The 144,179-nt window shown below is 35.7% G+C and overlaps 1 protein-coding gene across 1 annotated transcript; it reads left to right on the forward strand.

Moving 5' to 3' along the window:
- The first annotated feature begins 20,356 nt into the window (after positions 1 to 20,356).
- TECRL (trans-2,3-enoyl-CoA reductase like) lies at positions 20,357 to 105,563 on the forward strand. Its single transcript, XM_062199267.1, has 12 exons — positions 20,357 to 20,623; positions 33,322 to 33,373; positions 52,894 to 52,938; positions 58,996 to 59,099; positions 69,374 to 69,489; positions 72,335 to 72,440; positions 74,355 to 74,427; positions 78,599 to 78,642; positions 86,022 to 86,079; positions 103,798 to 103,883; positions 104,341 to 104,386; positions 105,189 to 105,563. The coding sequence occupies exons 1-12, from the start codon at positions 20,390 to 20,392 to the stop codon at positions 105,314 to 105,316; spliced, it is 1,092 nt and encodes a 363-aa protein (XP_062055251.1). The 5' UTR covers positions 20,357 to 20,389; the 3' UTR covers positions 105,317 to 105,563.
- Positions 105,564 to 144,179: the final 38,616 nt, after the last annotated feature.

Here is a 144,179-nt window from a genome sequence, read left to right on the forward strand (position 1 = left end):
TCTTCAAGGACCCAATGAACCTTATGCGGACTTTGTAAATAGGCTTTATGAGGCTGCTGGGAACTTGTTCGCAAATGCCGAGGAAGCAGCTCCTCTGTTACGCAGATTGGCCTATGAAAATGCGAACAAGCATTGCTGTGAGGCGCTGCGACCCTGGCAGCACAAAGATGTAACAACTTTCATGAAAATTTGCAGAGATGTGCAGGAGGATGTCGCAGCTGGAGTATACTCGACGTGGCTCGAGACTCAATATGAGCGTGCAGGGCGTGCCAGTAATCGGGCTGGTACCTGTTTCAACTGTGGCAAAGTTGGGCATTTCAAGAGAGAATGCAAGGCTCCCAGAGGCCGAGCTTCTGGCAATCAGCCAGGGTTGTGTCCCCGATGTGGCAAAGGTAATCATTGGGCCAGTGATTGTTACTCAAAAAAGGATATACAAGGAAAGCCCCTATCTAAAAAAAGGACTCAAAAAAACTTCCAAAGGGCCCTTGCTGCCAGGGCCCGACCCAAGGCGTCACTGGAACGCAGGCAGCCACAATTTCAGACACTCAGCGATTCCGAGTAATGGTGGGGGAGGTGACGGCCGCTTCCCCAGTAATTTTGACACCCGCCATGGGTCCGCAGGCGATTCCACTCAACAAAGACAACTTCCCATCTCAAATTGGAGCGGGCATCCTTTTAGGAAAAGCAACACAGTCACAAAAGGGGATCCAAATTGTTCCTGGCCTAATCACTACTCCTGCTAGTAAGTTTTTCCTTCTTGCCAGCGCCCAGCGCGGGCCCATTGTAATCAATGATGGAGATACCATTGCACAATTTCTCTGGTGGCCGAGCCCTAAGGATAACAGAGGGCAACAAGGGCATCTAGCCGCTCTTTCTATGACCTTAGATCACAGGCCATTTTATGTTTTAACTATTAAAGGCAAACAAATTAGAGGGTTGTTGGACACGGGAGCTGATGTGTCTGTCATAGCTAATACAGACTGGCCACGAAAATGGCCTCAACAAGAATCAGAGGGTAATTTAGTAGGACTAGGTATTGCTGTGACACCGGCTCGCAGTTCCGCTGTCCTTACTTGGACAGATGAGGAGGGGCATACTGGGCAATTTCAGCCGTATGTATGTGATGTGCCTGTGACCCTCTGGGGGAGGGATGTATTAGCATTACTACAGGTTAAGTTAACCAATGAGTCTAATGTAGCATGGAACATCATGGAAAAGGCAGGTTACAAACCAGGAAAGGGGCTAAAAAAATATGAACAAGAAATCACCCAACCCATCCCGGCGACTGGGCAAATGGATCGTTGTGGTCTGGGTTTTCCCCGGGGGCCATTGTGAGACCGCAAGCTTTGACAATAACCTGGATAGGTAAAGACCCTATATGGGTTCCTCAATGGCCCCTTTCGAAAGAGAAGTTGCTTGCGGTCCATGCTCTGGTTACAGAACAGTTGGAGAGAGGACACATTCAACCATCCACATCTCCTTGGAATACACCTATATTTGTTATAAAGAAAAAGTCCGGGAAATTTCGCTTACTACACGACCTCAGAGCTATTAATAAACAAATGCAGCCTATGGGAGCTCTACAACCAGGGCTTCCGCTGGTTACTGCTTTGCCTAAGGATTGGGTCCTTATAGTTCTGGATATCAAGGATTGTTTTTTCTCTATACCGCTTGCCAAGGTAGACCGACAACGGTTCGCCTTTTCCGTCCCTTCCACAAACAATGCAGCCCCTTTTGACCGGTATGAATGGAAGGTACTCCCCCGAGGTATGGCAAATAGCCCCACTCTTTGTCAGCTGTATGTTCATGCTGCTATAGCACCTACACGCAGGGCTTTCCCTGCGTTCCAAATTCTTCACTATATGGATGATATCTTATTGGCGGCTCCCACAGATAAAGATGCTAAACTCATGTTTATTCATTTAAGCAAAAATTTAGCCAAATGGGATCTCCACATAGCTCCAAAAAAAATACAAGAAGGTGACACTCTCCAATATTTAGGACTCAAGATTGAGGGTAACAGAGTGAGCCCTTTGGATTGCCATATTACTTACTCAGAGTTTATGACACTTAACAAATTACAAAAGTTATGTGGTTCCATCAACTGGATTCGGCCCTATGTGCGGTTACCCACCTCCACACTGAGTCCCTTGTTTAACTTACTTAAGGGTGACCCTGACCTAACCTCCCTGCGTAAGCTAACTCCAGAGAGCTTGCAGACAATAAAGATGGTAGAGAAGGCCTTAAAACAAACTGAGACTCAAAGAAAAAATCTAACAAAACAACTTCTAATTCTTATCTACATAGTAAAAGACCGTCCTTATACAGTCCTGTGGCAGGGAGCCATCTTAAGCTTTGTTTACCCTTCCCATAGTCAGCCTCGCAATATATTACAGCTCTCTCAATCCTTGGGCTCCTTGGCCCTGACCGCCGTAGAACGCTCTGTGCAGTGTTTAGGTATGTATCCCATTGGCATTATTCTCCCGTTGGCTAAAGAGGTCATAGAGCTTTGGTGTCAAGAGAATTGGGAGTGGACATACCTGGCCGCCACGCTAAATCTCAATATCGATAATCACTATCCCTCTAATCCAATTCTTACATTTTGTGAGGAGACCCCACTTCAATTTCATAGAAAGGTAACTAACAGCCCCCTCGCTGGCGCATTAACAGTTTATACTGACGGCGCTGCGGGTGGTTCAGGTGCGGCGATCAGTAACAAAGGAGTGTTAAAAACAGTAACGAACTCCAACTCTCCTCAACATGCAAAATTAGCAATCGTGACAAAAGTCTTGTGTACTTATGATGAACCTCTTAATATTGTCAGTGATAGTTACTATGTGGTGCAAGCCGTTCGTCGCCTCTATCATCCTGCTGTCATAGCCCCTCAATCTACAGTATTCCAGTATTTAACTGCCATTCAGGCTGCCTTACGACAAAGGCAACAACTAGTGCACATTGCCCACATCCGGGGCCATACCAACCTCCCGGGGCCCATGGCTGAGGGTAACCGACAAGCTGATGCTTTATCCAGGTTTTCATTGATATGCTCCGCCTTTTTAGAAGCGCAAAATTTTCACCAGCAGTGGCATGTTAATGCACGCACTCTGTACAAGCGTTATGGCCTTTCCAGGCGTAAAGCTCTTCAAATTACCCGAGCCTGCCCGTTGTACATTACCTCTACCCCTAGACCATCAGAAGGCGTCAACCCCAGAGGTCTTTATGCTAATGATGTCTGGCAAATGGACGTGACTCATTTCCCACCCTTTGGCCGACAATCCTGTCTTCACGTGACAGTAGATACTTTTTCTCGTGTCCTCATGGCAACGGCGGCAGCCAAGAAAAATGCGGTTGCCATTCCAGACCATTTACTTCACTGTTTTGCTAATTGGGGCATTCCCCGCACCCTAAAAACAGACAATGGCCCAGCGTACACCTCACAAGCTTTTGCTGACTTCTTGGCCCTTTTTTCTATCCGTCACGTCACGGGGATCCCTTACAACCCCCAAGGGCAGGGCATTATAAAACGGGCCAATGGTATTTTAAAAGCTACTCTTATAAAGCAAAAAGGGGGAATAGGGAAGCAGTTCCGCTCCCCTAAAACTCATCTTGCCATAGCTCTCTTCACTCTCAATTTTTTAACGCTCAAGACCTCAGGCTTAACCGCCGCAGAATTGCATGCTTCCGGAACAACCTCAGGAAACACAGGTTTTGGTAATATAAGCGGTCAAAAATCTCCTGTGCCAGCTGCAAGTTCTGGGAGTACTACGCCCACCGCTCCGGAATTAGTTATGTGGAAGGACGTAGTGACGGGCCAATGGTATGGCCCAGATCCTGTCCTCCGGAAGGAGCGCGGTGCGGTCCTAGTCGCGCCCTCTGACGTGGAAAACATCTAAATCCCGACACGGTTGACACGCCAATTTGTGCCTTTACCCGGTACTGACGCAGGTCATGTGCCTGAAATTAACCAACCGCCCGTGACTACAGACACATAGGTCACGAGGCATCGCTTGTTTGTTTCTGTTTTTTCATAGGCTGCAACGCAGCCGCCTGGACTCCGAAAGAAGACATACACTCACCAGTCATTGGAGATGGAGTGGATGCAGGGGAGACAGTTAATTCTATGCCTTATGGTCTGTGGCGATCTGACTGCTATTCGTGGAGCCTCCTTTGTGTCTGATAACATTTGGATGCGCCTCGCCCAAATTGCAGGTTCTGACAACATCTGCCTTCAACAAGATCTACATGTGGGAACCATTTTAAGTTCATGCCTTCTGCCCATCTGTCATCCAGCAGAGGAACTCAAAAAGCTTACATTCTTCGCTCGATTCCCTAACAAAATCGTGACTTATCAGGACTCATATAACTGGGGTACTCTGTCATATACAATACCTGCAAAAGAGATACGGCTTTGGACTCCTCGAATAGCTGTCACCGAAAATGACACTTGTGCGGAGATAAAAAACTGTACCTCAAAATGTACGAACTTGGGAAATGGTTTGCATTGTAACAAAACTCTTTCAATTTCCTATGGGACAGGGCACATCCCTCTTCCCGAAGGATGGTTTTTCTCTTGTGGCAGTTTCACTTTCAACTACATCCCTGCTAACATGTCTGATGGCACCCATTGTTGCCTTAGTCGATTAACTGTTTTCCTTCCTTCTCCTGATTTGCTCACTGCTAATCAGACTGTACGCAGTAAGAGACATGCATTGACGTCCTTGGACGAGTCATGCGATGCAAGTGTCAATTTGTTTTCCAAGGCGGAGGTTGACGCACTGACTTTCTCTCTTGTAGGAGTCCCTGGCTTAGCTGTAGGAGCTTATAAGACTGTAGTAAAATTGGCCTGTGCTATGGTAAAAAACATCAACAGCACCTCTAAAGCGCTATCTCTGCTTAATGATAAACAGCAAGTCCTGAGACAGGGTATTCTAGATAATAGGGCAGCCATAGATTATCTTCTATTACTTCATCATAAAAAATGCAATCAAGTAAAAAACATATGTTGTTTCAACCTTACCGACAATTCATATAGTATTACGCTAGAAATACAAAACCTACGTAAATTGGCAGCACACTTCACCTGGGATAAAGGCTCCGGCCTCTTTGACTGGCTTACATCTTGGTTGCCTGATTTTTCTTGGCTTAAAGAATTGTTCCTAGAAATGGTATTGTTACTATTTGTTGTGATTTTAGCTTGCATTGTTGAAAAATGTTTTGTGCACTGCCTTTCCAGGCCATGGTAGCCTTGCGCTCTCTCTCCCTAACTGCCTCGTTGACCGCTTGTTCCTACACTGTTCTTAGGGTGGACCGGTAGTCAACGACAGGTAAGCACTTGCAGGCTTCTCTAGCAACCTAAGACAGAGGGCAGGACATGCTTCCTGTATCCTTAATGACGGGTAAGCAGAGTAAGCACTGCGGGGCACCTAAGACAGGCACGAGTCCACACCATTCAGCGTTTAATGCGAGGGACCTGTGGGGGATGGGCCCTCCCCCGCGGCCCTCTGGACAGTGTAGACACCGGTTACCATAAACACCAGGCCATTCTTGTACAAACAAGAAGGGGGAGATGTCGGGGCCAGTGGCCCTGGCCCGACATGAGATGCAGCAGGCTGAGGCTGTCCCTTATCTAATCCTGTTTCCTGCACTTATTGTCCTGATGGCCGAAGGCACAAGATTTTTCATCCCACATTCCTGCAGGCAGGATGTGACTTCTGATGAAGGTCTATGATGTTCTTTGCTCTATCTGCAGAGCTTGTACCCTGACCATTGCTACTTTGTAAACTTGCTCTGTTCCTGTGCTATGCATGATTGCACACAATGAATGTTATCTGTATGGGGTCTGGGGTATATAACCTTGTCTTTCTGTGTGCTCGGGGCTGGAGGCTGAAGAGTTTCTTCAGGGAGACTGCCTTCAGTCCCTCTCGCCGGGCCCCCTACTTTGGCCTGGAACGCGATGAGGCAATAAACGTGGTGATGAATTGACTGAGTGCTGTGTGTTTCCATGTGGTTTGTCGGGTGGCCTCCGACAATAACCCACTAGGTCACAACACTGACCCTGAAAACTCATTTTTATAACAAAGTTGCTCTTGTAATAATTTTTAATCTGTGAGCAAAACCTTCATGACCAATGACCTCCCAAAGGTCCCTTTTGTCAACATTGCTTTGATGGGGGATAAACTCCCAGCACATGACATTTACAGGAAACGTTCAAACCAAGAGGGTAATGCAACTGTTAAATGTGTCACAACTACGCGCGGACAGAAGACAAAAGGCAGAGAGAGCATGTGTTTCTCGAGAGAAGTCTGAGGAGTTCAGGAAAGGGAAGGAGCAAGAGTTGTTTTGCTCAAGGCCCAGAATGTGGTTATTTATACTGGAAAGAAATGGAAAATAGGAATAAAGATTGTAAGTGTGGTCAAAGAACCATATACTGGCGTGGAGATTATGCCGCACAAACGTTGACTTTCACAAGGGTTTCCGTAAAATTCATGGAAAATACATCCCAGAAAAAAACTGCATGGAATTCAAAACAATTGCACCAAAATAAACTTATCTTTCCATTCAATTTTGTCACTAGTTTTTGAAGGATCCTCCCCTGTCCTGTGTCAAATCCTGATGTGTGCTAAGAGATACAGGGAGATAAGGAAACAGAATTGTAGTAAAATGGCCACAGAGATGGGGTGGTTAAGCATGTGTTTGATGTGATTTTTTACACAAGGACAGAGAAAGAGATAAAAACGCTGTCTCTGAAAGATGTGAGTAACTGTGCTGCAGGAGGGTGAAGAAAAGCCCGGACCCGAGAGGAGAGATGCTCAAAGTGTTGTTGAAGCAGTAAAGACTGCATGGTGGAGCAGAATGAGGCAGAATAATGGGGGAAACAGGAGAAGTTCAGCGCTCCTGCATGAACAGACTCTTGTAGCACATGACACTATCTTTGTGTTTACACCCCACGTAGATGATAAGAGCAATTTGTTTTCTGGGGAAACAGCCTTTTCAATGGCAAGAATAGAAGAAAAGGGAGCAGTCTGGAGCTTTTTGCCATGATCAGATGAAAGACAGAAGTTCCTTGAGTTACAGCGATTGGATTTTGCACCAGTTATGAAAATATTCAGAACCCAGATATTCTTGGCCTGTAGAGGTGACAGCATTTACATATGGCTGGGCTATGGGATTCAAGAAAGAAGAGAGTTTAGGGTGCAGATATGAATCTTAGGAAGAAAAATTAGAAAAACATCATTTACCAAAGTCACATTTAACAATTGGATTGTAAATGAATAGAGGAGAATATGTATTGAAAGTCCCTTCTTTCATTTTTCAGATTTTATTTTGACTTGCTCCTTACATTAGTTATCCACGTGAGGTGTAAATATATAGGAATGATGTGGGCACTTTTACAGCCAGAGTGTGGATGGCATTTCTTCTCCTGTGCAGAAGCCATGTTTAAGTTCATGTTATCTCCTGAGAAATCATTGTTCATTACTATACTTTCTTCATGTTTTTACACAAATACATTCACCCCCAAATGTCTTCATGTCAACTCTATTTTATACTGCAATATCTTTTCTAGGACTCAATTACTTTTCTCCCTAAAATCTTTGCTAGGGCCAGCATTATGGCGCAGTGAGCTAAGCTGGCCACCAGCAATGTTGGCATCCCATATTGAAGCCTCGGTTCCACTTCCAGATACCCTGATTCTGATCCAGCTCCCTGCTAATGTGCCTAGAAAGGCAAGGAAGGATGGTCTAATTGGCTCCGTGCCACTCACATGGAGATCTAATGGAGACCAGATAGAACTTGAGTCTCCTGACTTTGGTTGGGACTAGCCCCAGCTGTTACAACTATTTGAGGAGTGAAGCAGTGGATGGAAAAATCTTTCTTTCTCTTTCTCTCCATTTCAAGTAATTAAATAAATGATCGTTTAAAAATGTTCACCTGCTAATACATTATATGGTTTTCAATGCATTGTATATTCTCTATTCAATAGAGGGCATATGACAGAGGACAAACTACTTGTTACTTTGTTCCTCATCTTCCACTCAGAGAAGACCATACATTTTATAGGCACTAAATTAATACTTATTCAGTAAAAGAAAATAGTAACCCAGGATAACATTATTTAAACAGTGATTGTAGTTAGAGAAAATAAGAAATTTTTTGTTTGTTTGTTTGTTTAACTCATCCCAGGGAAAGGTAGTGGAATTTAGCAGTATTTGGGGTTCAGGTAAAATCTGGAAAATCATGCCAAGGGCAAGAAAGAATGAGGGGAAATGGAAACCCAGAGGCCAGAAGAAGAATCTGTTCATTAGAATGTGAGTAAAAAAATTATACCCTGTGGGCTGGTAAAAAAAATGAAGAGGGGAATTGGATATTTGATCCAATGAACATCACTGATGCTTTTGCTAAAACAATTGGGTATGAACAAAAGACACACTGAAATGAGAGCAGAAAGTAGTAGGAATAGAGGAAATGCGATAAGGATACTGGAAGTCGTTTGCAGGCGTTTCTTTATAGGTTTCAGATAGGTTTCCCTAAGTACAACAGAGCAGATGCACATGGTACAGGAAGGTACAGCCCTTTCTGAAAACCTTCTGGTTTCTTTCTGTGTGTATTTTGCAGAAGATATATTATCTATAATGTGTAAGAAGTGCTCTTTAATTTTTACTAGTATAAATTTATTTTTATCAATAGATAGGGTGATACATATGACTATCTTCAAATATCAGACACACACACAATTTTCTTTTCAGCAACATTTAGTCTTTAATAGCTTCAATTAATTCAATCAACTCAATTCTTATATTGCCTTAAGAGCATTTAAGGTTAAAAAGTTATAACAGTAAATTTTTTTAAAGATTTTTTCTTTAATTTGAAAAACAGAGTTGGAGAGGGAGAATAAAAGAGAAAGAAATCTTCCATCTGCTTCCATTTTAGTTCACTCCCCAAATGGCTGCAAAGGCTGGGGCTGGGCCAGGCGGAGGCAGGGGGCCACGAACTACCTCTGGGTCTCCCACCTGGTTGCAGGGATTTGGGCCATCTTTTGCTGCTTTCCCAATTACATTAGAAGGGAGTTAGAGTGAAAGTTGAGCAGCCAAGACTCGAACCAGTGCCCATATAGATGTTGGCACTACAGGCAGTGGTTTTACTCACTACACCACAGCACAGTCCCTTATAACAGTAATTTTAATCAGAGAGATAGTGAACAAATATAAGCATGATTTGATATATAAACTTGAGTAGAACTTAATACTGATAGCAATATACAAATTTATAAGCATATTAAATTTTATTTTATTAATCAGGAGTTTAATAATAAGCACTTAATATTTATCACTTTATAAATGACCAAGATGCTATCTGTAATCCCCTTTTAAGGGGTTCATGAAGCCATCCTGCAGATTCACTGATATTTACAGAACAAAAAGCGGTATGAGAAATAACACAAACATAAGGGAAAATTACAGTGATTTTCATGGCATTTTCTTACAGTTTCTGAATTGAGATAGCTGGCACAAAGTGAATTTTCTGGTAACATTGCCATGATTTCCATTTTGTGCTTTGCTGAGTGTGCTTTCTGTGTTGACGTCACAGGTGGCGTTCCATCAGACATCGTATCATTCAATGTCGTGACAGTGAAACTCATTGCTCTGGGACTGAACAGGAAGCAAAGCCACTACTATGGTTAACAGTTGCTCATACGTGACAAATTGTCATGGACTTGTGGAGATGATGTCTGGATTCTCATTTTTTTGTGTACGATTTCACTTCAAAATATTGGAATACATTTTATGTTAAAGGTAATACCACTATTTCATAAACATAAAATAATTATTGCATTATTGCAAATTCATCTTTTCATTACAAAACTTTTTACCTAATCGTGGATCCAATTATGAAGTAAATGCTAACTATTATCCATTATTTTTAGTCTCAAAATCTTGATAGTCATTTACTTTCCATTTACTTCATAACCTTTTTTAAAGAATTATTTATTTATTTATTTTAAAGACAGAAATTCATAGAGAAGGAGAGAGACAGAGAGAGGTCTTCCATCAGCTAATTCAGTCCCCAAATGGACACAATAGTGGGGCTGGGCCAGACTGATGCTAAGAGCCAGAAGTTTCTTCCAGGTCTCCCAATTAGCTGAAGGGGCTCAAGCACTTGGGCCATCTTCTGCTGCTCTCCCAGGCCACAGCAGAGAGCTGGAATGGAAGTAGAGCAGCCGGAAATCATACTGGTACCCATATGAGATGCCAGCACTGAAGGCATAAGCTTAACCTTCCACACCACAGTGCCAGCCCATACATTTCAGCTTTTGAAAAGTTTAGAACAAGTGTCTTTTTAAATTTTTATTTGATACTCTCTATTGATTAGTATGAACTTAATTATTTTGTAGGAATTCAATAGATTCAATATAATATAGAGTCAATCATATTGAGGGGATATAGAATATCAGATTATCATATGTCGGTTGATATTAACACCAATTGTGTAATTATAATGGTGGCTCCCATGTTTCTTCTGTGAAATATTACCATTTTTCCTCTGTGCTTAGTAATTACTTTATGATAAGACACTTGCGAACAATGTAATATCCTGTCCTGCCATTCATTGAAGAATCTTGTCTGGAAAATGTACAAGGACGACAAACAAATGTTGTCTTTGTGATGGTAATATTCTCTATTAGTTTTCATTCTACTGTAAAGAATATATTGTCATTCTTCGCCATTTATGAGATTGCATTAAGACAAGAGAGATGAAAGAATACCTGAATTTTACATCTTTCTGATGTAAGATCCTTCTTCTATCTTCTACTGTCAGTCCATTCTGCCAGGAGACAGGGCAGAGTTTGAGGATTCTAGATGGAGCTTTATTTCCTAACAAACCAAAGGAATATTCAGATTCCTCATTCACTCTGACCAAATAGGTTGTTTTCTGCATTAATTAGCATAATACTACAATTTATCCACATCTTCTTATTTTACTTTTTTTTTATACAGAAGATCAATTTAGTATAAAGATTTCAACAGTTTGCACCCACACAGAAACACAAAGTGAAACATACTGTTTGAGTACTAGTTATAGCATTAAATCAAAATGTACAGCACATTAAGGACAGAGATCCCACATGAGGAGCAAGTGCACAGTGGCTCCTGTTGTTGACCCAACAAATTGACACTCTAGTTTATGGCGCCAGTAACCACCCTAGGCTGTCCTCATGAGTTGCCAAGGCTATGGAAGCCTTCCAAGTTTGCCGACTCTGATCATATTTAGACAAGGTCATAAAAGACAGAGTGAGGATAGTAACCATTGATCCTAAGAGTGGCATTTACCAGGTTTGAACAATTATACAGCATTAAGTGGGGAAGAGGACCATCAGTACACACAGGTTGGGAGTAGAGCCATTGGTGGTAGAGTAGCGGTTATGATTACAAAGGGATGAGGCCCAAGTGCGCTAGACAGGGTCTAGAACAAAGGACAGAGTCATTATTAGAGGAGCTAAGAAAGGTGCTGTCTAAGCTACAATGAAGTTTTCTGATTGAGAGGCAAATAGAACCTAAACATAATACATACATTAGCAACTTAAAATTTGCTCGTTAAACTTTATTGAATGTTTGCCATACTTTGTACTAGGTGTTGTGCTGTGCTAAAATAGATTAGTTATAATAAGTCTTAAGGTTTCAAACAGTACAGTTCCAGACATAAAAGCTTCATAATAATGGCAACTACCAAAAGACAAAATACTACAGCAAATGGCTGTCCAGCAGAGTGCAGTTTAATTTTCTCTTTCAGAAAACACGATGGCCTCATATATGTCCAAGTCAGTCTTTTAGAAAATGATGTAATTCTGGGTTTGAGTTCAAGCTATGGCTCATAAAAATCCCCAAATTCTTGGGGTATAGAAATGGCAGGGGAAGTTACTCATGATGTAAATTTACAGTAAATGAAAGCTGGATATGCAAGAATCTATGTGCCTGTTAGGAAACATCATGCTTTACTAGTTCATTAACAGTGAATACTCCCAAGACAATACTAATTGCTCTAAAATTCTGATGCACCACACACACACACACACACACACTCATGCACTCATACATGGCTGATACTGTGTGTGAAGTACTCCTGGTTTCTGCAAGTTTTCATTTGCAAATGTGTGCATGTGTGTGTCTTTATGATTCTACTGCATTGATGGCATCTGGATTGCATAGACATGGTTCTGTGTTGAACGATTTTTAACTATAATAATAAGCAATAGACACCTGTGTATATGAAGAGATTTCAAGGAGTTCACGGAAAATGTAATTAAAAGAAAATACAAATTTTCTGTAAACTTTTGAAAGACCCCTTATATATGTGTATGCGTGTGGCCTTGAAAGGTAGTGCTGTGAAGTGATGAACTACCGAGACCTGAACATGACCATTGATGTCACTTTTGGACGGTGCTGCTTTGGTTCAGTTGCTTAAACTCCCTGTGACTCAGTTTCTGTATCTGGAATTGTAATTATCTTAAAGAGTTGTTAAGTGCATAAGAGCCAGGTGAATTGCCTGGGCCACAGTAAGCCTCACATGAACACTGACTTCTAGTATGTGGGTACACATTGTTTCAGTATAGACACAGCATTTAAAAATTTTGGTTAAACCATGAAAATCTTAACCATATAATATATTTCAATATGAAAGTAGCATGACAATCCCAGAGAACCATAACACAAGATGAGAGCAAGTGTTTGGTCTAGTGTGTAAGACACCTGTTTCCTGTTTGAGAGTGCCTGGGTGTGGGGCATGAGCGCAGCCAGGCCAGGTCAGGCCAGGCCAGGGGGCTCCGCATGCGCAGCTGCTCCAGGGTGCCCCCGCCCGAGCTGTGCGGAACGAAGCCACGCGGAGCCAAGTAAGATGGCGCCCAGAGGAAGTAAGATGGGCGGAATCCAAAGTTGTTTACCACTAAAACTAACTGGCTGCGCAACATCAGGGGAGGTAACAAAACTAGTAACAAGTGTATAGACATAGGGCTAGTCCTATAGAAATCCCCCCATAAGGTGATTTTTTAAGTGATTGGTTGGCCCTTAGCCCTGCCCCAATGACTCTGCAGTTTTGTGTTATAAAAGGTACTATTATGCAGAAGGTGACTGAGTCCTTGCTAGACTTGGCTCCCCGCTGCGTCTGATTGTCTCTGGGACCAGGAGGCTGGGGAACGGGCGAGCGGCGCGCTTACCTTTCCTCGGACCCAGTCCATCCTTGTACGGGTGGACTAATACCCAACACCTGGGTTTGGTTTCTGGCTCCAGCTCCCAATTCTAAGTTCTTACCCATACAAACCCTAGGAGGAAGAAGGTGAAGTTTCATATACTTGGGTCCTGCCACTCATAGGGAAGATCCAGATTAAGATCCTGGCTCCTGCTTTGGTCTAGCTCCTTCTCATTCTCGTTCTCTCTCTCTCTCTCTCTCTTCCTATCTCTCTCTTTGCTTGGATAAAACCAAAATAAACAGATGCTAGATGCTAGATGATAGATATATAGATAATCAAACTCTCTCCTTCTAGGCAACTATATCTCAATCACCTCAGTTCATACTTAAATTCTTTGAAATATGCATGATGGACCTAAATGAAAATAATATTATTGATTTTTTTAGCTATTAAGTTGAAGAATTATTTTCCTCTCCCTGTTTGTTTGTCTTAATCTTAACTCTCTGGTGTGTTTTAAGTTTTTATGAAGATCTATGAAGCAGAGAATTGCCTTGACCTCAGTCCTCTCATCTGAAAGAAACATAGCAACTATGTATAATAAGAACATAAACTAAGATCTTAATCCATGAATTAAAACTTAAATTTTGATTGATAGTGAATCTGTCTGAATTTACTAAACTGTTCGGAGGTAAAACTACAGAAGAAATGCTTAATTTTTATACCTAAATAGTTAGAGCTTGGGTGCTGGGATATTTTAAAAATCTGTTCATTGTTGATAGAGGCAATCTGTAATCCACATTATTCAAGGAAGAAAAAAATCTCTGAAATGAAAAGAAAAGGTGTGACGTCAGCTCCCAAAATAAAAGGCAACTCAAAGAGGAGAGCAACTGCAGCGGCAGAACACAGACCTGAATCATCTGGAAACTCTCCAGGAATGATTCAACAGCACAAGAGACAGCACCGCCAACCGCCCTAGTAAAAGAAGTCACGCAGTTAACAGAATCCAGCAGATAAGCCTGGGATAAAGACTGAATACTTTGTAGTGAGTGTGGATAATTGTCCAAGGAAACATCTTAGAAAATATTCATAACATATGTGCCATATGATTAAAATAATCAGATATATGAGGGGGCTTTATGTAATTCAATTCACGAAAAATGTGTACCTGGGAAAATTATGCACACATCTCAAAAAAATTTGCACTAAAATGTACTAGTTTTAATTCAATTTTCCACAGTTTTAAATTAATTTTTTTCCATTTTTTAAAAAAATGTATTTATTTTTTAAAAGCAGACAGAGAATGAAAGTGAGTGGTAAGAAACACAGACACACACACACACACAGAGCCAGAGACAGAGATTTCTCTGTTTGTTGTTTCACTCCCCCAATGCCTAAAACAGCCAAGGCTGCATCTGGCTAAAGTGAGGAATGGGAACTCCATCCAAGTTTCCTACAGGAGTGGCAGAGACCCAACTCCTTGAGCCATTTCTTGTTGCCTTTCAGGGTTGCATTAACAGGAAGTTGGTAGCGGAGCAGGGACCTGAACCCAGGCACTCTTTTGTGGGATGTGGCCCTCCCAATTGCCATCTAAAGCATTGTGCCATATGTCCACCACTCCACAAACTTCCTGAATTACTCTTGGATGTGGCCTGCTCTAAACTGTGAAGTAAGTTCTTCTGTCTCCTCTCTTTCTCTACACCTTCTAATGTTTGCAGGAAACTCAAAATTGATGCACACAACACAAGGCTGTTCTTCAATTTTCTTTAAAAAGAGGGGAGGACTTTTTACTCAGAATTAAGAGGCCACTTGGAAAAAACGCATCCCACATTAAAATGCCTATGTTTCATCCACTTCTGATTTAGGTTCCTGCTAATGTGCTCCATTGGAAGGTGATGGCTCAAGTTTTTGAGTTTCTGTCACCAATGTTGGAGACCCAAATTATGTTCCAAGTTCCAGTTTCAGCCTGGCTCAGTTTCAATGGTTAAGAGAAATGTAGCAGTGGAAGGAAGATCTTTCTCTGCCTGTCTCTTCCTTTATATCTGTGTCTCCAAAATAAATTAGGAAATAAATAAAGATTTTTTTTTAAAAAAAGATTAAATCTCAGCTGAGCTTTAGGAATCCATGTAATTTTTTTTTTTTTTTTTTTTTGACAGGCAGAGTGGACAGTGAGAGAGACAGAGAGAAAGGTCATCTTTTTCAGTTGGTTCACCCCCTAATGGCCGCTGCGGACACTGCACTGTGGCCGGCAAACCGCACTGATCCGAATCCAGGAGCCAGGTGCTTCTCCTGGTCTCCCATGCGGATACAGGGCCCAAGGACCTGGGCCATCCTCCACTGCACTCCTGGGCCACAGCAGAGAGCTTTACTGGAAGAAGAGCAACCGGGACAGAATCCGGTGCCCTGACCACGACTAGAACCCATGGTGCCGGCACTGCAGGCAGAGGATTAGCCTATTGAGCCACAGCACCAGCCCAGGTATCCATTTAATTTTAACACAGTCTTGGTGAAGTAGAGATTTTCCTATCCTAGTCTGATTTGTTAATTATTGATTAGGTCACAGGATTTCATAGTAGATTTTCATACATATATTTTAACTATACTATATTCTCTTCAGGGAAAGATTAATGCACAGTTTTAATTTTTACCTTTTTAGTATCACTGATGTGAAGCAGGAAGTAAACTGTTAAACACTGGTTGAAAATCATGGTTAAATGGCTCATTAGAATTCATGTTGAAAATTTACTCATGTCATAAGCAATTCAACAAATATTCAGAGAGGTAAGTCTACTTATCCAATATCATATGGCACACGTTGGCAGAATTAGAACAAGGATCTCTGACTCAGAATTTCCAGTTTGGAGCTCCTTCTTCTACATAGCAGCTGCCCTGTCTCTTCTAGTAGCATAAATACTATTTATTTATGTTACAAATTGATTAATTCATCATTATTTCTTACTGATAATTATTTTAGATCTATAATCCTAATTTGTTGGTGCAGTGTTAAATTTTATCATAGCAGCATCATATGTTTTCCTTTCTTTTTTTTTTGCTTTTACAATGACCCAGAGCCCATATCATAACTCATTGGTAACACTAAAAGTAGGACGACTGAAGAAAACTAAGACTATATAAATTCAAGGGTGAAGAGGATAAAAAGAGGATAATGAACTTGAAGATAATTCAAGGAGTCAATTTATCTAGGTTAAACATTTTGTGTCTGGTTGTATGGGTAATTTCTGGTGGACTAGTAGCCTAGACATTTAAGTTATTTGAACACATTTTATGGTGAGGAGTTGAAGAGATACATGGTATGAAGAGAACCAAATATGAAGAGAGACATACTTTCAGACAAATAATGAGAAGTTAAATTGAAGGCATCTATTGAATAGCTTCTATTTTTCAGAATTTTTTACATTTGTTTTATATGAATTGTTCATTATTCAATAAAATATTATGAAATTCATAATGTTATAAAATATGAGAGAGAAGGAAAATTTTGAGATCACATAACTAGATAGAACAAAGAACTTCTTTCTCAATAAATGATTCTGTTTTCTAAATATAAGAATAGTATAGTTATGAATATTTTGACAGTCTACTCATTCCTTAACTTCCTAAACTCCACCATTTCTACTTAGTAGGAAATTCTCTTATAATCATTGACAAGACTACTTGGCTTCAGAGTCTTCTTTTTGTCCTTCACCCACATATCCTGAGGCTCAGTGTCTTCCAAAATTGACTTGGTTGGCATTTTGCACGGAGTAAAAGCATGTTTTTTTATCACAAGGCCCTCATCATTATCAAATGTGCTCTTAAACAAATGTGCTGTCCTTTGGTGATGTCAATAATAAGTGTCTTAGCTTGACAGGAAAATACAATCATGTGATGATTTATTCATTCAACAAATCCCATTGAGGCATGCCAGGAATTGTACTGTACCTTAAATATAGAGTGATAGTCAAGATTAGATCTGACCTTTGCTTCATGGAACTTATGATCTAGTGGGTGAGACAGTCATTGATTAAATGTTACAAACATTTATAGATGATCCCTACTTCCATTTATTGACTAAACAGCTGAGGAAACATTTAAGTCTTCAGAATTGAACTTCCCTCCTGTGGGAGGTCCAAGGAGCACTCATATAATGACAGGAATACAGATAGTCAGATATGTGAAACCATAATTTAGTAAATCCACAATGCAATTTGAGAAACAAATGCAGTATCCAAGACAGAAACTGAACTAGCAGGCAAGAATCTCAGAATAGTTGACACAATGTTGAAAAAGGAGAACAAAGTTGGATGGCTGCCCTGTCTCTACACATAGACTGTCTACAAAGCCACATTAGTAAAGAAAATGTGGTGTCAGAAGAATAGCAAATAGATCAGTGACAAACACACAAGTTAAAATATATTCAACATCATATATCTTTAAGCAATTGCATGTCAAAAAATGAAAAAGCAAAGCACACCTATTAGAATGGTTAAAATCTAAAACATGGACAACACCGAATGGTGGCGAGGATGTGGAACAATAGGAATGCTCATTCTTTGCTGGTCGGATTGGAAAAGGGCACAGTCAGGTTGGAGGACTGTCTGATAGTTTCTTAACAATCTAAACTACCAACTACCATTCAATCTGGGAATAACAAACATAGATATTTACCCAAATAAACCCAAAATTATAGTTAAACAAAATCAGCTATGAATGCTTATATAGTAGCTAATATATCCTTCAGTAAGTCCATGGATAAAAATAATATGGCCCATCCTCTCAATGGAGTTTCATTCATCAAACTCTGAGAAATCATGGAGATTAACATTAATATTGCTAAGTGAAACAAGGTAGTCTAAAAATACTACGTACTTTCTGAAATCAACTAATGTCATCCTGGAAGACAAAACTATGAAAATGGTAGAAGGATGGGAGGGTTCCAGAGTCTCAGGAAGATGAAGACAGATGAGTAGGTGAGCAATGGCATTCTTACGTGACTGAAACCATCTGTATAACATTGTCAAGCTGGACACCTTGCAATATGCGGTTATCAAAACTCAGAACTGTACAGCTCAAAGGTTGACCCCTCAATTATGTATGGATGTAAGTTAATACTAAATGGTTAATACTGTTTTTTAATTGCAAAGAAGATGCACCATGCTTTGCAAGATGTCAACAGCAGGGAAAATCATGGATTGCTAGTGGGACAAGGTAGTATATGGGAATGCTGCACTTTATGCTGACTTTTTTAATAAAGTAAAATTTCTGTAATAAAAGTCAATTTTATTTGAATAAAGCAAAAGTAGCATATCAAATAAAGAATAAATTGAAATGAAATACATTTTGCCAAAGATATGAAAGATATTTGGGCACGAGCAATTTTATCCTAACCTTTTATTCCCTGTTCATAACTTACAATAGTTAAATGCAATTGGAATAAAGATCACTCCTGCTGCTATTAAAAGAGTGTAGATTGGTTAACAATGAATCAGGCGATCAATGTATGGAAAGGTAGCACAAGTCAGCCCAATACTTGGGTCGTAGCTATTAACAGATTGAGTTCTGGATTTCTGATGGATTGGGAGAGAGGTGTGGAAGAAAGGGGGGAATTAAAGACTATTCCGTCTCGAGAATCCTGAGCCACTGGCTGCTAAAGTTTGACAATAGGCGTGCACATATATGCGAGTAAATTCATACTTATCCAGACACAAACAGAGCACATAGAAACACACACACACCTATAATCTCTCATTTTAGAAATACTAACTATGGAGTATAGTAAAAGTTTGGAATATGAAAATGACAATTGAACAAAGTATAAATGAACCTCAAGTATATAATATAGAAGAAAATAACAAACACAATATTTTATTTCTTTGTAAAGGTAAAGTTTAGCCCCATATGAATAACAGAGAGATTCCTCTTTATAATTTTAGTCATTATGTTTGTCATGTTTTTACTGAAAACAACATAATGGGATATTTTCCTTCAATATCATTTTAAATCACTTACAATATATTTTAGTTTATTTTTTCAGTTGTTTCTTCATCAGATTTACATATCTCGAAGGTCTTGGGATCCCTTTCTAAAACTTCACTTTTCAGATTATTGATCACATTACTATTCCTTCAAAGCTTATTTGCATATCCATATCAAGTCAATGTTTCTTCAGTGATTATAGAATACATGGAAATCTTAATATTATTTGCTTCCGTTTACCTACATTACCAAATTCTTCTCCACATATTCCAGCCTCAGTTTACCCCATTTTCATTCTCTATATGAAGTGAATAATTCACCATTCTGTAGTGTGCAAATGCTAAGCTATTTTAAAGGTAGAATTAGTATTGGTAAAAACATATTTCTATTTTAGAATGCTGAAAATGATTATATACACATATATGTAAACATACATATACCACTGATATTTATCTTATGGAACATTTTAACATTTAAAAAAGGATTTATCTATTTGAAAGAGAGATCTTCATTCCTTAGAGGGCTGCTGCAATGGCCAAGGGTAGGCCAGGCCTAAGCGGGGAGCCAGGAGCTTTTTCCAGGTCTCCCATGAGGATAGCAAGAGCTGAGCACTTTGTTGTCTTCTGTTACCTTTTCCCAGGCAATTAGCAGTAGTTGGGTTGAAAGTGGAGCAACTGGGATAGCAGCCAGTGTCCATATGGGATGCTGGCATCACAGGTGACAACTTAACCTCACTACATAACAACGTTGGCCCCTAATGAACATTTTAAATGTATCATATAATAATACACTAGGATGATTTTCTGATTTAACTATATGGTAATATTATGCTAATATTAAATACGTGTAAATGCAAATGTGTGTGTTGTAGAACCTGTGTGCATAAAGAACAGTGTATTAGAATTCAGAGATAATAAAATAGTTTTTTTTTTTCCTGCTTTGGAATTTCAGATAAAAATGTTAATATTAAGAAGCAGAAGCAGAGATAAAAGGATAAAGCAAGAAATAATTCAAATGCTGGTAAAGTAACATGCTACATTGCAGAAATTCGTGATAGAGTGTTATATATAGAAAAAGATCCATCATTGTTTTCAAGTCTGCTAAATAAAACTGAACTCTTGGAATGGCATGCCACTTGACCTCTGAGGCCCTCGCCAGCAGTATTTAACTGGTGAGGAGGGGACATACTGCGAACGGCTCCTGTTGACATGACAGCTTCTCCTGTTAGTTTGCACAATGTTCAAAAGGCACAGGTCCCTTGCTTCAGAACGCAAGAGACAATTATTTCTCCAAGGAGTTACCCGGTCCATACTGAAGAATGACATGAGAAATTTTCACTCTTTGTCTCAATTCATACTGTCAGCAGGCCCTCTGAGACCAACTCCAGCAGTCAAACATGCAAAGACTGCTCACTTTGAGATTGAAATACTTGATGCTCAAACAAGAACACAGATATGTATTGTGGATAAGGTGAGTTTTATCTATTTCCTTAAATTTCTCTTGTCTGTCCTGAGGATTATTTATGATTTGAGTAAGTGTTGAGAGACTGTACTAAATATATTCTTATTACATTTAATTTTAAGATCAACAGTGCAGGAAATAACTGTTTCAGGAAATGTTCACTATAACTTATGTTATTACAAAATAATTCATAAAATGGTACGGATGCGGGCTATTTTCTTCCATTGTCTTTAAGTGAAATTTCCAGTGTTCAACTTCTCACCCTACATGATAAATAAATTAGTCTTTTCTTTTCAAATTCTTCTCTGTGTAAGGAAGTTATAGAGTTTTAGTAGGTTTGCAGAAAAGAGAAAGTAAAAGTCACAGATGTTGGTCATGATAGTACTTGCTTCATATGATAAATCTGGTAGTAATGTAAAAATGTTGTTTGACCTGGTTTAATTATTTTAAAATATAACTAACACACTACAGTCTTCAAGTTACTAAAAAGAATGTCATGTTAATAAGCTATCCACATATATTCATCTTTAGAGATATGTCACTAAGGAAAGGAAAGATACATAATTCTTTGGTTAGAAACTTAAATCATGAGCATATATGTACATTTTAGACATACAAATGCACGTATAATACTCCAAATATTTTGAATTTTTCATCAGCTTGCAAATACACTTATGGAAAAACTGCTATTTTTAACAAAAGGGTATGTTTCTTAATTTATTTTGCTTTCCAGTAATGCTTAATAAGTTATGTGTTATTCTTGCAAAAGTTATGTTAAATAACTTATTCCATGCAGCCATGTATATTAGGTTTCTAGGTAAGAGGAAAGTAGATGAAATTGCTGCTGCTTTTCATTGCAAAAACATTATACATACATATGTTCATATTTAGTGACTATTACACTCTAAGTGGTCTATTATTTGGCAAGTTAAGTTTCATTTACATGTGGAAAGGAAACATTAGAACTTTTACAAGTTTATTCTGCTCACTAATAGCCATTAAGGGTCCAAAACCGAATCTATGCTACTTAAACCATATGGCTTTCTGTATTTCACTGGGGTTTTATATAAATGATGAATATGAACAATGTAAAGCAGACATTGACATAGCAATTTTGTGAATGGTATAATTTGCTTAGTATCTCAGTAAAGTTTTGGGATTTTTAAAAAAATATCAAACATGAATAAGACAAATAAAAAATAAAATTATCATTCAAAAGTTACTGACATAACTCACTATCAAAAATTCGAGATTTACAAAGGCATAATTAAATCAGGGCAAACAAGGCAACGGATGAAAGGGAAATTAAATACGCCAGGGATTTGCACCTTAAAGTGATGAGAAACTAATCTGTTGTTAATTACTTCCTTCATACATTTAAAGTGTTTGTTTTTGAGATTTTATTTGATGTAAAGACAGGGATTTTTTACATTTCCAGGTGTTAATTAAATTGCAAAAAATTGAACTTTCAGAAAATCATAAATTTTTAGAGATGAGGATTTAGTGTAGGAAACTCACATGTAGCTAAGAGAGTCATGGTATTTGCATGTCAAGTGGCAAAGTTCCCTAGAAATTCACAGGCTAAATAGGGGATTAACTTTGGATTCTTTTTATCCCTCAGTGCGCAGTCAACACTCTAGGACATACAACATACTGTGTCCCAACCTCTGATTTCTCAGTAGAACTGGATTTTTTGTTTTCTTTCTGTTTTGTAATTTGATAAATTATTTCATAATAATGACATGAAACATAGAGGAAAAAATAATATTTGTTCATTTATGGTTGTTTGCTTCAGGATTCTTAGCAGTTCAAATTTACAAATATGAAAAAGAATGAATTTGTGCTTTTGCTCATGAGATTGTTTTTCTAAGACAAATTAACAGCGACAGACTAAGGTCATGCTTGGTGCCTTCCATTGTACTTGGTTCTACTTAGTCTGCAAAAGAATACTTTTAGAATTTACTGAGCTATAAAGAAGTACAAGCTAAATAGCATGCACTCTGAAGCTACATATATTTTGCTTGGCTCTCTGCTAGTTAATTCATGTCCATCAAAGCTTAGAAAGGTTAAGGAAATGCTGATTCTCAGGACCCATTTCCATTCTTTGATTTTGAGGTTTAACTCTTCTGCCTTGCTTAACTCTTCTTCTATCATGATCTGCCCAATTCATGTGGTTCAAGTTTGATGACAAGTCCTTTGCATGACAGTTTTAATCTCCTACAAGCCAAGATATTAATCATCCACTAACAGTTGGTTCAAATATCCATTGTATTCTTTATGTAAGGATGAGCATTTTTAAACTATCACAGCCACTTGAAAGAGTAGTAACTCTGCTTTTCTGATAAATAAATCAATCTTTCTAAAAATAGAAATTGAGAAAATTGTACTTCATCCAAATTGGCTTGAGAAGCACTGAATTAGATGACATAACATCAACTTTCCAATGTTGTCATGATTCAAATACATCAAGTACCTTAGGTGTTATTGTGCAATAAATACTTGCATATCTATATACATTAATTTTTATTTTTATTTGAAAGGATGAGAAATGAAGAGGAGAGGAGAGGGGAGGGAAAGGGAAGGGAGGGAGAGGAGAGGAGGGGAGAAGGAGTGGAGGAAGAGGAGAGAGGGAGAGGAGAGAGGGAGGACAGGTGGGGAGGGGGAGAGGGAGAGGAAGAGGAGGGGAGAGGGAGAGGAGAGGAGGGAAGGGAAGAGGATTGGAGAGGGAGAGGGAGAGAAGGGGAGAGGGAGAGGAGAGTAGGTGGGGAGAGGGGGAAAGAGAGGAGAGGAGAAAATATTTTCATCCTCTGGTTCACTACAGAAGAAGTATTCTGGATTTCATAACTTAGATATTACAAACTGTGCTGCAACGAACATGGAGGTACTCTTTCATATGCTGATTGCTTTTGGCTTGGGTAAATTTCCAGGAGTGGGATGGCTGGATCATATGGTATGTCTGTTTAGATTTGTGAGGTACCGCCACACTGTCTTCCACAGTTTCTGAAGCAGTTTGCATTCTCACCAACAGTGGACCAGCGTATGTTTTCCTCACAATCTTGCCAGCATTTGTCATTTGTTGATTTCTGTATGTAATCCATTCTAACTGGAATGAAGTGAAACCCCATTGTGGTTTTGATCTGCTTTTCTCTGATTGCTAGTAATCCTGAGCATTTTCTGGTGTCTGTTGGCCATTTGAATTTCCTCTCTTGAACAATGCCTGTTCAAGTCCTTTGCACATTTCTTAACTGGATTGTTTGTTTTATTGATGTTGAATTTCTTGAGTTCTTTATAGATTCTGGATGTTAACCTTTTATCAGTTGTGTAGTCTGCAAATATTGTTTCCCATTCTGTTGGTTGCCTCTTCACTTTGCTGAATGTTCCTTTTGAAGTACAGAGGCTTCTCAGCTTGATGTAATCCCATTTGTAAATTTTGGCTTTGATCACCTGTCCTTCTGGGGTCTTTTCCAATAAGTCTTTGCCTATACCAATATTTTACAGAGTTTCCCCAAAGTTATCTAATAATTTTATGTTTTTTTGTTCCATTTTGAATAAATTTTTCTGTAAGGAGTAGCTAAGATACGGAATCAACCCAGATGTCCATCAACTGTTAAATGAATAAGGAAATTATATATATATATATATATATATATATACACACACATACACATATATATAGTATATAACGTATTTAATATATAATATAGTATATAATATAATATATAATATATGTATGTATGTATATATATATATATTTACACTATGGAGTACTACTCAGCTATTAAAAATATTATATCCTGTCTTTTGCAACAAGATGGATGGAACTGGAAACCATTATACTTAGTGAAATAAGCCAGTCCCAAAAAAACAGATATCATATCTTTTCCCTGATTCGTAGTAACTAATAGAATACCTGAAAGATAATGTATTAGATTATAATAGGCATTTTAAGATTTGATGATTGTTTATAGACCTTGTCTCTACCATTGAGTAAGTATGTTTTTTATTTGTTTATTTGTTTTTCTTTTCATACAATTTATTAAACTCTTTTTCTTAGAGTAGGTTTAACTGTATAATTACTAAGAATATTGAAAATAGATATTTGTAAAAATTACAAGTGGGAATGCAAAATGGAGCAGGAGGATTAATTTGAACATGGGCAGGAAAGAGGGGAGGGAAGAGTGACACTATGTTCCTAAATCTGTTTATATGAAATATATTAAATATGTACAACTTAAATAAAATTTTAAAAAATGCCCTTAATACCAGGGCTGAAAAAAATCACTTCACTGCTGGTTCCCTAGACCAGAAATTTTATCTAAGGCTTATTTATATTTTAAGCATGTATTCCCAGCTTTTCAACTGTCTTCACTGGATCTTGATCTAATAATAATAATAATAACAACAATAACAACAACAACTTTCCTTTAATGGCATATTATGGTATTTTTTTTCTTCCATAATTGTTAGCATTTCTCTTTTTCACAACATATGTCCTAATTTGTTCTAATTAAGAAGAAAATTTACAAAGAAAACAGGATTTATTCATTTTTATTAGTCTGAAAATTTATCATTTTAGCTCTAAGCTGTATTAGTCTATTTTTACAACAGAAACCATTGAGAGTTATATTTTGCCTTGTCTAACAAAAGAACAATAATGAGAACGAGATCCAGGAAGAACCTGGATATGATGTGCTCTGGTTTTACGTTCATGACATATTCACCCACAGGCACTTGGATCAACAGTTAGGACACCACCATATCCCATAGAGGAACAACTGGGTTCAAGTGCAGACTGCATTCCATTTCAGCTTTCTGCTAATGGCTTCAGTGTGTGAGTTCATACAAGCAACAAGGGGGACCTTAATGGAATTCCAAGCATCCTACAATCTTCTGTGAAAACTGATATTTGCATAGCTATTAATTAAGAACACAAGGCTTCATTGAAAACTATTTATCTATTTATCAATAACATTAACTCTAAAATACATCCAGGTGATTATCAAGTACCTATAAGAGAATTTTGCAGGGGAGTAATCCTGGAATATTGATTCTTTCTCTTGCAGTCTTCATCTCACCATGCCTCCCTCTCTCTTTTCTTTCTGCCTTTGTTATTTCAACATACTTTTAGCATCTCCCAGGTACTGGGTACTGTAATAGACACTGAGGTCTCCAACATGAAAATCAAATTAAACCAAACCAAAGATTTCATTTTCCAATTAGAGATTTGTAACATTATAATGAAAAAGATCCCATGTAAATTATCCAATTCAAGATAATGTTACACAAGTTGAAATAGAAGTATAAATAAGGTGCCGAGGGAATGAAAGTTTTCTTTTCTGTTGAAAAGACAGAATAGCTTTGGAAATCTTTTCCTGTTATACAGTCCTAGCACAATGAAAGATCCTCATGGGGATATCGCTAACAGTGAAGGGCAGTCTCTTAAAGTAGAAATTATCTCCCATAAATGCCCTACATCCTTGACCTTCCAGGCTTTAACTGAAGGTCCATTGCTTTTTGACTGCTCTGGAGAGTTAGAAATGATGGTCAAGATAAATGTGTTATATACTGAAGAGCTGCAAAAATGCAAACACTTCAGGCTCCACATCATTAGTGTAAAATGAGTAACCTGAGCTCACAAGTCTGTGGCCACAAAAGGCCAATGAATGTCACACGCACTTGTTTTCATATCAGAACTTAATTTCATTTATGCAGTTATTTTGAGCCACCTACTTAATCTAGATCACGGATATTATATGTGAGAACTGACCATAGACCTAAATCGAGAAATATTTTACTTCCACCTTCTTATAAACTCATTATTCTCAAATCATTTTTTGAAAAGAGTGAGTTAATTATTACCTGTTGCTTTTGTAAACTGACTTTTCAATGTTCCCAATTATTTTTAATGCCATTCCATATTTTTAATGTCCCTTTAATGAACATTTTATATTACTTTATGTTTAGGGGTTTCTGACTGTAATTATTGGCTTTTTGGCTTTTCAAAAATAAAACACTAATGTAATTAGTAAATTTTTGTAGCTGAATGTTTGATGAATTACTGGTTGTCGAAATGAGTCTTTTATTTGTCAATACTAATCTTTGTGCCACTGAATATTTATTTTCTGCTTCTCATGAAGTTCATTTAATAAAAACCTGTTAAAATCTGAGCTTAATTCAATCAGGACTTAACACAAACCCTGAGGCAGTGATTTTCATGATATGCTATGTCTTTTTTGCAGATACCAACATTCAAACATCTCTCACTCTAGAATTCTTGATAAACCCCTTTTATCTTAAGAGCTATTTTTATGTGGATTTTTAAAATTCTTGAGATGATAAGAACACAAACCATAAGACAGTCACAATATTGAGCTGTAGGTTGCTAAAATAATATGTTTCATGTAGAAATGTGGAGAAAAGTCAAATAGGATATCCTATTATTATTGCAGTAATAAAAAATATAGTCATAATTTACTTATTTGCTTTTATTTTTCAATCAGTATTTCTGGCATTCTAAAAACATAATATTTTCTTAGGCTGTTGTTGGAAAATAATTCCGATAACATAAGTAATAGTCTATGTATGTCAAACCTTATGAATATAATGAAATATGTCTAAAATACTAAGTTAAGGTGTTTTAAATTTAGCTAGTTAATTTATTCACTGTGCACCTTTTTGGACAATATTCATATTTTGTGATTTCATTTTTTCATATTTTAAAGCAAATGCATACAATGTTCTTTACAAAATTCTTTATGTTGAGCACGAGTCTATTTGTACAAAGCCTGAATTAGTGCCTGGTACACAGTAAATACTCAATAAATTTTCCTGCACCACATCTACCACTCCCATTTTATCCTTCCCTCCACCTGGTGTAGTTAAGGACAAGATGAGGTTTGGACTATGATGTTTGTATTGCACGTCTATCTTTATTAAGTGACCTTGGCAAACAACTTAATCATGTCATTGTCCTTTTACCTGCATAAAGGAATAATCATATATTATAAACTGTGGAGACAGTGTGTAAATTTAATTATTTAAGTGTAAAGACCCTGTAGTAGTACTGGACTCTTTAATGCTCAATAATGTTAGTTATTACTGCTAGCATTATATGAATATTCTCCAGTGCTATTCCTTTGTCACACATTCATTTAAAACAAAATGAAATAACTATCTTAATTATGACTCAAATCCAGTTAACAAGCTCATTTCTTTGATTAAACACTCTAATATTTAATGAAGTAATAGAAATAGCACATAGGTGGTATCCAACAAAGAAACTGATGTTAGAAAATTTAACAACATTCAGGTTTAAAAATGTATAATTGTTATATTGGAACATAGTTCTTCTCCGGAAGAACAGAGATAAAACTCCTTATTGGTATGAATTTCTTTATTCTGATTTCCTGGTGTATTTATTGATATCACATTTTTCGCATTCAATATTGTTTTGATTTGAAATATAAACTCTATGACTATTTATTCTACATTTAATCTCATGCCCTAACTACTGAACATTAACGTTTCTACTTGCATAAGTGTCAGACAAAAATGATTTTCTTAAAAACATTAGTTACAAAACAATGAAGAGAATGGTGCTGTTATCATATGTGATTGTCACCAATTCTGTGTCATCAGGAGCAGAGGCTAAGCTGCCTAGGCAAGGGGTTTTAATATTAATGAATGATGATTATAAATTCAGTATGCATACAGGTCATGTTGGTGGTGAGAGAAACATTATAATTGATTTAATATTTTGTTACCAGATAATATGACCATTTTGTTGATTCCCCCAAGTGCCAAGTATACCACTTTGTTCTAATGTAGCCCCATAAACACTAGGATTTATGGGATGTGATATTAAATATTAAAGGAGCAGAGTGGGCTGATAGTAAACATACTTTTGTGAAGTTGAATCAATGGAACTATTAGATTTCTTAAATACTATTGGGTCATATTATAGTTGATATTAAGAATCTGACTTAAAAAACTGTTTTAAGTATTGATGTCATTAATGGAGTCAAAACAGTTTTTGGTTTGTCACATATAGCTTTCTTTTTTAAATAATTAAATGTGAGATTTTTGGGACATATACATGTAGACCTGTTAAATGTCCAATGGTAGCTGTAAATTTACAGATATGAAAATAGGTTTGTGCTGGAAACATATGAAAGTACTTAAAAATTTCTTGGAAAATGGAATCCATTCAATCAACTACATTTTGGAGTATAAATATGTATTACGCTCAAAGTTACAAGAATGAATGAGATCTGTTTTCTGGATAAATAATTCTTTATTTTTATACATTATCACCAAAATGAGATAATGAATGTAGAATGTACTTAAGATCAGTAATTTATGTAATCATCAATCTTTTTACAGAATTGGACACCTTTAAAAACATTTTCATTGTTCTTTCTTCATCTTTAAGATGAAAAGCATTTTAAACTTCTTTAATTTCTGAGGACACATTTTTCTGCAAACATGCAACATACAGAAGTGAATTTGAAAAGTAAAGCAATCGCTCTCAGTGACTGGCACTATGAGGTAGCATTTCTGAGGTCAGTGAACCAATGATGCAGAAATAATTGTAGGCTCTATCTCTGTGGTTTGATGTCAAATGATTCATTAATAACATGGACTCTCCACAGCTCATTTTCCTCTCTAATTATTTGTGCTTGAAACTCATTCTACATTCTCCCTATCTTAAAAAGTGTCACACAAATCTTTAAATAGGTTATATATAAATATATATATATACACATACACACATGCACACAAACACATGAGTGCACACACACACACACACACATATATATATATATATATATATATAACAGTCACTTTAATTTTGAGGTGATTGCTGAAGTTTTAAAATATATTTAAACCTGTTTCTATCAAGACTATAAGGTATGAGATCAATCAAATCAATAGATTTGACCTAGTCATCCAAAAACGCTACTATTTTATAATATATATAATATAAAATATTAGATGAATAACAGTACATTTCATCCTAAGTTTGGTAATGATTTCAAATTATCAATAATATAAATACAAAAATGCAATGCTTTTTCTGATATGGAAGAATTGTCACTTGATGTTGACCTCTGATCTAGAAACAAATCATTGAGCAGCCCTTGTCATTATTGCCAAAAATTTCCAAATATAGTGAACAGATAGAAGATGATCAAAATTCTGATTCTTAAAGCTTCTACTTGGATGCTAAAAGCATAAGCAATCATATCACATGTTTCAGATTCGTAGCCACAATGTACAGAAGGCACAATGACTTCACATATGCCTTTTTCCTAACACATGTACAGCCTAACTCAATTATCAATATTTCCCTCCACAAGAGTACATTTATTACACTTGCTGATGTATTGCCTCATTATAATTATCAATGCTCACAATTTATATGAAAATTCCTTCTTGGTGTTACACATTCTGAGTTTCAACACAATTTTATTAACATGTATCCATCAATATAGTATCACAAATATTATTTTTACTGCCTGAAAAATTCCCTTCGCTCTTACGTGTCCATCATCTTTATCCTCTCTTCCACTAATCTTTATATCTTCTTTGAAAAAAAAGATTTATTTATTCATTTATTTATTTATTTGAAAGTCAGAGTTACACAGAAGAAGAAGATGAAGAAGAGGAAGGAAAGAAGAAGAAGAAAAGAATAAGGGAGATTTTCATCTACTGTTTCAGTCATGGCCTCAATGACCGGGGTTGGACCAGGCTGAAGCTAGGATTTGGGAGCTTCTTCCAGATCTCCCACATGTGTGCAGTTGCCCAAGCACTTGGGCCATCCTCCACTATTTTCCAGGCACTTTAGCAGGAAGCTGGATCAGAAGTGGAGCAGCTGGGCCTTGAACCAGAGCCCATATGGGATGCTAGTGCTGCAGGTGACAGCTTTATCCACTACGCCACAACGCTGGCCCCTATTCTGTCTTCTTAATGCAGTCTTTTCCAAAATGTCATACTCTTAGTCATATCGCATATAGGCTTTTTCAGATTGTCTTCTTTCTTTTGACTATGGCTATGAACCAGAAACCCCTCTAAAATAAAATCTATCGAAAAACTAATAGCATTCCATAATTTGTGCCCATATAACAGGACCTTCCTGTATTTTGACTTGGTATTAATATTGTCACCTAAATATTAATCTTGAAAACCAACATAAACACTGACACCTGGCACCAATCTGCATGTTTTCAACAGATGATAAAGGAGAAACCACTTGAAAGACAAAGATAAAAAACTATAGATGATAAAATTATATATTTAAAACTGATCATTTTACATAATTCAGTTTATATGTTAATTGCTTTGCATAAATAAATTTATATATATATAATTTGTATATATAGTTTATATATAATTTGCATTACATAAATTACTTTATATATACTTTACTATCTTGTATGTGAACATGCACACATACATGATTTTCAAAAAAGCTTGTGGAAAATGAAAATTATGAAAAAGCAATGCATGATTTTCAATAATTTCTGCATCAAATAAATTTGCTCATCTCCAGTTTTGAAAAATACTTGTTTGTGTTCATTTGTGTGTCTATCATCTAAATATATATATATATATACACACAGGAGTAAACAAAATCAACAATGTCAGGGATGCACTCATAAATAAAATTAATCAAAAATTTACTGGCAGTAATGATAATTGTATTTTCTACTTATTTACACAGATGCATTTTTAAAACTTCCATTATGTAACAATGGAAAGTTAACTTATATTCTACTGTTAATTTTAAAGATTAATACATAATTGGTACTAAACAAATGTGTTAATGCAAAAGATTAGGAAACATCTTATATGGTTCAACAGCCAGATATTTTTCATGTTCATATATAAAAATAGAAACATGTATTTTTGACTTAATAGAAATGAAGATCACTGTATGAAGTGAAACATGCCAATAACAGAAAACATACTGCATGATCTTATGCATGTTAAGTCCGACAGATTTATTATAACCAATTAATTTTAATTTCTATTGAATGCAATTGATATCACCAATTTTCTGATTTACTATGTAATAGGCAGAAACTTGTCAAGTTTAAATTTAGATTATTATATTGATATGTTGCATGTCCATATGGTTGAATCTTGAGTAATCTTAAAGATTTTGAACGATGTTTGGGTTTTTCATAAGGCAACGAGGGGACTAAGTGGTTTGGCAAAATTCAAAAGCAATGTTGATAGAAACAAAGTCAGAAAATAAAAAAAAAATACTGTGATAGGGCCTGGAATTTCTGACTCAGCAGGTCAAGTCATTACAACCAACTGGAGTCACAGCTGTCCCACTTCCAATCTAGTTCTGATTTCAAGTGTCTGGCAAAGTAGCAGAAGATGGCCTGGGTAGATGGGCCCCTGCCACCAGTGTGGGAGACCCTTATGGAGTCTTAAGCTCCTGGCTCGGGCTGGCCCAGCCTCAGCCATTGTGGACATTTGTGGAGTGAAACAGGGGATGTAAGATCTCTGTCTCTTCCTCTCTCTAATTCTGCCTTTAAAGAAAGAAAGAAATAATAAAAAAGAGGTGGGGAGGGGCTTCAGATGCTTTGATGGAGCTATTATACTAAATAAATAGCTAGTTTAGGTGCATAAAAGTCATTTTATTTTTCTCTGATTTGGAAAAAAAAATAATAGATTAGGAACAAATATTTGGTCAAACCATTATATTTATAAGAATCTAAAAAAAAAAAAACCCTCAAATATATGTTATTGAAACTTTAATGCTTTTAGTTGAGAGTTTTAGTAACATTAACTAAAGTGCTTACATATCATTTTGTTTAATATTTTGTGCTGCAAATATTTCTTACTATTGTCTATATTGCTATAGTAATATATTTATTATAATTTATAGTATTTGTATACTATAAATCAGTTTTACAGTATCAACACCTTTGTTAGAAATTTTCTACTTTCTTGTGTGTTAAGTCATATTAATTGAAAGTCTTAAGAAGTTTGAAAACAGAATAAAATACATTGGGTAGAAAAATTAAAAAAATATATATTACAGACAAAATTTGGATGAACTCACCTAATAACACAATTACTGCTATATACATAAATCCATTTATAAAGTTATATTATTGGTGATTGTAATGTTCATGTTAGTGAAAATTGTAGTATGTAAAAAGGGAAGCAAAAAATTATTACTTTCTAATAAATTATTTTCTTAGTTTTGTATCTAAAAATCACACTGAGCCTACAAATGTAAAAAGTAGCATTTTAGGCCGGCGCCGCGGCTCACTAGGCTAATCCTCCGCCTTGCGGCGCTGGCACACTGGGTTCTAGTCCCGGTCGGGGCACCGGTCCTGTCCTGGATGCCCCTCTTCCAGGCCAGCTCTCTGCTGTGGCCAGGGAGTGCAGTGGAGGACGGCCCAAGTGCTTGGGCCCTGCACCCCATGGGAGATCAGGATAAGCACCTGGCTCCTGCCATCGGAACAGCGCGGTGCGCTGGCCGAAGCGCGCCAACAGCGGTGGCCATTGGAGGGTGAACCAATGGCAAAAGGAAGACCTTTCTCTCTGTCTCTCTCTCTCACTGTCCACTCTGCCTGTCAAAAAAAAAAAAAAAAAAAAAGAAAAGAAAAAAAAAGTAGCATTTTAGAGCATTTTTTCTTCTTAAACAAATATGCAAAAACAAATAAACACTCTTCTTATTTCAGGTGACGCAGGCATCCACTATTCATGATGTTAAGCAAAAATTTCACAAAGCATGTAAGTTTTTGTATACTTTAGAATTTCATTTTGCTGTAAAAATAAACTTAAAATTATGAGATGGGCATATGAAATTAGTATTTTTATACTCATTAACCCAGATATATTAATGATCATATTTTCTTATTTCTAACTCTCTAGTTGAAAGTTAAATCTAAAATATTCTTTAAAAATTCTCATGCATGTATTTCTAATTTATATTTAAACTTTCTTTTATTCAAAGATGAGACTTCCTATGCATCAAAGACATTAATTGATACAAAGTATTTCTTCATATTTAAGGGAAATTTCAGACAAAATTTTTTACTACAAGAATTTGCAATAGTTGAATTTCTGCCACATAATTAATCTATACACCTTCTATTTAAATTATGTTGTTTAATTTTATTGAGCTAAATTCACTTTATGAGTAAATTTCTATTGTGATTTACTTGTAAGTGTTTATATTTGGTATATTTGAAGCAGGTATTTATTTTTTTATCTTTAAAAACTCTTTAAACAATTTTTATTTACATGCAATACTTGTGCATTCTTATGGGTACACTGCAATGTTGCAGCACATAAATATGGTATAAAATGGTGATTCCAGGCCGCGAGGATTTCCATTTGCTGAACTTTTCTTAGTGTTTGGAACATGCTAGCCCCTCTTTTCCAGTTCCTTATATAACATTATTATGAGCCATAGTCACTCCACTGTGTTGTGAGTCCCAGGACTTGTTAATTTTATCTAACTCTGTTTTGGCACCATTATTCAATGTTCCACTCCCTTTTATTCCCCGCCATTCCAAGCCTCTAGTAAGCACTATTCTACATTCAGATAAATATTTTAAACAGTTCTGTATAATGTCTGTGTGCTTTCTATGTGTCGTGCATTTAACTTAACAGAATGACTCCCGGTTCTGTCTTGCTGTACATGTCAGGAATTCATTTGCTTTTTATGACTGAATAGTGTGTGACTGTGTATACACATCACATTCTCTATCCATTCATCCACTGACAGACACTCAGATTGATTCCATATCTTGACTGCTGTGAATAATGCTGCAATGTACGTGGGAATGCAAGTATCTTTTTCATAGGTGCATTTCATTTGCCTTAGATATCTGCACAAAATTAAGATAGCTCTGTCATATGGTGGATCTATTTTTTGTTTCTTAATGAAACTCCATACTTTTCTCCATAATGGCAAAACTAGTTTTTATTCCCAACACCAGTATATTAATATTTTCTCTATAGCCTCATCAACATTGGAGAGAGGTGATTTCTCACTGTGATTTTGATTTGCATTTCCCTGAGGGCTAGTGATATTGATAGTTTTTTTCTTTCCTTCCTTCCTCCCTCCCTCCCTCCCTTCCTTCTTTGCTTCCTGTCTCCCTGCCTCCCTCCCTTTCTCTCTTTTCTGCTTTCTTTCTTTCTTTTTTTGATTCCTAGCATTTCTGAGCAGTTCCTCAGATGTTCAGATCTTTCCCATTTATGAATTGCTTTATTTGATTTTCTGTTATTGAATTGTTTGAGTTCCTTATAAATGCTCTATAGATTCTTTTTTTAAATACTTTGCAAATATTTTCTTCCATTTGTCTGTTGTCTCTTTACTCTGTTGTTTGCCCCCCGCCCCCGATGTACAGAAGCTTCTTAATTTAACATAGTCCCAGTAGTCTGTTTTTAGATTTGTTTCTAGATCTTTGGAAAGGTTATCCAAAACATTGTTTCGTAAGTTAATATCCAATGTATTTCCCCATGTTTTCTTCTAGTTTTTTTTTTTTTTTCTTCAAATTGTCAGGTTTGACATTTATACTTTTGATCCATTTTTGAGTTTTGGTGGAGGGGTGGGTTGGGAAGTGAGTCAAAGGTCAAGGCTTGTCATATGAAAAAAAAATTTCTCACAGTACCCTGTATTGGAGAGAATGTCCTTTTTCCCAGGTATACTTTTGTCATCCTTTGTTAAGGACCAGTTGATTGTGAATGTGTAAATTCATTTCTGGAATCTATTTTTTCCATTAGTCTAAGTATTTTTGTGCCAATATTATGTTGTTTTTGTTACAAGTATGTGTTGAAATATTATATCTTGATTCTCTGATTTTATTTTTTGTTTTACATTTCTTTGGCTACTCAAGCTCTTGGTAGACAATGTTGAGCAGAAAGTACAGAGGTTTCCTATATACTTACAGCCCCACCCAAGTCTAGCCTAACCCTTTATAAACCACTGGAGTAGTCCCTTTAAACAATTGCTGTACCTATATGGACACATCATAATAATGTGACTCCCACCATTTGCATTAAGATGCATATGATTTGTTTGTTTTTAATTGTTAAATTTTAATTTGCAATTAGTTTTCAATGTGATTTGTAGATACAATTCTAAGAACATAATGATATTCTCTCCCTCTCCCATCCTCTCTGCCTATCACACTCCTTCCTTCTCCCTTTCTTTCTGTCTTCTTTTCAGATTTGCAATACCATATTTTAAATTTGCATTACAATAAAAACATTTAAAAGTTTACCAAATAAGAAGTTTAACAAATGAAGAGCAAAAATACCCTAGTTTAGTGGAAATTTAGATAATGGCTATAAACATTATTTGAATGGAAAAATGGCCATTTCACCCATATATAGTAAATTGTAAAATAATCACAGATGTGGTGTTTATATTCTAAGGCTTTTGCTTGGCAACATTGTAAATGCATCTGGATGTGGCTAAGTAGTGTATCTTTTGTAAAAAAAAAAATAGTCTTGAAATTTGAGAGTGAAACAGAAATTTGAGAGTATTTTACTGTGCTCTGGAAATATAGAATATTTACTGAATTCTTTCTGTATATATGTCATTATGTCCAGCATAATGACTATTTCAGTGAAAATGGAAGATGTGTCATTTGCTATCAAAAAGTACCCTGATATGACAGACTCAATATTCACAAGGAATGAATACGGAACTAAATCCAAATAGTTAAGGAACTCAATATTTAAAAGCATTTAAGAGCAAATCTACATAGAATTTCTGATAGAAACTGAAAGCACATATGGAAGCAAAACTCCTTAAAATACGCTTCCCTAGTTTCAAATTCTTGAAGAAGCTGAGCTCTCATACCTCGTCATAGAGGCATGCAAGGTGTGTATATGCTGAAAAGATCCAGAATATAAAATAGTAGGGTATAAAGAGAAAAATTAGAAAAGTATGACTATCTGCCATAAAATAGTTTTCTAACTTTCAGCGTAGTATTAAATTATCCATATACTGTAGCAATATTTTATAAACCATTGAATTTTTAAAGCACTGAGTTTTTCAAACATAAAATTTATATCTAAGCAAATAATCTATGTGGATTATATTACCCTAGTATTTCTGTAAATATATCCCATTTATTTCTACTCTAAATATATTTCTTTTGAGAGTTTTCCCAGTTTTAGGTTAAAACAAGAATTTAATTAAACTGGTAATTGAGTTGCTGACTTTCAAATCTCTTAGATCAATTCTATCTAATAATTTGACTTAAAAAGTTTAGCTTGTAGTAATGTGAAAAGACATTTGAAAATATATTTTAATAGTAAATTGGTGTAAAACAATTATTACATTTAAAGAAATAAAGATAATATAGTACACATATAATTTGTATTTTGTGAACATGAGAATATGAAACAGGATAGTTTATGTATAAAACAAATTTCTATCACTTATTTTAAAATGATTTTTTTATAATTTGTATCAAGTAGTAGTCATACATCCCATTTGGTGGATTCTTTAAATTTTAGAGCCAGGAATTCTCTGCTTCCACGGTTGTGACCCTGTTCCTAGTAAAAAAGAAAGTTAGGTTAAGCAGCACGTAGAGAACTTTATGAAATGGGAAGTTATGGAATAGAATATTTAAAAAGATCGCACTGGTACCGTTAGTTTTACTGGCCCTATCAAGTCTTAATGATTTACTGACAGCTATTATTGTCTTTTATAAGGACACAGTTTTAATCTTAATTACCTAAATTAAATGGTGACTTCCTCACTTTTGAAAAATTATCTCTACGTTCAAATTATTTCAAACATTTGAAAGATAAATGTTACTTATACTATTTTTAAATATTATATGCTATATTTCAAAATCTTACTGAACTTCAGGTTTTACAAAGTAATGAATCACAAAACTCTAAAGTGTGTATTAGCTACCAGAATAACATAAAGAGCTGAAAACAAATTCAGATGATGATATTTTGAGAAAAAAAAAAAAACACATTTCACATTTATCCCATTGTGTCATGGAATATGTACTGTTAACTACAATGTGTAATATTGTTTAAAACAATGTTTATTATTTCTTGTTTAATATTTATTAATTTAAATGTCACAGTTATACACACATACACGCACACACACACTCAGAGAGAGAGAGAAAGCGAGAGAGACAGAGAGAGAAACTTCCATTTGCTGCTGCTTCTCTCCCAAAATCACTACCATTGTCAGGGCTGGTTTTGAATTTGAATATTCAAGGTTTTAAAGTAAAAGAAGTGGAAGAAATTTTAAAATCACCACAAAGAAAAAATAAGCAAGGTGGAGAGGATATTTCGGGCTAAAGTCATCAGTGGTTTAAGGTGGAAAGACAATCCATGACAGATAGCGACAAATAAGAAATAATAGGCAATATTCTCTGGTGAGGCTCATTCCACAAAGACAATGCGGAGCAAATATTTGTGAGCAATAGTTAAGAACAAAATGGCTATTAATATGATTTTGGCACACAGTAAAGTGAGTTTGTCATAAAGAAAAAAATAGTTGAAGATGAACAGCAATTTTATATTAAAGTAGGACAATGAAGGGATTTTTGAAGTGGAATTAGATGATTAGTGAGATTCTGCAGATGACAGAGAATGGGTGCCATAAAGTACATTGGAGAAGTCTGAGAAGGCATGGAGAGTTGACAAATCAGTCCTGATTAATGGCTGTACAAAGCAAAATTGGAAAAGGTATCACTGAACTAGTGCATAGTCTAGGCGACTTGGACAGCTCATGGTGTCTAGGAAGAATGAGAACATCCGCATGCTGATCCATCCTGGTTCCTTTGATTATAGTAATTTGTTAAGTAAGCAAACTATGGGTCATAAACTTTAACAAGTGAGGATACCATAGCCATTTTTTTTTTCTCTGAATATTCTTTGTCCTGCCCCCATAAGTCCTGTTTGCCCCCATAATTCCTGTTTCGTTCCTTGAGTCATATTGGGATATGGACTCATTGCTTTTTGCTCCTTCTTTTCTTCCTCTCTTTATATTACAATTATAAGTGTTTCTAGGGTTTAAACATTTTCCATTTTTGGAATCGCTTATTTATTTTCCTACAGAAACCCTCTCTGCAGTTGTTGATTATGCAGTGTTTTAGCACCCTGTTCCGATTTGAGCACTGTGTATTAGCAGACTCCCATACAGATACATTTTCTTTCCAAGATCAGCTAGATTCTGAATGCTGATAGAGCTTGTTTGAGTGTTAAACCTTTTAGCTTTTATTAAATATGAGAAAAGAAACAAATCTACTTTTAGATACATAAACACAATCACACATTTCATATTAAATCATTAAATATCTTACTAACATTGTTGATTTAATTTTGGCTTGACTGTTTATATAGGTGGTATTTGCAGATTTCAAAAAAAATGATCACATAAAAATAGTTAATTCAGTTATAATGAAGTACTGTAATGATTGAATAATTTATAATGATTCACAAATATGAAATTAACATGTAATATTTTTAGCGCATCATGGATTTTAGATAATATTTAATTTTCTTATGAAAATGGAAAGGAACTCATGGACCTGACCTTTTGTTCATGTCTTTTTTTAAGTTTTTATTTAATGAATCCAATTTTCATAGTTAAAATTTTAGGATTATAGTCATTTTCCTCTCCATACCCACCCTCCTACCCCTATTTCTGTTCCACCACCTACTCCCTCTCTCATCATTTTTTCATTATGATTAATTATTAATTAACTTTCATATACATAAGACCAACTCTATACTAAGCAATGCTTTCAACAATTTGCGCACACACAGACACACAATGTAAAAACTTGTTTGAGAACAAGTTTTGTAGTTAATTCTCATAGTACAACTCATTAAGAACAGAGGTCCTACATGGGGAGTAAGTGAGCAGTGATTTCTGTTGTTAATTTAATAATTAACATTCTTCTTTATGACATCAGTGATCACCTGAGGCTCTTGCCATGAGCTGCCAATGCTATGAAAACCTTTTGTGACCACAAACTCTGTCAGTATTTAGACAAGGCCATAAGCAATGTGGAATTTCTCTCCTCCTTTCATAGAAAAGTACATTCTTCTTTGACGCTTTTTCCTTCCACTGGGATCTCATTCACAAAGATCCTACGTGTAGGTTATTTTTTGCCACAGTGCCTTGGCTTTCCATGCCTGAATTGCTCTCATGGGCTTTTCAGCCACATATGAATGACTTAAGAGCTTATTCTGAGGTCAGAGTGTTATTTAAAGTGCTTTTCATCCTATGAGTCTGCTGTGTGGACTGCTTTCCATGTTGGACATTCCCTCCTTTTTAATTCTTTTTTTTTTTTTTTTTTGCAGGCAGATTGGATAGTGAGAGAGAGAGACAGAGAGAAAGGTCTTCCTTTTTGCCGTTGGTTCACCCTCCAATGGCCGCTGTGGCCAGCACATCTCGCTGATCCAAAGACAGGAGCCAGATGCTTCTCCTGGTCTCCCAAGCGGGTGCAGAGCCCAAGGACTTGGGCCATCCTCCAATGCCTTCCCGGGCCATAGCAGAGAGCTGGCCTGGAAGAGGGGCAACCGGGATAGAATCCGGCGCCCCGACCAGGACTAGAACCCAGTGTGCCTGCGCTGCAAGACGGAGGATTAGCCTGTTAAGCCACGGCACTGGCCTTCTTTTTAATTCTGTCTATTATTATTACAATTTCATGGTATTTATATGTTCACATTAACAGTTAATGTGATCACTTTAACAATTAAGGTAGCATTTTAGAGCTTTACAGTTACAAATTTTCTCCTCCCACCTTTTTCCTGCTCTTATTTTTACTGATATCTATTTTCAATTGACTTTATATACACACATACAAATGAATAACTCTGTTAAGTAAAGAGTTCAACGTAGAGTATGAAGAGAAGAAAAAATAAAAAATAAAAATAAAAACTGTTTCTTGACAGTCAAAATGAGGAATCTTCAAGTCATTGTTTCTCAAAGTGTCAATTTCAATTCTATAGCTTTCGTTTTAGGTTTGCTGTTACTTCTCACAGATCAGGGGGAGTGCATAGTATTTGTCCCCTTGAGACTGGCTTATTTCACTAAGTATGAAGTTTTCCAGATAGGTCCATTTTGTTGCAAATGACTGGATTTCATTTTTTACTGCTGTATATTATTCCACAGTGTACATATCCCATAATTTCTTTATCCAATATTCAGTTGATAGGCATTTAGGCCGATTACATATCTTAGCTATTGTGAATAGATCTGAAATAAACATGGAGGTGCATATTGCTCTTTTGTATACTGATCTCGTTTCCCTTGGGTAAATTCTAAGGAGTGGGATGACTGTGTCATATGGGAAGTCTATATTCAGATTTTTAAGGTATCTCCATACTGTCTTCTATAGTGGCTTTACCAGTTTACATTTCCATTTAAAGTGTATCAGGGTACCCTATTCCCCACATCTGCTAAGCATTTGTTGTTTGTTGATTTCTGTAGGAGAGCCATTCTAACTGGAGTGAAATGAACCTTTGTGGTTTTGATTTGCATTTCCCTGAGAGTTAGTAATCCTGAACATTTTTAATGTGCCTTTTGGCAATTTGGATTTCCTCTTTTTTTTTTAATTAAACTTTTATTTAATGAATATAAATTTCCAAAGTATAGCTTATGGGTTACAATGGCTTCCCCCCTCCCATAACTTCCCTCCCGCCCGCAACCCTCCCCTTTCCCGCTCCCTTTCCCCTTCCATTCATGTAAAGATTCATTTTCAATTCTGTTTGTATACAGAAGATCAGTTTAGTATATATTAGATAAAGATTTCAACATTTTGCCCATATAGCAACATAAAGTGAAAAAACTACCATTGGAGTACTAATTATAGCATTAAATAGCAATGTACAGCACATTAAAGACAGAGATCCTACATAATTTTTTTTTTCAAATTAATTCATTTTCAATGCCATTTCCATTTTAACACCAGGTTGTTTTTTTTTTTTTCATTTCCAATTCTCTTTATATACAGAAGATCACTTCAGTATATAATTAGTAAAGACCTCATCAGTTTGTGCCCACACAGAAACGCAAAGTATAAAAATATTGTTTCAGTACTAGTTATAGCATCACTTCGCTTTAGACGACACATTAGGGACAGATCCCACATGGGGTGTAAGTACACAGTGACTCCTGTTGCTGACTTAACAATTTGACACTCCTGTTCATGGCATCATTAATCTCCCTAGGCTCTAGTCATGAGTTGTCAGGGCTATGGAAGCCTTTAGAGTTCGCTGACTTTGATCTTATTCCGATAGGGTCATAGTCAAAGTGGAAGTTCTCTCCTCCCTTCGGAGAAGGGTACCTCCTTCTTTGATGGCCCCGTTCTTTCCACTGGGATCTCACTCACAGAGATCATTCATTTAGGTCTTTTTTTTTTTTCCATGATATCTTGGCTTTCCATGCCTGCTATACTCTCATGGGCTCTTCAGCCAGATCCGAATGCCTTGAGGGCTGATTCTGAGGCCAGAGTGTTGTTTAGGACATCTGCCATTCTATGAGTCTGCTGTGTATCCCGCTTCCCACGTTGGATCCTTCTCTCCCTTTTTGATTCTATCAGTTAGTATTAGCAGATACTTGTCTTGTTTGTGTGATCCCTTTGACTCTTAGACCTATCAGAGCTATCAATTGTGAGCTGAAATTGATCACTTGGACTAGTGTTATGGCATTGGTACATGCCATCTTGATGGGATTGTGTTGGAATCCCCTGGCACATTTCTAACTCCACCATTTGCGGCCAGTCCGATTGAGCATGTTCCAAATTGTTCATCTCCTCCCTCTCTTTTTCCACTCTTAGATTTAACAGGGATCACTTTTCAGTTAAAATTTAAACACATAAGAATAATTGTGTGTTAATTACTGAGTTCAACCAATAGTACTAGAACAACAACAACAACAAATACTAAAAAGGATAAAGTATTACATTGTACATCTAAAGTCAGGACAGGAGCTGATCAGTTCATTGTTGCTTATAGTGTCCATTTCACACAGGTTGGGGGTAGAGCCATTGGTGGTAGACTAGAGGTTATGATTACAAAGAAATGAGGCCCAAGTGTGCTAGACAGGGTCTAGAACAAAGGACAGAGTCATTATTAGAGGAGCTAAGAAAGGTGCTGTCTAAGCTACAATTACGTTTTCTGATTGAGAGGCAAATAGAACCTGACAGAAGGGGCTTGATAATAATCTGGTGGGCTTTAGGCCTTGTAAGTTCAGAGGCCCAGACCTATCTATCTCTTCACATGGGGTACATCCTAAGGGAGGTGTGAACCTCCTAGGGGAAGGCACTCTGTTGACTTTCATTACTTGGCTGGCCGGGGGGGAGAGCTGGCCAGGTAAAGGCAGGGGGCATCTCTAACAAGAAATTTACAGTTCTGCCTGCAATGTTGCTGACCCTACTTGGCCATCCCCTCAGCTGCAGTGGTCACTTTGGAAGTTGGGCTGAGTGAAGGGCTTTTCAGCTTAGAGCCAATAAGATCTGTGGCTCTGACCTGGGCATCCTTCAACTCCAGGGCCGGTCCATTTCCAGTGATCCAACTCTTGGCAGGGCTCTTCACAAGCTGACTTCTGCTGAAGCCCAGGCTTACCACATTGAAAGCCACTGCAGTGGACTGGCCTGTTGGGTCTCCTTGAGGGCAGATCACTGTACAGCTCAGCCATTAATAGGCCTGCCACCCATTGCTTCTGATGCCTAGCTTTCTTTTCCTCCTGGTTTGTGTTAAAGCAGACCAGAGGATGCAAGTCAAGGGAGTGCCCGTGTCCCATCTCTAATATTCGGTGGCCTGAACTACAAGTCTATATTCACAGGCATGTTCTGTAGTAGTTTTTCTAAGGTAGACAATGCCCATGAGGAAAATTGTATTCTCACTTAAAAACTTTCTTTCCCTTTGGTCTGAAAGGGAGGTTTTTTCTGCTTACTGTTTACTTCACTGATGGCGAAGTAAATCTAGCTATGAGATTATAATTTAAGCTTTTATTTTGTCTATGCTATTACAGAAAAATGTTAGCCATCTCTTTTATAAGATCTAAAGATTAAATTGTGTGTCCTACAGATTCCTTCATAATAGACTTAGTTTCCTACCTTGAAGAGAATAGAGAAATGAAAGAACAAGTTGGGCTTAGAATAGAGAAATTAGGGAGCAAGTCCTAGATCGCTTGCTGACAATAGCAATATCACATGAAAACTTAGCAAACCGTTTCAACCATTAGATAACAACTTAAGAAAACATTTACCAGAAGGTCCAATGCCTTCTATAAATTTTAAGAATCATGTATTTGAAAACACCTCTTAAATATCTAACATGGTGTACTTTGTTTAACCAGTAAACTTTAGCACAACCATATAAAATGTTTTTAGTTTCTTTCTACCAACAAGTTTAAAACATATGATACACAGATTCAGGTCACACGAATTTAAATGTATCTTTGATTGATTTTAGCAGCTTAAATTTATGGACAATCTTATCTATAAGCCATTTAAAATAAAACTCTTAATAAAATTTCCCCATGTGGACATACAATATGTACACACATATAACATAGCATAGTAGACCAATATAGCAATTTTAATAATAGCTTTTAAAATCTTTAACTCTTTTTGTAGATTGCCAATTGATTTGAATTGCTTTTTGTTTTTAGTAACCTCAGTTAACCATACTTTCAGTTTGTACTGTTAATACATTATTGGTTTCATCTGTTTACAGAGCCATCCCAAAGTACTGAATACAGTAGAAGTGGCTGGAAAAAGTCCATAGGAACCTATAGGAGGACAGCTAAACACAGAACCAACAACGCTTTAGTTTTATGAGCAGCAAATCATATATAACTGTGGATGAGAAAAGACTTTAAGTCGCCATGTTTAAAATTATAAACTCATTAGCCAACAAGAGGCACTTACTTCACAGTATTTTTGAAAGCACCTGTAGGATTTTACAATTATTTAACCCTTTAGGCCTCTGGGGCTTTCTCATTAAGATAGCTATCATGTCTAGTAACACAAGATCATTAGACTTTTTAATTCTCAAACATTTGTATTAATAGCATTTTCCATTATAGAAACTTAAAACTTGGTACCACGTCACATCCTGACAGTACTTCTAATATAATCCAAATAGCCTGATTAGTCGGTGTTTCTATAAGATGAGAGACATAGGTCCTTCGATTTTTTCAGTTGGGCCCAAACTGGAAAAACCAAAGTCCAGGATTTACTGGAAATTTTAGAGACCAGATTGTTTGAAACTTTGATTTTTTGAATGCCTGTCAAGAATGCCAAGAAGGCTCAAAATCCAAAATATCTGGTTGAAATAAGATTCCTTAAAATCATGACATAATATAGACCAAATTTGATCATTGTTACAGGTGATTATTCAAATCTTTGAAAATAAGCACATATTTCAATAACCCATAGCTCTTAATAAAAATTCAGCTGTTTTTGAACAATTAGAATTTAACAGACATCAAGAGAACATAATAGATTACTTTAGCACATTGCTTTAACAGAGCATCAGAGTTTAATTCTATGTCAAAGTGAAATTGAGCTTCCTGTGATCTTTTGCTGTGAGGTTTCCTTCCTTTACCTTCTTTCATATTGATGACCATGTTTCTGTGTTTCTGTGTGTAACACATCTTTAAGCATCATTTGCAGGGCAAGATGAGTGGCAACAAATTCTTTCAGTTTCTGTTTGCTATGAAAAGTCTTAATTTCACCTTCATTCACAAATGAGAGCTTTGCAGGATATAATATTCTGGGCTGGCAGTTTTTCTCTCTTAGTATCTGGGCTATGTATCGCCATTCCCTTCTAGCTTGTAGGGTTTCTGATGAGAAGTCTGCTGTGAGTCTAATTGGACATCCTCTGAGAGTAATCTGACGTTTCTCTCTTGCACATTTTAGAATCTTTTCTGTTTCACTGTGGTGAGTTTGATTACAACATGTCGTGGTGAGGATCTCTTTTGGTCATGTTTATTAGGGGTTCTATAAGCTTCCTGTACTAAGATGCCTCTGTCCTTCTCCAAACCTGGGAAATTTTCTGCTAGTATCTCACTGAAAATGCCTTCTAATCCTTTCTCCCTCTCCATGCCTTCAGGAACTCCTTGAACCCGAATGTTGGGTTTTTTAATAGTATCCTGTAGATTCCCGACAATATTTTTTAGATTTCTAATTTCTTCTTCTTTTCTTAGGTTTGCCTGTTTCCTTTCATGTTCTCTGTCTTCTAAGTCTGATATTCTCTCTTCTGCTTTGCCCATTCTGTTTTTAAGGCTCTCTAATGTGTTTGTCATTTGATCTATTGAATTCTTAATTTCATTATGATTTCTCATCACTATCGCAGTTTCTTGTTCCACTAGTTGTTTCATTTCATTTTGATTCCTCCTTAACATTTCATTTTCACGAGAGAGATTTTCTATCTTGTCCATTAAGGATTTCGGTAGTTCAAGAATTTGTTTTTGAGAACTTCTTAATGTTCTTATCAATTTTTTGAGATCTGCTTCTTGCATTTCTTCTATCTCATCATCTTCAAAATCTTGAATTGGGGTGTCTTTTTCATTTGGGGGCGTCATAGTGTCTTCCTTGTTCTTGTTACCTCGGTTTTTGCGTTTGTTGTTTGGCATGTTGGAGATATTTGGTTTCTTCACTGTGGTGTTTTTTCTTGTTACACTATGGCTCTATATTAAGTGGACTGTCTGCTTTCGGTGGAGCCTTAGAGGCTTGAGATGAGTGTGGACTGAGAGCTGTGTTTGGTTCCTCAGGGTTGAGGGTGTGTCAAAGATGACACTCCCAGGTTAGGAGTGGTAAATCTCCCTTTCTTTTTTTGATTCAAAAGGGAAGTAATTCCGCACAGCTGAACGTAATTGGAGGTAGTTAGCAGGCAAATGATATACCCACAGGAGCCAGAGATCAGAAGCTCTTTCCCAAGGACCACACAGGGAATCTGTGCTGCCCTCAGTGTGGGCTCCAATTCTCCTGAAGTCTTCCACTGGGTTGCCAAGTTAGATGCTAATCTCCTGTTATTTCACCCCTCTCCCCAGAGTCAGGTTTTTCTGCTAGGCTCAGGGCCGGTACAGACCTGAGGTCGCCCTGCTTATGACGTATGTCCAAAATGGCGCCTGCTCTTTGTGTTGCTAGCCTTTGAGGGGTGAGCGGAGAGAGAGAAACTCGTGTCCGTATCGGTCACTTTTTTTTTTTTTCCTCTCTCTCTTCTAGTTAGCCTGGTGAACTTTTCCCCACGGAGTTTCAAGCCTCGTTCCCTCTAGTCTCCTCTTTCCGCTTCCCTGCCAGTGTCTCGGGCTATTGAGGTTCGGCTCACCTCGCGTTCCAGCGCTGGTGTGTTGAGTCTGCCGCTGGTGTCCCGAACTTGTGCTCCCACGCTCTCCACGCAGGTACACTGTGAATCACTAGTTCCGGAAGAATTTCCTCTGCTGTTTCTTCCCCTACTCTTCCTTGACCATGCAGTATCTCCACTTTTATTAACCTGTTTGTCCCCCAGACTAATCGTGTGCTCCGTTCCTATTCTGCCATCTTGCCGCTATTATTTTCTTTTAATATGCCATTTTTTCTTCTTTTCTGATTTTAAATTTGTTGGTAATTATGTCCTCATATCTGTTTTCCACTATATATCATTTAATTTTATTACTGATAGCATTTTTAATATGTATCTTGATATGTATTATGTATTTTGAAACACTCTCAGCCATCATATTTTTCAACACAGTTTTTGCACTATTCTTTACTTTTTTATTCCTCTAGGTCTTCAGTTTCAGTTATGTTAGCATTTTACATTGTGTACCATACATCCCTATCACTCTTTTCAGCATGTCTATCCCTATTTGCTTTAATCTGCTTATTTTCTTACAACTTTCAGCCCCCTAGTTTTTTTTTTTTTTTCCTCAACTTTAAAATGATCTCTTATCCTCATCCTCTGGATTTTCAATTCACTTAGTTTGGTTTATAGTTCTATGATTTCTATGATTTCCATATTTCCAGTCAAATAATTTGTCCTTTATTTCTATATCAGTCAGAAATAATTTTAAATGGATGTCTATGGCTACAACTATCTGGATTCTTGGTGGAGTTCTTAAAAACCTTTTAAATTTTCCTTTGGGTTTTGGTCATGCCTTTGCGTTTTGAATGTTTGGTTGGTTTTCATTGAGACTTGGATTTTTTATATGAAAAATCTTAGTGGTGATTATAAGTCTGGACAAAGTCTTCTCTTTCCACAAAGAAGTGACATCTATTTCTGCAAACAATAGGACTTGAATTTGAAGATTATTGGCTATTTTAATCCAAAACAGGGTTAAGATGTTTTAGTACTGGGCTTCATTTCCTGTGAGAATTCATCAGTATGTGATTTGCTTTTGTATTAGGCTATACACATAATAGGTAGACTTTTACCAGAACTTCTCTTTGGCATGAAGTTCAGTTTTTGTCTTCTTTGCTTTGTGAATCTATAAGCAGCCATTCTCAGATTCTTACTTCTCAGCTCCCTCTTCCAACATAGAAATCCCAGGAAAAAATGTAAAACTATATTTCTAGTTCCTGGACTAAGCTTTCTGGCTTTTATTTAGTTCACTATAGAAATCCACAGCACTAATTATCCATAAATTATATCCAAAATTATTATCTATCATATTTATTATTTTTGGAGAATTACCATATTTTCCAGAAAATTATGTTTACCTCAGTGTGTATATCTAAAATACATGGTCATACATATTTATTACAAATCAAGGGATTCAATAAATTCTTAAAATCACTATCATATATTTTTCATGTCATCTTCCTATTTCATGCAACTATATGTTACCTACTAACATAGGCTTTATCAAACATTCCTCTTATTCAGTAAGTTCTTTCCTCCATTTCCAATCGAATCATTTCTGCTTTCTTAAATTATAGTGTCTCTTAACATGACCTTGTGCAATTATTTTTATGCTATACTCAGTCCTAGATTATTTTGTAAAACTCTAGATAATGATGATCTTATCATGCAGATGATATAATAGTTCATCAGTTGTACGTAAGTTGACATTGAATATGCTGTATAACATTGTACTATATTTCTATTCATACATAATCAAGAAGACATGGGCAAATAATCATGCATTTGATAACCCATTAATGAGTCTCTTGGAGACCCCAGAGTGAGTCTCCACAGAATAGTTGTCAGTGAACAAATGATTTAAAAGTCTATACTTTTTGTCCATTTGCATTTGCTACCAAACTGTCTAAATTTAAATACCTTAATGTTTATATCAAGATAAAGTAAGATTTTTAAATTCAAGTCAGTTAAAATTGTGATAAATGAGAAATGTAATTGGCAACATGTATTGTCCTTCAATTATTATCATTTTTATTTTTTTATCTTTGCCTTTGCACTTACCCACTGAAAAAAATTATAAAACTATTTTAAAAATAGACTATTATAGACTATTATAAAAGCTAGTAACTTGTGGTTAAAGGGTCTTAGTAATTGCATCATTGGTTTAATTTAGAGAAATGATCATTTCATACTTGATCCTGCTTTTTCATTGATAAAATATATGAATACTAGCAGATACACTCTACTTATAGCATGAATATTCTATGATTTAAAAGTATCTTTGTGTATGCTTATCATGCCAATCATTTCTTATAATCTAATCTATCTCTACTAATGATTATACTACTAAATTTATGTTATTAAGATGACTAAAACTGGTGAAAAGCTTTGGGGTATTAATTACCAAATAAAATGGAATAATTTTTGAAAGGGACATACAGCCTGAGTTTTTTTCAGTTCACCTTCACATCAAATGTAGGAATTTATGCTACATTATCCTTTTAATGTACACATTACACATATTTGTGAGAGACAATCAATTACTAACTACTATTAATTTTAATTAAATTCTTACCATGTACAAAAATCTTTGTACTAATTAATCCTAAAACTGTCCTTTGGTATAATCCTGTGTAGATTCCATTATGTATAAAATGGCTTTCATAGTCTGCTAAATCTCTTTCTTTTGATACACACTGTTCCAGAATCATCACATGAAAAGTAACATTTCAAGACCAATCATGTTTAACATTTTCTGTGATTATCCTCTTACCTGCTATCTTTCTTTTAAAGTTTTGAGTATAAAAGTATATGCAAAACTTGGATCTTGTTTCATTAAATTTAAGTACAAGGAGACTTTTGCTACCCTTTTCCAGAAAATCAATTTCTTTGTTTCATCTCATGCATGTAGTTCCTTTAATTTGCTCACATTACAGTCTTGGTTCATTTGTTTAGCTTAGAACACGAATAGGGCATAGATGTCCTTGGAAATGTACCTGATAACTATCATGCTTATCATTGGCTTTCAATGAAAATTGTTGCTATTTTTGGGTCATTTTAGAAAGTTATTTTAGATGAAATCAACTTCCTTTCATAAGCTGATGAGTTTTTTTTAACTAAATGTTTCCTCTAAGGATTTTTTGTGATCTGCACTCTGTGATTATAGTATATAATCAATATAGTTAACGTCACAATCATTACTGATATTTTCTTTGATAAGACAAAACGGTACTGAAGTTTAGATGAACTATTTTTGCTCAGGCATTTGCCATGAATACTTGTTCATCAGCTATTTGGTATCTTCTCTACTGATTTTTATATAGCAAGTGCCATTTAAAGACTTTAAATTGCTCTACACTCTGCACATCCTTTATATTAGGCTTTATTTTACTATACTATACTTTTTTATTAAGGTCCAGCTATTCATTTATTTACATACATTATTTCTATAATCTTTATCTTTTAAAATGAAGCTACAGTGTTATAAATGCTTAGATGTCCTTATGTAGTATTTAGTCCTTCTCTACTAATAGTATGTTGTGGATGATTAGCTTATTTAAATAAGTATATTTGAATATAGCAAGTTATTATTTATTTAGAATGCTATTATGTGGTGATAGGAACGTTTCCAAGTACCAAGGAAAGAAGTCCAAGTCCAAGTCTCTGTTAGAATAAGATACCATGTAATAAGATCAAGGTCAACATCTTTGATGATATCAGTTATTTCTAGGATCCTTATATAGTCATTTATCAGCTGTGTTCTAGTATCCATCTTCCTTGGTATAAGCAAGATTTTCAAAAATCAGAACTGCTAAGATTCCTTATATAGTAGATGGCCTTTATGCTTTATAAACCATTTTTTCTACTGCACATTTCCCAGTCTAATCCCACCTCACACCAACAAACTACTCAATATGCTAGTATTCACTCATAGTTTACAGACAGCTTGCTTTGCTTCGAATGATAGAGTCAGTTTTGCTTTGGCATCTACCCCATTGAAAACATCACAAGTGTTATTGAAAATGATAGCTTAAATGATTATTATTAAAATAGAATCTGACAGCTCATATGCATAAACATCATATCTACCCAATCATTTTTGTCAAATATAAATGGCTTCTCATAAGGTTGTATTTTGCCCAATATCTGTAGTTTGTTCACAAATTCAATTAAAACTGTGGAGGGTTCTGTTGCATTCACTTTCTTCCTAGCTTCTTTGACAGCAGATTTTCACTGTGACTAGAAATGTTATTTTTAAATACTTTCAACAAATAATCTTTTTTAAATATTTATTTATTTATTTGAAAGAGTTACACAGAGAGATGAGAGGCAGAGAGAGAGAGAGCGAGAGAGCGAGAGAGTGAGAGAGCGAGAGAGAGAGAGAGAGTCTTCCATCCACTTGTTCACTCCCCAATTGGCCACCAACAATAGAAGCTGCACTGATTGGAAGCCAGGAGCCAGGAGCTTCTTCTGGGTCTCCCACGCAGGTGCAGAGACCCAAGTACTTCAACAAATAATCTTAACACACATTCAGAAGCAAAAAATGGCCTATAAATAATAGCAATTTTATAAGTTAATAAAAATATGTATCTATCTGGATATTTTCTTTAAAATAAAGTTACATGATTGTGTCCTGTTATTTGCTGTACTCTTCTTCAGCTTTGCTTAGAAATGATACTGAATAGCTTTAAACTTATTATAATTATTATCCTATGAGTTATTTTCCATGATAATTTCTAGGCATAAGCTGCCCTCTTGCAATAAATTTATGGAGTATTGTTTCAAGTTGTCAAGCTATATCACATTATCATCACTCTTGCTGACACTTGAGAGTAATGTTTTGAAAACAAAGATGGTAATTGTAGAACAGTCTTTTGAAGATGATTTTTATTATATATCATAAAAATTTGTTTAACATTGAATATCAGGTTAAGTTACTTTTATTAGAGACTTTAAAATAATGGCATATAATTTATTATAGAGGAAACAAATTATATTCTGATAACTAGGAATCGATTTTTAACTAGGTCAGTGTATAATAAAGGTGCTTTGATTTTTGATGCAGATAGAACTATATACTATTCTAATTAGTCTGAATAATATTGTAAAGGGAATATACTAAAGTAATCTTTCTGCTATGATCTATACACTCATATTAGAAGTGAATGATACATAATATTCTGGAAAAGCGCCTTATTCCTGATGGAGAATAAAACTTTTATTTTGTAATTAAAATATTTGATTATGAGAGCAAGCAAGGTCCCATTGAATGGTTCACTATCCAAATGTCTGATTATTTGGAGCTGAACTGAACCCAGAACTGGGGGTGATGCAGGGTGATATAGGTAGATGACAGGATATAACTGCTGGTTCACTCCTTAAATGCCAGCAACACCTGGGTCTAGGCCAAGCCAAAGGTAGGAGTATGGGAGTCTATCCTGTTCTCCCACATAGATGATCAGAACCCAACTATTTGTGCCACCATCTATTGGCTCCTGCATGTATTAGCAACAAGTTAGGTTGGAAACAGAGGTGGAACTTGATCCCAGAAATTCAGATATGTGATGTGGGCATCCCAAGTGGCAGCTTAACCCACTGTGACACAATGCTAAACCTAGATCTCCACTTTTAAATGAATATGTTACAGGATCTTACATAAAGTGCACAAATCTTAAGTTACACAGCTTAGTACATGTCCAAAACTGGAATGCACCTATGTTACCTGTCTCGACATCAAAAAGCAAAACAAAACAAAACAAAACAAAACAAACACCTCAAAGCATTCTTCAAATTAATATCAACAACTGCTGCCCAGCATCCTGCCAAAGTTAATTATTATGTCTGACACTGTATAACCATTTACTAACTTCTAATTCAAATCTGTCTTACAATGGGAACTATTAGATTTGTGAATGTTCTGCTTTTCCTGACAATTGATACTATTTTCTATTGGATAGGTCCAGAATGGTATCCTTCTCGAATTGGCCTGCAGCTAGAATGTGGTAAGAACTAATTTTCACTGTATCTTTTTAATGAAAAATCCCTCCTCTAACATAAAAAACTGTATACTTAGTATATATTCACACATAAGTGTGGAAATATCAATACATATCTCACTTGGTTGTCCCAACAATTTATTGCTTCACTTTTACAGAGGAGGAACTTAGAGGGATATTTTTCACATAATCACTATCTAAATATTGGAGGAAAGTACTGAATAATGCCTTTTTTTTCATTTTTATTGTGATAAAGCAGAATAAGTAAAGTAAGATGGAGCAAAAAGAAATGAATTTTAATAATAAATATTACATTCACCATTAAACTTCATTTTTTTTCAGAATTCTAAACTCTATTTTCTTTTTTTATAGTTTTTTGTTATTTAATAAATGTGAATTTACAAGGTGCAACTTTTGTATTGTTTTGGCTTTCCCCCCCAACCTCCCTCCCTCCCGTGGCCCTCCCCTCTCCCATTCCCTCTCCCATCCCGCCCTTCATCGAGTTTCATTTTCAATTACCTTCATATACTGAAGATCAACTTAGTATATACTAAGCAAGGATTTCAACAGGCTGCACTCACACAACCGCACAAGGTATAGGGTATTGTTCGACTAGTAGTGTTTTTAAGTTTCATAGTAAAACACATTAAGCACAGAGATCCTACATGGGGAGCATGTACCCAGTAGTCAGTTGATTTAACAATTGGCACTCTTAGTGGAGGTTCCTTCCTCCCTTCAGAGAAAGGCGCCTCTCTCCTTGATGGGCTGTTCCTTCTGCTGGGTTCTTGTTCACCAGGATTTTTCATTTAGATTGTTTTTTGTAGCCCTTGTCTAGACTGTTGAGGAACAACTTACTATTTTATTCCTTTTAGTATTTTTGTTCTTCTTGTTGTTGTTGCTCTGTTTGTTCTACATAAGACCACTGGTTGAACTCTGTAATCAATGCACAATCATTCTTAGGTGTTTAAAATTAACAGAAAAGTGATCTGTGTTAAACATAGGAGTGGGAATAAGAGAGGGAGGAGATATATAGGTTGGCACATGCTCACTCGAACTTACCTCCAATGGTGGAACTAGAAATGTGCCAGGGGATTTCAACTCACTCTTACCAAGGAGGCAGGTACCAATGCCAGCGCACTTGGTAAAGTGATAAGTATAAATACACAACCGATCAAAAAGATAGGGTATGTGTCGAAGAGATTTCACAAATAAGACCAGTGCAAGCAAATAATGAAGGATAGAATTAAAAGGGAGAGAATGATCCTGCGGGGGAAGCAGGACACACAGCAGACTCATAGAATGGCAAACGCCCAAAACAGCACTCCTGCCTCAGAATCAACCCTTGAGACATTCGGATCTGGCTAAAAGGTCCATGAGAGTCTAAACTCCATTTTCAAGGAAATTTTTCAATAAAACGTGTAAAAATCAAATTAATGTACATTGCGATTTAATGCTATAATTAGTAATCCAATGGTAGTTTTTTCACTTGATGTTGCTATGTGGGCAAAATGTTGAAATCTTTACCTAATGTATACTAAACTGATCTTCTGTATATAAAGAGAATTGAAAATGAATCCTTACACGAATAGAGGGAGAGGGGGAGCGGGAGGGGGGAGGGTTGCGGGCGGGAGGGAAGTTATGCGAGGGGGGAAGCCATTGTAACCCATAAACTATACTTTGGAAATTTATATTCATTAAATAAAAGTTTAATAAAAAAAAAAAAAAAAAAAAAAAAAAAAAAAAAAAAAAAAAAAAAAAAAAAAACGTGTAAAAATCAGATCAGGGAATTATCATTATTCTGATTTGATATATTTTATCAACATGATGTTGACTTTGAATGGGCACTGTGATAAAATATACATTTCTCCATGAGGTGTGAGATACAAACTCAAAGTCCTTAACAACAAATCTATAAAGGAGTTGTAGTCACTACGATTTTCCAAACAATAAAGAACTGAGTATTTTTCTAATGCTTGTGCTAATATCCTGGCTATGCTTTTTCAGGTATCACATGCCCTATAAGACGAGATGATTTCTGTAAAATTCTTGAAGATATTGTGCTCCTTTCACAGAATTCTCTGGCATTCTTAGAAGACACACTTTTCTAATGATCTCAAATTACTCAAATGTTCAAGAGAATTTCCCATCGGACTAGCGTTTCATTGCCTTGTTTACTTTTGCCTCCACAGGACTTAGTATATGTCAGGCTCAATAAATATCTTTCATATGGGTATTGACCTCCATGAAAAAAGTATAAAGAGGGGGCATTTTTTCTGAACTTGACTCATATACAAAAGATTCAGAATGCTACAGGCATCAAAGTCAAATGCAACTTCAAGTTGAAAGGCATTACATGAGACTCAGATTTCAGTCAGTTCAACTTTCAATGTGAAATAGCCCTTGTTCCTCACACTTATTTACTTGACTGAGTGTTGTAAGGTGTAGTATGAGTGAAGTAGAGGTTCGAGAAAACTTTGATATGTGTGAGAAAAATTCAGGGAGAAAAATTCAGATAGGTGCGAAAAAGTGGTTATTTAAATTTATTCAGATTCTAAACTTGATCTTCTATCTCCCATACAGATGATCTTCTTTCATATGGCAGAGCCAAATAGAAACAAATCATTTTTAGTGTTACATCACATTATATTTATAAAACATATAATGAGGGGGCCGGCACTGTGGTGTAGTAGGCTAAGCCTCTAATTGTGGTGCCAGCATCCCACACTGGCACAAGTTTGCATCCTAGCTTCTTCTCTTGCAATCCAGCTATCTGCTTATGGCCTGGGAGACCAGTAGAAGATGGTCCAAGTTCTTGGGCCTCTGCATCCACATGGGATACCCAGAAGAAGCTCCTGGCTCCTGGCTTCAGATGGGCTCAGTTCTTGTTATTGTGGCCATTTGAGGAGTGAACAAGCAGGTGGAAAACCTTTCTCTACCTCTCTCTCTGTAACGTTACCTCTAAAATAAACAAAGTATATATATATATATATATATGTGTGTGTATATATATACATATATATATATATATACAATCATTATATATATAATGATTGGCATCTGCTGTATGCCCATTAATCACAGTTGTGATTATTACTATCATAGAAAAATGATTTAATTACGAAAGAATGTATGGTTTTAATATTTATGTATGTTCCCTAAATGTGTTAATTAGAATGATTTCCCTATGAGCAGTGATCTTATGTGACATTAGATTCTTACATAGTTTCCTTATACAAAAGACACTTTCAAAGCAAATAAAATAGGAAGCATTGATTTTTATGAGTCAAATGGTCAACATTTATTTAGCTCAGTGCTTTGCTGAGCTGGTCTGTGTGTGGCTGACCTTGACAAAGCTCACTCAGACATCAGCAGTTAGCTACTAGAAGGTTAGCAACTAGCTGGCCTGGCATGGCTGCAACTGAATGGACACCTCTTTGCTGTAGAAGTCTTTCACCCTTTACCAGAGCCTGTGCTTGCTCACAGGGTGGAAGCAGGAGTTTAAACAAAAGAACATAAACACTCAAGAATGCTTAAGGCCAATGCTTGGAACTAGTCCCGAAGCCTTACCCCCTGTATGTTAGTTACAGCAAAAATCCAGGAAGCCCATATTGAAAAGGTGGAGAAATGTACACCATCTGCTTTAGAAACTATTAACTCACAGAGTAAGTGCTGTGAATATGGGATAGTGAAAACTGCAGCCATTATCACAAAAAAATCTGTCACATACAAACTGATAGTGGTGCTTACTTTGTTCAGAATCCCAGGAACTACACAGGAATCCCAGGAACTTTCTGTGAATTCCAACTACCATGTATTTCCTCTTATCTTAATCCACAATTGCAAGTCAGCACCAAATTATTCTTCTATTAAATTGCATATACATAAATATTTAATGAATATTAATTTACTTAAATGTAGTTTAAGTATATAACTATGAAACAGTTTACATTAAATACCTAGAAATTCACATATATTTATTTATTTTATTAATTTGAGCGAAAAAGATACATCGACAGGGGAGAGAGAGAGAAAGAGAGAAAATAAGTTTTTAGCTAATTCACTCCCCAAATGCCTTCAAAGGCTGGAACTAGGTCAGGCCAAAGCCAGGAGCTGGGAACGAAGCCTGGGTCACCCAAATTAGTGGCAGGGACCCAAGCTACCTGAGCCATCACCTGTTGCCTGTTTGTATATGTATCAGCTAGGAGCTGCCAAGGGAGAAGAGCCCAATTGGACCCAGGCACTCTGATATGCAATGTGTGTGTCCCTAACCATATACTAACTACTGGGCCACATTCCTGCTCATCCATTTTCTTTTAGAGATAGATTTATCAAATCATCACTTTCAAATATAGTATATGTCCACTGTGTTTTTTCATCTTATTTTGAAACAAGTTGAGATTTAGAAATATGCACCCAAAATGTTTTATAGATATATTATAGATTTGTTGCTTTCACCTTTAAATGTCTCTGGATGAAAAGGAAATATCATAGATGAATGATACACAGACATTTTACTTTTCTTTTTTGATAGCAGTAACAATAAGTATAATGAATTAATACCTAGCATTTAATAAGTACAGTATAGTCATAGGTGCTGTACTGAATACTAAATATAGGTTCTGATTGCATCCTCAGAGGGTCTGGAAATTGAGTCATAGAGGGGTTAGGTGACTCGGCTTTTTTTTTTTTTTTACCATCTGGTCCTTTGTTTCTTTTCATGTTAACTTGCTATTAATACAAAGAGACAAATTCAATGTAGTTCATAGATTTAATTCTAAGAATATAATGATATCCCACTCACTTCCTCCCACACCCTCTTTCTCTTTCTTTCTTCTCCTTTCTTCTTCCTTTCTGGATTCCCTTCCTTCCTTCCTTCCTTTCTCTCTCTCTCTCTCTCTCTCTCTCTCTCTCTTTCTCTTTTCTTTTCTTTTTTCCTTTCATTTTCCTCTCTGTTTTTGAGATAAAATAGTTTTATTTTATATCACCAGACAAATGGAAACCAAAAATGAGCTGGAGTAGCTATCCATATCAAAGAAGACTTTAAATAAAGTATAAAAAGTCACAAAAAAGGAAATTAGATTCTGATGAGAGGTTTGCTCAGAAAGAAGTTATAGGCCGGCGCAGCGGCTCACAAGGCTAATCCTCCGCCTTGCGGCGCCGGCACACCGGGTTCTAGTCCCGGTCGGGGCACCGATCCTGTCCCGGTTGCCCCCTTCCAGGCCAGCTCTCTGCTGTGGCCAGGGAGTGCAGTGGAGGATGGCCCAAGTTCTTGGGCCCTGCACCGCATGGGAGACCAGGATAAGCACCTGGCTCCTGCCATCGGATCAGCGTGGTGCGCTGGCCGCAGTGCGCTACCGCGGCGGCCATTGGAGGGTGAACCAACGGCTAAAGGAAGACCTTTCTCTCTGTCTCTCTCTCTCTCACTATCCACTCTGCCTGTCAAAAAAAAAAAAAAAAAAGAAAGAAGTTATAAGAATCATAGATATATATATATACACCCAACACAAGGCCACCCAGATACATACAGCAAATGCTGCTAGACCTAAAGGGAGACACAGACTACTTACAATAAATATTAGATCTAAAAAGTGAGATAGACTTCAATACAATAAAAGTACGTAACTTCAACAGCTCACTCTTACCAACAGACAGATCATTCAGGTGGAAAATCAGTAAAGATACATCAGTGTTGGGCTACACTAATAGATAATTACAGGACATTTCACACAACAGTTACAGAATACACATCCTTATCAAAATTATACTTTCTAAAAAACTCCATATCCTTTCGGTTAGATCCTAATATCACATTTAGATGTAGTGGTATCTGATGGTAGCCAGACCTTTGCTTAGTTAGCATTGAGGACCACTGTGTGTGAGTTGCTTGTTATATACTATTAAACAGATTTCTTAACTTTTTATTTTACTTTGAAGATCTATTGCATATAGTGATAGTTCTGCAAAATTAATTCTCAACTTCCACTGGTTTCATGTTAAGAAATTCTGTATCATTTTCCTTTGAAATGCTATCAAAATCATGTTCTCTGATTGTTCTTATGATAGGTGGACCGTTTTTGAAGGACTATATAACCATTGAAAGTGTTGCAGCTTCCTCCATTGTCACACTCTACTTCACAGACCTAGGTCAACAAGTCGGTTGGACAACCGTAAGTCTCACTGTGAAACTCAGTATGCCTGTCCAAATTTTTCCTTAAATAATTTGCCTACCTACAAACTATTTGCCTTCGAAAAATTAAAAGTGAAGCAAAATATTGTTCTGTGTTGTATTTTAGTATTTTTAAAAATTTTACTATGCTCAGTGGAAAAAGTTTTATTCAAGAATTGGAGCAATCAAAATCTACCACTGAAGAAATGGAAAATAAATTCCTTTTTTCTGTGAGTTCTTTCTGTGTGGGGGCTCCCTCTTGCTTCCATTATTCTTTGCAGTTCATTCTACTTTTTCAATTACACTAAACTTGTATGTTTACAGGTGTTGTTGAACTGAAAGTTTTCTGTTTCATTTCTTTATTACTTTATTTATCTTCCAATTTTTGATGTAATTAGTAGTTTCTATTCAGAACAACTTTTGTTTTTGAAAGCATCAACAATCAATATTATTTCTCAGTCTGAATATTTCCTTTACACTTAATGAATTACAAAATTATTACAAATAATTCAAATTTATACATTACTTTATTCTCTGAAAGAGACACTGAAGGTTAAATTTATTAATTATAGTATTGCCACACCTGGCATTTTTATAACAATATCTTCCCTTCTTCCTCCTTTTTTATTTTTATTTTTTTGGAGGGGGAGAGAGAGATAGAGAGAGAGAGAGAGCGTGTCATCAGTTGGTTCATTCCCCAGAACCACATAATGATCTGGTTTAAGCAAGCCAGTCACAAAAAGACAAATACCATATAGTCTCTTTGATCTGTGGTAATAGAGTACTTAAGTGTAATCTATAGAAGGGAAAACACACTTTGAGGGGAGATGGTTTCGAATAGCCCTTGCCTGGGCTGTCTGAGAACAATGTTTTTCTTGTTTATTTGTTTTTGTCTTTACTTCTTTTTTCCCTTCATGTTAATCTGTGAACTCTCTACTTAGTGTAGGTTTAATCTTGTGAGTACAAAATTAACTGAAAATTGATCTCTGTAAAAAATGAATTGGGAAAGAAAGAGGGAGGAGGAAGAAAGGGGGTGTGTGGATGGGATGGAGGTAGAGAGTGAAGAATCATCGTGTAACCACACCTGCATATATTAAATTCATGAATTTTTATTCCTTAATAAAATAAATAAATAAATACATAAACATATTCTCCAATGTCTACTTAATCAGAGGAAAATTCCAAGACCTAGTAAGTGACTCAAATATTTTTAAGAATGATCATTGTTAATATATCTTAATGATTTTTTGCTTAATGTACAACAGAAAAAAATAAAAAGAATTAGGAACTCAATATATATCTCCCATGGGGGTGACAAGGGCCCTACCACTAGAGCCATCACCTGCTGCCTCCCAGGGTAGACAATAACATGTAACTGAGATCTAGAGAAAATTGAGAGTTGTGCCCAGGTGCTCCAGTATAGGCTGTGACTCTCATACCAAGGTCTTTAGCACCAGGGAGACACCCACCGTCTCTGTTTTAGTTTATGATGATTGTCAAGCTTTTAGAACTAATTTGTTGCACTAAACATTGCCTCAACTTAGAATCTTCTGAAGTGAATTATGATGCTTTGAAAACAACATTTCTAGAAGAGATTTTAGACAAGAGGATTTGATCTTCAAAGGTTAAAATATTCATAGGGTCTTTGTCCACATTTATGATGAAAAGATGGTTCTGTTTATAGAAATTATTTCAGACTGAATTGCATTAACTGTTAGTTCATTAGAAATTCCAACTGTAGCATTTGGATAAGCACTAAGAGGAAAATGTGTTATTCTGGAATTCTATGACAATTGTACTAGAAAATTACAGCTTATTTGTGAAGAAAGTCATGTATTTGACAAGTAAACTCTGGAAATAGGCTAGATATTTTTAAATCAATCCTATGGTTCACACATCCTTTGCACCAAATGTTTAAGTCCTAGAAAATGCTAAATATATACACATTATATCAACTAAATTATACAACAAAAGAAGTATTTACCAAGAATAATATTCTTGCAATTTATAAAATTATTATTAAAATGTCCAGCTACTGTGAAATATTTTGAAGACATTTTGGAAATACTCATTTTAATTAGAAAGGTCAAAATTAAGATTTTACTAGTTTTTTTTAGCAAAAAATGCCGTGTCACAAAATATTGAAAACAGTTTTGCCTCATTTAGATGACTAAAAGGCTTTGGATAAGGGGTTAACATGATCTTCTAAGAATCTTCATTATAGAAAAGCTACTAACAAAATTCTTCTTTAGTTATCACCATTTTATTTTTATTCATATGTATGTATAGTTCTCTGTGTTTTTTATCCCTTGCATAAATGCATGTATCTCACATTAAAATTCAAAAACACAATTGCTTTATTCCCAGAAAGGAAATCTTACATATTATACTTATTCAATCACACACTTTATTCTCTCCTAGTCAACCACAAAGCTGGTTTGAATTCATGTCCATATTTCTGTCATGTGGAAATTGCTGCACACCTGGAATGAAATAGATTTTAGAGACTGACTTTTCATGTCTCTGTATGCATACTGCTTGAGAAATCTTTCTTGGCTGTTGCTTTGTAGCAATGTTTGATTCCTTTAAGAAAATGTGAACAAGTATTTAGATATATGGCTGTGATTTTATTTGTTTAAACATTTAGCTTTTCAAGAATATTTAGTATTTGCTGGTATTTTGCTATTGTAAATAAACTACTATAAATATCTGTGTAGAGATAGTAGTGTGAATGTGTTATTTTTATTTGGGACACTGTTAAATTTTGGGAGTTTAAATATATTCTAGACAGAAATACTTTTGTTGATACTTAGCTTGCAATATTTTCTCTATGCCTAACTTTTCCTTTCATCTTTTTTTTTAAACTTTTATTTAGTAAATATAAATTTCCAAAGTACAGCTTATGGATTACAATGGCTCCCCCCCCCCAATAACTTCCCTCCCACCCGCACCACTCCAATCTCCCACTCCCTTTCCCATTCCATTCACATCAAGATTCATTTCCAATTATCTTTATATACAGAAGGTCGATTTAGTATACATTAAGTAAAGATTTCAACAGTTTGCACCCACACAGAAACACAAAGTGCAAAATACTGTTTCAGTACTAGTTATAGCATTACTTCACATTGGACAACACATTAATGACAGAGATCCTACATGAGATGTAAGTACACAGTAATTCCTGTTGTTGACTTAACAATTTGACACTCTTGTTTATGGCGTCAGAAATCTCCCTAGGCTCTAGTCATGAATTGCCAAGGCTATGGAAGCCTCTAGAGTTCGCTGACTTCGATCTTATTTAGACAAGGTCATAGTCAAAGTAGATGTTCTCTCCTCCCTTCAGAGAAAGGTACCTGCTTCTTTGATGGCCCGTTCTTTCTACTGAGATCTCACTCGCAGAGATCTTCCATTTAGGTCTTCTGTGTGTGTTTGTTTGTTTTTTGCCATAGTATCTTGGCTTTCCATGCCTAAAATATTCTCATGGGCTCTTCGGCCATGTCCAAATGCCTTATGGGCTGGTTCTGACGCCAGAGTGCTGTTTAGGGCATCTGCATTTCTATGAGTCTGCTGTGTATCCTGCTTCCCATGTTGGATGGTTCTCTCCCTTTTTTATTCTATCAGTTAGTATTAGCAGACACTAGTCTTGTTTATGTGATCCCTTTGACTCTTTGACCTATCAGTGTGATTAATTGTGAACTGAAATTGATCACTTGGACTAGTGAGATGGCATTGGTACATGCAACCTTGATGGGATTGTATTGGAATCCCCTGGCACATTTCTAACTCCATCATTTGAGGCAAGTCCAATTGAGCATGTCCCAAACTGTACATCTCCTCCCTCTCTTATTTCCACTCTTATATTTATCAGGGATCACTTTTCAGTTAAATTTAAACACCTAAGAATAATTGTGTGTTAATTACAGAGTTCAACCAATAGTATTAACTAGAACAAAACAATACTAAAAAGGATAAAGAATTAAATTGTACATCAACAGTCAGGACAAGGGCCAATCAAGTCACTATTTCTCATAGTGTCCCTGTCACTTCAACAGATTTGCTTTTTTGTGCTTGGTTAATTGTCACCAATCAGGGAGAACATATGAAATTTGTCCCTTTGGGACTGGCTTAATTCACTCAGCATGATGTTTTCCAGATTCCTCCATCTTGTTGCAAATGACCGGGTTTCATTTTTTGACTGCTGTATAGTATTCCATAGAGTACATGTCCCATAATTTCTTTATCCAGCCTACTGTTGATGGGCATTTGGGTTGGTTCCAGGTCTTAGCTATTGTGAATTGAGATGCAATAACATTAAGGTGCAGAAAGCTCTTTTGTTTGCCAATTTAATTCCCTTTGGGTATATTCCAATGAGTGGGATGGCTGGGTTGTATGGCAGGGTTATATTCAGAATTCTGAGGAATCTCCAGACTGACTTCCATAGTGGCTTTACCAGTTTGCATTCCCACCAACAGTGGGTTAGTGTCCCTTTTTCCCCACATCCTCGCCAGCATCTATTTTTGGTAGATTTCTGAATGTGAGCCATTCTCACCAGGGTGAGGTGAAACCTCATTGTGGTTTTGATTTGCATTTCCCTGATTGCTAGAGATCTTGAACATTTTTTCATGTGCCTGTTGGCCATTTGCATTTCCTCTTTTGAAAAATGTCTGCTGAGGTCCTTGGCCCATCTCTCAAGTGGGTTGTTTGTTTTGATGTTGTGGAGTTTCTTGATCTCTTTGTAGATTCTGGTTATTAATCCTTTATCTGTAGCATAGTTTGTAAATATTTTTCCCATTCTGTAGGTTGCCTCTTCACTTTCCTGACTGTTTCTTTTGAAGTACAAAACTTCTCAATTTGATGCAATCCCAGATGTTAATTTTGGCTTTGACTGTCTGTGCTTCCAGGGTCTTTTCCAAGAAGTCCTACGCAGTACCTATATCTTGCAGGGTTTCTCCAATGTTCTCTAATAATTTGATGGTGTCAGGTGTTAGATTTAAGTCTTTAAAACATGTTGAGTGTATTTTTGTGTAAGGTGAAAGGTAGGGGTCTTGCTTCATGCTTCTGCATGTGGAAATCCAATTTTACAGCACCATTTAACGAACAGACTGTCCTTACTCCAGGGATTGATTTTGTATCCTTGATCAAATATAATTGACTGTAGATGTTTGAGTTCATTTCTGGTGTTTCTATTCTGTTCCATTGGTTTATCCATCTGTTTCTGTACCAGTATAATGCTGTTTTGATAACAACTGCCCTGTAGTATGTCCTGAAATCTGGTATTGTGATGCCTCTGGCTTTGTTTTTGTTGTACAAGGTTGCTTTGGCTATTCGAGGTCTCCTGTGTCTCCATATGAATTTCAGCATCATTTTTTCCAGATCTGAGAAGAATGTCTTTGGTATTTTGATTGGTATTGCATTGAATGTATAAATTGCTTTTGGGAGAATAGACATTTTGTTGATATTGATTCTTCCAATCCATGAGCATGGAAGATTTCTCCATCTTTTGGTATCCTCTTCTATTTCTTTCTGTAAGGTTTTGTAATTTTCATCATAGAGATCTTTAACGTTCTTGGTTAAGTTTATTCCAAGGTATTTGATTGTTTTTGTAGCTATTGTGAATGGGATTGATCTTAGAAGTTCTTCCTCAGCTGTGGCATTTCCTGTGCATACAAAGGCTGTTGATTTTTGCATTGATTTTATATCCTACTACTTTGCCAAAGTATTCTATGAGTCCCAATAGTCTCTCAGTAGAGTTCTTTGGATCCCCTAAATAAGAATCCTATCGTCTGCAAAGAAGGATAGTTTGAGTTCTTCCTTCCCAATTTGTATCCCTTTAATTTCTTTTTCTTGCCTAATAGCTCTGGCTAAAACTTCCAGAACTATATTGAATAGCAGTGTTGAGAGTGGGCATCATTGTCTGGTATCAGATCTCAGTGGAAATGCTTCCAACTTTTCCCCATTCAATAGGATGCTTGCCGTGGGTTTTTCATAAATTGTTTTGATTGTATTGAGGAATGTTTATAGAACACATAAATTGTATCTTTTATTTATGTAAGATGAACAAATTGCTTGTATTTCATATATACAGATTTAGAACAATAGTGATACTTACTACTCTATTTTAAATCCATGTATAAATATTCAATACATTGATTTTTGTTTGCATTCTTTTTTATTTTTGAGTGCCTTTATATTTTTATTTCTTTTCTTAGAAGCCATTTATTTAAGGCATACAAACTATACATTTCATATATACACCCTGTCCCACACCTACTCCCACCCTTCTTCCTCCTCACTCTCTATTCTTATTTTTTACTAAGATCTATTTTTGGTTAACTTTACACATATAAGATTAACATAACACAGTAAAGAGTTCAAAAATATGTATAAAAAAAAAACAAAACAAAAAACACTGTTCTGGGTCTGGCGCCATGGCTTACTTGGTTAATCCTCTGCCTTTGGCGCCGGCATCCCATAGGGGTGCCTGGTTCTAGTCCTGGTTGCTCCTCTTCCCGTCCAACTCTCTGCTGTAGCCCGGAAAGACAGAGGAGGATGGCCCAAGTGCTTGGGCTCCTGCAGTCACATGGGAGACCAGGAGGAAGCATCTGGTTCCTGGCTTCGGACTGGCATAGTTCTGGCCATAGTGGCCATTTGAGAGGTGAACCAACAGAAGGAAGACCTTTCTCTGTCTCTCTCTCTCTCTCTCTCACTGTCTAACTCTGCCCCCCCCCCCAAAAAAAAAGGTTCCTCAACTGTGGAGACAGGATTATTCATGTTCATTCCATTCAAAGTGTCAATTTCACTTCTATGGATTACTTTCTAGGTAGTAATAACCAATACATTTAATTTGAATATATTATGTTTCTTGGTTTTGATCATAATGTCGTCAATCATTATTTAGGAATATATGCATATTTTTAGTGTAGAAAATTACATGTAAAGATCTTATCTTATATCTAGGATAAGTAACTTCTTTGGAAGGTAATTTATCAACCTCCTGATGGACTAAGTCAGTATTAAATAGAGATCTTCTTGACTCAGTCAGTGTGTGAAATGATTTCATCCTCAGCTTGAACATCATGAAGATAGTGCTAAAAATTCATTTAATTTTTTGAAACATAGAGTTAGAGAGAGACAGAGGGAGAGCAAGCTCTTTCTACTGGTTCGATCTCCAAATGGCCTGACTGCTGCTGGGCCGGGAGAGCCTGGAACTCCATCGAAGTCTCCTACGTGGGCAGCAGGACTCCCAGTACTGGGGCCACCTTCCACTGTTTTTCCAGGTCATTAGCGTGTGCTGGATCAAAAATGAGCAGCTGGGGCATGATCTGGCATTCATAAGGGATGCTAGCACTACACACATCGGCTTTACCTACTATACCACAACGCTCGCCCCTCTTTTACAGTTATAAGAACTCTGAAATAAGCAGTTTGTTCCATTTTCAACTGTCACTCGCAATTTTAGAAAGCAAAAACATAAATGCAGTTGTACTGTAATAATGACAATGCTAAAAAATGGTTTTAAAATAGTATGAAATGCACTCAATACAGTCTAAGCACATATGAACTAACCAATTCACAATTGAAGCCTCATGTTCCTATTTATATATTTGAATGGCTATTGCCTTTTGTCCTTTTTCAACCTAGATATATAGCAAGTTGAATATTACATGGAAGTTCCAAAGACTTCAAAGTATCTTTTTGGCCTAATAGAAATTGTAATTTTCTGTTTAAAGCAAATCATTAGTTTAATGCAGAGAAATGTTTGAAAGGGAACCATGAATACACTTGATGATGGGGATACACTGGAATTTAAAAATAGTTTATATCTTCAAAATAAGAAAATGTATCTGATTATTTTGATTATAGAATCCGTATTCAATTTTTGGTTTATAATAGAATTCCTAATCTTTATAATTCTTATGATTTGCTCAGACTGTAGATGTGTGCATATTTGTTTTTGTTTTTTCATTATTTATAGAAGAGGAACAACTAAACTTTCAGAAGACTATCTTATTAATATTTTCATACAGCCCTGGTTTTCTTTTTTCTGAAAATATTTTCTGATTCTTTTCTAAGTTTAATAAAAATGCCTTTCCCTTTTTCTACAATTCACATGAAAATGGATTCCTTTTGGAAGATGCACTTTCCACAAAGTATTTATTAGCATTCTCTAGCACTTTAAAAACATATCCTTTATATCTTGATACTGTTTTAACCTCCATGTTTCTGCATGAACAATAGCTGTGATAAAATACAGGGTCTGCTAAAATCTATTTCTAAATGATAGTAGACCCTTCATAATTATTTGTGAGAGGTGATAAAGATAAGAGTGAAGTTTAATTTCCTCTGATCCAAAGTAACCTCATATCTATGATAGAATGTTATTAGATTAATAAATGGTAACATTGGATCCAGGGTAGCTGTTTTTCACATTTTTTATTCTTGATGTATTCCTAGAAAATTTGCCCAAATATGAATGTACTAAATCAAATGGTTTTGGAATAAATATTTTAAACATTTATTGTACTAAAATAATTGCTCATCTATTTATTCCAGAGTATTGAGTAGACTATAACATTCCATATTTAAATGTGATAAACATTCTCCTTATGTCTAAATAATCAAGCAAGTATTAAGTCATATACTAATACATTCAACCCAGAGGAATACTTCTGTTCTTAACTGATCCAATATTGTATCATTTTTCCTTTCACAGAATCTATCTCCTTGCTTATGAGAGAAAATGTACCAATCAAAGGCAGAATTTATAATTAGAAATTATTATTTCCAGTCTAACTATTGGAATCTTTATATGTAAGACACTTTTAATAAATAAATACATATACATATATTTACATGAACTGAGCATATAGATGATGTATTTTAGTCCTATAGCCATATAGCATTCTGACCAGAGATGTGGTCATGATCCCTAATCAACATGCACTGATAATGTTTAATGACATATTTAAGAACCTGCAGATTCAAGTTTCCTGCTTCAGAAAATGATGAAAGCCTGTGAAGGGAAATTTAAATAGTCAATGACAGCCAGACTAATCAGTCTTTGCTTTATCTTTTCTGTTTGAAAACTGACAAGTAATTTATTTCTTTTCTATCTGAATGTTCAGTATAACTTTAATCTGGTTTTAGCATGAAAACAAACCCAATAACGGAGTGTCACCAGATCAAAAATTACCAGGACTCCAGTCAGCTATTTAATTTTTCTGTATTCACATAGTCATGTTTCCAAATATCATTCCAATCTCGTTGGTATAGAAAAGCTATCTCTCACCATGCAGATGGCCGCTCCTGGCTCAGTATTTAAAAGTCGACTCAAGTATAAAGTTTCCAATAAGAAAATTGAATTATTTCAATTTGAATCAGTTTCAAATCAATTGAGTTTAAAATGAGATAGTTATGGAAAGAAAAAAAAAGAAGAAGCAAGAAAAAAAGTAGATACTCTAGCTCATTTGATTCAGCAATGGGGTCACTATATATAGAAGATGGAGTATGTATTGTTGTGGAGAAACATAAAGACACATTTATATGTTTTTAATCAAATAGAGTCTGCATCTCCCAGGTAATGTTTTCTTTTCTTTTCTTTTCTTTTCTTTTCTTTTCTTTTCTTTTCTTTTCTTTTCTTTTCTTTTCTTTTCTTTTCTTTTCTCGTCTCCTCTCTTCTCTTCTCTTCTTTTCTTTTCTTTTCTTAAAGAATTGTTTTATTTATTTGAAAGACAGAGTTACAGAGAGAGGTAGCGACAGATGGAGAGAGGTCTTCCATTCCACTGGTTCACTCCCAAATGACCATAACGGCCAGAGCTGAGCCCCTCCATAGTTAGGAGCCAGCAATTTCTTCCAGGTCTCCCATGTGGGTGCAGGAGCCCAAGGACTTGGAAAATCTTCTGATTTCTCAGACCATAGCAGAGAGCTGGATCAGAAGAGGACCAGCTGGAATTCGAATCGGTGAACATATGGGATGCTGGCACTGTAGGCTGGGGCTTTAACCCACTGAGCCACAGTGCCAGCCCCCAGGTACTGCTTCTAAGGGAATGAGTTCATTAGTTTCAACATATTTTATTATAAATTAGCTCCTCATATATTATCCTTTTTCCTCAAGTATTGTCTGGCTCTTATTTTCTGCATCAGCACCTACTTTGATTATTAAAAAGAAATAGATACTCAACTACTCATTTTAGTAATTCATGTAGTGTGCTCATAGTCATAGAGAAAATTTAAAAACATACCATTGCATTTGAATCATCTTCTTACTTTCAGGTATTTTTGGCCGAATACACAGGACCTCTGCTATTATACCTTCTTTTCTACCTAAGGATCTCATATATATACGACATGAAAGAGTGCTCGGGAAGATCTCGGCACCCAGTGGTACAGTAAGTGATACGTGTGATGCAGACAGATTCAGACCAACTGCATGAGTTACTCAATGTACAATTGTGCACATCCCAACAAGATCATCATAAATTGAAAATATTATAAGCTGAAGATGAATTTAATCACTTAACTTCCCAAATAACTTACTCAGACACACAGCACACTGTCGAGTGTTGTTTGTTTTGACTATGGGGCAGACTAGTAGATTGAGCTGTTTCTGCCTAGCATTGTGGGAACAGACTATGATGTATATTCTTAGCCCAGGAAAAGATTAAAAATTAAAATTAGGAGTGGCTCACACTGAATGCATATCACTTTTGCACTATTGTATGGTAAAAAAGAAAAAAAAAAAGAGAGAGAGAAAAAAAGCAAATTGAACCGTCATTAGTTGGAGACTACCTAAAGTAAGCAGGTACTTTGTACTATAGGCCAATAAAAGTAGATTGGGTTTTAAGGAAGTATTCTGGGTAACCATAAACATTGTACACATAACAGTTTGCCAGTTTATAAGAACATCAAGTGTGTCTTATAGTTTAGATAATTTAATAACCAAAACAGTTAACAACAGAAATCAATAATTTCAGAAATAGCCTCAAAGTAGCTTAAAATTATAAAGTTTAGAAGCCATGAATAAGGCTCAAAATATAAATACTTCCTTAGAAAACATTGGCAATGTTATGTAGGAAAGAAACAATGGCCTAATAGACAGGAGAAAAGCTCTGCAAGTTACCTTTAGGAACTCAAAATTCAAAATCAAACAGCATTTTAGAGTATGACAGGAAAAAAAAAAAAGAAGTGGGGATATTATTAAAGCAGACTAGTAACAATAATAGTTGCATACCATGAAGATTATCTCTCTCGCTTGCTCTTTCTCTCTCTCTCTCTTCTTCTCTTTCTCTCCCCACAGAGAAGTAGGGTTAACAATTTTGAAGGAAAAGTGATACTGAACAAATCACTTGCATAGGAAAAAATGTTCCAAATTAATTAAGAAGACAAACCCTAACACACAGGATATATGGTATAGATACCAGAAGTTAGAAAATTCATTTGAGCCTCACTTTCTTATCTTAAATTGGTCTTTTCCGTACTCTCATTATTGCAGCCATGTTGACCTCCTTCTTAGGTCTGAGTGCCTACCAGGTTCCCAATGAAGGTCGTTTTCACATGCAGTCCTTCATACCCTCCTCATGACTTCTTTTCTGTCATTTATTGATTTTTTTGAAAGATTTATTTATTTAATGGTGGGGGAGGAGTGATAGAGTGAGAAACACACACACACACACACACACACGAGAGAGAGAGAGAGAGCGCTCATGAAAGAGAAATCTTTCATCTGCTGGTTCACTTCCCAAATTGTGCAATAATCAGGGTGGACAAGGATGTAGCCAGGAACCAGGAGCTTCTATAAGGTGTCCCATATGGTTGGCAGGAGCCCAAGCAGTTGGGCCATCTTCAACTGCCTTTGCAGGAACATTTGCAGGAAACTGGATCAGAAACAGAAGAGCTGAGATTCAGGCTTAACCAACTGCTCCACAACACCTGCCCCTCTTTCCACTTCTAACTGCAAATAGAAACTAAATGTTTGTTACTCTAGGTAGTTATTCCTATTCCTACCACAAAAAGGATTCAGACAAAAACATTTATTATAATATATAATATCAGATAATAACTTGTTCTATAACTCCTTTAATAGAGTTTAAATTTCTAATGGATATATGTTGATGCCCAATCTATTTTTACTGCTTAATATGTTACCTAACTTGTAGGAAACACTCAAAACTGTTTAGAATGAGGGGATGACAGTAACTATCAGATAGGTATCATTTTATGTTAGGTGCTTTGAGGGTGAACAAGGAGAAGCTGACCTGAATGGCATTCTTCTGAGATGGGTGCTGAAATAATAAGGGTACTATTTGTTAAATTATGTGTTTCTCCTACACTCTCTAGTACTTGGACCAGAAATCTTTAGCTATTTTTTATTTTAATAGATGCCTGGCTTGATAAATAATTTCAGTGTCTGGTTTTCCATAAATGACATGATAAACTTTATGCTCAACCATTGTGGGTTTGAGTATTGTCTTTAATCCATACTAATTTTATTAGTAGCAACTAAAAGTTTGAGGTTTTATATTTTTATTTATTACAAAAGGATCTTCATGGAAAACATATGCCTTCTCAAGATAACTAGGGAAATACACTTCTGTAATCACATTTCACATTTAATGTCCTACACACATAAAATACTGCAATAGATGTTAACTCAGAATATACCAACAAAATGAAATCTGCACAGACAAAATATGTTGTCTGCAGAAACTAAGCAAATGAAACAACAGTGCACAAAAAGCAGTGTTATTACTGCATAGAAAATGGAATTCAAACTTTCTTAATCTTATTACTTGCTAAAGGACAACTAGACAATTAAAAAAGTTATTATGATTATTACAAAATGTCAAACACATTCAAGAAGATTTTGGGTATGTTTAAAACTAATAAATTGTCTGCTTCAATCTCAAGACATTTGGATATGAAGACATTTGTAATGGCTGTATTTATAGCTGCTCTTGGGGCAGGTGTGTTTCTAACAGTTTATGATTCATGTTATGCAACATTTCTAGTGTCATCAAAGGTAAATTTACATAATCTCTCATCACTTACTTTTATTATTAAATAAATGTAGAGAATATCTAGAAGAAACTAGTAATCACTTTTGTTTGATTACTGGAAACACTTCCTAATAAATATAATATTGTATGAAACTGGAGGAATATGGACTATTTTGTTCCTAAGTCAAACTGTGATTTTGGATAAGTGCGTCACATTTACATTTTCTTTTGTTTCCAGCTTGGCTTGCTTTTGCCATTGTATGCACTATATCCGATATCTTTTGGAAACTTTATTTGTTCACAAAGTTTCTGCAGGACATACACCTTTGAAAAATTTGATAAAGGTAGGTATTATTATGTTTTGTCTTTTTAATTGATATTGAGGCTTTTCTTATGTTGGATCAGTTTGAAATATTCAATAACATGTTTCCCCTAAAAACTAGTATTCTTTTTTCGATTGTGTTGCCAGCATCTTAAATCCCTTGCTTCTGAAATTCTTTATGCTTGGGGAACTATTTCATTGGAGCTGCTCTCAACCAATATAAACGTTTGTCACAATCTTCTATTTCAAGACAAGCTAGCTAATTCAAGGAACATTTAAATTTGTGGAAAAGGTAATACTAAATTCAGATTCTTTAAGTGCCACTTAAGAGGAGGAATTTTATATATGAGCATCCCAATAAACATCCATCTGAGTGTGATTAAAGTCTGCCATTTTAAAAATATTTTCAAAGTGATTCCGTTGTCTTAGCTCTCAATACAAAAACAGTGTCAAACATCACACAATAGTTAAGCACATGGGGATTATTTTTAAAATGGGGAAGTGGAAATGAAGATACAACAGTATTACACTTCAGTTCTTTTCCATTTATTTGAAGTTTAATTATTTTTAATTTAAAATTAATTTTTAAAACAAATTATGTTATTTTTTCTTTGTTTGTTTTTGACAGGCAGAGTGGATAGTGAGTGAGAGAGAGAGAGAGAGAGAGAGAGAGAGAGAAAGGTCTTCCTTTTTGCCGTTGGTTCACCCTCCAATGGCCGCTGCGGCCGGCACATCATGATGATCCGATGGCAGGAGCCAGGTGCTTCTCCTGGTCTCCCACGCGGGTGCAGGGCCCAAGGACTTGGGCCATCCTCCACTTCTTTCCCAGGTCATAGCAGAGAGCTAGCCTGGAAGAGGGGCAACCGGGATAGAATCCGGCGCCCCAACCGGGACTAGAACCCAGTGTACCAGCACCGCAAGGTGGAGGATTAGCCTGTTAAGCCACGGCACTGGCCAAAACAAATTATGTTTTTACACATATTGCCTGGTTTTTGGCAAGTACCTATTTCCCTACTTTAAAAAAAAAAAAGGCTTATTTTATTTCTTTTAAAGGCACAATTACAGAGACAGAGAGGGAGAGATAGAGAGTAAAACATCTTCCATCACTAGATCACTCCCTAAATGGTCGCAAAGGCCAGGGCAGGGCGAGACTGAAACCAGGAGTTTCTTGTGGGTTTCCTGTATGGGTTCAGGGACCCAACACTTGGGCCATCTTCTGCTGCTTTCCCAGGCACAACAGCAGGTAGCTGGATTGAAAGTGGAGCAGATAAGACTCTAAAGGGCACCCATATGGGATGAAGGTGTAGCAGGCAGTGTCTTGACTTATTATGCCATAGCGCCTGCCCCTTATAAAAAGGTCTACATGGCAGCCATTTTATTCTTGACATTGTGATAGAACAGCAAACTTTAGAATATTGTCACAAATCATTCAGACAACTTTTCTTTGGAGATAATAAAATTTATCATATCAATTCCATATCAGCAGGATAGTCCAGGACTCCTAACTCCAAACATTCCACATTCTAATCAAACAAGTTGTGATACTAGTAATGATTAAAAAAATTTTTCTTCCATCTGTTTATGGGTCGGAAAATTATTAGTAGTAACATTTCTTTACACAATAGATGATTTATTATTTTATTACTTGTAATATTTGTTATTTGATAGAATAAGTCATCCTTTTAAAAACTCTTCTAAAATATGTTACATTGAAGCTATATTCTATTTACCCAATAAGAAGGAGAATGGAACAAAGAAATGCATGTCATTACTGATTTAAAAGGAACCTTTAAATATGCTACTTTATTAGAAGACACACCTTCCCATTTATCTATCTTAAACAGCACAAATTTTCACTGGAAAATGCTACAATAAATAAAATTAAGTAATATGCTTTATATTTTCCCATAATTTTATTTTTTTGTTTTATTTATAGGGTTGTGCCTTTTATTGGGGATTCACTTCTTGGATTGCCTACTACATTAATCACCCACGGTATACACCACCATGTAGGTAGGATTTCTTCTTAATTAACCCCAAACCAACTTAAGAACATCAAAGCTCTGCTGTTAACCATATAGGAATGATGGACAATATGGCATATCAAAAGCAATAAATAAATATGAATACAGTCAGCTTTAGATTACTGTCATATTTTACTCCATTAAATTTTTATGTAGACTCAGAAGACTAAATTTGACTCATGCACTTTGATTTTAGGAACTCTAAAAAATATTAGTTAATTAAAAACATTAAAAAGGACAGATGGTAAAATGAAAAAGGAAACGTTATGAAGAAAAATTCTGTTTAGCTATATAATCATTACAAAGAGTTACCAGATAATTTAAAAATGAATAATAGACAATTATTTTTTAGAAAATATTCAATGAAAAATAGTTTAGTTTTTTCTGTGATGTGTCAGTGTCGATTTTAAATTCATTTACTAAATTTCATGGCTCCCCTTCACTCAGATAAACAATCAGGTGGAAACCACACTGGACCAACCCTAAATACTCAGGTTCTAACCTTAGAGGAAAGACTTGCCCTAATCCAGCAAGTCCAATTCTTTATTCCATGTTGATATTTCTCTTCTCAGTTTTTACTGCAGCCATTCATAGCACAGCCCAATCATTACATCATTTTCAATTTAATTAACAACTGTTTTTGTGGTCATTTCTTGCACTTTAAATTTAAGGTAAATGGAAATGAGTAGTGAATTCAGTAATTTCTTTAATGTTTAACAAAGATTTTATACTTGAAATAGTGACAGTTTTGTACCCTGATTACTATGAAGTTTTAATTTGTATTACCATTTACATCAATTTGTTCTAGTAATTACAAGACTGTTACATTTCCAAAGTTGTCTTTATTAGAAAATTAAATATATTCTTTAGTGTAGTGGGTCCCTAGTATGCCATTACAGGGAGAATGCTCATCATCTACCATGGTGTATGCCACTGACATTTCTTTCTGTAACCACAAAAAGGACATGACTCTTCCCGCCACAGTGAAGAGTCCAGAAACTCCTCTTGGAGCTGTCACCTAAGACAAGAAATGTAAACACAAACCTGTAGAATGTGACTATTGAAAGAGTGCATGGTGGGAGAAGATACTGTTTCTCCTCATACACATAAAATAGTAGGCATAAACCAACTTTTATTAGGACTTCTTCATTTTGAGGCACTGTACTAAATAAGTGGCATTTTTAATTGGAGTCTATAATTTATTCAGATTCTATTAGTTTTTTCCTATTCTTTCTTTGGTTAAAGGGTCCAATGTAGAATGCATTACATTTAATTGTCATGACTTCTTAGGCTCCTATTGGCTGTGATATTTTTCTCAGGTTTCTTTGTTTTTGATGAACACGACAGCTTTGAGGAATAATGGTACTTGTCAGGTATTTTGTAGAATGTTTCAGATTGACTTTTCTGATGTCTTCTATTTTTTAGTTTCAAGTTTTAAGGAATTTATTAATCCATTAGATTCGCAGGGTCAAAGCAAATGCATGATAATCATAATCACTACAATCCAATTCTCGAAAATTATCATGTAAATGTGTATTAATAGGAAGGGAATAGAGTCAATGCAGTTCGTGCTTACAGTTCTAGGAATATAACCCTACTTCCTTCCCCTTCCCTCCTTCTCTTCCCTTTCTCTCTCTCTCTCTCTCTTCCTTTCTTCCTCTTTTTCTCTCTTTCTTCCTAATTTTTGAGATAATGCATTTCTAATTTACATTATAGTCAAAGGATTAATGCTGCAGTTAATAAAGACTTCAACAAGTAAAATGTAAAATACCCTAGTTCAGCAAGAATGTAGGCTTGGATTATAAACAGTAATCAAATGAAAAGGTGTCCATTTGACTCATATGTAGTAAATTTTGAATTGATTACAGTTCATTAAAATTGTAGAAGCATATATATATATATATATATATATATATATATATATATATAAACTACCACAAATAAGAGGAAAACTGATGCTTTTCTTTTTAGGACAGGCTTATTTCACTTAGTGTAATTATTTCCAGTTGCATCTTTTTTTTTTTTTTTAGTATTTACAATAAATAATCAAGGAATAATGGTCCATTAGATTAGTTTTACCAATTACATTGGATACTTTGTTCATTTTATAAAATGTTATAGGAAGTATTAATATGATTCAACATTTACTAGACAGTTTTGTACAATTTGTCCTGTCTAGAACTTTGCTTGGAAAACAAACATTAAGAAATAATTCAAAATTACACCTTTTACCCATAACAGTTTTTATCTCATCTTTAGCTACTCTAATTAAAAAGTGAGGGTAAGGAGTATCTTCACTGATCCGCTGCTTAAAATGCTAACTTCTCATTTGCTTGTTCTGCAACCCATTCATTGTGTAAATACTCAATCATATACTCAAGAAGAGCCCTCTGTGATCTCCCTGCTTCTAACAAATCTTTATTTTTAATTCTATTAAATGCTGCAAGGATCATTTTAGTGGCACTTAGCAATGCTAAAAACTTCTAGTCATTATCATGTGGTTAGTATTTGTTTTCCTAAGTTCTCACAGGGTTAATGTGGCATACGACTTGGTCCACACAACTGGTGCAGTGCCTGTGTTACGAATTCCTAATAACTTGTTTTGTAAGTAAAGTTAAGTCAAGCAGTAAGGACAAACAAAATAACTGTAGTTGCTATGAGTGATTATCATACAATTATCACAAAATGTCTATTTAAGATCACATAAAGTGAAAAAGTGACTACAAAACTTTTTCAATAATATTTTAAAATAGAAAACAAATATGAATGTATCAAAAGGATCTATCAACATTTTAGCTAGTTTTCCACGTTGTTGGGATTTAAATATGTTTTATTTTTCTTTTATAGTTTTTTCTGTTTACAAACTATTTTCTATTAATAAATTTTATTTTGTAATGAGATATTTTTCAGTTTATAAAACAAAATTCCAAAGCATGTGCATGTTTTGTATATATATCATATTTGCATAAACAAACTTGTCCTTTGTAATATTTAACTGAAATATACTTTTTAAAATTGTAACCCAAGAAAAACAATTATTTATATATATTTTAAATATTTATTTATTTATTTGAATGTCGGAGTTACGGAGAGAGAGAGGCCTTCCATCCAATGGCTCACACCCCAAATGTCAGCAATGACTGGGGCTGGGCCAAGACAAAGCCAAGTGCTGTCTCCAGGCACTTGGATGTCAAGGGCTCAGGTCCTTGGGCCACCTTCTGCAGCTTTCCCAGGGTATTAGCAAGGAGCTGGATCAGAAAAGGAGCAGCTGGGACCTGAATTGGTGCCCCAATAGGAAGCTAGCACTGTAAGCCCCTGTACAACAGCACCATATCTGAAAATAGATTTTTCGTACAGCATTCATATCAACAGATGCTCTAGCATTATAATTATTGTATGTAAATATTGAAATAATGATAATTATAAAATAATGATAATTCTGTAGAAATTGGATATTTAGTGTTGCACTATGATACCTAACAATTATGACATAATTTTTAATAATATTGATTTAAAATCAAGTATGGTATTAATATCCATTTATATGAATAAATACAATTTTCATGTATATACATGCACATAAAAAGTCAAAATATTTTAACACACATGATAATCTTATCACTTATTTCTGGTTTTACTATTATTATATATTCCAACTTATCCACCAAACAAAGTTGCTTTGTCTATCATTCTTGAGATGATCTTGAGAATTTATTTGACCTGGGTTTTTCTTAATTTTAAGATCAGAATATTTGTGTCAAATATTTATTTCTATGGTAAAATATAAAAAATTAGAAATTATGCTTGTTATAAAGCATTAGGATAACAAGGGATATTATAGGACACCATTATATGCTAGGTTCTAATAAATGTGCTTTTAAAATGAAAAATGAAAAATATTAAATTTGCCTGGAGAAAATTTAATAAAATTAATAATAATTTCACTTGTCATATTAGTATCATAAATAATAATAAATAGCATCATAAATAATACAGATGTAAAGCAAAAATAATTTCAATATCTAACATTGTAAATGTATCAATTTCAAATGTCAACTGACTGCTGTTCAGTACTGTTGGCTACAGGAGAGTTGTCTATTGTGTGAAAATACTAAATATGAGTACTTGCATGACATCTTCTTTTTATGCCCCCTAGCATTTGGAAACAGACAAATCACAGTATCTGCTATAAATTTTCTGGTAAGTATCACGTATACCAAATGTTATTTGGGCTCCAATTTTGATTTTATTGACTACAAAAATTGATTGAATATGAAGAATTTCTATGTAGAAAATATCTGTATTTTATGTAATATACATTCATAATGCCATGGACAAATGAATAACTTCAAATGGAAACAAATCACTAGATATCTATATCTATTTAGCAAAACATTGTAGTAAAATATAATGATGATTAGAGTTATTTGAAATATAGTAAATATAGTAAATATAGTAAAAACTTGAAAAATATACTCAGTGATTCTTCCTATCCTCTACACATTTACTAACATAAAAACTTCTAAATAAACCTGCAATTCTAACAGATAAACATAAAAAACTCTTTGGCATAAATTTTAATTTTTTACATTACTTTATAAAATTTTTATTAATATAAAGAGAACAGATTTCACGTATTCCATAGGTACAGTTCTGACTAAATTCACCACTAATCATAACATGCAACAAATAATAATTAGAAAGACCACAATTCCACCAGAGTATAAACAAAAGCTAAAAACAACAATTAGGCGTACTGCAGCTCACTAGGCTAATCCACCGCCTGTGGTGCCAGCACTCTGGGTTCTAGTCCAGGTTGGGGTGCCAGTTCTGTGCAGGTTGCTCCTCTTCCAGTGCAGCTCTTTGCTGTGGCCCAGGAAGGCAGTGGAGGATGGCCCAAGTGCTTGGGCCCTGCACCTGCATGGGAGACCAGGAGGAAGCACCTGGCTCCTGGCTTCTGATAGGCATGGCATGCCAGCTGTAGCGGCCTTTTTTGGGGGTTAACCAATGGAAAAAGAAGACCTTTCTCTCTGTCTCTCTCTCCCCCTCACTGTCTAACTCTGCCTGTCAAATAAATAAATAAATAAATACAATTAATTCACAAGGATGGCTGTTTTATTCCTATACATTATTTTTGATTCTGTATTAAGTTCCACATATCAATGAAAACATAGTATTTATCTTTTTGAGGCAGACTTATTTCACTAAACATAATGGTTTCCAGTTTCAGCTATTTTGTTGCAAAACACAAGATTAAGTATTTACTTCTTAATAATGATCACTGTGAGCAAGACACATTAAACTTTCACAAGTAAATATTAAGATGCCAGATTTAGGAAATTGGTCCCAATACAGTATATCATAATGAAAGTGTTTATGTTATTTGCATAAAATCAATTATATGGAAGAGGTCAAGAATTCATTGTAAACTTAACATCCTGTAATTTAAAGTGCATCATTGTCATTCATGAATTGAATGCATAAGTACATATATATTTGAGTTTCAACAATAATAATGCATGTGGAAATTTTTGGAAAGAATAAACTACCTACTTAAATTCTAATGATTTTAAATTATTATGTATTAAACTAATAGTATATGGTACAACTGATTATTGTACAAAGAAACATAGGAGGAATTAATGACTTTATCTTGTATAAAATACAACTGAATCAGATATATCTCTTTTAAGTACAAGAACTAAATTTTTACTGGTGGAATATATAAAAATAACCTATTATTGATTTACACTTTCATATGAGGAGGAAAAGAATATTATTCATTTAAACCGGGTTTTGCTTGTTATGTTGAAACAGAATATCTTCTAGTGAGAAGACAATATATTAGCACTACATTGACTATGTCTATAGTTAATTCTTATTTGCTCACATGTGAATTATGCATTTTTTAATCATTAACTACTATAATCTTCTCCTTGGGTGTCTATGATTCCTTTGTAGTGCTAATCTGAGTTTCCTAATATAATAAACAAAACATGTATACTATAAGCAAAATAAAATGATATACAATGTGCATATAATATATTCCAAAATCAAGTTAAGTTTTACTATAGTATCTAATTTGGGTGAATTCTACCTTCTATACCATATTCTGAGAAGCATTTTCATTATATCTTTAATTTCTTTCTAACTTCAACTTTGATTCCTCAAACACGTTAAATTACCACAAGTCCACAGGAAAGATTAATTAGTATCAAGAATAGGCAAATTTAGAATGATGTCAGAATAATTTCAATCACAAATCACAAATGCATTTTGCTTGTTTGCTGTAAATGTTGTCACTTCACACTGGAAATTAGTTCCTACATATTTCCATGACCTTTGTCATTGGCTGAATATAAACTCACCTAGAAAGCAACAGCAAAACCCAGATAAGTTCAAAATAAAATGTTTTATACAAACAACACTTCCCTTTCCTCTTTTGATTTTTTTTTCTCCACTTTACATTTGATGTCTAGAAGCAACTATGGTTTCCCAAATCTTTGCACAATGAAAATTTTAGCATGGAATACTGTTTTTCTTGCATTCCTTACTATTTTCAATTTTGTTGGTAATGGGAGGAATATACGATAACCCATACAACAGAGTAGAGAGTACTCTGTTTTATTTGCAAAGTACTACAAATAAGTCTTCCTCAGTTTTGCCTCTCTGTTTCAGTGTCACCATAACTTGTTTACTTATTTAATTTTTTATATCTACTATTAAAATTCAAATATTCTCAGAAAAGGAAAAAACATATTCTTATCATTTAAGCACACCTTTTCATGTAACATTTAGCAGAAATGAATTTCAGGCATAGAACTGGTCATTTTTGATTAAGAGGAAAGATGCTGGAAACAATATATTATAGCTTTAAATAAAGGAAGTATCGAGTGGAGCCCTGCTGTGAAAATTACAGAAAATCCAGGAAACGGCATGTGAAAATTTAGTATGTGTTAGTGAGGTGAATGGATAAAAGTGGACCAAAATCAAGCGCTGTATTCTCAGCAGTCTGCTGCATTTTGGGCATGACAATTATTTTTATCCTTTTCTTTCTATAATAAACACCACTACAATGCTTTTTCACTGGAGACAGAATCTACAACACTGCATGTTACCATAATTTACCACTCTGGTTTCCCTTCCAATATTTTGAAGCTGCTAATATTGGTAGTAGCACACCTAGGGATCGACAATTCCACCTAAAATTGGTTGAAATCATAATTTCTTAAAAGTTTATATTTAAAATTACTTGGAAAAAATCAATGATGTAAAATGATAATGCAGTAATTCTGTTCACTCAAGTATAATTAATTATAATTATTATTGATTTTCAGCCAAAATAGACTCCTACTATAGTAATTATTTAAATTGAATAATCAACTTTATAATCATAAGAATATAATTGTTAAAACGTGCAACATCAAAGCCAAAGTAAAAAGAATTCTTGAGAAACATAATCACAAGTAATATTATAATACAAGTAAACATTTATTGCAGTTAGTACCTGGTACTTCTAAAAATTAATGCGTGGTCCCATTATTGTACTATATGACCAGATTTGTGTTTAATATCGTATGAAAGCTTTATGGATAGAAATAATTCAGGTATTTGCACAACTGTGTTAATGGAGTGAGACACAAACTTAAAAATGAAATATTTTCAACATCAAAATCAAATGTTATGAGTTTCAATTTATTGATTGAGAATATAATTTGCTATTGCAAATTCATGCAATTATGTAATTTTCACATAACAGCTAACTTCATAAAATAATTATAAAGTAGTTTTGTTCACATAATACAATGTAATTTGAACACAGTGTCTGAACTTTAATGTCTTAGTATTATTATTTTCCAAAAATTAAAATGTGTTGGTTAGTAAGTGTCCTTCACAATTTGTGGAAATGGAATTAAAAGATAAATTTCATTTGGTGCAATGTTTTTAAAAAAATCCATATATAGGTCCTTAATAATATTCATTTTCCATCAACTTTTTTATGACTTCCACATGCATGGATTTGAAAATGTTTCTTGCGACAAAATAAGTTGATTTTTCAATGTATTTTTCTATTACCTTTGAAATAACATCATATACAAGTGTGTGTGTATATTTAAATTAATAATTAACATATTTTAGGATTTTTGAACTTCAGTGCATGTTACCCTAATGTTTGTATTATTGGTGTAATAGTCATTCTGGTTATTATAAATAGAATAAAATAGATAAAACTCAAAACAAACCAAATCTGAGGGTAAGAACTATTTTATCAGATTTTATATTTCTATTAAATCAATACAGTGACTGTCATTTCTTGCTAATTTTGTAAGATACTGCATCTGCCAAAAATTAATAATGATATTAACAATACTGATGCACATGAAATTGTGAGAACAGTTATATGCAGAGATAAGATCATTTTCATTCCTATACAAATATAAGACCATAGCAAAAGAATTTTTTACTAGTGTGGAAATCTAAAGGGTTTTTCCAAAGATAAATTGACATAGTCTGCCTATTAGATGCCTAGGGATCTCATACTACCATGTTTTGTTAAACACATTGATTTCATTATTTGTAAAAGAGGATTTTTAACCTAATGGAGTTTGTAAGGAAGAACAATGTGTAAGTAATATGAAGGTGAATGGCTGCACCTGGTCCTTCTTCTACCTCTTGATTTATTCACTGGTAATTTTTATCTTTCCATGATGACAACAAACTACTGACTAAGGCAGCATCCTTCCATGTAAACAATGAGCATCTTTGCTACTGAAATCTACTCTGTTTTAATCCAGTCATGTCTTTCAGTGTGGGTGTCCTGGGAATTAATGGGGGATATTTTCTTAGAAATGTGTAGAACCTATTATCATTCATACTATGTCACTTGTAATAGATTACCCAAAGCTCTTGTGGACTATTATTATGACACACATCCCCACTGTGCATATTTTGTATTTAATAATGCTGATTAAAAATAAAAATTATAGCGTCAAAGACCTGAATGTAAAATGGGGGTTGAGAAGCAAAATTATAAAGATTATCCTTTCCAATCAAATAATTTAATAAACAGTACTTTTTTGTTTATAAACACTGTGATTATTTCAATCACATTAGCAATTAAATATTTCATATTCATCCATAAAACTGAAAAAAGAACGGACTACTGAATTATTAGTATGCTGTTATTGCTCAGATGGATGTCAGTGAGAAACAGTGAGGGTAAAAATCAATAAAGATGCTATGAAGTAAGCACAAATGAATATTTGTTTTAGTTTACTTGAAACTGGAGAAATGCAGTCAAATGTAAATTCTATTTGAATTTATTTATCATTCTAAATAATGAAAGCCCATTAGTTAACATTAATTATTATTAAAAGCATTATACTTAGTTATTCTCTTAATTGTAAGGGAAAAGAGCATGTAACACAATTTTTCATATTAAGTATTTAAAGTACAATTTTAGTATAGTAATATATGTATACTTTTGGGTAATTGCTATCTAGTGATTTTTATATCTAAATTGTCTTTTTTTTTTTCATTTTCAATTCTTTTTATATACAGATCAGCCCAGCATATATTAGGTAAAGATTTCAACAGTTTGTCTTATTTTTAACAAAAAAAAATTCAATTTGCCATTTGCACAATGTCCCTGGGCTGCTTATCCCCTGTGTGTTTGTGTTTAGAAAAATGGACAATTTTGGCCAGCACCGCAGCTCAATAGGCTAATCCTCCGCCTTTCGGCACTGGCACACTGGGTTCTAGTCCGGTTGGGGCGCCGGATTCTGTCCTGGTTGCCCCTCTTTCAGGCCAGCTCTCTGCTGTGGCCCGGGAGTGCAGTGGAGGATGGCCCAAGTGCTTGGTCCCTGCACCCCATGGGAGACCAGGAGAAGCACCTGGCTCATGCCTTCAGTTCAGTAAGGTGCGCCGGCCATGGTGGCCATTGGAGGGTGAACCAATGGCAAAGGAAGACCTTTCTCTCTGTCTCTCTCTCTCACTATCCACTCTGCCTGTCAAAAAAATAAATAATAATAAAAAATTAAAAAATAGAAAAATGGACAATTTTAAGTTAAACTATATGAAAACTTAAAATTTTTGAAAATTATTAACTTGGATATAATTAAGCCAATGTTTTTAAAAGCATTTGTTACTATGATTCTAGAAAATGGTGCAGTCACTTGCTTATAGTTTTAAATATGATTTCTTGATATACATGGGCAATGATTCCTTAGTATTTTTGTTATGTTTCTTCTACATACTTGTCTACAATATCACTCATCTCTGTTACCTGTGGGCCACATGTAGGTCATAGCAGATAGCATCACATGTTAATTATTTAAGACAATTTAAACTTTAGTGTAAAATCAAGCCTAATGATAACAATTATCCTAAAATTTACTTATTCCCTTTGTTAACATATAAGAAGTCAAAAGACCTCTAGTTTAGATAAGAGCTAATCAAGAAGAAATGTGGATTTCCTGCTGAGAGATATTCTGGTGCATAACAGTTAAAGTGATTCTAAATTTTAATTAGTGATACAACCATATATTGAGTTTTTTGAACTGTCTGAACTTTCTAGTTTTGGCCTTGATCTAAGAGAAATTATCTAGGTCAGTTGTTTTATAATCTTTATTGAATTTACCCAGAGTTCTAAACTCAGTGCTTAAGATGAAACTTATAACCAGGCTACCTACACTTTAAAATTCAACAGGAAGTTGTTGAATTGATAAGCATTTAGCATCTTTAAACTTGAAGCAGGTTCTATATAGATTTTTGTAATAATTTTTCTGAAACATTCATAATTGCAATGTTTATGGCTCTGCAAATATTGTTTTAATACACAGTGCATTTCTTAATTTAATACTCCAAAATCAATTTAAGCTGATTATTTCAAAAGGACATTTTTATATCAGTTCTAGATAATGAGCAATAGACTTTTGTTTACCTTCTCAATCTCTTTCTTACATAAAATTTAAAAAGTGCTGAAATATATTCCATTTGTTCAGGTCGAGAGTCATTTGGAATTAAAGTCTGCGGAACTCTAACTATACCAGGGCAGTTCAGAAAGTTCATAGAAAATGGAATTAAAACCTAATTTTATTTTGGCAAAAAATGATTTTGGGGAGCAGCCCACTTGGGTGGCTTTGTGTTGAATAATTAGGTATATACGACAGATAGAGGATGTTTCTTACCGATTGCTAGCGCGTTAATGAAATGAGAATACATAACCCTATGTCAGGTCTGCTTTCAGAAACCTCAGTTGTCTCTTCATGGTGAAACTTTTACCCACAGGAACAGCTACAATGCAGATAATCAATGCTACCTGGTTAACAGCGCAATTGGAATCTGGTTATCAAAAGGGGTAAAAATAACTTCCAAATCTCTGATTTCTGACTAATTATTTTGATTCAATACATGCCCGTAAATATACGGATTTTATAAAGTCTCCTCTACTTGTAATTAGAGTAAAATACATATAGTAAAACGTTATAATCAATGCATTATTTGAGTTTTGTATTTCTCAAGAGCATATTTTAATAGGCATACATATAAGAAACTAAAAAGGTCAAAATGTTTTGCAGATTTGCGAAGCTGGGAATCATTTCATCAACGTAATGCTGGCTCATCCAAATCATACAGGTTGGCTCTTTTCTCTGTCTTCTCTGGAATGAACTGTGTAAACTAGTAGTTTAAAAATCTAACATTAACAAGTGTGTACATGGGGGATATCAATAGTTCAAAACACTTTAGATTGTTTACCACATGTTTTTTTGCCCTTAAATTCCCAAATGTTTAAACTAAGTCATATTCCTCATAGTGATTTCTATGAAATAAAGTGTGCATACATATGAACCCTTTCCACACACACATATGCCAAACCATGATGTCATCTAAATACATGAAATAATAAACTAATGATTAAAAAGTAAAGCAGGATGAATCAGATGATGGATGTTGGGTCTTAGTCCACCCGTACAAGGATGGACTGGGTCCGAGGAAAGGTAAGTGCGCTGCTCGCCCGTTCCCCAGCCTCCTGGTCCCGGAGACAATCAGACGCAGAGGGGAGCCAAGTCTAGCAAGGACTCAGTCACCTTTTGCATAATAGTACCTTTTATAACACAAAACTGTAGAGTCATTGGGGCAGGGCTAAGGACCAACCAATTACTTAAAAAATCACCTTATGGGGGGATTTTTATAGGACTAGCCCTATGTCTATACACTTGTTACTAGTTTTGTTACCTCCCCTGATGTTGCGCAGCCAGTTAGTTTTAGTGGTAAACAACTTTGGATTCCGCCCATCTTACTTCCTCTGGGCGCCATCTTACTTGGCTCCGCGTGGCTTCGTTCCGCGCAGCTCGGGCGGGGGCACCCTGGAGCAGCTGCGCATGCGGAGCCCTCGGGCCTGGCCTGGCCTGGCCACGCTCATGCCCCACAGATTTCCCCTTTTTGTTTTAGCACGCGATTCCTGTCTTAGGTTGCCCCCAGCCGTCCTTGCCCTTACCCATCATTGGTAACCCAGGCAGCTTGGCCATGAGCCCTGTCTTAGGTTGGTGCAGGACGCTGGGTGCTTTACCCGTCTTGGGGTGTCGCGTGACTTGTAATTATGGGGGCGTGGTGAGTTTTCTCCACCGCCTGTCTTAGCTTGTTCCGGTCCATCCGGAATTTTACCCGTCATTGGCAGTGTGTCCACATTATCGCCTGTCTTTCGATCTCCATCCATTTCTGGAAGAGGAAAGACAAGGGGATCTCCCTCAGGGGCAAACTGCTCCCTGGGTGGGTTGTTACTTGCATCGGGCATAGGCCTGATATTTTTGGCCGGTATTTAAATTGGAGTCAACTCCCCTATGGGGAACACACAGCCAAATCCTCTTCCCAACTGAATCAGCAGGTCAGGCCCTCTCCAGAGTCGGGTGAGAGGGTCTCTCCATCTAACGAGCATCTGAGGTTTAGGGGTTAAATGTCCCCAATGTTTTTGGAACCTTGACTCCCTTGACCCTTTCGAAAAATTTAAAATATTGATGGTAAACAAGGCCTTATGTAACTGTAGATGGGGGGTAGCCACTCCCCCTTTTTGTTTTTTTTTGTTTGTTTGTTTTTGAGGCATTGATGGTTTTTTTTTTTACCATAGTTTGTTTCTGTGGGTTGTGAGGAATTTTAGTAGAGTGTTCAATTATTTTACATTTTGGCAGCACTTTTAAACATTCCAATTGGTTATTATCTCTGTAAGATGAGAGATATATCTTTTGATATTTCCAGGGGCCCTTTTGAAGATACCAAAAGTTTAGAGAATTTAGAACTTTGATTTTTAGAAAGTTTGTTAAAGGTGCCAAGAGAACTTAGAGTATTTGGTTAGAATAGAATTTTTTAACATCCTGAAATGATAACCCTTTATTAGACAGGGTGATTTTAACACTTTTAGACCAAATTTAATTATAAAGGTATTTAGTAATGCTTTTTATTAATTTGAACTTAACAGAGACAGTAGAGTACACAATAGATTACCTTGACAGAACATGAATTTTATGTTTTTTGTTATTGAATAAACCAGAAATAAACACCTTGAACATAAGAGTAAGTATACAAAATTCTCACATAACTTAGAACTACTTAACAGAGTTAAAAAGAGCTCACATGACCTAAATTTAGAAATGGCAGAGTAACCCATTAAGCAGACACTGTTAAAATAGACGTTACACTTTTTGTAAAAACAGAGTAAGATTTACGATTGAGACCATTTTCAGATATTTGTCAACATTAGTACACATTTTTTACTTTAACTTTAGGTCAATGTAATTTTGGCATTAGCACATAACTTAAAGAAAACTTTGTAAACAATTTTAAAGTTGTAAACCTTTTAAAACCTTTTATGACTTGTTTACACCTTTTGAAACTTTATACCTGTAGTTACTTTTACATAGTCTTGAATTGTTATGTATGGACAATCTAGGAGAATACATGTTAACAAACTTAAAAAGTTTTTCTTATTGAATTTAAGATGTGAAAAGTACACAATACATAAGACACTGAGTTATTAATGAATACCACACCATTAACTCCTCCTGGACAGTAAACATGGACACTAGTACATGTTAACAACTTTGAAAAGATTTTTATTATTAAGAGAAACATGTTTAAAGCATATTAAAGACATGTAAAACTGAGCAAGTGAGCTACCAAGTAAACCGAAGGGCTTTGGCATTAACTTAATTTTTTGAACCAATCTGTATTGGCTTACTTTAGTTAACAACATAAAGGCTTGTATACACAGAATTTACTTTTATTTTTATAAGACCACTCTAGCTGGAAAGCAAAAGCATGAATACAGCACAGGTCTGACATTATTTACAACATTTTAATATACTTTGCGTAATTTGAATTGACTTAAACAGTTGTTACTTTAACAAATTTAGAGTTCCATTCTTTGAGAGTTCCAGGGATCCTACTGGAAGTCCCAAAGTTGTTAGACTCCATTTGAGAATTTAAACTGTTAGAGAGTCCAACTGCTCAGCCAAAAACTAGTACGTATAACCTGAGTATTTTAACCAAAGCTGTGGGGTAGATCTGATCAGAGTTAGGTAATTACTCAAACATTAAAGACAGACAAATCCAATAAAACACGAAACCTTTAAGACACGTGTAAACTCTTAGACAAGTTAACTACAGCAGCACAGAAAAGAGCTGGTCATCAGGACAGGGAAACACATCTGAAACAAAGCGGCAGGGAATGAGAGACTTCCATAGTCCTGGAGAAAAAGTCTTATTAACTGCAAATAAAAACTCATTAGGTTGGAAAGGGTTAATGGATTGAGGTTTTTGTTCTTTTAGGTAAGGCCAGTGGTAGTTAAAGGCATTTTTTTTCCCCCTCCTAGTGAGGACAGTATTGAATTGTAAATGGAGAGGAAAAAAGCAGCCCAAGGACTAGTCTCCCTAGAGTATCTAGCTGTGGCCTGCACGGGTGCAACAGGCTACACTGACTGGAAGAGAGTGCAGAGAAGGGCCGTGGTCCCCCATTTACAGGGAAGACTGTGCAAGTCGGGGCCTAGTAGGACTGGCTGTGGGGTTGAGTAGGCACGCTGTTTACAAGATGGCGGCGGGCGATTTAAGGGAGGTGAATAACCATAAAGGGGTGGCCACATGGGCGGAATTGGAGGCGCAGTGCGTTGAGGCAGTGTTGGGCTTTTAGGGGTTGCCGCCACACCTGAAAGTCCCACCTTAGTTTTAACTGCCTCTGGGGATTTATGAGCCTTCCTCAGGCCAGCGCAGGCCACCCAATGATTAGCATTTATTCCTTTCCAAACAAGCATTTTAACAAACTGGTCCCAAAGGTCCCCAGCCAGCAACTTACAACGGAGACTGTGTTCGACCCTAACTACAAAATCTGGCAATGACTCTCCCAGCTTTTGTCGCACCCCCGCGATGGGAGATTGGGTGGGCCCCTCATCCAGCTTGTACCAAGCATTAAGTCCTGCCTGCCTCACTTGTTTACAGTACGGAGCAGGTAAGCAGCTTGCTGGATCCCCGTAGAGAACCCTTCCCCCATCCCAGCCAGCATAGCATACGTAATAGGGATAGCTGGCTGGGCTGTTTCGTTAGCTTCGGCTCTCACCCGGCACTCCTCCTTAAAGAAGGCGCACCACTTTATGAACTGGAAACTCGGGAGGACTGCCTTGGCCACATCCAACCAGCCCTCGGGGACACATGGGTGATAAGCTATATCTTGCAGCAGGGTTTGGGCCCAGGGGGAATTTGGCCCATCATTTACCACTGCCTTGCGAAGCTCCTTTAAGTCCTTCGCTTCCCAGAGATACCACTCCAGAGCCCTGTTGCCACCTGGAGCTAAATTAACAGGGTAGGCCTGAGGCAGCAGGTTCCCTGGCCCAGAGTTTACCTCCCTATGCTGCTTTATGTCCACCGGATAAGCTTCCTCAAAGGTCTCCTCATTTCTCCTCTCCCCTCCTGGGCAATCATAAGTGCCCAGATCACAAAGCTCCCTCCGTGGCTCTACATAGGGGGAGGCCGCCTCTGCCCCGGGGAGGTATGGGGGTGGTCCCGGCCCTTCTAGGGTGGATGGGCTAGACGGGACGACTTTTACTTTTGTTTTTACCTCAACAGTTCGTGCCTCCACAGGCTCTCTGTATTCCTGATCAAACTTAGCCCATTTTCTCTCCCCGCCATCTTCCTCTGAGGCTTTAGGCTCTCCCAAGTCCTGCACTTCCTCTTTCTCCCTCTCACCCTCTGAAGCTAGGGTTATAGCGTCTGGGTGGAAGGATGTTTTAAGGGCGGTATCAAAGTGTCTCTCCCTCTTAAGGGTGAGTTTTTCCACCCATGTCCAAGTGTTCCAAGAAAAGAGATTGGCCATCTGAATCCAAAGGGCCAAGGTTATGACAGCTACCCAGACACTTTTTAACATATAGCGTAAGGCCTTTAAGGCCAGGTCCTTTTGGGACGAAACTGCATAAACCATACTAAGGTTTTCACTTACCCTGAGAGACCGTTTAGCCTCGGCCGAAAAGTAACTGTTCATGCCCCACGTTGGGCGCCAGATGTTGGGTCTTAGTCCACCCGTACAAGGATGGACTGGGTCCGAGGAAAGGTAAGTGCGCCGCTCGCCCGTTCCCCAGCCTCCTGGTCCCGGAGACAATCAGACGCAGAGGGGAGCCAAGTCTAGCAAGGACTCAGTCACCTTTTGCATAATAGTACCTTTTATAACACAAAACTGCAGAGTCATTGGGGCAGGGCTAAGGACCAACCAATCACTTAAAAAATCACCTTATGGGGGGATTTTTATAGGACTAGCCCTATGTCTATACACTTGTTACTAGTTTTGTTACCTCCCCTGATGTTGCGCAGCCAGTTAGTTTTAGTGGTAAACAACTTTGGATTCCGCCCATCTTACTTCCTCTGGGCGCCATCTTACTTGGCTCCACGCGGCTTCATTCCGCGCAGCTTGGGCGGGGGCACCCTGGAGCAGCTGCGCATGCGGAGCCCTCGGGCCTGGCCTGGCCTGGCCTGGCCACGCTCATGCCCCACAGATGGACATCCATATTAGTGAGCTCCAATTTGCTAGTATTCATAAACTCAATATTTCAGATGACTTTTTTCTTTTTTTAAGGATTTATTTATCATTAAGGCATATATATATATATATATATATATATATATATATATATATATATAAAGAGAGAGAGATCGATCTTCTTTCCACTGCTTCACTCTCCAAATGGCTACAAAGGTGGGGGTTGGGCCAGGCCACAGAAAGGAGCCATGGACTCCGTCTGAGTCCCCCACACGGGTGGCAGGAACCCAAATACTTGGGTTATCTTCCATTTCTTTCCCAGTTACATTAGCAGGGAGCTGCATCATACATTAGCAGTGGAGCAGCTAAGACTCCAACTGGCGGTCTTGTAAGATGCTGGCATTGAAGGCAATAAATTAACCTGCTGTTCCAAAACATCGTCGGCCCTTAACTTATTTTTAACAAGAGTGATCTTCCAGTAAAACACGCATGAGTGCTGAAATAGCAATGCCTGGGAAAGCACCTTAAATTTTTGTTAGTTAAATATATTTGAAAAGGTTTACAGTGCTTCATTGAAAGATATTTGTGGGAGCTGGTGCTGTGGCGCAGCCGGTAAAGCCACTGTTGGTGACGCCAGCATACCATAAGGGAACCAGTTCGTTCCCTGGCTGCTCCATTTCCTATCCATCCCCTTGCTAAGTGTGAATGGGAGAGCAGTGGTACATGACCCAAGCTGGGCGTCTGAACCCATGTAAGAGACTCTGAAAAAGCCCTGTCTCTTGGTTCAGATCGGTCCAGCTCTGGACATCGTGATCATTTGGGGAGTGAATCAGCAGATGGAAGATCTCTCTTTCTCTCTCTCTTTAACTCTACCTTCCAAATACATAAATAAATCTTAAATATATATATATATATATATATATTTTTTGACAGATCAATACTCTCATTTCAGTTCAGTTACAAAGGGATTCCCAACTGTTTGCTATGTATAACGCGTAATTTAATTGTAAATTTCTTTTAGAAAGGGTCAACATTTAATCTTCATGTTGTCATCATTTGGGATTGTTTCTCTTTTTCAAGGATGTTTTAACACCCATCTGAATTTCTTGTCTTACTTATTTCTGGCCAGATGGTGAACACATTGAATATTTTCCAGAATGATTGTTACATATAATAAAACATCTAGAATTTAGTTAGATTGTATTATATTTCAATACTTATACATAAATTAAGCTGTAACATAAGAATGTCTTATAACAACATTCCAATTTTCTGGGATGACTGTTCAGTTTTGAGTATTTAGAATCCATTTTATATATAGATATCCAAAACACTTTCACTGTGATTTGAAAATGCCTATAGTTTACTTTGTGAAAAAATAACATTTAATGCAAATTATATTGTGATTTTTGTCTCAAGTGTTTTGATGTAAGCCTATATTTCACTAACTGATTGAATGCCATTTTTTCTTATCTATGATTCCAAGTGAAAAACTTCAGATGATCTCTTTTGAAGAAGCAAAAGGCAGTACAGTCTAATGAAAAGTGCTTACATATGTAAAGTTGTAGATACCATGAACTTTAGCTGTAACTCAGGATTGGTAAAAATGTGACATTGCCCAATCGTCTCTGAACAGGAATCTGGTGACTTCAGATGAAAATGAAAATTTGAATTTGAATGTATTCCTACTAGAAAGGGGCACTCAATAATTACTTCAATTTGCTCTGTATATTGTTCTTGGGAAATCAATAACTAATTTTATCCCCCCACTAGATGATTTCGTCTTTTCATTTTGATGAAAATGAAATTTATTTACTATAAAATTTATTAATTTTAGTGTTTAAATTAGTAATTCCAGATCAATATATCCAGGGATATTCAATAATTTTCTTAAAGTTTGATCCATGCCTTTTATTAGTTTGAAAAAGTTATATTTAATTGTAGTTTTAAAGATAGATTTTCTACATTATTTGGTGTGAAGGGGTTAAATTATTGCTTTGTGACATCATCTGCCTCTTGCTTCTTTGAAACTTTTAATAGCCCTCTATGTCACAATCTCCATGTTCAGATTTTCAATCTACTAAATATTCCTTATTCTAATGAATATTCCCCTTCATCAAATTGAAATATGTTCCATATTAATGAGAGTTTTCTTTTTCAAAAATTTTTCTCTAGTATAATCAACCCTTGCTTTTATCTCCCTTTTTATTCATGTCTGTTTTGAGTTTCACAATTTCTTTTTTAAGATTGATTTATTTATTTGATAGTCAGAGTTACACAGTGAGGGGAGAAGCGCGCGCGCGCGAGAGAGAGAGAGAGAGAGAGAGAGAGAGAGAATATCTTCCATCCATTGGTTCACTCCCCAATTGACTGCAATAGCTGGAGCTGAACTGATCTGAAGCCAGAAGCCAAGAGCTTCTTTCAGGTCTCCCACATGGGCGCAGAGGCCCAAGGCCTTGGTCCATCTTCTACTGCCTTCCCAGGCCATAGCAGAGAGATGGATCAGAATTGGAGCAGATGAGTTTCGAACCAGTGCCCATATGGGATGCCGGTGTTTCAGGCCAGGGTGTTAACCTGCTGCACCACAGTGCTGGCCCCTCAGAATTTGTTAATGGTTATCATTGCAAATGTGTGTGTGTGTGCATGCCCATATACATTGTGTGGGTTTTTTTTTTTTTTCTTTATTTTTGGGAGAGTAGATTTCTTTATCAGCAGAAAAAAAAAACCTATTTAATTCACACAGATGCTTTGTATTTTTTTCTGATTAGGTTTGGCTTTGAATGTGTAATGTGCTTGAAAAGCAATAGCAACTTTTTAAAGAGAAGGAGTGATTGAAGAACAAAGTGTGTTTTGGAAAATGGTAGGGAGGAAAATATTTCATTAACACAATTTTGCTTTGTGAGTTCCCAAATCCCAGAGTGCATTTACATTCTTCTCCCATTATTTTAAACCTTCAAGTGATGCATTCCCCATATGAGCTTCCTTCCTGTGTTAATGCTTTCTCTCTTAGAAACTTCTGGTCTCACTACTTGCAAGTCATTTTTATATTAGTTTGTCACACCCAAAATTCTGATTCATTTTCTGATCACAAATTCTAGTTATCTGTATCTGCAATATCTTCTTTTTCCTTACTAAAACCCTTGTCCAACTGTCAACTCGAAATGAATCTCTGTTGTTCTTCGATTTTTGTTACACATGTTAAAGTTCATAGTAATATCTCTATTACATATATATCAGGTATGTATCAAGCATAGAGTGGCCATTTAATCTTTATTATTTCAAATATGATGTTACAAGTTGTGTTCTCCAGGAAGCAGAATTTAACATGAGAAGGAGCTTAAAGAGGGTTACTAGAATGTGTGGAAAAGATGGAGGGAAAGGGAGTTAAGTCAAGCAGAAAATTGAGCTGTGATCCAGGCACAAGTATAACCTCAGTTGACTCTACAGCATATCTGAAGCTACGAAAACCCTTATAGAGTTGTGATGACTTAGAATGACCAAAGAGAAGTTAGAGTGGACATGGATCTCCCTGAGTAAGGGGATGATAGGAATGCTCTATTTAATCAAGTCCACCCTCTCAAAGGATCTGACAGTTGAAAGCTTACTACTGCCAGCACTTCCAACAGTTTTAGGAGAAGTCCACCTCTCCTTATGGAGACCTTGGCAACAATTCACAGGGTCCAATACAGTGAGTTTTTATTTCACAGATCCATTTTTTGTGTATTTTTAATGAGCAGTCCTGCTAGGATACTTGTGGGCTTCTCAACCTGGTGTTTTTTTTGTTTGTTTTTTTTTTTTAAAGATGTACTAGTCTCAGACTATAGAGATTTTTATCACTGCACATGGCCTTAGTAGAGCAATGCATTTCCACCATTTTCCTCTTTCATAAATATGTATAATTCTCTCACCCTTAGGTGTCTTATTTGATATCTCAGAGATTATCTGTTGGCATGACTTAGATCCTCATTTTGATAGTATGAGATTCTATCTCCACATCCTTTCCAAGATAGGGTTGTGGTCCTTGTCCAAGGCTCATGGAAGTATCAAGAAATATCCAAGTAGATTTCCTACTCTACTTAACCCATTGTATAATGTGAGGGTCATAGTCTTGGTCCTAGTAACAATGTTGAACCTGTCTCTACAACTCTGGTTCATCAGATTTTGAGTTCCTTTTTCACAAATGAGAATGTTCTGTTAGGGGACACAGGTAGAATTCTATTCAGCAATAAGAAAAATCTTCTATCTGGCTTACTGCTATACTTTGATTAAATGTGACACTTTAGTTGAATCTTCAATAGACTGATCCATAAATTCATCAGGTTGGCAACTCTGGAAAATGTTCTATTTTACATGAGAAGTTAGTTCCGTGGTGGTGGGCCCTTCATTATTTTTCTTTGAAAAGTGAATATACCTTAAAATAACAGTGTGCTATGAAAGACACTATTTAATTGACCAAGTACTGTCTAAGCCCCTCATGAAAGCACTGACCTGGTACCTAAAAAAAGAAAGGAAAAACTATTTGGATTATATCTCTTTTCTTATAAACATGAATTTCTATCCTTTTTAATAGAAATGGAGTCTAAAAATCAGTTGACATTAGGCTGCTATGTCTCCAGGAGGGATGATGCCACATGATGGTATTCTTTATGCTACTAGATTGAACACTTAGCAGCAGAAATATATCTACCCTGAACTGAAAAATCATATCGCTGAGCCCATACTTAGCTTCTACCCCTGTCTCCATACAGCATTCATGTTAACCAACACTGAGCTAATCTATCCTTTCTACCTGTTGTTTACTGTCTTCTGTTATAGATGCTCAATTTTGAGCATTAATAGATGATAAAACCTTTACTCATTATGTCCACTTATATATTCATGGGTAGTCTTATGAGACTGACTTCTTTTTGACCATAATTTGCTTATATATTATTTTCATTCTTATGCTTAGTCTCAAATATACTGACTGCTTTCATCTCACAATGGATACTTTATTGGTTCACTCAACATTTTTCTTTGTGTGAAAGGTATATTTGTTTATTTGAAAGTCAGAGTTACATTGAAAGTGGAAGAGATGGAAAGAGCTTCCATGCACTGGTTCACTCCCCAGATGGCCATAATGGCTGGGGTGAGCCAAGCCAAAGCCAGCAGCTCATTGGGGTCTCCCACATGGGTGGCAGGGTCCCAAGTACTTGGGACATCTTCTGCTGCTTTTTCCAGGCCATTAGCAGGAAGCTGAATCATAAATGGTGTAGCCAAGACATGAATCAGTGTCCCTCTGGGAGGCAAGAGTTGTAGGCAACAGCTTTACCTGCCACACCACAATGTCAACAACCTTTTTGACTTGGTGCATCCAGCATAACCCAGCTTACTATACAATAAACAGTTAGCATCAGCATAGTCACTTGCTATCCCTAGAGCAGGGTCTTCTTTATCAGGACTCAGTGCTATTTCAGACTTTCTTCTTATGTAGAATGATTTTGCACTACAAAATGGTATAACATTACTCTAGAGTGCTGGCATTCATCATTGTGATTATTCCACTGGGGCTTGCCATAGGGCTGCCTTGTACATTTCCCTGCCACATATAGATTTAGTATTTAGGGTTTACTTAATTACAAGGTCCAGGAGTAGAAGTGCTTCTACTAAAACCTGAACCTGATGTAACTTTTTGTCTTGAGCTCTAAATGTTCTGGCTTTTTGGTCTTCATTATATGAGGTCCAAAGTAATTTTCTGTGTTCTCTAAGCAGACCTACAACACATTATGCTTACTTCATAATCCAATACAAATTGAAACAGATTTCCTCTTTTGTGGAAGGAAGGTCCTACAATCATTAGGCCCCTTAGCATCTCACTGATTAATGGTTTATAAATCTTTGCATATTTGTTAACTTATGCCCTCCTCCACATTTGGACCATCTGAGTCTTTAACAGGCCATGAATATGCTAACATATTCTACTCCTAACAAGATGAAAAGCATAATGTTATTTATATAGTACAAAATATGATTTGCAATGATATATCTGTCAGTCTAGGTCTATTTGAACTATTTTATAATATAGAGTGGCTACATTAAAATAGGTCTAGGATACGTTTGTAAATGTTACTACAATACATTTTAAGAAAACTTCTGTCATACCTTTTTCTGATAGAGATGGAAGAACAAGTTTGTCAACACATTGGCTATATCCACATACCCAAGCCTTTATTAATCTACTTTAGCTAAGATGCCATGTATTTGCAGAAATGCACTGCTATTCTCCAATATATATTTGGCTTTTGTAGAGGCTAAAATAATGAATTAAATTGTAAAATAAGGGTGACACTGACCAAACATACTTTGCATTTGACTGTGGTGCTCATCTCTCTCTGGGATTAACTATTGTTTTATAGTTATCAAATAATTATTGCAATTTCAGGGGTTTCCAATGCTCTTTGGACCAAAATATCCCTTGGCCCAAGGACCAAGAAAAAATGGAGATTGAGCAAACTATAATTTATGTTACTCTAATTATTCATTTACACTTTGAGGAAATATTCAAGTCAGAGCTACTGGACCTGCTTTGTCTAAACATCTTGAAATGTAGGGATATCCAACTTTTTCTAATTTACAGTCCCCTGAATAAATGGCCAAAGGTCTATTAATGAAGTCTTTTAGTGGGTGATGTTGAAAGTCAGTATCGTGGATACTGTTTTTTTTTTTCACTTATTAAAATTTTATTTAATGAATATAAATTTCCAAAGTACAGCTTATGGATTACAATGGCTTCTCCCCTCCCATAACTTCCCTCCCACCCGCAACCCTCCCCTTTCCCACTCCCTCTCCCCTTCCATACACATCAAGATTCATTTTCAATTCTCTTTATATACAGAAGATCAGTTTAGTATATATTAAGTAAAGATTTCAACATTTTGCCCCCATATAGCAACACAAAGTGAAAAAAATACTGTTGGAGTACTAGTTATAGCATTAAACAACAGTGTACAGCACATTAAAGACACAGATCCTACATAATATTTTTTAAAAATTAATTAATTTTCTATGCCATTTCCAATTTAACACCAGGTTTTTTTTTTCATTTCCAATTATCTTTATATACAGAAGATCGATTCTGTATATACTTAGTAAATATTTCATCAGTTTGTACCCACACAGAAACACATAGTGTAAAAATACTGTTTCAGTACTAGTTACAGCATCACTTCACATTAGACAACACATTAAGGAGAGATCCCACATGAGATGTAAGTACACAGTGACTCCTGTTGCTGACTTAACAATTTGACACTCTTGTTTATGGCGTCAGTCATCTCCCTAGGCTCTAGTCATGAGTTGACAAGGCTATGGAAGCCTTTAGAGTTTGCCAACTTTGATCTTATTCCAATAGGGTCATAGTCAAAGTAGAAATTCTCTCCTCCCTTCAGAGAAAGGTACCTCCTTCTTTGATGGCCCCATTCTGTCCACTGGGATCTCACTCGCAGAGATAGTTCATTTAGGTCTTCTTCTTTTTTTTCTTTTCCATGGTATCTTGGCTTTCCATGCCTACAATACTCTCATGGGCTCTTCAGCCAGATCCGAATGCCTTAAGGGCTGATTCTGAGGCCAGAGTGTTGTTTAGGACATCTGCCATTCTATGAGTCTGCTGTGTATCCTGCTTCCCATGTTGGATCGTTCTCTCCCTTTTTGATTCTATCAGTTAGTATTAGCAGACACTTGTCTTGTTTGTATGATCCCTTTGACTCTTAGACCTATCAGAGCCATCAATTGTGAGCTGAAATTGATCACTTGGACTAGTGAGATGGCATTGGTACATGCCACCTTGATGGGATTGTATTGGAATCCCCTGGCACATTTCTAACTCCACCATTTGGGGCAAGTCCGATGGAGCATGTCCCAAATTGTACATCTCCTCCCTCTCTTTTTCCACTCTTATATTTAACAGGGATCATTTTTCCGTTAAAATTTAAACACCTAAGAATAATTGTATGTTAATTACAGAGTTCAATCACTAGTACTAGGACAACAACAACAACAACAACAAAATACTAAAAAGGATAAAGTATTACATTGTACATCTAGAGTCAGGACAAGAGCTGATCAGGTCATTGTTTCTTATAGTGTCCATTTCACTTCAACAGTTTCCCCTTTGGTGCTCAGTTGTCACCGATCAGGGAAAACAAATGATATTTGTCTCTTTGGGACTGGCTTAATTCACTCAGCATGATGTTTTCCAGATCCTTCCATCTTGTTGCAAATGACTGGGTTTCATTGTTCCTTACTGCTGTATAGTATTCTATGGAGTACATGTCCCATAATTTCTTTATCCAGTCTACTGTTGCTGGGCATTTGGGTTGGTTCCAGGTCTTAGCTATTGTGAATTGAGCTGCAATAAACATTAATGTGCAGATGGCTTTTTTATTAGCCAAATTAATTTCCTTTGGGTAAATTCCAAGGAGTGGGATGGCTGGGTTGCATGGTAGGGTTATATTCAGGTTTCTGAGGAATCTCCAGACTGACTTCCATAGTGGCTTAACCAGTTTGCATTCCCACCAACAGTGGGTTAGTGTCCCTTTTTCCCCACCTCCTCTCCAGCATCTATTGTTGGTAGATTTCTGGATGTGAGCCATTTTCACCAGGGTGAGGTGAAACCTCATTGTGGTTTTGATTTGCATTTCTCTAATTGCTAGTGATCTTCAACATTTTTTCATGTGTCTGTTGGCCATTTGGATTTCCTCTTTTGAAAAATGTCTACTGAGGTCCTTGCCCCATCTCTTAAGTGGGTTGTTTGTTTTGTTGTTGTGGATTTTCTTGATTTCTTTGTAGATTCTGGTTATCAACCCTTTATCTGTAGTATAGTTTGCAAATATTTTTTTCCCATTCTGTCGGTTGCCTCTTCACTTTCCTGACAGTTTCTTTTGAAGTACAGAAACTTCTCAATTTGATGTAATCCCAAATGTTAATTTTGGTTTTGACTGCCTGTGCTTCTGGGGTCTTTTCCAGGAAGTCTTTGCCAGTACCTATATCTTGCAGGGTTTCTCCAATGCTCTCTAGTAATTTGATTGTTTTGGGTCGTAGATTTAAGTCTTTAATCCATGTTAAGTGAATTTTTGTGTAAGGTGAAAGGTAGGGGTCTTGCTTCAAGCTTCTGCACGTGGAAATCCAATTTTCCCAGCACCATTTACTGAATAGACTGTCCTTATTCCAGGGATTAGTTTTGGATCTTTGGTCAAATATAAGTTGGCTGTAGATGTTTGGGTTTGATTTCTGGTGTTTCTATTCTGTTCCATTGGTCTATCCATCTGTTTCTGTACCAGTACCATGCTGTTTTGATAACAACTGCCCTGTAGTATGTCCTGAAATCTGGTATTGTGATGCCTCTGGCTTTGTTTTTGTTGTACAAAATTGCTTTAGCTATTCGAGGTCTCCTGTGTCTCCATATGAATTTCAGCATCATTATTTCCAGATCTGAGAAGAATGTCTTCGGTATCTTGATTGGTATTGCATTGAATGTATAAATTGCTTTTGGGAGAATAGACATTTTGTTGATATTGATTCTTCCAATCCATGAGCATGGAAGATTTCTCCATTTTTTGGTATCCTCTTCTATTTCTTTCTTTAAGGTTTTGTAGTTTTCATCGTAGAGATCTTTAACGTCCTTGGTTAAGTTTATTCCAAGGTATTTGATTGTTTTTGTAGCTATTGTGAATGGGATTGATCTTAGAAGTTCTTCCTCAGCTGCGGCATTGCCTGTGTATACAAACGCTATTGATTTTTTGCATTGATTTTATATCCTGCTACTTTGCCAATCTCTTCGATGAGTTCCAGTAGTCTCTTAGTAGAGTTCTTTGTGTCCCCTAAATAAAGAATCATATCATCTGCAAAGAGGGATAGTTTGAGTTCTTCCTTCCCAATTTGTATCCCTTTAATTTCTTTTTCTTGCCTGATAGCTCTGGCTAAAACTTTAATGAAGTCTGTTAGTGGACGATGTTGAAAGTCAGTATCGTGGATACTGTTTTGCAGCGTCTTTCTAAGTAGGGTCCCAGGTTGTTCTTCCATTAGCGCGTTTAGAGTCTGATGACTGATTTAGGTCCAACAACTGAGAAAGGAATTATGAATTTTATGTTGCCTCAAATTCCACGAGTATCCAGCCTATTTTTCTATCATTAATTGTGTTTGTCTAAATTCAGCAACAGCACTGTATTGTATCCAGTCAACTCAGCTCTAGGACCACTGTGTTCTGTAAACAAATAATGAATTTCTGTGGATCAAGCTTCTTCCAAGCTTGCCACTCATTATAGTTTATGACAATTAAGTGTTGTAACTGTCATTGGCTTTAGCACAAGGGAGAAAAGGAAACGATGAATTCCAATCACTGTGAGTAATCCCATTCCTAAGAGGATTTCACTCGCAGTCTGCCTGACCTAGTAAGAGCTAAAAGTAATCTTAGAGATGGTAGTCCCTGCTGTTAACACACCTTATTGAGTTTTGGAAAATGGTTTACCTTATTGTTCCTCCGATGGAATATGGGAAAGAGGATAGGAATATGGAATGCAGGGAAAAATTCTTCACACAGAATTTTACTGTTACAGAGACTATCTACTTGAGGTCCTTTCAATTACTAAACTGGTTGTCGTCTCCCTCTGCCTTGGAAGTTCTTACATTTCTTCTTTATGTACTTTGGGTCTTATTCATGCTTCCAGGTTCATATGATGAGTGTGTAAAATATTAGAAGGATATTTTATCTGATATCGCAGGGCACTACTCCAAAAACGTGAATTTACCAACGTCTAATTTTGTATTTTGCCCTTTTCATCCACCACCCTCAGAATCCAATCATACGTGAATTCTCCTATAATTTGTTGGTTCATGACATCAATGCCCTGCGGCCCTTTCAGTCTATAATCCCTGATTTCCCATTTTAGGCCCAGGACAACTTCAGATGGTTTTTATTATGATATAAAACTAGTTATATAGATATATACCAGGAGAGATGAAAAGATCCTATACAGGATTTTCTTGCAGCATGATAGCAGGTTGAGAAAATTTATCATGGGTAATGTTAACTATTAAGCTAGTAGCTCCTACAGTACCATATAATCACAATTAGCAGCAACTATTTATGTTTAATTTAATATATCTATGCAATTATATTATGTGTCATAAGACATATTTATTGTTCAGTAAAAAAATCTGCATCTGGAATAGTCGTAGATTTGGGGAGTCCTGGTCATTCCACCATTGTTAGGGGTTGAATACTCACAAAGTACAGGTGCTAACATCTCCCACCTCTGAAAACTGGTGACCGACCATAACATGGGTGGCATCTTAATTATCTTTACTTTGATTAATATCTGGACACCACACAAATGTATTTACATACATATTATCTAAAGAATCATTAAGTGTTTTCATTTATCCCGATCTTGAAAAGAGCAGTACCTAAAATTTGCAGAGTACTTCACATGCTTTTTATTTTGATGTTTCAAAAATAGTTAGAACTTTGGAAACATAACAAGCTGATATTTCATTATGAGTTTAGAGTTATAACGAAAAGAGATTAGTTGATTTTTATCTGATTAAATCTCAATATCGCAATTTTTGTAATTCATATTTACTTTTACAAATGTCAAAGCAAAAAGTTCAGCTTGAAATTGTTATAAATTTATCTTCCAAAATGTCTTTTGAAAAAAAATTTGGAAGAGAAAAATAAATAACAAAAATCAGGTGGTAATATGCTAAATATTATAAAAGCTGTAAGTCACAAACTTGATTGCCAGGCAGAATTAATTTGTGTGGTATTTATGAATATCAGCTATACTGATATTCAGTATAATCCTCTTATGAGACATTTTCATACTTTTCTTATGTAAATGATATCCTTATAAAATTCCCTTGTGATTCGCACTAATTTAATACAAAGGGAGTTTTGAAGTACTTAATAGCCTCAGCCAAGTACATCATTTTTGACATTAAAGGAGAATATGTAGAAGCATGCAATTGTTAAAATGTATTTTATAATTTCAGTGCTGCTGCAACCATTATGATGTACAAAATAATATATATAACGTTTTACTTAAAATCCTAAGAATTGAATATATTTATGTATTCAATTTTATAGCAACATAACTACAGACGTGGTTAGAAAATGACAGCTATTCTATTTGAGTCAAAAGGTCATAACATTTGAAATTGGGTAATTTGTGAAATAGGTTGCTATAAATGTACTATGACATTTCATGTGGTATATAGTGTTCTCAGGAATTTAGTATTAGATAATAAGCATTGGATCAGATTTTCAATATGTAGCATCACTGACATTTTACTCTCCTTTCTTAAAGGAAATAATGCCAGTTTCCCAAGACCAAATTATAACCCCTTCACATGGATGTTTTTCCTGGTTTCATGCCCTAACTACACTTATGAGGTATGCTATTTATGTTGCAAATAATTGAACTTTATTTGATCACATAAAATGTATATGCTACTGTGACTGCATGCTATAAATTAATATGTATTTAATATTAGATATAGGTAACAGTATATATACATATGTATTCAAAGCCATAGGGATAGAGAAATAGAATATTTCAACCAAAATATTACATAGTTAAGAAGAATACGTGTATATAAAGTAATCTAAATTTAAAAATATTTTTAACCCTTTGCCTTCATAGGAAATACCCTGAAGCATTTCAGAAATTTAATTTAATCAGAGTTTTTAGAACAATGTCATCCATTTTGTTATGAATATGATACTATTATTGAGATTGTTTATTTCATAACCATATACAAACATGGAACTGTTATTTCTTGGTAATTTATTTCTGCCTATAACTTTCATATATTAACCACATATATTTATCTGTGTTTTCATATAACAGATTGGATCATGGATTAGTTTCACAGTCATGACACAAACGTTGCCAGGTAAGACCTAGGTCTGTGGACAATTAATCAAAGTAAATGTACCTTTAGGTGAAGTCATTTCTCAGAATAAGTTACTTCAGTACTACAATTTGCATGTTTACAAAAACAATTTAATGCTTTCACTTTTATTTCGATGTAGACGTGTTAGTAGTATTAAATATGCTGAAGTATCGTTTGTTATTTTTGTTTATATAATTGTTGCTTAGTCTACATTAAATTTTTATCCAAATATAGTACTAAGCAATGGAGTTTTGTTAAGAAGAAACTGTGGCAACAACCCAGGTCACTTGAAACTCTCTCCGTGCCTCGCCTCACGTGACCATGAGGACCCATGCTGGACCGTTGGGGAGCATGAGTGTGTGAACTGGAATAATGGCATAATGGGCATTTTAGCACATACCAAGAAGCTAACTGGCCTAAGACACATGTGGTGGAAGGAATAAAAGTAATATTCATTTCACCATTCTTTATTCACTGGCTTACCATATTGTATGTGTGTATATGTGAATATGTAGATGAGTATTGTGTACTTAATGCAAGTCAAAGACTAAAAAAACTATTTGGGAATATTTTGTGGCAATATGATATAAAATGTGCATAAAGTATGCATTTTTGAACTTTTTTATTTAAGCACATAAATATTGATTGAACATATGATATGCTAGGCAATGGGGATGAGTCTATGTAATAGATAAGAAACTATGCAACATTTCAGAAATTTTTGAAAGCTATAAGTGGGGCTGGTAGTGCACATCATAGAAGTAAGAAAGAAAAAAATAATTCTTTCTTTTTTTTTTTCTAGTGGGGATTTTCACACTTCTGATGAGTATCCAGATGGCTTTGTGGGCTCAAAAGAAACATAAGATTTATCTGAAAAAATTTGATTCATTTGTGCATAGGAAATCAGCAATAATTCCATTTATATTGTAAGAAAATAAAAAATCCTGTCTAAATTGGAGAAAATCAATATATAAATTCATCAAATCAAATACTGTCAAGATTAGTTAACTATTGCACTGCAGCAATTCATGAACAGTTCTTTTACTGAGTATAAATATAAAATGATAGGACTTAGCTAAATTTAAATGAAGTAATAAATGTCATTAATAAATAACAGCATCAAATATATTTATAATAGTTTCTTGAATTAATAGCATTTTTGACTTTATGAATATTTTCCAATTCTAACACATTTGCATGAGATATGAATATATCATAATTCTAAAATAAATATTTTTAAAGTTGTGACATTTAAATAATGAATTTAACACATTATTTTGATACATATTTAATATTTTCTTTGTTGTTCAGTATTTTACTGAGGAGTGCTAAGTATCTTATGTTGTAGCTCAAATTCTTGTGAACATATATCTATATTAAAACTGAAATGTTTATAATTAACCATATGTCTTATTTATTTGTCATATACATTATTTACTACTATCACTCTGAAATTATAACAAAGTAGTTTATAGACATTGTTTTTTAACTTTTTATTATATATTATATTGTGATGCATATTTCATAGTTTATTTATATATATTATATCTAAAATGTAAGTATCTTTTGAATTACATATATCTGCACACACTGAAGTGGATTTTATGGGATGGTGAAAAAAGAATCCATCAAATTTTGGACATTTACTATGGAAATATTTTTGTTTTGTTTTCACATTTTTAAATGTGTCCTGAGGTAAGTGCTTAGCCTGCTGTTTGGACACACTGTTTGGACACCCCTCCCATATCAGACTCCCTATGTCCAAGTCCTTCATCCTCTCCCTCTCTAGCCTCCTTGGGAGGTATCAGCTGTCAGTTCAAGTAGCTGGGTTCCAGTCATCCTTGTGGGAGACTCAGACTGAGTTCTCAGGTCATGGCTTCAGGACCCAGACCCAGCTATTGTGAGCATAGGGAACTCAATCTACAGATGGGAGATGTTCATGCTGCTCTCTCTCTCTCTCTCTCTCTCTCTCTCTCTCTCCCTCTTTCTCTCCTCTCATTTCTCACTCTATTTCTTCTTCTTTCCCTCATTCCCTTTCAAACAATGGTTTTAAAAACTATTCCTTTGAAAATCTATGTGCATGTGTATGTTTAGATGTATGTATGTATATGTATTTGACAAAATATGTTTGATGTTATAAAAATCAAGTATACATTAGATAAAATATTTAACCAAAATGTTTAGTTCATTCATATTTAAGTGATATTCTTTAGATTGGCTAGTTTCTAGAGCCTTTCCAATTCTCAAACTGTATAGATATGTAATAATTTACAGTCAATATGTGTAAACAACTCAAATGTCCATTAACTGATGAATCAATATAAAAACTGGTATCTCAATACAATGGAATATTATTTGGCCATTAAGAGGAATGAAGTAGTGAAATATGCTATACCATGGATAAAAGTTGAAACTACTATGTCAAATGACAGAAGCCAGAAACAAAAGATCACATACATATTGCAAGATTACATTGATATGAAAGATCCAGAACATGCAAATACAAAAAGACAAAAATTAGATTAATGATTGACAAGACCTACAGTGTGGAGTGAAGTAGGATAATGGGAATGACTGTTAATGAGTGTGGGGTTTCTCTTTTGGGGAGATGAAATGTTTTAAAAATAGATTTTGGTGATGGTTGCATAATCCTGTGACTATAATAAAATCACTGAATTGTATTAAATCGATGAATTGAATAGTGAGTTATATTTTAATAAAGCCATTAAAATATGTAAAAAATAATTTACCTTAAAGCTATGAGATTATATACATCTATGACAAGCATCATTCAAGAAATAACAAATAAGCCCTTCTAAAATCTTTATTATCATTCCCCAATGTATAATATTAAAATATATCAGAATATAACCACAACAAGATTATAACTGATAACAGATTTTCAGCAAAAATATGGCCATTCTTTAATGGCCTAAAAGGCAGTATTAACGCATTAATCTACATATACTTAATACTACTTTGTAATCAACCATCTATGATAAATTTCTCATTACTGAAAAATTAACAGCAATTTCTGCTTTCATAATTGTATCTTGACCAGTATTTTCCTTGTAATGTATTTATTTATTTAAATTTTTGTTTATTGTTTTAAATTTTATTTAAGGTATACAAGTTTCATGTATTTCACGTATAAAGTTTTAGGAAAACAATAATATTTCACACTCTGCCTACCCTCCTGACCATGCTCGCACCCTTCATTCTTCTCCCACTCCTAATTCTACTTTTAATTTTTATGAAGATCTATTTTTGGTTTACTATATACTCATATCATTAACCCTACAGTAAGTATAGAGTTCAACTAATAGTAGGAGGGAAAAAGCACTGATCCTCAACAATTGATAAAAGGGATGTAAGCAATCATCCAGTCTAAAAATGTCAATTGCATTCTTGACCAAAATCAACGCAGGTCCTTGCACGTTCTCATTTCCTATTGTATCTATTAATGTTGGTAGACATAGTATAGTTAATAGATGCCTTTAGTAAATTATCATTTTAAATTTATATTTATTTTAATTTTAGGGGTCTAACTACATAAGATACCAAAGAAGAGTCTAATCATCTTACAGCAACATCTTAATGCTGCATGTAAAATCCTGAAGCAGCCATATATACATTTTAATCATTCTTTAAGACCCAACTATCATTTATAGATTTTAGGAGTTACTGCCCATGCACACTAGCATAGTTTCTATGATGATTTATTTTATTTTTTATGTGTTTCTTCTTCCTCTTCATCTGTGTAGCCAAGGCTTCTATTCCCAAGTTATTTACTTCAATTGTCTTAAAATTATGAACTCTGATACATGGTCATATTCGCATTCTAAAGCTAGAATGAAATCCTCTAGCATAAGATTTTTATAAATTAGTTTTCATTGCTAGTTTAAATTGTGTGCATCTTTTAATACAAAGAAATCTACTTGATAATCTAGTATATTCACCAACGTATTCCTTTGACACATATCCAGGTAAATTAATTTCAGCTTATAAGTTTTTTTACAGAAACAACACTCAACCCCACAAAGATTAGGTACAGGAGTCTTGATTGTATTTCCATTCTATGTGTTTGTTGTGAAGAGGGAGAGTAATTGCTGGAGTTAGTTCAGAAAACTGGGCATTAAAATGTAAAGTCAATAAAATACTGTGTTTAGATGTCATAATTTAATCTAGATGTCATGATTTGATCATATTCAAAGAAGACAAAAGTATTAGTGAACAATTAGATGTACTAAATATATTTACACGCACACTGATTAATTGTGAAATTGATGTCATAGTGAAAGTACCTGTTGTACTAAATACGTTTTATTGTATCATATTCCCCACAGGGTCAGCACTCAGCCCACAAATAAGATACTTAGATTCATATATCTGAACTTTCTCTGTATGTGTTTTCAACAACCGTGATTTTTATGTCAAGTAAAGATTCTAGAAATATTAACAACTCATAAATTCCATACTTTCACTATTGAAAGATTGGATTCCTATTAAATTTAATGAGATGCACAAAGTAACACAGGACGGGCAAAGAAGCTGTATCCTTTGGGAAAAGGAGTTTAATCCTGTCATCAGACATAACAACCAGAGGACAACGCTAAGTGGCTGTATTTCACATACAAGTGGTCATGCTCCACATATTGATGGGTTTTTTTATGGAACTCAATGTTGGTTGTGGACAACATGTGAGAAGACAGAATAGGGCATTTATTACCTGCTCTGCTTTTTAGGTACTTACAAATTTAGTAGACAAAACTAATTCAAACATAATGGAAATTCTGAACATTTTCTTGATTGGTTACTCTGCTGAACTTTATGTTAGAGATACTTTATAATATGCATGTTTTAAAATATGACATAAAATTGACAACTGTGACAGCTTTTCCACATGCCTGCAAGCTGTTTTACTTTTAGCCTTATCACAATTACACGTTTGCTCTAATCAAACCGTCACAATTTTTTTTTTTTTTGACCTTCAGAAAGCTATGCCTCAGCTTGTTATAGTTCTCTGGAACTTTCTGGAGTTTGGTTGTCTTATTGTTATTGTTGACGCTTTCATAATTGGTAGATGTTCAAAAGTTCTTTAAGTATTAGTTAATAATTGTGGCTAACGATATGCAATTGACATCAGATTATTTATAATACAGCTTGCTATGCAAAAATTCCAAATTCTTTCCTGTCCCTGTATAAGATTGCAAACTTTGAGTTAAGATCAATTTGCATCCTTGAAATGTATAAATAATTTCATTTTTCAACATACAAATTTAAAACTTGGTGGAATATTTCAAATCTTCTAATTGGAAAAGAATACAACATAAATCAAGAAAATAAAAAAATATTATTAGGATTATTGAAGTCAATTAAAATATACGCATGTGTATGATATTAAGTTTTATTAATGTTCCATTTCATTATTCCTTGGTTACATGAGATACAAATCTAAAGACTTTATCTCAACCTGCAACTGCTTGTTTTTTTTTTTTAATTTTATTTAAATTATATAAGTTCTGTGCATGTTATGTGTAGATTTTGGAACATAGTGACACGTCACGCCCCACCCTGCTTTCCACCCATGCTCTTCCCTTCCTCCTCCTTCCTCTCACATTCCCACTCTGAATTTTTACAAAGATTTGTTTTCAGTTTACTTAATTTGATCATATAGTTAATCCTACATTTAGCAAAAGAGTTCAATAAATAGTACGAAGAAAAAAACATAAAACAAACAAACAAGGAAAAACTGTTCCTCAATGGAAGAGACAAGGGCTGAAAACAATCATCCAATCGTGCAATGTCTATTTCACGGCAATATGCTACATTTCAGGCCAGTGTTAGCTACCTCATGTCAGGGAAAGCATGATATCTGTCTTTTTTGAGAGTGGCTTATTCCACTATGTATTATGGTTTCCAGTTGTGTCCATCTTATTGCAAAAGACCGGTTTTCATTTTTTATAGCTGAGTAGCATTCCAGTGTATGCATACCATAATGACTTTATCCAGTCAGCAGTTGATGGGTATCTCAATGGATTCTATATTTTAGCTAATGTGAATTGTGCTGCAATAAATATGGGAGTATGGATAACTCTTTTATATGCTGATTGCTTTTGGTCTGGGTAAATATTGATTTAAAGTATATGTATACTTTGATCTTCAGTAAAATTTCTGTGTTAAAAAGACTCAATTCTCTGGCTTGTACACCCACACACAGACTACATACACACAGTTTAATTTTTTAAAAAAATCACTTTTTAAAATAAGCACATAAAATGATATTATTTTCAATTTTAAAGGTGAAATTTCAGTCTTATAGCTCTATAAAATTACTATGTCACATATACCAGCTTAATGAAATCATATTATTCTTAAATATATTTGAATATCTTACAAATTCATCTTGAAATTTCTTCTAGAAACAAATCACATTTTCAAAATATTTATGCTTAAATTTAAGTAACTAACAATCTGTAAATATTTTTAGCAGTTGATGTGTGTCAACTATAGTACTGTGAATATCAATGTTTAACAAATGATCTATAAATTAATAATGAGAAGTTATTCTACCTCTGGTTTTTTATTTCAAAAAATGGAAAATCCTCTAGTTACTCCTGAATATTAGAGGTGGTTATAGCAAATGTTGCTTTATCAGTACAATTAAAGTCATTTATGCAGTTTTTGCATAATGATAATAATTAAAAGCCATTCATTTTAAGGCTGCTTACAAGTTAATTTTCACACAGGTGCATATTGAAGCCTATAATTAATCCGCCTTCTGAAAAGCTTTGGTCGTGAAAATATATAAAAGCAATTCCAGGGACAACAATACCTGCTAAAATGGGATTTTTTTTAAACTGTATTTTGCTAATCATGTCTGAACCATGTGAGAAAAAATAAATGCTCATAAGTTAAAACTAATGTGTAATCATCCCACGTTTACTTTCTGAAGAGTTTAAAAGACGTATTTTCATATTGCTTCTTTTGGAAAAGAAATCATATTAAATCTATTGTCAGAAGTAGAAAGACATGATGCATGAAATTGTTACTCAAGAAATATTGGGATTCTTAATTTTTTACCATATTACAATACATGCAGTTTTTGACCTCTGTCCTGTCTGTAGATAATTGGTACAAATAATTACAATACACTAATTGTATTTTATTTTTGCTTTAACAAATGTTGACTCCTTAAGTAATTCTATGAGAAATGAGAAAATTGCAGACTTGGTAAGAAATTAACATAAGGACTAAATATTTAAAGACAAAAATAGTTAGCTAAGGGGATGCTTGGTGCAGCATTTAAGGTAACATTGGGATGCTCCTATTCCATATTGCAGTGCCTAATTCAAGTCCTTAATTTTAATTCCATCTCCTCTGCTTCACACCCAACTTCTTGCTGGGAGGCATTAAGTGATGGCTCAAGTAGTTGGGGACCTGACACCCACTTGGGAGACCCAGATTAAGTTTCAGGTTGCTAGCTTCAGTTTGACCCAGTCCTGTTTTTTAGGGGTGTTTGGGAAGTAACCAGCAAGCAAAAAATCTCTTTGTTACTCTGTCTCTTTCTTTCTTCTCTTTGAATATGACAAAAAGTTAGGTAAATATCCTTCATATATAACAAAGGAATGATAATACCTAACTTAAATAGGTCAGCATGACAAATAAGAGTGCAAATTATAGTTACTATTCCAATATGGTTATTTGTATGACTTTGGTATATATTTCAGGTAGCTTGTAAAATGTTATCATTAACCATTACATTTTAACTCAGACTACAAAGGGTGAAATTTTATGCCCTCTTTGTGATTTTTCTTTAGCTACATTATTGACTAGTATCATTTTAAACTATTGTATCTTTTATTATACTCTCGCATTCAGTGGAATTAGATGGATAAAAATAGATAAATCCATAAGTAAACAAAACTGAATATTTAAATATATTTTAAAGATTATTCTCACTTCTTTGGTCTAAAAACAATTGTAGGTTTTGGTTTCCTCTGCATGTCAGAGGTAATTACAAGGAAGAAACAAATAACTACAAAATAAACAGTGTGACAAAAGATGCATTTAAGTATAGTCCATAACATGGTATGAATCAATGACACAGTTAACTGGACTTAAAATAATAGCTTATTTGTTCTCATTCAATATCCCTAAATGCAGGCTAGTTTGCCTATATAAAACTGAGTTTTTTTCTATTGTGAGACAAAGTCACTGTATTTTACTCCCATACATTTATCTTAGAGGTATTTCTTTGACTTGATAAGGATGCAGTTTTGCTTTTAAAGCTGTTATAAAACATTACATACTATGGGGTGCTAAATTTAATACATACTGAAATAGTATTTGTTAATATTAATATACTAAGTTTAAACTTTACTAAATAAAATCATACAAATTTAGACTTTAAATTCCAGAGTGATAATGATTTGGAAATTTTAGAGCAGTGGGCTGGTTCCAAGAATCCTGAGATGAATTGAGTGCATATAAGGAAACAGAAGAAAATAATCAATTTAGATTTAAAAATAATTTCATAGTTGTGTTTAATAATCAATGTACATCATAGCCAAATTATGTTGAAAGCTTTGTGAGAAAATATATCAGTTTCCATAAATTCTTTATTTTGGAAAAAAAAAAAAAAGCCCAAAACCACCTATGTACCCTCAACAGATACTGTTCAGCGTTCTGTGAAAATGACCTTGTGGCTCTTAGCACTGCACAAGTATACTTTAGCACATAATTCGACGGATGGAAAGTACTTCAAATGTGTTATGTCTCTGTCATTTTCTGGCCACTTTCCAAGTTGCTTAGGCTACATGGCCAAACTGATTTGTAAGTCTGTACTGGAAATTGAGAACTTAGAACCATGACAGCAACTGATCTTGATTAATTTTTCATCCCTCAACTTTAGGCCTTTGCCTCAACAAGGTTATTTCCTTACCCCATTCTCCAAACACTCCACAGTGTGTCCTCTGCAGGCCCAAAAATTCTTTTGTTTATTAATCCCTGTGTTCACTCTTAGCATTAGAATACACATAATCTCCTAAGAATAATTGTGTATTAATTAAAGAGTTCAACCAATAGTATTAAGTAGAACAAAAAAATACTAAAAGGAATAAAGTAGTAAATTGTTCCTTGACACTCAGGAAAAGGGCTGATCAACTCATTGTTTCTCATAGTGTCCATTTCACTTCAACAGGTTTCCTGTTAGGTGCTCTGTTAGTTGTCACTGATCACGGAGAACATATATTTGTCCCTTTGGGACAGGCTTGATTCACTCAGCATGATGTTTTCCAGATTCCTCCAGTTTGATGCAAATCACCGGATTTCTTTTCTTTTCTTTTTTTTTTTTTTTACTGTTGCATGGTATTCTATAGAGTACATATCCCATAATTTCTTTATCCAGTCTACTGCTGATGGGCATTTAGGTTGATTCCAGGTCTTAGCTATTGTGAATTGAGCTGCAATAAACGCTGAGGTGCAATCATCTCTTTTTATTTGCCAATTTAATTTCCTTTGGGTAAATTCCAAGGAGTGGGATGGCTGGGATGTATGGTAGGGTTATATTCAGGTTTCTGAGTAATCTCCAAACTTAATACCATTGCTTGAACTCTTTAATTAACAAAAATTGTTCTTAGGTGTTTAAATTTAAATGAAAAGTGATCCCTGTTAAATATAAGAGTGAGAATAAGAGAGGGAACAGATATGCAGTTTGGCACATGCTCAATTGGACTTGCCCCAAACGGCAGAGTTAGAAACATGCCAGGGGATTTCAATTCAATCCCATCAAGGTGGCATGTACAAATGCCATCTCACTAGTGATCAGTTTCAGTTCACAATTGATCATAATGATAGGATTAAGAGTCAAAGGAATAACATAAACAAGACTAGTGTCTGCTAATACTAACTGGTAGAATTAAAAAGGAAAGAATGATCCATCATGGGAAGCGGGATATACAGCAGACTCATAGAATGGCAGATTCCTAAACAGCACTCTGGCCTCAGAATCAGCCCTTAAGGCATTCAGAGCTGGCTGAAGAGCCCATGAGAGTATTTTAGGTATGGAAAGGCAAGACACACTGAAAACAAACAAACAAACAAAAAAAAACAAACAAACAAACAAAAAAAAACACCTAAATGAAAGATCTTTGTGAGTGAGATCCCAGGGGAATAAATGGGCCATCAAAGAAGGAGGTACCTTTCTCTGAAGGGAGGAGAGAACTTCCATTTTGACTATGACCTTATCTAAATAAGATCAGAGTTGGTGAACTCAAGAGGCTTCCATAGCCTTGGCAACTCATGACAAGTGCCTAGGGAGATTACTGACATTACTGACTCCATAAACAAAAGTGTCAATTGTTAAATCAACAATGGGAGTCACTGTGCACTTACTCCCCATGTAGGATCTCTGTCCTTAATGTGTTGTACTATGTGAATTAATGGTATAACTAGTACTCAAACAGTACTTTATACTTTGTGTTTCTGTGTATGTGCAAACTATTGAAATCTTTACTTAATATATACTAAATTGATCTTCTGTATATAAAGATAATTGAAAATGAATCTTGATGTGAATGGGATGGGAGAAGAAGCGGGTGATGGGATGGTTGCGGGTGGGAGGGAAGTTATGGGGGGAAAAGCCACTATAATCCAAAAGTTGTACTTTGGAAATTTATGTTTATTAAATAAAAAATAAAAAAAGAATACACATAATCTCTATTAGGGTTGTAACTTTCTTACTATCCTTTTTTTTTTTCACTAAGAAAGAAACAAAATCTAAAAGTTGAAAAAAGCAAATTAGTATTTCAGTTATTTATAATTTTATATATTTTTGATATAAAAACAGTTCTTTCCTGGAAATTGATTCCCCAAATCTCTTTGATAAAAATATTTTATTATAGGAGAATAAGTTCATATGTACTCCTAAAGGATAAGAAGTAGATTGTTATTACTTTTCAGTAGTTATTAAGCAGTTCCAATCCAATTAACATGTGGATATAAGACAAATCTAAATGTCAGTAAAATGTATACTTTCAGATAATATTAAAATTTGAAACAACTGAGCAGTAAGACAGAGTGCTAAACTGTAATATTTGAAATGTCCCATTAATGCATTTGTCTATTCCAAGTCTCACCAACCATCAATGAATTAATTCTCAGTATGTATTTTTATCCCCCACCAGACAAAACTCATGAACCTACAAAATAATCTTGAGAGACAAGCAAATTCTCCATTTCCCTCTAAAACTTTTTTTTATCTTGAATTTCTTTTTCTCTTTGTTTCTAGAAGTTTACAGTTGTTTTGATGCTCCTTTATATACATATTTTAATTAATTGTATTCAAATATACTTTGTTATCTCTGTTTATATACCTTGTATCATATTAAATATAATTTACTAAATAGCATGTTCTGAGCATTTCTTGAAGTCAAGGATTAATCCTTAATCATTCTTGTACCTACAGTGATTCAGTGCATTGTTTCACTAGTGTACAAGTGTTCAATCTATACACATTACATGTTTGTGTGAATTCACTTGTAGGCCTCCTTCTCTGTTTTTATTGCCTTTCAATTGTGAGTGTTGAATGTAGAGTTGCCAATGTACCATAATTTTCTATTCTACAATAATATAAATCAGATAATTTGTTTTTTCTAGAAAATGTTATAAGAAGTAAAATGCAACTTTAAAAGACTGACTACTGGCCAGCCATCTGATAGGTCTTTAATGTAATCACTTCCATCTGCATGAACTCATTTCAGGTAGGGACACTAAATCCAGGCAAGAACAACAGCCTACTCAGGGAAATGCTGAGAAAAGCAAGCAGTTTTATATTCTAAGAACTATAAAAGTATATCATGTGAGAAGACATCCTAAAATTTTGACATTGTTCGAGTGAGTACAATGGATGATCACCCTGCTTCCACACTATTATTTGTGAAAAATGCATGATAAAACATGATGACAAGTTGGCCCCTGAGGAGCACTAAGAATATCATTTATTCAGCAATACTTTGCAAATACAATTCTATTTCTCGGGGAACTCAAATAACTCATTGGTCTATAAAATTCATAGACTACTTATAACACAGAAAGCAATTACAGGATCAACAAGAAATAGAAACAGATAAAAGAAAACAGACAATGATATGGCTATTAATGAATTGAATAAACTAATTGGCAATGGTTATACAAGGCGGTTTGCTAATGTTTGCCAAAACACTAATAAATGTTTGTGGCATTGAACTGAAAAAGCTAAGCAAAACTTAATCAAAATTAAACACCATTACAATTGTCAATTCAACAGTTTCAAAAACAAAGTAATGTAGAAATTAAAATAATAAAGGAATCTACAGATGTTTCCAATGTATCCCATTTCAAGGGGTTTATTTGCATTTTACATTTTCTAAGACTGTTTAATCCTATATTTCATGGAAATGTAGGTTGATTGCTTTCCCAAAAGTTGGTGGTGGAAATGAAAATGTAGAATTCACACTTGGTTTTATTGACAAACTCTGTGCAATTATGTAAAGTCCTGCAGTGATTTGTTCTTTCTTTCATTAAGAAAGCATCTCTAAAATACAAAAATCCTACTGTAGCTTTTATTTACAGAGTGACAGGGAGAAAGAGAGAGAGATTTTCCACTTCTAGTTCACTCTTTGAATGCGCACAATAGCCAGGGCAATGCCAGCCTCAAAATGGGAGCCTGGAACTCCAACTAGGTCTCTGTGTGGGCAGCAGGAAACCAAGTACTTGAGACATCATATGCTGCCTCTTAGGATTTGAACTACCGGGAAGCTAGATTGAAAGCAGTGCAGCCAGAACTCAAACCAGGCACTCCGATATGGGATGCGGGCATTCCAGCAGAGTCCTAGCCCAATCCACTACCATGACCACCCCAAGAAACGCTATTTTAAAATGCAAAACAGGAGAGCAGCATTGTGGCACTGAGCATGAAGTTACTGCTTGCATCGCATGCACCTCATTATCAAAGAATTCAAGTATCCAGCTCATCTGCTTTCCATCAAGGTTTAAAAACCTATAAATTTTAAATATTTAAAAAATGCAAGGGGCTGGTGCTGTAGCTTAGTTTATTAAGCCCTGGGCTGTGGCACTGGCATCCCATATGGCTCATGTCCCGGTGGCTCCTCTGCTAATGACCTGGAAAAGCAGCAGAAGATGGCCCAAGTGCTTGGGCCCCTGCATGCATATGGGGGACCTGGAGAGGGCTCCTGGCTCCTAGCATTGTATTGGTCCAGCTCTGGCCATTGAGGCCATTTGGGTGTGAGCCAGAAGATGGAGAATATCTGTGTTTGTCTTTCTCTTTGTAACTCTGCCTTTCAAATAAATAAAATCTTAAAAAAAACTGTACTAAAGCAAAAAAGAAATATATAACTGCCAACTAAGAACCTATACTCTAAAAAAATATGTCCTTCAAAAGTGAAGGAAAAATAAGGACATTCAGAGATGGTGATGTGGAGTAGTGGGTTAAGCTGCCGCTTGGGGCAACACTATCCAGAGGGCTGGTTCAAGTCCCAGCTACCTTGCTTCTGATCCAGCTTCCTGACAATGTACCTGGCAAGGCAACAGATGATTGCACATGTATTTAGGACCCTGTCATCCATGTGAGAGATCAGGATGGAGCTCCTGGGCCAGTACAGGCTGTCATGCCATTTTTGTAAATGGACCATGTCTGTACCTCTGCCTTTAAATGATTATTACTTTTAAAGATTTATTATTTTATTTATTTATTTGAGAGTTACAAAGAGAGAAGAAGAAATAGAGGGAGAGGGAGAGAGAGAGAGAGAGAGAGAGAGAGAGAGAGAGAGAGAGACCTTCCATGCACTGTTTTACTTGCCAGATGGCCACAACGACCAGGGTTGGGACAGGCATAAGCCAGGAGCCAGGAGTTTCTTCCAGGTCTCCCAAGTAGGTAGCAGGGGCCCAAGTACATGGGCCATCTCCCACTGCTTTTCTCAGGCTATTAGCAGGGAGCTGGATGGGATGTAGATCAGATGGGACACAAACTGGCAGTCAAATGGGAAGTCAGCATTGCAGGTGGCAGTCTTACCTATTACAACTCAACACTGACCTCTCTGCCTTTAAATTAAATAAATCTTCAAAAAGGAAATCAAGACATTTCCAGATAAACAAAAATAGAGGAAGTTGTAACCAAAAGAACTGCACTGTAATAGATATCAGAGTGGTGGAAGCTGAAATGAAAATACACTAGAACATAAGTTCAAGTCATGTGAAGAAACATAGATCTCAATGAATGTAAATACATCAGCAGTTATTAAGCCTGTGGTTATTCTAATGATGCCTTGTGACTACATTTCTTGTTTTGGACATGATTTCAGAGACTAATATATTGGTTTTATTATTATTATTATTATTATTTAAAACACATGTGTTATTTAACTTTGGTTTATACTTCCGTATTTTGTTTCCTACATAATTTAAGAGACTGATGCCTTAAAACTTATCAGCCTATCATTTTGGACACATAATATGTGGAGTTGTAGCGTTTTTATAATAGTAATTGAGAGTGATGGTATTGGAACCATAAATGACCAGAGATTTTATGTCTTTAAAATTAAGCTGGTATAACAAATTAGAGTGAAATGATTATCTGATGTTGGACATAAACCCCATGGTAACAATAAATAAAATATCTATATAATGTATACAAAAGGATGTTAGAATATAGAATGCAGTACAAGCATGAAAAATGATTTTTTCAATTCTGCAGAATATCAGTTAAACATAAAGAAGACCACACATAACACAGGAGATTAAGACTGATGGGTACAGAAAATAGAAGTGACGTAATTCAACATCCTTGTGTGATGGAAACATCTAACAAGCAAGGAGTAATGGCAATTATCTCAACCTAATGAAAGCCATAGATGCACAAAACATAGAGAGCATCATCCTCAATTGTTAAGGACTAAATATTTGGAGCATATGATAGGCTAATATTCATCCATTATATTCTATCATATACATGTAGCAATTTAAGGCAAAGTTTACTTTTTTAAGCAAAAGTAACACTTGTCTGTTACTAAAATTTGAGGTTTGCTTGTGTCAAATGGCTTTCCTCTGTTGAAAGTATCAACAATAACAACATTAGTGTGTTCAAGATTGTCCCAGAGATCCCTGAGTCTTAATTCACTTTTAAACTTCATTACTCCCCATTATTCATTTTCAGTAATGCTTATTGATTTACCTTTTTAGTTACTATATCTATTACTAGATCTCTATCTTACTGTACAGTAAATTATTTAATAATATGAGGTATTTGAGATTTTTTTCTAAAGATTTATTTATTTATTTATTTGAAAGACAGAGTTACAGAGAGGCAGAGGCAGAGGCAGAGAGAGAGAGAGAGAGAGGTCTTCCATCTGCTGATTCACTCCTCTGATAGCCACAATGGCTGGAGCTACACTGATCTGAAACCAGGGGCCAGGAGCTTCTTCCAGGTCTCCCACATGGGTGCAGGGGCCAAAGGATCTGGGCCATAGTCTACTGCTTTCCCAGACCATAGCAGAGAGCTGGATCGGAAGTGTAGCAGCTGGGACTTAAACCAGCTCCCATATAAGACGCCAGCACTACAGGCAGCAGCTTTACCTGCTATGCCACAGCACTGACCCCAGTATTTGCTTTTAAAGCTTAAATTTTCCATGTAATTTTTTGTTTCAGTTACCCTGCTGATGATTTAAGACCTTTGCATAATGTTTTTTTTCATTTGATTCTACTTTGTAGACGACAAGATATGTCAGTCAAAAAGGGAACTCATTTGAAAGCTCTTTTTAGAACCTGACTTTAAAATTTAATTTATTTTTTGAAAGGCAGGGAGTAAGAGACAAACAGACAGAGAATTCCATCTACCTGTTAATTCCCTACATGCTCACAAACCCATGGGTAAGCTAGGATAAAGCCAGAGGCTGGGACATCAAACCCTTTTGTAGGTCATATACAATTTACCTGTCCCTCTAATATTTAAAGACTTTCAATCCAGAGACTATAATCTAAATTGCAATACTATGTTTAAAATTCTTTACATTGCTTTTTAAAATTATGTGATGTAATAAAACTGGGAGGTTACATTTTTCATCGAATATCATGGTAGTTGTTCTAGAACTCATTATTATGGCTCTTTATTCCATTTGTAATTTATTGCTATCTATGCCCAATGTGCGCATAATTCCAGGGAATGTGAGGATGTTGAAATCTACCATTGGTGAAAGTTAGAATTTAATATTGACTTCATTCAATTCAAAATGGAAAATTCCAATACTTACTTTGGAAAAATGCTAAGGTTCCATTTCAATGTCTAAAATATATGCTAAATGATGGAACAAAGACATAAACCTCAGCCATTCTGACACATTGACCAAAGGATAGATGAAATATCGGAATTTATCCCTTGCCCTTGAATCTCAATTGGATCTCACATCCTATTGCCTTTACAGCAGAGGCCTCAAGCAGCCATCTGAAAGACCAGTTCTGAGAAATCCACCTCTGCCTGCTGTTCCACCCCCACCCCCATCCCCTCCCCACCCCTAGCCCTCCTAAGCTATAAGAAGGCCGGACCCCTGGGCTGGGGTGAGGGCCTCCTGCCTCATGTTCTGTCAATGTGCATGCCAGCAGTGGCCACCAACCTCTGCAAATTATTATTTTTTTCTGAATTAATTTGGTCTGGCTGTAGATTTGCATTCTGCCTCCTCTCTGTTCTACACCACTTTTCATAACACTAAGTGTACGTGCGTCATCAGTAACTATAACCGATAGTGCTTTTTTTTAAATTTTAATGATACTGTATCATAGGGAGGAAAAAAATTAATCATTTTAATCAGACACAATTCATAGTCAAAATTTAGTGTTATAAAATTTCAACTCAATTTTCACTCTTGTATAGTAAAAAGATTTTGTTATAGAAAATGTAGTTTTCCTCTCAAAGAAGTACATCACACTATTCAAAATATACATTGGGATTATTTATAGTCGAATACTTTTATTGTTTGAATGGCATAAACAATGTGTGTGAATTTAAGCCAACTCTTGTTGCACATTAAGCAGAAAAGGACAGCTGGTTGTCAGCAGTGCTTACTATGACTGCAACAAACAGCAGCAGCTACAGAATGCAAAGCCTTAAGGAAAGTGAGGCTCAGAGAAGGCCTGTGGATAGAATTACAAATGTTTCAGGAATGTCACAGTAATTTTTTTTTTTCCTCTAAGAGCAACCAAACAAATTTGAGATTCAATTCCCTGAAAGAAGTGAAGTCTGCAAGATGCAAATGTCAAAAAATTCTTTAGGCTCCTTGAACACTAGTTTCAGTTATCTTCTATAGTCTCGATTATTATGTGTTATATTATTGGCATGGGGAAAAAGAAATTCAAAAATTATAATGGATATGAGCATAATTGACATTTTGAGATTTGATTATTGTTCATAGAACTTTTCTATGCTCTTGAGGAGCAGTGGTTTTTCTAACTACATGCTGAATTATTTATTTAGTGGAAGGTTAAGGTTATGATTGGAAAGACAATTGAAGGTGTATAATTATAAGACTTAAAAGAAAATTAATAAAATAAGGAGAGATGGTAGGAATGCTATAGGGAGGGGAGGGTAGGTTGGGAAGTATCATTATGTTCTTAAAACTTCCCTTTTTATAAATAAAAAGAAAGGGATAAAAAGGTTAACTTTCAGTACCCCTTGGCTTCCTCAATTTGTATTTTATGTGCTACCACTTCCCTGACACTTTGCTTTAGGGGCATCCCAAATTTCCAGAAGATTTCCATTATATATACAAGATAATGTAGAACACTGAGCTGATACACAAAAGATTGTGAAATCAGAAATCAAAGCGATTTGTCAACAGATAATTGGAATTAAAGCTTAATTGCTAATGGGCTGAATATTTCAAAAGCTGAAGTGTAGGATAGGGGTTATTTTGTTTCAGAAGTGAAATGCATATTTGATAGAAATTAAGAATTAATGAATGAGGGGCTGCCTCTGTGGCATGGAGGGTTGAGCCTCCGACTGCAGCACCAGGATCCCATATGAGTGCCAGTTTGTGTCCCAGCTGCTCCTCTTCCAATCCAGCTCTCTGCTATGCCCTGGGAAAGCAGTAGAAGATGGCCCAAGTCTTGAGCCCCTGTAGTCACATGGGAGACCCGCAAGAGGCTCCTGGCTCCAGATCAGCACAGCTCAGGCCTTTGCAGCCACTTGTGGAGTGAACCAGCAGATGGAAGACCTTTTACTTTATATCTCTAGCTGTAGCGCTCTCTCTCAAATAAATAAATAAAAATCTTTAAAAAGGAATTAATGAATGATTAAGTAGCAAATTATAATAAAATACCTTTTTTACACATATCAGTTACATACACTGAAATTGAGTGGACTCAAAAAGCAGATTGTCTGGTACCAGCACTCTGGCTTAGTGGGTAAAGCCGCTGCCTACAGTGCCAGAATCCCATGTGGGAGCCGGTTCGAGTCCCAGATGCTCCACTTCCGATCCAGCTCTCTGCTATGGCCTGGGAAAGCAGTGGAGGATGACTCATGTCATTTGGGCCCATGCATCCATATGGGAGACCCAGAAGAAGCTCCTGGCTCCCGGTTTTGGATCTGTACAGTTCCGGCCATTGCGGCAGCAGATGGAGGACCTCTCTCTCTCTGTGTGTCTGTCTGCCTCTCCTTCTCTCTGTGTAACTCTGACTGTCAAATAAATAAATAAATCTTTAAAAAAAGAAAGCAGATTGTCAGATTCTTCCCTCTTTCATTGTTCTTTGTGAGTCTATATATCATGGTTCAGCAAACAACAGCCAACAGATCAATTCAGGCCTTCTCACTATGTTGTGTATATAAAAAATGTTTGTAGGAATACAGCCATAATTATGTATTTATGCATTGTCCATGGTTGGCTTTGAACTGCATATTCAAAATTAAATTGTTATAATGAGACTATATGATATTTTACTTACAATCTTACTTAAAATATAAATATTCACTATTTTTCCCAAAAGGTTTCAATCATTTTTCTAGATTATGAAAATCATTGAGGGTTAAATTTATTGTGTATTCTTTGCAGATAGTTTTACATGGAAGATCTTGTATCCTATGATGTAGCTTCTAATATAAGATAAAGATATAAAAATAGGCTTATATTTACTGTAGATAACTTACTATAAATAATAATTTTATAGTTGTATTTGTCAGCATTAAATTGACTAGTATAACTATTAAAATGTTATGAAGTGATTAGATTTACTCTCCCAATTAGTATTTATGCCAACATGGAAAGAACTACGTGACAGCTGAAAGATCAGAATTAGAATTTATATAAGGTACAATCCATGCCAACAGCAGCCTGGTCACTAAAATCTTTGGGAAATCTGAGCCGTAAGGAAAATCCTAGAAGTTGAGTATGCCTGCTAAAGAGAAATCATACAGGGAAAATTGGTGCACAGATCTGTGGAAGTTACTATCTTTTAGGAGATTTTAGTGGTGGCTTGGTTGTTGACTTACATGCACTGTTGGCTGTCAGAGCAAATAGTATAAAAGGTGGCTTTGGACACCTGTAAATCTTTGTCTCACCTGTGTAGTTCCTGAGACCTTTGAAAGTAATGGGCTCTTCACTATTTCCAAATTGCAATCTCTATCCAGTTTCTTATTTTTTTGTCAAGAAATCAAGCATAGATTTAGGAAAACAGCCAATCTGACAACTGTTTATTGCACTAATAGATTATATAGCCATACATTTACAAAGAATACAGCAGGGAGGATTTCTCTGTGTACTACTTGCCATCTTAGTATTGTGTCTTGAAGATAAGAAAATGCAATCATCTTAAAACACGTAACATTCCAATCTGGTGCTTACTGTTTGGAAAATTAAAACACGAAGTGTTGGGGCAACTGAAGCTCCTTGGTCATGTTCTGTATGAGTGAACTTCATGAGTTGTCTCTCCAGCATAGAGCCTTCACATAAAGGCCATCTTTCCCAAGAGAGTGAGAAGCTGGATGGAAGCCAACATTCACAAAGTGACATTATATGATTTTTCCATTCTTTATTAAAAGGAATAATCACAAACTTCAGTGAAAAAATTTTCAGAAATATAAAACTTTCATTACACAGTTTATGTGTTTTTAAATGTGATTGCTATTATTTTTGATTCAGATAATAATAATTATAATTTTCCAAAATTATGATTATTTTTAAATGTGTCATTATTAATTTTAATATCTATCTAAATCTGTCATGGTCAGAATATGTGATTCAATAACACCAGTTATTTGATTTATGAAGTTTCTTTAATGATACAGTCTGCTTTCAACTTAACTATATTTTTTATGTTTAAAAAAGAGTGCATCAGGATGAGGTTTTAGCCTAGTGTTTAGAACCTAATAAACCCAGACCTCCATTGGGAGTATCCGGGTTTCATTCTTGGCTTTGTTTCCTGCTGCTGCAGATCCTGTATGAATGCCTGTGACACAAATGGAATACCTGGATGGAGGGCCTCCTTCCCAGCCTCAGAAGAGTCCTTTCTCAGGTATTGTGGGTATTTGGGAAGTGGACTTGTAGATGTGAGCCACATCTAATCTGTTACACACTTGTCAGACTTTTTGCCTCATGAATTAACAACAACAACAAAAAAATGTGTTTTCTTCAGTTCTTGATCTCATTTATTTTAAATAAATGGATGGATTCAACCAATTGTGCAAATTATTCTAGTCAAACTTAGTCATTAAAGAAATAAATATTTGTACCTTTTATATGTAGCCCCTGTAATATGTACCTGGGAAATGTAGATGAACAGAGTTGACAAAAATCAGTGTTCCAGTAAAATCATATTTTTAGGAGACAGAAAAGGAACACCAGTAAGATAAACAAGTATAAATTAGAAATGATAAACTACATGAAAGGTAACACAATAATGTGTTACATTAATATTTGCTAATGTGGTGGGTTTGATGGATCACAATTAAGAAACTATATAGGGGGCCCACGCTGTGGCACAGTAGGTTAATCCTCCGTCTGCGGCGCTGGCATCCCATATGGGTGCCAATTCTAGTCTCCACTGATCCTGTTTGGATACAGATCTCTGCTATGTCTTGGGATAGCAGAAGATGGCTCAAGTCCTTGGGCCCCTGCACCCGCGTGGGAGACACAGTGATTGCCCAAAGATCCGCGTGGGAGATAACTTTGTACTCAGATTTCAAAGACATGAGAGAATGAGCCGGACAATTCTTAAGGCAGAGGAAATAAATAATGAAAATCCCCTTATGCTGTAGCAGCACTGGCCCTTGAGAGATAGGTGTAGCTGGAGTGAAGTGACCACTTGTAGCAGCAGCAACTGAAGATGCAGGGAAATGTAGTGGGGGAGCTAGACACCATATGTTTGTCTTTTACTGCAGTAATGAGTGAGTCATGACGTGATCTGCCCTCTGACTTAATGGAATTATTTTCTTGTCTTTATTCAGAATAAACTTATTGGAAGGAGGCAAATAGAAGAGCAGGGATCTAGAAAAAAAATAGAATTAGGGTACTAAAAATAGAAATTATGAATAGTGGTCAGGTTATGAATATATTTTGAATGAAGACTCAATAAAATATTAGAGAGGATAGAACTGGACAAGAGAGAAAAAGAGTAGAGGTAGTCAAGATGTCTATTCCAGTGAATTCTGTAGAACAAGGACTGAAGGTATAGAATGTTTTGGAAAAGGATGCCACAATGGCTGCACAGGGAAAGACCTGCTGATTTTGACCAGCAGAGGACAGCAGAAGAAAAGAAGAGGCAGCGCATTCCTAGGAGGAGCTGGGAAGAAGTTTGCAGTGGAAATTCTACAGAAAGAAGAGGGATGCGATGGAGCACCAATGGAATTGTGCTAATGCAGCAAAGGGCAGGGGCACCACCCATGACTCTCATGGGGGCAGTGGTGAGGGCCTGCAGGAGACACCAGCTTCTGAGAGCAAGTGAAAACAAGCAGCAACAGCCCGTGCCACTGGTGACATGGCCTGAGGAAAATCTTGCAGACCAACTGACTCTGAATCCAGACTGGAGCCTTACCAGGGGCAGGGTATTACCTAATCAGGTAAAGGAAAGACAGATTTCTTCACCCTATTTTCCAAGGGCACCTACACACTGGCAGGGAGAAGGGGCCATTTTGATGCCTGTAGAGACTGCAGCACTCTCATGCATGCACAAACGGGATTTTATCAGAGGTCCAAATCTGTTTTTCCCAATGACTTTGGCTGGGAGCATTGACAGGGGACTGGACAATCACTTCAGACTGTTAGGTTCTCCTATCCCCTCAACCCACCACAGGCCCCAGAGCACAAAATGCCAACATGCAGCACCCACAGATAACAGATAAAATAGCTCTTCTCTCTGTGGGCAGGGTAGGCTTACAGGGCTGAGAGTGGATCCTCTGTACCCTGTGACAGTGGGAGCCTTGCATACCATAACTGTGGGGATTCTGTGACTACACAATAGTGCCTGGAGTGTAGCTGGGTCTCTGGGCAATCACTGTGTCTGGCATCAGAAGCACGGAGCTCTCTGACTACATGGGGTGGGTCATTGCAAAGGGTGCCATGCTCACAGTGAGGACAGTAGAGATCCTTTGTGTGGTTCATGTGCCAGGGTAGACAGGGTTTGTACCTCCTGTGGGCTAAGAACAGGCATTGGTCACCTTTTTTTTAAAAAAGCTTTTATTTAATAAGTATAAATTTCATAGGCAAAACTTTTTGGAATATAGCGGCTCTTCCCCCCATACCCACCCTCCCACCTCTAAACCATCCCACCTCCTACTCCCTCTCCCATTCCATTCTTCATTAAGATTCATTTTTAATTATCTTTATATATAGAAGAAGGCATTGATCACCTTTGAAGAGAGTAGGGGAGGTTGTGTTTATGGCAACAGACATGATTATACCCTCTCCCTTACTGACAATAGAGGAGGTCTATGATACCCAACTATGGTGTTGCCCTAGATTCTAACTCCAAACTTGAGCAATGACCAGAGATCCTTGCTCCCACCCAGCACATGACTGTATATCTACTGAAGAAGCAGACATTCCACTAAGCCATAGAGGCACAGTTCAAATAAAAAATCCATCAGAGGTAAAAATCAACAAACACCAAAAAATGAATGAATAAATATAAGAAAAAAGGTCAAGGAAGACTACACGTCTCCACAAAATGAACACAAAAATAGCTCAATATTAGAATGGGAAGATGAAGAAGAATATTAGAATGGGAAGATAAATACCTGAAAATGAACTCAAAAAATGATCACAAAATTACTCAGAAACACAGATAAAAATTCATGAGATAAAGAAATTAATACATGACATGAAGATTGAGACATTGAAGAGAAATGAATGTGAAATATTAGAAATGAAGATCGAGTATGTCAAATAGAAAATACAATGGAAAGTCTCAGCAAAGGACTTTGTGTAGCATAAGAAAAATATACAAGCTACTAGACAAATCCTTGGAAATTCTACTGTAAGACAAAAAAAAAAAGAAGAAAAAGATTAAGAAGAAAAAATTAGAAAAAATTGAAAATGGTGTTTGAGAGTTATGGGATACTATCAAACAATAAAACATTGGTTTCTTAGAAGTCTCTGAAGGCATGGAAAGAGAATGGATTAGAAGGTATATTGAGCAAAATACCAGCAGAAAAAAAAATCTCTAATTTGGATAAAGAAAGAGATATCCAAATACAGGAATCACAAAGAACTCGTAATAGATATGATTAGAAAAATTTTCACCATTGCATATTATAGTGAAACTTTCAACAGCAAAACATAAACAAAAGTTTCTAAAATTTACACAAGAGAATGTCAGATTACCTTCAGAGGATTCCAAGTAGACTAACAGCTGAGTTCTCATTGGAAATCCTACAAGCTAGGAGAGAATAGTCCAAGTCCTGTAAGAAAGAAACTGTCAGCCCACAATATTGTAAAGCTCTCATTTATAAATGAAGGTGAAAAAAGACCTTCCAAAGCAAACAGAAATTGAATTTGTTAGCACTGCTCCAGCTTTATAAACAATTCTTAAATATGTGCTATACACAGAAACAGGGAATGATAGTCATCATTGTGAAAGAATGTGAAGGCAGAAAATCCCCAATTAAAACACAGTGGAAATCCAAGCAAACACTGTGAATATTTATATAAAAATGGTAGGACTGAGGTTTTACTTATCAATAATAACCTTTAAGGTAAATGACCTAAATTCTCCAATTAAAAGATACAGACTGGCTGAAAGAATTAAAAAACGCAAGGTCATTCCATTTGCTGTCTAACAGAAACATGCTTCACCAACAAAGACACATACACAGACTGCAAGTGAAAAAGTGTAAAAAGATTTTCCATGACAACAGAAAGGAAAATAGAGCAAGCGTAAGCATCCTAATAACAGTCAAAGGAGACTTTAACACAAAAACTGTTAAAAGAGACAGAGAAGGGGACTATGTAATGATTAAGGCGTTAAATTTAACTGGAAGATATGACTATAATGAATGTATATGCACTCAATCCCGTGGTGACCTTCTACTTAAAACAAATGTTAATGGATCTAATGGGAGACGTAGACTCCAATACAATAGTAATGGGGGCCTTCAACACCTCCACATTCATCAGATCAATTACACAGAAAATCAACACAGAAACAACACTTAATGTTTGGTAAATTTATAAGATATAAAATCAATGCATAGAAATCAATAGCTTTTTTATACAGACAATGCCACAGCTGAGGAAGAACTTGAGATATTGGTTCCATTCACAATAGTTACAAAAATTACAAATAATTGAAATAAATTTAACCAAGGAAGTGAAAGTTCTCTACAATGAAAATTATAAAACATTAAGGAAAGAAATGGAAGAAGACAAAAAAAGGAAGAAATGAATTAATATCATCAAACTGTCCATACTTATCCGAAGCAATTTACAGATTCTTGAGATTCCAATCAAAATACTAATGACATTCTTATATCTAGAAAAACTGGTGCTAAAATTCATATGTAAACAAAAGTAACCTCAAATAGCTAAAGCAATCTTAAGCGACAGAAACAAAGCTGGAGACATCACAATACCAGATATTAAGACATACTACAGATAAAGTATAACCAAAAAGTCCTGGTTTTGGCACAAAAATAGACATGTAGACCAATGGTACTGAATAGAAAACCCAGAAATCAATCAACATGTCTACAAAAAAAATAATTTTTACAAAAAAGCTAAAAGAAATACCTGAGGAATACACTCTCTCCAACAAATGGTGCTATAAAATAGGATCTTGGCATGAAGAAGTATGAAACAAGACCCCTACCTTACACCTTATATACAAATCAACTCAAAATAGAACAAGGATCTAAATCTATAACCATGATACCATCAAATTACTGGAAGAGGATTTTAGGGGAACTCTGAAGACATTGGCATATGCAAATAATTCTTGGATAGAACCCAGAAGCCTAGGCAATAAAAGCAAAAATATAATATTGGGATTACAACAAGCTAAGAAGCTTCTGCACTGCGAAAGTAACCCTCAATGAAGTGAAGAGGCAACCTACAGAATGGGAGAATATATTTGCAAACTATGGAACTGATGGAGAGTCCATAAAGAGTTAAGAAACTCAGCAACACCAAAAGAAACAATCCTGTTAAGAAATGGGCAAAGGACTTGAACAAGAATTTTTCAAAAGATGAAATTCTAATGGCCAATAGTCACATGAAAAAATACTAAGAATCACTAACCGTAGCATAATGCAAATGAAAACCACAAGGAGGTTTCACCTCACTCCAGTTAGAATGATTCTTACGCAGCAATTGAAAATCAACAGTGCTGGCAAGGATGTGGGGAAAAAATGTATCCTAACACACTGTTGGTAAGAATGTAAACTGGTATATCCACTGTAGAAGACAGTATGGAGATTCTTTGGAAAGTTTAAATATGTATCAACCATATGACCCAGTCATCCACTCCTGAGAATTTACTCAAACAAAATGATATCAGCACATGAAAGAGTTATTTGTACCCTCATATTTTTTGCAGCTCAATTCAATATAGCTAACATTTGGAATCAACCCAATGTTCATCACCTGATGACTGGATAAAGAAAATGTGATGTATATACCCTGTGGAAAACTAGTGGTTTGAGCCCTGAATGTTTCACTTCCAAATCAGCTCCCTGCTAATATACTCAGGAAACCAATGAAAGATGATCCAAGTGTTTGGGCCCTGGCACCCACGTGGGAGACCTAGCTTTGACCCAGCTCAGCCCTGGCCATTGAAGCCATTTGTGGAGTAAATCAGCAAGTGGAAGATCTCTCTCTCTGCTTCTGCCTCTCCCTCTCTGTAACTTTGTCCTTCAAATAAATAAATATATCTTAAAAATATGGGTGGGAAGTGCCACCATGCTCCTAAATCTGTATATATGAAATATGTAAAATTTGTCCATATTATATAAGTTGAATTAAATTAAAAAAACATTGTACCCTCTAAATATAGTTAATCATAATTTGTGAATCAAAAATCATAATAAAGCCTTTTTAAAATATAGAAAACTGGCCGGCGCCATGGCTCAATAGGCTAATCCTCCGCCTGCGGTGCTGGCATACCAGGTTCTAGTCCCGCTCGGGGCGCCAGATTCTGTCCTGGTTGACCCTCTTCCAGGCCAGCTCTCTGCTGTGGCCCGGGAGTGCAGTGGAGGATGGCTCAAGTGTTTGCGCCCTGCACCCACATGGGAGACCAGGAGAAGCACCTGGCTCCTTGCTTCAGATCAGTGCGGCACGCCGGCCTCAGTGGCCGTTGGAGGGTGATCCAACGGCAAAGGAAGACCTTTCTCTCTGTCTCTCTGTCTCTCATTGTCCACTCTGCTTGTCAAAAAATAAAAAAAATAAAAAAAATAAAAAAAATAAAAAACCAAAATTGTACAAAAAAAGGAAAGTATCTGCTCTAGGTTCTATATAAATGCCACTTTAGAAACCCCAAAGTTTTATTTCTAAGGGAGTAAATAAAGCATTTTTTAGTAAGATAAAAAGTAATATTGTAGAGAACATTAGTAGTTTACTTTTGGATACTATAAGGTTTGTTTGACAATTGGACTTTCAAATGAAGTGATTGAAGAGGCAGAGTCTAAAGTTTGATAAGAAATTACTGTCAGGAGTAACACAGCTTTGAGTTGAAAATATCTGTGAGACGTTATACACAAAGACCAAATGAGTCCACAAGACAATAATTGACATGGAAGAGATAGGAAGTCCACTCACAAAGGGACACTAATTATTGCCAAGATCATGTGAGGATTGAGAAAAAAAAGAAGTTAAGAATGACCTAAAAAAATAACTCTGCCTCAAAATAATAAGAAGCTAAGTGTTGTTGTAAAATTTGAGTGAAGAAACTATCAGCAAAGAATGTCTGTTAATGTTGATTGCTGCTCATGGGTAAAAGAAGATTGATGACAAAAACCTAAACAAATATTCTATTTTGTATCTGTTTGATAATCCTGTTGCCACCCATGAATGTAAAAATTCTAGTATTCTAGTATAGCCTTTTCTTTTTCTATCAATTTACAACATTTTCTCAGGAAATTATTCAAGCATTGTGGTCACTCAGTAGGTTTATCATAAACATTTGGCTGTAATCATTTGCGTTGCATGCCTGCAGTTTTAGAATTTCATGGAGGTGAATATATTCATTTGTTGTATGCAAAAGGCCTATGTCAGTCAGCAGAAGCTGTTGTTTAATAGTCATTCAGTTTGCTGTGTGTTTTTCCTATTCACATTGTCCACTCTCCTACTGATAGGCTTCCAGTGTTCTGCGTATTAAAATTAAGCTCCTGTGAACATTCTTTTACATTCTGGGATGCATTTGCAATTTTCTCTGGTAACTGCCTGAGAGTAGATTTGCTGGGACATAGGTAGAGATGGCTTCAACTTTCCATGAAATGGCTAACACTTTCCGTGAGATGTAGTTATTCTTAAACTTCCAGCCACAAACTGACATTTCTAGTTGCTTCATCAACAGAACTCTAATTTCTGGTGATTGTAAGGTGGTAGAGTCATGTGCCACTTACTGTGTCATCTACTGGTAGGGATATCTTTTGAGTAATGCATCACTATGTGATTTGTCATTGTGCAAATATCCTACAATGTGTTTACACGAACCAAGATCGTATAGCCCCCACACACCCAGGCTAACTAGGTATATCCTGTATGTAGTATGTTGCTGTACTGAATACTGAGTTCAATTTGAAAACATTGGTAAGTATTGGATGTCTAAGTACATCTAAAAATAGAGAAGGTACAGGAAATGGATTTTTTTCCACTCAAATATAATGTTATGAGGCCAATGTCATATGTATAGCTCATATTTGGCTGAAATGACATTATGCAGCACACAATTGTACTTATGTTGTCTCAACTCATGTTTTCAGATTAACTACATTGGGTCTATTTTGCATATCCTCGCATTTCATTTGTATCTTCTTTGATTAAGGGTCTGTTAAAATTTTGACTATTCTTCAGTTGAGACTTTTCTTACATTGTTGAAATCCAGGTGTCCTAACTATATAAAATAAATCAGTTGTTTGCAAGAAAACAGCTTTCTATACATCAATTTAGAAATATATTTATTTGAAAGGCAGAGTTGGGGGAGAGAGAGAAAATGAGAGAGAGAGAGAGAGAGAGAGAAGGCAAATTAGAGGGGGAAGTCGTCCATCTACTGGTCCACTCCCCAAATGTCTGCAATAGCCAGGGCTGTGCAGAACAAAGCCAGGAACTTCTTCCCAGTCTCCCACATGCGTGCCGGGGCTCAAGAACCTGAGCCATCTTCTGCTGCTCTCCAGGTGCTTTAACAGGGACCTGGATCAGAAGTGAAGTAGCTGAGAAATTAACAGGTACCCAAATGGGATGCAGCACTGCAGGCCATAGCTTAACCCACCGAATCACAGCATTCACCCCATCATTCTTTTCTAATATGTGGTTTTCATTCTTAAATTTTTTAATTTGTATAATTTGAGCATGCAAGATAGTTTCAAATTTGAAGAAGTCTAATTTATCATTACAAAAATTAAGATTATTTTCTTCTGTGAGTTCTGTAGAAAGAGAACTCCAAGATACAAAGAATGTATATTTCACTTTATATGATTAACAGTTAATTTATGATTGAATTAAACATAACCGTTTTCTTGAATGTAATATGAAGTATAATCAATGTTTCATTTTGCTTTGCCTTCTTTTCTGTAAGAATATGATTATGCTAGCACAGTTCTTCAAAACAATGTTTCTTTCTCCATAGTATTGATTTAGTGCTTTTGTGAAAAAAACAGATGATTATAAAAATGAGAATCTGTTTCTGAGCTTTATATTCTATCCAATTGATCCTGTATTTATTAAACTTTATTCCATTTGTAGTTTTGTGGTATGCTTGGAGGTCAGATAATATAAGTATAAATCTCTTAAGTATTGTTTCTTAAAACTTGATAAACAACCTTCCTTCGTATATCAGGAACTACTTTGGCTTTGATGTATTTTACCTGATATTGATATAATCATTGCAGCCTCATTTATATTTCTATGCAACATGTTACTTCAATGACTCTAAAAATACTGTTTTTAATATTTAAACATATTTTCATACATAGCTTATAGATGGATCTTGATTTTTATTTCTAACAAGTTTTAGAACTTTTTATGTTTAAATTTGAGAGGGCCAGTGGAGAGAGAGAGAAAGAGAGAGAGAGAGAGAGAGAGAGAGAGAGAGAGAGAGAGATTATACCTGCTGATTCACTCCCCAAGTGCCCACAACAGCCAGGGCTGGATCAGGCTGAAGCCAGAAGTTCAGAATTCAATCTGTGTCTCCCCAGTCTGTGTCTACCATGTGAGTGATAAGGACCCAAGTATCTGAGTCATTAACTCTTGCCTCCTAAGATGAGCATAATCAGGAACCTGGGCTGGAAACTGGAGGTGGGATTTGAACCCAGGAATCCTAAGCAGTATCTTAATAACTATATCAAATGTCCACCCTGTTCCTGCTTCTTTGTAATTCTTATTAATATATTTTAGAGTTCATTTTTTTATCTTATGTCTGCTCTTTCCTAAAAAAAAAGATTTACTTATTTGAAAGTCAGATTGATGGGAGCAGGGGAGAGAAAGAGAGAGTCTTCCATTTACTGATTCATTCCCCAAATGCCTACAACAGCCAGGGCTGGGCCAGGCTGAACCAGGAGACTCCATCCAGGACTCCACATGATTACCAAGGAACCATGTGTTTGGGCCATCATCTGCTGCCTTCCCAGGCACATTAGAAGGAAATTGGGTTGGAAGCAGAGTAGCAGGACTGGTTTGTCACTGAGATATAGGGTTTGAGCATCTCAGGTAGTAGCTTAGACTCCCCTGCTATGTGGACACATATCTTTAACATTTCATAATGTATAAGATCATTTTCCAGTATCTCACAATCCTCTACACCAAATATGTATGTTATAGTGATAAATATTTTCTATTAAATTTATTAAATATGAATGCAAATATAACTTATTGGAGAGAACAAGCATTTTATACCTACCAAGATAGATTTGAGCTTTTACATTTCCTCTCATGATTTCACTTAATTTTAGCATTTCTTTCACTGTTCATCTGCTGGTGATGAATCTGTTCATTTCCTTTCATTATAAAACATCTATTTTCTCATATTTTAGTCAATATTTGTATTAAAATCTCAGTATTTTCCCACTCCTTTCTGCTTATTGCTGTGTACTTCTTATGTGCATGTTTCAAGGATCAATTAGAGACCTGAACAGAATTTATAAATGGATTATCTCCACTTCTCTGACTTTTCATTCCAGAACTCATCTCATTATCCAAGACTCAGGGTTGCCCAAATTCTCTCTTCCATTCTTAAGTCAAAAGAACTACATAGAATCAGACTTTTTATGCCCGTGTGGTTCTGAAACTGGGTTGTTGCTTCAGACCAAAAGGCAAAAGAAAACACACATTCAACCTATTCAACCTATATTTTCCTGCTTTTTAATATCTTCTTTATATGTATAGCTATTTTATGAAATATAGTTTATATTTCATAAAGTTCATCTTTATAAAAGAACAGTCATATGCTGCTTAATGATGGGATTATGTTCTGAGGAAGGCATCATTAGGTGTCTTCATCATTGTGTGAATGTCATGGAGTGTATCTGCAGAAATCTAAATGATACAGCCTATTATACACCTGGGCTATATGTTATGGCTTATTGCTCTTAGGCAACGAACATATAGAATCTTAATGTAGTGAGTATTACAGGCAATTGCAAAAATATATTTGTGTACCTAAACATTAGAATAAGTACAATGAAAATACTCTATAAAAGATAAAAATGGTGCACCTGTATAGGGCATTTACCCCGAATGGAACTAGGAGGGCAGGCATTTGCTCTGAGTGAGAAAGTGAGAGAGTGGGGAGGAAATGTGAAGGCGTAGGACTTTATACTCACTGCTGTTCACTTTATAAACAGTGTCCACTTTGGTTTTAAAATAGCTTTCTTTTTTCAATAATAAATGAGCTCTCATTTATCATAAGTGTTATAGTTTACATTTTCATTTTGTAACTCTTGCAGAAACACTTAGCTTAAGACACACAAACAACATGCAATTGTGCAAAAATACTTTATTCCATAAGTGTTTTGTTTTTCCTTTAAACTTTTTGGGTTAACAACTAAGATCCAAAACATTAGTCTTGGCCCCCAAAGGGCTGGGATTATCAATCACTGGCTTCCATCTCTACCACCTGTCCCACTGGGAGGTCTTCAGGGCCAACAGCATGCATGAGGATGCCTTCCCTGGGATGACAAGGCTTTCTTCTGCAACGCCATTTGAGGGACCTTCCTGACGCGCTTGTTGAGAAGGGGCACTCTTTTCAGAAGTCTGTGTAATTCCATGTAGTTGGCTTAGTTCTTCTCCTTCCATCATAGGTTTGCATGTAAGCATGCAATGTACCAGGAGCATTCTCTCTACTATAAAAAAAGATTATGTTGCTGGGATGCGTTTTTCCAAACTTAGAAGGAACATATAGAGGTCTGCAGAAGCTCCTCCCAAACTGTTCATTGTGAATTCTCTTAGAGGTTCTTTTTCTTCATGTGAAGAACAGAATTGAGTACCCTATATCATAATGCACTGTAATGATTAGAAAATACATTTTTTTCTCTTTGGTAAATTAGTTCATTTACATCCCATTGAATACAACCAAATGCACACACCAACATGCTCCAGTGCTTTGTTTACAGAGCTGAAAGAAAAGATTTTCTAAGAAGGGAGTACGAGGAGATTTTTCTAAAACAAATAAAAGGAATAAAGTAGAAAAATGTAATGTATAGGAAATGTTTGACCCCTTTAATACATGGAGATAAACATTTTCAAATTGAAAAAAAGGGAGTGCGGTAACAGACTGTTCTCATATATCCAGCACATTGTATTCTTTTACTGAGTAGGAACACATCTGGGAATGGTTGAGAAAAGCCTATGGCATAAGAGTAAATGGAGAATTGAAGTGATATTTTATATTAACAAAAAGCTCTTCATATATGTTACTCAATAAAACATATTAAAATATGAGGGAAATGTAGTTGTTTCTGGTTTTTCTCCTTGTATAATTTTAATGAAATCTAAAAGGAGGCACATATAAATATCCATGCACAAAAATAAATAAGTAAATTAATAAGTTAATAAGTGTATTTGGTGCAACAATTAAGTTGCTGCTTGAGATGTGTGCATCCCATAATCCAGAGCTACCCCTCTTCCATCCAGTGTCCTGTTAATGCATACATTGAGAGTCAACAGATTATGGCTGAACACCTGGGTCTGGCTTGCCATATGAGATACCTGGATGCAGCCTGGACCTATCATGGCTATAGTGAACATTTGACAAGTGATGAGTAGAAGGAAGGTTTCTCTCCATTTGTCTCTTTACCTCTCTCCCTCTGCTTCCCTGTCTCTCAAATAAAAATTAAAATAAATAAATTAATTAAAAATTTTAAATATAAAATAAATTTGTATTATCTGAGACAATAAACTCAAATGACAAGTAATTGGATGTTTAATATGTTAAGGGTATTTCTTGGGATATTACACAAAGTTAAAATTACATTTTTTTAAGATGTATATGACTCCATGAATTAGCTCAGTATAAAATTATCCAACCTTGACAGAAAGAACAACATATGCTACATTGTGATATAGCAGAGCACCAACAATCCCTCAAGGAGTTTCCAAGGCTTCTGTAACTGAAAGGCACCAAATTTGTGAGAATATTTTTCTTCCTATGATAGATAAAATATTTGTTTTGCACATCAGGATAGTATACTAAAGGTATAACATATATTTATAGTCATGTAATTTTCAAACTTCCTAAAAATTGAGTATTAAAAAGGAGCACCAGAACCAAATCCTTAACTTGGACTCAAATGATTGAGTTAAAAAAATAGTTAAAGTGTAAGAAAACCATATTCTTAAGGTCTTTAATTTTTAATATAATGTTAGGCATTCTTTTTCTTGAATACCCCGATAAATATTCATATGCACACATAAGAATAAGCTGATGTATTAGTATGTTACATACATATATTAGCAATATATTTTCATTATTGCCTCCAATATTTTTGCACCTGAAGGATACAGTATAAAGTTCATTCAAAATTGAATGCATAACTTTTTTAATATTCTTGTGAACATGTCATGAGGTTGTAAAATGGGTGATTATAAGACCAGTGTTGGCAATTAAAGAAATTTAATTTCTCAGCTAAAATTTCTCCAACAACAGGCTGTAAGGTAAGATTTATATGTAGTAGAAAAATCAGCACAGAAAATTAAATCTTGAAATGAAAATGAGAATTCAACTTGAAATGATCTCAAAAGAAAACCAGCAAAGGCTAATAAAATAATATTACCCTGAGTAATCAAATTTTAATTTAAAAATGATACTCTCTCTATATGACAGCCCAATGCAAGGCACTCCAATGAATGCACAAATTAAATCTTACAGCACATGTTGCACATAATAAATATGAAAAACCCATCTAGATTATATTTTGTAACAGTAAGACTATATGAAACTTTGTCACTTTGTTCCTAAATCAATATTATAATATAAAGTCAAACTCTTAGTTCTCATCTTTTGTGAGGCTATCACAGCTCAATTAAAAAAATTAATTAAAAATGTTTCCTGATAGTCTCAATGTGCTGACTATATACTATGTGGCCTTTGACCAATTAAATTTCCATAAATTCAGTTTAAATTTACATGTTTTCTCATGCCATTTTTGTTCCTTCCTTTCTACCAAATTAACAAACCATAGATTTCACACACAAAAAAATAGCAAGGCAGAAGACTTACCCTAAACCTAACAATAATTATATTACATGTAAAAGAAAATTCCAATTAAAATTTAGAGATTATCGGATTAGGTAAAATTGAAGATCCAATTATATGGGGCTTACATATGGTGCTTAAATATAATGACAAAACTAACAAAATAAAATTTTAATGCAAAAGGCAGTTGGGTGGGTTATATATTAGTATAAAGTAAAGTAGATTACTAAGCAAAAACTTCTATAAAAATAGGACAGAAGCATTTTACAATGATGAAGGATTATGTTAATCAAAATAACATAGTGATCCTAAAGTTTATGTTCATGAAGACAGCCAAGAAATACATGAGGCAAATATAGAAAAACAATATACATGTCAAAAGAAATCAAAAGTGAAACTAAAAAGTGGATGACAATATAAATAAAACATATCAATATTGACGCATTGCCACTAAAGCAGTAGTTAGAGTGAAATTTATGGCATTAAACATTTATTAAAAAAAAACTTTCACCGTAAGAAACTAAGAAAATAAGAGCCAATTAGCTGCCTAAATTAGAAGAAGGTATGTAATAAATTGGAATAGTAACAAGCATTTAACCTAGTGGCTAACATTGCAATGCCTGTGCTGAGGGCACAGTAGGAACAGAGTTCACCAAACACAGAGAACCAGAAAGCTATTGCCAGGAGCCAGGGTCTTGTGCTTTTCTGTGGAATATAAATCCAAGGTCAAAGGGGAGAGAAAGAAAAGCTTTATTGAGAAGAGGAGGGGGCTAGCCCCCAACTAAGATAGAAAGGGCAAGGCTCCTGGGCCACACCTGGGGAAACAGAAATAGTGTCCGAAGTTTTCTCCAAAGGAGAGGAGTGTCATCGTCAGCTCCGGACTGCGGACACTGAGATGACAGCTGCTGAATTCACTCTAGTGGAGGAAGCTTTAAAGATCCATGTCCAGCTGTGAGTGTGGCACATGTCCTTTCTCTTTGGTGGGGAATGAAGAGGTGGTTAACGTTACTGGGTCAGCTGGTTTCTATGAGCAGGCAGAGGCTTGTGTGCAAATACTGCACAGGGGTGTGGTGACCCAGCTGTCCTGGCAGTGCCAGGAGGGATAAGCAACAATGGAAACCTGAATCTTTCATGGATGCTTTGCTCCTCACAGTCTGGGTTGGCTCAAGCTCCTGGGGAATGGAACCCGAGTTCATAAACTGCCTGCATCCTGCCTCCCTAATCCAGGGCTCACAGATGTGAACTATCCTCTCTCTGTAAAGGCAAGGCATAGAAAATACTAAATGCCTTTCCCCATGACTTCCTATGGATATCTGAACTATTAAGACTTCACCATTCCCAAAATGCGGACGGCATCAGAACTAGCATCGGTGATGTAAGGTTGGGCAGAGAAGTTGTAGAGATCACTGTGTGCTTCCAGACCCGAGAGAGAGCTCAGTGAACGCTAAAGCCAATGTCAGACTTCACTTGGCTCAAGTCATCCTCAGCAGAGAGCCCTCAGGTACTTCATCGACTTTGACTGTCAGTGCCTCACAACACCCCTGTGAGCTGGGTCTGTATCATTACCTCTGCTTGACAGATGGGAACTGACACACTGAAAGGACTTGCCCTAGCTCAGCCACTAGGCGCAATTGAAGAGGCTGGCACAGAATCAGCATCCACTGAATTCCTGTTCCAGGTCCTAGAGCATTTGACATCCCAAAGGGCAGTTGGAAGCAAAAGGAGCCAGTAGGTAGACACCATTCATTTGCAAACTTCACAAAGTCAATCAGCACACAAGAATTAACTGAAGACCTCTGATAAACTTTTGTAAATGGTGTAATGTGTATGGTAATAATGTGAATTCTGTATTCCCAAATCCACATTAATGTATGTATCCAGCCTATCAGGGGTGTGTATCATGCTGTTCAAACTAGCTGTCATGTAAGTTTTCTCAGCATCTCCTCTAATTTACCAAGAGAGCTGTTTTCATAGCTCCATTGAAATTACAAATAGATTGTACATCTATGCATTTCAACTTCATATTATTTGAGATTCTGTTTAAAATTCATGGGTATTTTTGGAAAATCAAGGTATTTGCCTTGTTTATCCACAGGAATGTTTACTTTTGCTTTATAATTTGTTTTCTGTGAATATAACACTGGCTTTTCTTCTATCCTTCATTTTCCAGCTTTCTGTATGCTCGGCTTGTACATGTCTCACAAACAGCAAGTGTAAGTCAGGTTTATATTGTAGCCAGCTTTGTGATCCTCACTGAGTCAGTTAGCCTGCATGCATTTAACATAATCATTGACACTTCATAAGATTTACTTTATTTGAAAGACAGAGTGAGGGGGTGGGAGGGATATTGATCTTCCATCCACTTGTTCACTCCTCGAATGGCCACAACTGCCCATGCTGGCCAAGCTGAAGCGAGGAGTCTGGAACTCCAGCCATGTGGGTAGCAGAGGCCCAGCAATTTGGGCCATCTTCTATTGCTTTCCCAGGCCAATTAGCAGGGAGCTGGATCAAAAGTGGAGCAGTAGGGACCACATCCTGTGCTCCTATCGGATGCTGGCATCCTAGGCAATGGCTTAACCCACTCAGCCACAATGCTGGCCCAAATACAGTTTAATAAAAACTCTTCATATATAATTATCTGCCAACACTGTATTAGAAAGAAATGGTCACTTGGGGGATTTTTAAGCTCCAGTATATTACATGAGTAAATATTTAAAACTTTCTATTTAACAGTTTAGCCAGTAGCTTTGAAAACGTTTATGCACATTTAGCATCCATACATAATAATTTACATAGATGACATTATTTTTCAATGTAGGGTACTGTGTTTTGCCTTTGGATATACAACAAAGTAGTCTGAGAGATCTGTTAAGACACACAATAATGGATCAATTTTACCTGTTTTGCTATCCTACGACACAGTGAAAATCCAGTGTTTGCAGTTTTATTTTTATTTTTTTTAATGAATATAAATTTCCAATGTACAGCTTATGGATTACAATGGCTTCCCCCTCCCATAACTTCCCTCCCACCCGCAACCCTCCCCTCTCCCGCTCCCTCTCCCCTTCCCTTTGCATCAAGATTCATTTTCAATTCTCTTTATATACAGAAGATCAATTTAGTATAAAGATTTCAACAGTTTGCACCCACATAGAAACACAAAGTGAAACATACTGTTTGAGTACTAGTTATAGCATTAAATCAAAATGTACAGCACATTAAGGACAGAGATCCCACATGAGGAGCAAGTGCACAGTCGCTCCTGTTGTTGACCCAACAAATTGACACTCTAGTTTATGGCGCCGGTAACCACCCTAGGCTGTCGTCATGAGTTGCCAAGGCTATGGAAGCCTTCCAAGTTTGCCGACTCTGATCATATTTAGATCAGCCTCACCTAATGACTACTTGCAACATCACAAATTATGCTTCCACGTGGGTAACAAGGACCCAAGCACTTGGGCCATTGTCTACTGCTTTCCCAGGCCATAAGGAGAGAGCTGGATTGGAGGAGGAGCATCTGGGACATGAATCAGCACCCATATGGGATGCCAGCTTGGCAGATGGAGGCTTAGCCAACTACAGCATAGTGCCGGCCCCTAGTAAGTTATTCTTAAGTTAATCGTAGTATTTACTTGATTTATCAACAAGTGTTGTAACCTCACTATTTTTAATTACAGTAGCAAGTATATGCTGAGGACACAGAAATACTAGAAAGATAATACAACCATTTCAAAGAGTCATTATGTTGAGGTAGACATGGTTGTGCAGTGCTTAAGTTGCTGCTTGGGATGCTTAAATCTCATATTGGAGTGTCTGGGTTCCATTCCCTCCCCTGCTTCAATCCAGCTTCCTGCTAATATGCTCCCTGGGAAGTAGCAAGTGATGATTCAAATCCCTGGCTGCCTGCAACCCACAAAGGGTATCTGGAGAGATTTGATCTCATGATTTCAGCCTGACCCATTCTTGACTGTTGTGGTCATCTCAGAAGTGAACCAACAGATAGAAAATCTAACACACTCTCTTTCTCTCATTGTCTCTCTGTCTTTCTCTCTCTCTCTTGGTCTTTCTAATAAATAAATAAAGCTTAAAAATTATAATAAGAAAGCAAGTTCTTTCTTTACCAAAAATTAGTATGTTAGAAGTAGGAATTATACTACCATTATCTCAAAAACTAAACTGATAGTAAAGAAAAATTATTGAATGCATTTTTGTGATTGTAAATAGTGAAGTTGCTTTTATTATGTAGGCATAAAGTTCTCAAAGTCATCATTTATTTATATGATAAGCAAGTTCAGTAGATACAAACACAAGATTAAAAGATAGGGTGTTATTTAGATTTCACATATTTTTCTCTAATAAATATGACTCAAATTTATGTTTGCTATTAATAAATTAAGTTGTATAAGTGCAGTTAAAACATAAAAACATTGCACATAGATCCAGTTTGCAAATGCAAAACTTCAATGAAATAACATTTATTTAAAATAAGGTAAATTTCACCAAAATAAATCTGTTATTTAAGTAACTAATTTTATAAGAATTAATGACTGTTTTTTATGAAATATGGACTATTAAAAATGAAATTTAAGTAGGAATACCAATGAGAATTATCATTTTTATATTTTAAGTCAGGAAACAGCTGCATTTTGTTTGCAGAACTTCAATTATAGTGATCACTTTAAGTCTGTGAGAGAAGAGGGGTCTACTAAGGAAGAAGCAAGGTCAGGATGAGCGGAGAATGAGGCTGTCATCGCTAAGTTGCATCAGTGCAGAAAATGCCAAGGGACATTATTCAACTAATCAGGGATAACACGATCGTCCTCATTCTGTCAGGAAATATGTACAGGATGACCTCTCCTTTTATCAGGAACAGTAGGACACAACAGCTTAGCTATCATTTATGTATAGATAAGGAAGTTAATTTTTTTTTCATTTCTTCCCTTTCCAGTGATGCATCCTTTACAGATTTTTCTTATCATCTAGTATTCTTCATGCCATGAATATTTTGAATAAAACACTAAAAGAAATTGTGAGAGTATCAATTTCATCATACAGTCTTTTATTACCAAGTAGATTTTGTATTACATTTTAAGGTAAATGCGAAAGCTATCGAAAATCTTAGTTTTTCTGAGTTTTAGAAGCTAATATAAATGTACAATTTCAAAGTTTTAATGGCAAAACTGTCCCACTTTGCAATTTGGATTTAACATCATGTCCTTGGAGAACATGTTAGCAAGGGTAACATTGCATGGCTAATGTATAAAGTAAATTAAAAAATTAATTTCCTTTATTGCACCAACTTATGTAAACTATCAAGCTGTGAAATGCCCCTTTTTCTGTAGAACAGGCCAATGAAGTGTTGCCCTCTTATTAAATAGTATTTTTTAAGCTTTAAAACAAAGAAAGCAGTAAGATCTCA

Source organism: Lepus europaeus, chromosome 8 (assembly GCF_033115175.1).
Source record: "Lepus europaeus isolate LE1 chromosome 8, mLepTim1.pri, whole genome shotgun sequence".
In the NCBI taxonomy this organism is placed as follows: Eukaryota; Metazoa; Chordata; class Mammalia; order Lagomorpha; family Leporidae; genus Lepus; species Lepus europaeus.

Bases quoted from the DNA above. Each gene is read 5' to 3' on its own strand.
- TECRL (XM_062199267.1), top strand. From the start codon at position 20,390: ATGTTCAAAAGGCACAGGTCCCTTGCTTCAGAACGCAAGAGACAATTA. The intron at 72,441-74,354 runs GTAGGTATTATT...TTTTATTTATAG, and splicing joins CTTTGAAAAATTTGATAAAG to GGTTGTGCCTTTTATTGGGG. The intron at 78,643-86,021 runs GTAAGTATCACG...AATGTTTTGCAG, and splicing joins TATCTGCTATAAATTTTCTG to ATTTGCGAAGCTGGGAATCA.